Source organism: Palaemon carinicauda, chromosome 30 (genome assembly GCF_036898095.1).
Source record: "Palaemon carinicauda isolate YSFRI2023 chromosome 30, ASM3689809v2, whole genome shotgun sequence".
Classification (NCBI taxonomy): Eukaryota; Metazoa; Arthropoda; class Malacostraca; order Decapoda; family Palaemonidae; genus Palaemon; species Palaemon carinicauda.
In genome coordinates, this window is record NC_090754.1 from 55,019,928 (window position 1) to 55,164,106 (window position 144,179).

A 144,179-nucleotide genomic window follows, 5' to 3' on the forward strand; every position below is an offset into this window, starting at 1 on the left:
TTCTGCACAATATCAAGTTTAGACTTGAGTGAAATCATTACATTGTTATTTTGTCACATAAAAGAGGGTTCATAGTTTCTATATACTGTACAGTATTTATAGGTAAATGCATGCTGCCTAATATATTGGATTTATAGGTAACCTTATAATGTTCGGAGAATTTATTAGATAGATGGTATTTATATTAAACAAAGCTTTATTCTAATCTCTCTACCTGGTAAAAATAATGATCGGGTCTCTTTGTCTTTCAATTTTTGCGAAATATCAAATGTATCACTTACAGTATCTATCAGAAAGATTTCTACTGTAAGAATCTTACTTGCCATTTTCAGTAGTGATATTAATATTTAAGTTTTATATTTGATATGATAGTTATAGATTAAGTATAAATTCTACATCTCGATGACATGATAGTTATAGATTAAGCATAAATTGAACATCTCAATGACATTTAAGGCATATGTCATATGGTTCATTTATACAACTACCCGTTGTAGAAAGTACTGCTAGATTTCATATACAGTACTGCAGTCTTATGTATCTATTACCATTGTTGGGGTTTTCGAACATGTTTCCCTAGAGCTGGAATAGAATAGAAGATCGTTACAGTTTGTATAACTTAATGACTGTGGTCTTTTTGAATTTTGCAATGTTGATGATAAATTGTAAGCATCTCTACATTTTAACAACTAAACAGAAAACATTGTCTAGATGAGATTGAAGGATTCTAACCCTTCCAGATTAAAACATGAATGCCCTGTCTGCAAGATAATGACATTCTTAAGATTAAATATTTTCCTCACTTAATTGTTCAATATGCATGCACAGTATGTAATTTTAGTTCTTTTATAATTGATGTACCGTTGGCAGTGCCATTGATTTTACGTGAAATTGAGCCAAAATAGTATTTCGGTAATGTGAATTAACGTAATTCCTTGTGATTAAATCTTGTAGTGTTCTATATATCATTCATTGCTGTGGCTAAGAAATCTAGCACATTCTGTTTATTATGCTGTACAGGTCCTCAGCTTACAAACACAAATCCAACCGAAAATAACAAACATGAGAATAAAACAATACTGTACAACTGTATATTATTTATTGCAGTAAGCAAAACGACATTTGTACTGTAGTAACCAGACATTCATTTCTTATGAAACGCAACTATTTCTTGACTTTTGTAGCTGGAAATCATAGGTATGGGATTCAGGTTAAGCCTACCCTAGGCCGAAATTGAACAAAATTTGACTTGCAAACAATTCAATTTACAAACAGCTTTTTGGAACCAATCAAGTTTGTAAGTTGAGGACTTAATGTATTTTATACTTTTGTAATATGCTCCTTTATGAGTTGACAGAATTCGGCATCATTGTTGAAATGGGTTTTTTTTCCCACACTAAATTACTACTTTATTTGAACTGTCTTAGCCAAATTAATCTTACAAGTTACTGGACCTAATGATTAACAAGGTCTACCAAAGAAAATATTAAGAATTTGAAAAAGATTGTAGCCATATCTTGCCTTTTTCAGTGAGATCTTAAAGTAGCAGTAGTGAGACCAAGGGTTTTAAACAGAACTAGTCATTTATCACAGTTATTAGAAATATAACTAATGATCAACTTGAAGTTTATATATATGAATGACACTAATGAATCTTAACTAGTAAATTGAGGGTTTTATAATAAGTGGTTGGAAATAAATTTGTGATTTATTTATAGTTCATAATTTTAAGGAGATTCTATTTCAATGGGTATGTTAAAAACACTAAGGGCCCAAAAAGTATTGTCTAAATCGATATTAGAATTAATTTATAGTTTTAGGTTATGTAATGCAGTAAATACAACGGGAAAATTTTTGGCTGCAATGTTGTCTTTTCTGTATTAAGTTACTTGATGTAAATGACATATATTATAAGGAAAATATTTTTCGGTTCTTACATTTATCAAATATAGTTTGAAAACTTTGTTGAATTATCAGGGAACCGTCAGTCATAAGCTCACAATATAACTTTGCATTGTAATGAGTTATTTTTGGTAATGACTAAATGCGCTAGAATTTTTAAATGAGGTTTGGTAATGACTAAATGGGCTAGAATTTCTAGATGCATTTTATTCCAACTAATGTTTTTGAATTGTTTTGTAATTTTTTTTTTTTTTTTTACAAAAACATGTGTAGCCAGTATTTAAAAGTTATTTCGTGATGTATTATTGTTAAGCAATTTAACCAGACTATGGTAATTGGGTTCACTATAGTTGTATAAGTGAAATATAGATATATAACTGTGATTGTAGAATTGTAATGTTAACAACTCTTAGTGTAAGAAAAGTCTATAGTTGTGTTGTAATGTAATTCAGGTTTTGTAAGCATGCTGAGAAACCCTGACAAAATTCTTGCCTCTTAAGCAACCATAGATATAGTACAGTATATGCAAAACACCTTTTTTGAGTAAAGTTACAAGGTAAATTTTACAGCTATTTTTCTTAAATTTAATTGTATAGAATGGTAGCTATGTTTTGCAAGAATCTCAATTGCATATATTGTATACTGTACATTTTATATAGTTTCAACTTTTCATATTTTTGCATCTCTGGTTTTCATTATTTTGTTGCACACGTATCTTTATCCCAAATTTTGGTTAATGCAGTACTATAGCAGGTTAGAGTTTAAGAATGAATATCTGTATTGACTTTAGTTTGTCATCTCAAACCCATTACATTAACCAAGCCTACTCTATATTGTGTATGCCCCTCTGAGACATTATTACTTGGTAAATCTTGCATGTCACTGCACCTTGGTCCATTCCTGTCTGTTCTCACCATAAAATCAATTACTCCATCCGTCTGCAAACTACTTAACTTTTCCCTGTCTTGTGGAAGTGTTCAGGATTATTGCATTCTATTTCTAATCCTGTTTCTTTTTCATATTTCCCTTGCACTTTGAGGCAACATTGTAAAGATTTTCAGTGACACTTTTAAACATGAGCAACATTCATTTCATTGGCCAAAGTATTTCAGAACAACCTTGCAAGTTTAGTGCTAATTCCAGTTCTTTTGCACTCTATTTTATTCCAGCAATTATTTTTGCAGCCATTCTGTTATGGTTTTAGTTTAGTTCTATTACCCCTCCGAGAACCTGGCGACGCTCTAATTATGTTACAAAACATTAGCATAATTAATTTGACACTTCATTCCTTCCTGTCCAAAGCCATAGGATCTGAAAAAAATTTTGGCACAGCCGGGATCACCAGAGGGATAAGGCAAAGTGTGCGAGGCAGGCACCACCACACTACCTATTCAGTTATTAAATTTTATTATAGATCTCATGAAATTTACTACTGAAGTAACCACAACTGCTTCACTTGTGCAAAACCTCTTGCATGGCTACATATTGGCATGCAAGCTTCAGATGTAGCTCCCTCCTTCCTCATACCAGGTTATGGTATTTTCACACAACACTTAAGTGCCTTTCAAACATCGACTTTAGAGCAGTGCCCAAATTAGATTTTTGGCAATGTAACACCTTAGTCACCCATTAAATTCATTTGACCAATCTGTTAGAAAACTGGTGAAAACTCTGAACATTGGTCAATATGTCCCATTTGTTTCCATCATTAATGATTTGGAAAATTCAAGGTGGGAAAAAGACACGAGTTTTAAAATCAACGTTAAAAAGCAACTGTAATCATGTACAATTGCTAGGCTCAAGAAAGGCAGACATCACAATTATATCATGAGCCTGTCATGACCATCATACATTCTTAAAGGAGGAATAGCTGTAAAGATTTCTGATATGTAGTGCCACAACTAGGTAGAATGAAGCTTAAAGTAATATTTTTAAGTTGGACATTTTCTCCAAGCTTAAAGTAATATTTTTAAGTTGGACATTTTCTCCAAGTTTTGTTGGAAATTTGGGTTTTGCAGATGGGAAACAGTGTTGTCGCTCACATTTAAGATCTTGCCTCGCACCTTGTAGGTTTCTTCCTGGCGTAAAAGGAGATGAATGGCTGCTTAAAGCTATCTCAAACCAGGATGTATCTCCACGAGCAACTCTGTCTCGTGCTGAATGCAATGATTGCCCTTGGTTTTGCCTTCGATTCAAAGCTAAAGTTACTTCCGACCTGAAGAAGTCCAGTCGGATCTCTTTCCAAGTATGAGTTGGCTATATGCCTAGCCCAGCCCTATGGAGGTATCTACGCAGTATAGGTGTTTAACACTCGCCTGATGCGAGACTAGGAACATGTATCCTTGATGGGGATGAAGGCAGCACCCACCACCCCCTTTCTCCTTCAGAGTTCCAGTCATCAAGATCATCACCAAGGAAAACAGAACAGTAGGACAAAGTCTACACAGTAAACAAGCTCCAGCTAACGTGTTGCACCTAGACCAAGTAGCTACTGCACCACATTCTTCAAATGATTGTGATGTTCAAATAACAAGCAATGAATCAAAGTGGGCGATCTCACACTCGCTTGCCCAGAATGCTCATACGACGGATAAGGTTCGTCACTACCGTTCAACACTTACTCGCCACTGGTGACACCCCCGCCCTTCACAAACTGAAGCATCTAGTGCTTTGCCAGGCTCCAAGGACATGATGGCTAGGCCACCTCAGCTTCCCAGAGGAGCTGGACCTACATGCTGTCGTCTCTTTTCAGGGTAGTCTGGTTCCATTCTCAGTGCAGTACACGATAGACAAGGAATCTTCAGAAGTCCACATCAAAACAACCTCTCTTGCGGACATCGTCAACCATAAGAGCTGTAACTTCCTGCTGTATCACGCAGGTAGGACAAGAGGATGTAATAAGCTTAACACGTGTTGGAGACAAGTCTTGTACCAGCAGAAAGGAGACATCATGATACAGATGAAAGTAAAGGCGAGCAATAGCTCCCTTATCCATCAAGCAATTCTCTTCTATGGCCCCTGCCTTCAAACCCAACTCTGTGGAACCTTTGAAGTCACCACAAAGACTACCTCTGACAAGGCCAGTCTTAACGCCACCCCCAGCTGCCACGAGCGATGGCAGATTTGTTAGGATGTTAAGCCACGACACCAACACAGAGAACTGGTGGGGGGGAGTTTCCGGGAAGGATACCAACTAGTAAATAAGTTTCTCTTCCAGACACCATTTGAAGCGTACAGTCAATATGCTTCCTGTGGACCTGAAAGATATATATTTTGATGACAATCCTGCAGTGTTGTTGGCTGCTGGTTGAATGACGAAATCTAAGCAGGGGAACTCCTCATCTGCCAAAAATTCTACTATTCAGAAATAACAAGAAGGTATGGAAGTACCTAAGGAACCAGTCCGTTTTTGGGATATGGTCCTCTGCAGAAGTAATTGAAATGTTTATCAATTACTATTGCAAGCTTTCAAACAATTTGATACTACCATTTGTGGCTTCAACAAATAGGTCAGCTTCCAAGACTAGAAGTTAGAAAACTTGTACTTGTTGGGAAACTCCATATCTCCATGTTTAAGGCATACTGTACAAGGTTCTTGAGTGCAGCAACCTTTACTCTGCATAAGTCTTAGAGTTCTCAGAGCTGGCTAAGGCACATAAGTGAATGTCATGGCTTTTCCTTCATCTCGCCATTCTAAAGGTGGAAGGTTTTGTCCACTCTGGTTCCAGAGTTTGTTAGCAATGATCCAGAACATGCAGATTCCTTCGGTCGCTGCTTCTATCTGCCAAGTCTTCAGCAGTCATTGCCAGGCCCTAGTTGGGTAAAGATGGATCTTGAGTGGTGATCATATGTATTGGTTGACCTATAGGGAAATGTCACTGTCCCTTGCCTATACCATATGAGCAGCCTTCAAAAACCCATAGTCTGCATGGGATGTGCTTATCAATACTATCCTGGAATTGGAGCCGATAATAGCTGAATAAATCGTCTAGCTAATGGGGTCCTTCACATGGCAAGCCACGTGCCACTTATGGCTAGGTTGTAATGAAGGTAACAGTATTAATGACTCTTCAACAGGACCAAAGTGCCTTGACATAACCTGGTCAAGTCAACCTGGTAGTCTTTTTAAAGGACATTGGTTTTAATTTGTGTAGGAACAAAAATTCACAGCTATTCAAAACTAACTCCCTCTCTTTGTTAAAACTTCTGCTGAACTTAATATATTAATAGCTTAATACTTAAGTTAGGGAAAATGCAAGATTTACAGCATACATTTGTGATAAATTGGTGTACTAATGTATGAGTATGACTTTCAACCAACAGGCTTAAAACCATTTTTCTAATAATTTCCTAGTGTTTGCATGAAAATATTCTGCTAATCAATTTCTGGTATAACTTATTGCTTTAATAAATATATAGAAATACACATGCATGATTAAAGGATAAATTGTCAGTATTTTACATGAATACAGTTGTATAAAAATAAAGTATCAAAAGTTATTTTCACTGTTCTTACCCTTCAGACAACTCCAACTAACTTATCCTATTGATGAAAAATTAGGTGGAATAAAAAATTTAGATTTTTTTTTTTTACTTTAATGACATTAAGCAATTGACCCCGCATTTGAGGCAATCCTTGGCCATAAATCTGCACATTCCTTCGCCACTGGGCCTGTAATGGCAGATCCTGAAAAAAAATAAAAGCCAGTTAGCAACTAAGCCATGCAGTAAATGAAACTATTGCTGGTTTAAACCCAATTCTAGAGGGATTTCATATTTAATTAATAAAAGACCAGTTACGCATGCCAAGAATATCTTAAGCTTGCTTGGTTCAAGTTATTTTATCAAGAGAATAACAAAATATTACTTTAAATTCAAAACCTTGGTTCAATTTATTTATCAAGAGAATAAATATTCAATATATTATTTAGAGAGTTCAAAACCTTGGTTCAATTTATTTATCAAGAGAATAAATATTCAATATATTAAGAAAGTTCAAAACCTTGGTTCAAGTTATTTATCAAGAGAATGAGTATTCAAAATATTACTTATGAGTTCAAAAGCCATACATACCTTTCATTTCACCTTTGTTATTTACTATAACACCTGCGTTGTCTTCAAAGTATATAAAAACACCATCCTTCCTCCTATAAGGCTTCCTCTGCCTAATGACGACCGCAGGATGTACTGGGGAAATTAAATAAAGTAACGTTTTACCTATCTTTTAGAAAACCAGTTTAAGGGAAATTAAATAAAGTAACGTTTTACCTATCTTTTAGAAAACCAGTTTAAATCTTAATTACTGAAATGAGGTTACAACCAAACTAGACTTGCTAATGTTCAAAGGTATAAGTGAAGCAAAATTCCAGAATTCAACAGAAAAAAGCAAACCCCTGTACAGTACTGCAACATTTTTACACGTTGAAGATCTGATAAGCACCATGTTACTACCAATGCTATTGCATTTTTTCAACAACCCTGCTTAATAAACTGATGATATTTTAATAAATTTTATAATACCTAAGCCTCAGGTTATTTATGCCTCACTTCCAATTACAAATTATCTACTTTTTTATCAGTTAGGTGTACAAAGCACTGTAATATTCCATTCTCTTCCTATTTAGTACTATTGTACTACCATATAGCAGTTCCCATATTTACAAAAGGCAATTTCTAAATCAATCATAAGATAGGATTCGAAAGCAATACAGTAACTGTATGAGTAACGGTTAAATGTCAACTTTAGTGACAACAGTAAACAGAGAAAATGATAGGGTTTGCAATAAAGGAACTTAACTTTCAAAATTCAATATCATAATTATTTAGATGGGAAACCCAAAAAAAATTTCCCAGACTAAATTCAATAAAAAAGAAAAAATGAAGACAACTTACCCTTCTTTCTGAGCTCTGGCTTTCCCTTTTTGACAGTTGCAGCAACAATGTCTCCCACTGCGGCAGCTGGCAACCTGTTCAAACGACCTCTAACTCCCTGAACAGCAATAATATAAAGATTTTTTGCGCCTGAAAAGAAAGACCTCCGCTTTAAAAACAATAAATTAACAGTTTTCAGTACTTTACTATATAGTTAAATGCTGTACGCATTTGCAACCTATAAATTAGATTAATAAAATTTAAAATCAATGAAATAACTAACTACCTTGACCCTTAAAAAAGGTAGACAAAGTCTACCACTATTAGAGAAAAGTATTACTAAAACAGGAGATATTTGAGGTTATACAAGTTGCCTGCTATATTGTGTGAATTACTATTAAATCATGTCATCTATCTCATTACCCTACCCACGAAAAAATGCCACCATGGTCCTACAATGGCCTATCATGGTTTGGATTCAAATTAAACCTACAAAGAATAAGGATAATTGGCTTCTGATTTTCTTTTCCGGTTACTTTAAATCTCAAGTTAATTATTAAGTCAGCCAATTTTAGATCAGATTAACCAGATCTTTGGTTAATAGTTTATGCAATGAAACAAACATGGCAAAATCCTACCATAAAGAGCAAGTACTGTAGAACTTCATTGACTGACAACCTCAAATTAGTATATTACTACTGGCAAGTTATCACAAAATGGCGATACAAGAAACCTAACGAAGAAAAACCCGCCACATCCTCAAGATGTTGAAAAATATTTCTAATCTCTCTGAAGTATTAAGTACATGCTGTACAGTATTCCTATTTCAAATGCATGAACAAAAATACTTACCAGTATTATCGGCACAGCTCATCACAGCCCCCACGGGTAAACCGAGGGAGATGCGGAACTTTCCGCCAGCTGATCCACCACGTCCTGAAAGGAAGATTTATGGTCAGTGAAAACAATTTCACGGAAAGACTATGCAGAAGGGAAAATAATTTGCAGACAGTTATACAATAAGTTTCACTAAATGAAAAAAAAAAAAAAAAAGACTAGTATTGTAAGACATTACAGACATTGAATGTCATCAGCAGGTGCATTTCATGATTCTAAATAATTCTTGTTACGGCGGAAGATCCAAATAGAGTAATAGTTAAGTGTAATTCAATCGTAGAATATTGTCTAGTGTGCCTGATTACATAAAGGTTATAATGATTTTGTCTGTACATCCTGGGATGACTGGGCAAATAGTCCAAGAGAACATCTATACATGCCTATCCAGAAACTAACCTCTGTTAACTGTGAAACTAATTTCTGTTAACTTTGTGATCACTTAGCGGATTCCTTTAATCACAAACACTATTACCACGTTATATCAAGCCCACCAATACTCGTATCAAATTATTAACTTGCAATTTCTTAAAACTGAAAATAATTTGTTAATTTAGTGATCATTTGGAGGATCCATTTAATAATACACTTGACCTATGCAACATTATCACTATGGGAAATTGTAGGGGTTATTACCGATAAGAAATGTACAGTTTTATCAAATACTATTTTGCTCGATATACCTTCACATGAAAGCGCTCCAAAACGTCAAGATAATTTTTGTCTAATTTCTAAATCCTCACTGAAAATGAAGTACAGCCATTTTCTGATGTGTGCCTGTGATAATGTCTTGGCCAATCAATTGCCTTCTTTTCTAACTCAATGTTATCAGCATTCATTTGAAAGGGTTAAACTTGAACCTTTCCGAGGACCATAGATGATCTCGGTTTACGAGGGAGGAGGTACACCATCCCAATTAGTCATGTTAGGTAGGATAAATTAGACTTGAATTCCCGGTTCTCTACCCGATGGCGGTATTGAAATTTGTCAGATTTGGACTTGGATCTCATTTTATCTACAATTTCTTGAAAAGATTCAACAGACCTTACTACATGCAAAGTTTCCCCCAAAATGCTTTGTTGTTGCGCAATAAAAGACTTAAACTTCCACTAATAAGATGTCCGTGTGCAATACGTAAGTACACACAGATTTGTTAGTATAAAAAAAAAATTTCAAGGTAAAGTTGTGAACATTTACCAAATTTTTTTCCCCTCCAAACCTATCAATATCCTAAATACAAAACTGAGTTTTACATTATGTAAAATATTAAGACTTGAGTAATGACAATCTAAGATATCTCTTCAAACCTACTATTTTGAACCCTAACCTAGATACCTCTGAATGTGCGCGCTCTACTTTTACCATTCCATAATTCAGAACTCTTGCTTTGAAAAGTTAATAAAATTCCAGCCAATAAAGTTTTAATGTCCTTTTTTTTTTGAATAATTTACAGCTTTGAAGGATTGATTTGCATTTTTTAGAACTTATGATATACCTGAAGAAGAAAATAAGATGCATTCCTGATGTATGTGAAGATACTTCAAACAATTGAGGAAAATATTAGGCAATAATCTATCTTTCAAATTCTAAATGTTTTACAAATACAGAAATAATGACTGAACAAAACAGGCTACGTTACTTGCCCTAGGACAAGTCGCAAACGTGGGTTTATTATTCAACAGGTTTTATTTCTGAAATGGAGTTTCAGACTGTCACGTATGGGTACCTGCGAACCTAATATAGGACCTATATCGTTATTAACCCTAACACAAGCTGCTAACCTGGGTTTATGCACTGACTGTTTTCTTCTGAAATGGGTATACTGTACTTAGAACCATACGCTATCACCTTTGGAAATTTGAAAACTCGACCCATGTCGGCATAGAAAATGGAATTTTCCTTTTTCCCATTCACAGGTAGTCTTGGTGGAACCAATATAATTGCCTAATTGTTTTATTCACTAAAATCCAGTCCCACCCCTCTATAAGCAGTCCATCTACCTTGTGATTCTATCTAACCATGCGCTCTACAAATTCCTGGTCCATCCTGCCCATCTCATCGCCACTTGGAAATGTGATAACACCTGAGGGCTCTGACTTCCACAAATACAAATATAATTATAGCAATGTATTTTAAGTAAATGAGTAACTAGATAAATAAAAAATGTCAAAATACTTGTGCACACAGAGGAGCAGAGATTACAGATGTACAACAATTGACCCAAGTTATTACCGAAGAAAGGAGATTAAGAATGTTGAATTGTAAAGACCAATTGAATCCAGTGATTAACAAAAATGGCACATTACTCGGCCATGAGGATAAACCCATTGCAACATGCACCCCAGGTGTATTTCTAGTTTTTTTTTTTTTTTTTTTTAGTAGAAAATGTCCCATTTGTATCTATAATGAAACAGGGTATCCGGTCATTTCGCCCACCCTGTTGCGGGGGTTGCCAACCTCATTTTCCTATCTCTTATAGCAACACATCATCCACTATACAAGTCGCTGGTTTAAACAAATCTTTGAACGGCTCTCACGTCAAGCTACCACAGCCCAGTTGCAGACTATAATGCAGTACATGTCAAGAACATGGATCCACAACTCCTTATGGCCAACTTCTAGCTGGAGTATTTTTTATCAGTCTATCCGCACCAATAATGATATTGAAAGCTGGCACAACCGTCTAAACAAACGTGCTGCAGGTAGATGTAACCTACAGTTCTACCTCTTCGTAGGCCTTCTCCACAAAGAGGCTAAATTGACGTCGATCTACGAGACTAGTATCCGAAAAAAATACTACTTAGGATCCAAAGGAAAAAATACACACTTGTGGGGGTGAATATTTACTCTTTGGGAGGAACACGTGAAGAGTGAGCTATCGGCTTATAAGTTGCAGAAAGCATGCGTTCACCTGAACTGGCCAAGTGCGCAGCTGAATCCTGCATGTGTCGTGTGTACTGTACTTGTTTAAGTGTAACTATATTTTAATAAAAGTTTCTTCAATTCTTTGTCACTATCTGAATATTACATGTATGTAACTGTCTTTTATTAAAAAAAAAAAAAATACTTTCTGAATAGTAATACATTTATTCAACTGTCTTTTGATAAAACTTTATTTTTATTTTTTTGTAACTGCTTTCTGAATCTTGCGTATATTCAGCTATTTCAAGTTTTCTACTTCACCACTTTCTTAATCTTACATGTACTGTAGGCACATTGACTCTTATATAAGGGCGAATTGACCGTAATTCATGAAAGACAAAACAGAACAAAGAGAATGATAAATTGTGAGGAGAGCAAGCCCACCAGAACAAGGTTAGGTTCAACTCGGCAAACGGTGCATATGTATGATAGCAGCCACCTTTAAGTATTATAACGTTAGTAGGTAAGGACATGGCTTGTAGGTTAGGTGGGGGGGGGGGGGTGAGTTTAGGTTAGTTGATGTCCAGGTAATTTATAACACCACACTCTCCATTCACTCCAAAATAATGCAACCTTGCAGTTCTCATCTTCTTGCACAGTAATTAGGTAGTTATTTAAATTCTGGGAAAGCAATGATTAGCAAGATATTTTGAGGAAGGGGGAAGGGGTTATAAAAAGGAAAAGCTCAGTTTCTCACCAAACAGACGTTCATGATGCCAGCGTACATTTGATATACCGTATATTCAAAATATACTTGATCAAAAAATGATTAATTTACTCAAAAGTTCATAAAATATGCAATTTACAAATAGTGACTTTTCAGTAATCACTCAATTCTTGATTAAGTATATTTTGAATTTACAGTATATCAAATGTACGCTGGCATCACGAACTTCTGTTTATGTACGCTGGCATCACGAACTTCTGTTAGGTTGACTATGTTGACGTGTTAGTTCCAAGTCGTTTTGAGGAAACTGAGCTTTTCCTTTTAACAACCCCTTCCCCCCTCCTCAACATATTTTGCTAATCATTGCTTTCCCAGAATTTAAATAACTACCTAATTACTGTGCAATATGAGAACTGCAGGATTGCATTATTTTGGAGTCAATTACAGACATTCATTTTTAATCAATGCATGAGGAACTGACTGCTGATATACAAAGGCTCCAGGCAAACTAACATATCTGTAAATATGCTAAAAGCAGTAACAGATAGCACCATGAGCATCTAATTGAATTGGGTAAATAAAACCAAATTTTTAAAGCCAACAAAAACCCGGTCTGCAATATACAAGGGAGCCAGTATCACTAAAGTCTTATAGATGGGTTGGGAGGGATGTTTGCATGATAGCGGCCACCTGGGTATTATATTATTATATGACGACAGCCAGCTACGGATACTGCAGCATGGGGGGGGGGGGGGGTACATAAGAGGCCTGGCCTGTAGATTAGGTTGTGTGTGGTTAAGTTAGGTGGTTCTTGTGCAGAGGTTTGACAGAAATAACGAAAATTCCTTATCAAAATGCATGCAAAAGGAACTGGCCGCAGACATACAAAGAGTTGGGACACACTGTGCTGTGCATCAAAATACTCGCCAACTAGCCTGTCGCAAGTAGTGCAACGTGTACCACTTGCCAGAACAGACAAGCAATAAAATTTTGCTAGTGAGTGACAGTGGAGCAAAGACCAGTAAGAGAATAAATAGGGCTAGTTCATTATCTAACATATTAAATTTGGGAAAACAGGTTACAACAGAGCCTTTGTATATCAACGGCCAGTTCCTCCCGTGTGGATTAATAATGAACCACCTAACCCCCCCCCCCACCTACATGCCATGTCCTTCCCTACTAACGTAACGTGGGGGGGAGGGTATATGTCCCCCCATGACCCACCTTACTTGTATTCAAAGTTAGCCATAATCAAACATACAGGTGGCCGCTATCATACATACACCGTTACAATAGGATTTTCTACAATAACCCGATCTATAAACGTATCAATACAATTATATAATAGGCTTGAAATTCCATTAAGAGTAAGCCGTTCCGAGTTATTTAAGGGTTACAACTTATCTTAGTCTCTTAGGGTAGATTAGGTTCGACTGGGACCCTAAGGTTACACCATGACCGATTCACATCACTTTAAAAACTAACTTAAACAATTTATTATTCAAATTACCAATGGCTTAGGACAGAAAGTTAACTACCTTTAGTATCAGACTTAATTAAATATCTACAAACTTAACTACGTGTTTAAATACATTCTTCCAACACATGATTGCCTCAAAAACTACAGGTTATCGGAAACTTGTTCAAATACATTTAACCAAACGTATATTGTAAATATATTCTCCTATTAATTAATAACGTTCCTATTACATTAAACACAAAATTCAATAGTAATTATATCGCCGTAATATTTACAAACACCAAAACACATCGACGTCCATACACAACATTGCCTCCTGGAACCATCATCTTACATTACCTTATCATTTCACATTTAAATAAATCCTGCGTTTTATATCTTCACCATTATTAAATTCATTTCCCACATAACACTTATGACATATTCACTATATATTAATTAGACGGATTACATTAATATTTACGGATTAAATACGGGGACGCTCACGTACCTCTCTTCGACATGATGGCTCTACGATGAAGGAATCAAAACAAGAAGAGCGAAATGCGCAGACATCAGATCAGTGTTACCACAATAGGTTACCAAAACTTATTTTATTTCAAAGTAGAATGGGATATTGAGAATTTCATCATTAATTTATTTATTATACGTGTAAAATAAGCTTAATTAAAATAATAATATTAAGCTTATAAGCTTTGCATAAGTTGCCAAAACTGATGATAGCAAGGCCTTATCATAGCTGTTTTCGATATAGAATGGTTTAAATGTAAATATTGAGGATTTTATGCTGATTTCAAAGTAGAATGGTTTAAATGTAAATATTTAGGATTTTATTATTAATTTATTCATTGTACATGTGAAATAAGCTTAATTAAAATAATAATATTAAGCTTATAAGCTTTGAATAGGTTGCCAAAACTGATGATAGCAAGGTGTTATCCTAGCTGATTTCAAAGTAGAATGGGATAAAAGTAAAGATTGAGAATTTCATCATTAATTTATTTATTGTACATGTGAAATAAGCTTCATTACAATAATAATATTAAGCTTATAAGCTTTGCATAGGTTGCCAAAACTGATGATAGCAAGGTGTTATCATAGCTGTTTTCGATATAGAATGGTTTAAATGTAAATATTGAGGATTTCATCATTAATTTATTTATTATACGTGTAAAATAAGCTTAATTAATGTAATAATATTAAGCTTATAAGCTTTGCATAGGTTGCCAAAACTGATGATAGCAAGGTGTTATCCTAGTTGATTTCGGAAATAGAATGGTTTAAATGTAAATATTGAGGATTTTATGCTGATTTCAAAGTAGAATGGGATAAAAGTAAATATTGAGGATTTCATCATTAATTTATTTAATGTACATGTGAAATAAGCTTAATTAAAATAATAATATTAAGCTTATAAGCTTTGCAAAGGTTGCCAAAACTGATGATAGCAAGGTGTTATCCTAGTTGATTTCGGAAATAGAATGGTTTAAATGTAAATATTGAGGATTTCATTATTAATTTATTTATTGTACATGTGAAATTTCAAAGTAGAATGGTTTAAATGTAAATATTGAGGATTTCATCATTAATTTATTTATTGTACATGTGAAATAAGCTTAATTAAAATAATAATATTAAGCTTATAAGCTTTGCATAGGTTGCCAAAACTGATGATAGCAAGGTGTTATCATAGCTGTATTCGAGATAGAATGGTTTAAATGTAAATATTGAGGATTTTATTATTAATTTATTTATTGTACGTGTGAAATAAGCTTCATTACAATAATAAATTTAAGCTTATAAGCTTATTTTGGAGTGAGCAATTAGGAACCATGAACAATAGGTAGCCAAAATTGATGATAGCAAGGTGTATCCTAGCTGATTTCAAAGTCGAATGGGATAAAAGTAAAGATTGAAAATTTCAACATTAATTTATTTATTGTAGATGTGAAATAAGCTTAATTACAATAATAATATTAAGCTTATAAGCTTTGCATAGGTTGCCAAAACTGATGATAGCAAGGTGTTATCATAGCCTGTTTTCGATATACAATGGTTTAAATGTAAATATTGAGGATTTCATCATTAATTTATTTATTGTACATGTGAAATAAGCTTTATTACAATAATAAATTTAAGCTTATACGCTTATTTTGGAGTGAGCAATTAGAAACCATGAATAGGTTGCCAAAATTGATGATAGCAAGGTGTTATCCTAGCTGATTTCGAGATCGAATGGGATAAAAGTGAAGATTGGGAATTTCATCATTAATTTATCTATGGTATATGTGAAATAAGCTTGATTTCAATAATGATATTAAGCTTATAAGCTTTGCACCTATCCATAAAGTGATAGAGTGCCCGCAAACTTATTTTGCGGAGTGAGAAATTAGGAACAAGGAGCCAAGTTACCTGTAACCTAATTAAACCTAGAATCACAAGCAACTGAAAAAATATATCCCCTAGTAAAATTTCGAAGAGAATTCCTTATTTGATCAATAATTAATTTTGTATGAAAATGTATCCATAAAGAAATTGGGAAATATTAATGGAATTTTACTCCTCTACCATAATTTGATCATGAGCATTTGGCAACACTGGATCAGGTGGCCATTCGGCTTGTTTTCATAGATGTATTACATTTGACAATATCTAGTCTGTTTTTAATGGAACTTCAATTAAAAATAGACATAAATAATTTAAATTGAATTCATGAATGCATATGTTAAAACAGACCATTCAATGAATACTGAAATTAATTGAATTCAATAGGAAAGTTAATTGAAAAAATTAAGATTTGGTCATAGTGATGGTATAGAATATGATATTCCATTCTAAAAGATAATCATATAATTTATCCTTCTCTTAACTGCGTCATAAGACCAAACATTATCCCACTATAGACTAACGAGGGTTGGTATATTAAAATATCATTGCATTCATTCATGTGTATCTTACTTTTGCCATAAATGACAACTAGCCAAGGCACTTTACTTAATCAAAATTTTTGCTTTCTTTCTGCTTATTGTTTTCTATATAACTATCTTAATGAAACACGCTTGCTTTATTTTATTTCATAGATATTTTAGTACGATATGACATCAACCATAAAATCCGGTTCTTAAGAATTCACGTTTTAGGGATTTGAAGTTTTATCACACCTGCAGACAAAAATATTATGTAATTATGTTCAATTTGTCCCAATTTATTTGTAAGATTATTATTATGACAATATCATACAGAAAGCAAAGACAGTCTTTGTACAGAAAGCAGACTTTAGCATGCTAAATTACGAGCAAACAAGACAGAGTGAGGGAACCGTTGTAAAGAATATCCCTTACGTAAGTTACTGCTACTGTGACTTATATCAAAGATTTTAAGTAAATACTTATTTCGTCTATTACTTTTCAAAGGAGCATTATAGCATAGACCATTACAATATGAATATTGCAAATTTTAGGTTAAATATGAACAGGTGGCAATTTTAATTCTCTCTCTCTCTCTCTCTCTCTCTCTCTCTCTCTCTCTCTCTCTCTCTCTCTCTCTCTCTCTCTCTGTATGTGTGTGCAACAACGTTTCTTTAACACAGAATAAACACGTCTTGGCTTTTAAATTGGCTGTTCTCAATCTTATTGCCATTTTTTTTTATCATTATACACAAAAACACACACACACACACACACACATATATATATATATATATATATATATATATATATATATATATATATATATATATATATAATATATATATATATATATATATATATATATATATATATATATATATATTTATTTATATATATAATGTAACTGATAGTTTCTGTTGCTAATATTAGTTATACTTTATTTATAAACTCAAGTTTGAGATTATTTTAAACTAAAGGCATTGCCAATTTCTTTTTCAATATATAAAATTTTTGCAAAGCTGAGTATCTTGTTATAGCAAATAGGTTAAGCCTATACATTTCAATGCAAAGTTAACCCACATACCTCATTAATACCATTGACATTTCATTGATTAAAGTTTATCCCTAACTTTAATTTCAATCAACAGCTTCTCTCATATACAATAGTTCCCATGGGAAAATTACTTAGATTTTCAGCTTCTTTGCACTATTTTAAGTGAATGGTTTCTCTGCATTTTTAACCATTGCATCTGTCAACTGTAATACCCGTCACTCATATATACTAATAAAAACCTACTTCTCTTTCTCTCCTTAATTGACTTCCCAGAACATGAATTTCTGATGAAAGTATATATATAAATAATTCTCACAAAATATCTACTTTTCTTCTATAATTATCTAATATACATATTTTCCATATAAAAATCAAAGTCAATTTGACAATTCTCTTAAAACTACAGTACAAAATTTTTCTCCAATGAAAGCCTAAACTCAGCTTCTATTTCTAACTTTTTCTGTGATCCTCTTTACGTTCGTCAATTCTGCATTCAACGAGTATAGTATCTTATTCGACCATCACTTTTAAAGTCTCTCTGAAATACCTTATGAGTTGGATTTGGGCCAAACGGGTGCTGGGGTCATGAGGCCCTCCTGCTCCAAGGTCTAACGTGGAGCAGTATCCCTGCGGCTGCACTGTGAGGTAAAAGCTAAATGAATGGTTGATTGAAGTTGGGACATATTGACAGATGCTTCGGGTGGGGAAGACCTTTCATTACCAAGGAACAAATAGGGGAAATGCCACAGTTTTACCAAGAAGTAAAAATTGACAAGGTAGGACAGCGAGATGGAGAAACAAAACAGACACGGAGGAAATTCCCGGGGCTAAAGGGAGGATGGAGCTAACGTAGAAGGGATGCAAAAGTGCTATCGCAACCCTTGAATATGGGTTGCACATTATTAATGATTCTATGGTGAAACAAATTGATAAAAACATACATACGGGCATGGAGGAAATTCCCAAGACTAAAAAGAGGGTGGAGCTAAGGTAGAAGGGATGCAAGGTGCTATTGCAACCCTTGAATGCGGGTTGCACATTAATTATGTTTCTATAGTGAAACAAATTGAATGCCAGACTGAGTTCGAGTCTCGCTTAAACTCGTTAGTTCCTTTGATCACTGCAACCTCATCATCTTGTGAGCTAAGGATGGGGGTAGCCTATAGGTCTATTTGCGCAGTCATCAGCAGCCATTGCCTGGCCCTCTTTGGTCCTAGCTTGGGTGGAGAGGGGGTTTGGGCACTGATCGTATGAATATATGGTCAGTCTTTAGGGCATTGTCCTGCTTGATAGGGCAATGTCACTGTACCTTGCCTCTGCCATTCATGAGTCGCCTTTAAACATTAAAAGGATCTACTTTGCTTAGTTCACAAAGGTCAACTAAAAAATAAAAGGTTAAGCCTTCACCAGTGTATCATTCAGAACATCCCACAGTTTTCAAGCTTTCTTTGAGTGAATTCATCCGTATTTGAGTCTAGATAAAAAAAATGTTTCCAGGAAAAACAGCTGCCACTTGGGCCCTTTTTCATGCACAATGCACCAGCTCAGCTCACCCTCCAGCCTAACGACAAGTTACTGGAGGAGTTCAGCTTCATAACTGTTAAGTTCTTGCACCTCAAAACAACAACAACTGATCCACACTATGGATTTCAAAATTCAAGTTCTACACCAAACCACTTTTTTTCTGAATTGCAGTTCGAAATTCAGAGGTTGAACCCAAAAGTTTAACTTTATGCAGTCTTATTTGAAAGAGATACAGTACAAATAAAAATTAAATTGGATTCTCCACAAACTCCGAAAGAATGCTCTCCATTCATGACAAAACAGTACTAAATATTAGCAAGAATTCCATATTATGGTTTAATTGCTAGTATATCTTAGTTTTCTGACAAGTGAAACAACACAATACAATGATAGAAGTACCAGCTTGTACCAGAGTGAACACCATTTTAAATGACGAAGATTTGTTTCACGTAGGAACATAAAGAATTAGAACAACAACAAACAGCATTGATCCCTCTACCATTTATGGGTGCCACTATGTAACAATATGTTATTTTCATTAGTAAAATAAATTTTTGAATATACTTACCCGATAATCATGTAGCTGTCAACTCTGTTGCCGACAGAAATCTACGGTAGGGATACGCCAGCGATCGCTATACAGGTGGGGGTGAACACCACAGCGCCATCTGTGGTCAGGTACTCCAGTACTTCTTGTCAACACCACCTCAATTTTTTCCTCGGTCCACTGGTTCTCTATGGGGAGGAAGGGTGGGTCAATTAAATCATGATTATCGGGTAAGTATATTCAAAAATTTATTTTACTAATGAAAATAACATTTTTCAATATTAATCTTACCCGATAATCATGTAGCTGATTCACACCCAGGGTGGTGGGTGGAGACCAGCATACATGTTAACCAAGAAGCTAAGTATCCCGTATTTTATTTTATTAGTTATTCAAAAATAACATAAAATAAATAAGTACCTGGTAAGGAAGACGACTTGAACCATTACTCTGCCTTTATTAAGTACGTCTTCCTTACTGAGCGTAGCGGTCCTCTTAGGATGCTGAACGACTCTTAGGTGCTGAAGTATAAAGGGCTGCAACCCATACTAAAGGACCTCATCACAACCTTTAACCTCGGCGCTTCTCAAGAAAGAATTGACCACCCGCCAAATCAACAAGGATGTGGAAGGCTTCTTAGCCGATCGTACAACCCATAAAAAGTATTCAAGAGAAAGGTTAAAAAGGTTATGGGATTATGGGAATGTAGTGGCTGAGCCCCCGCCTACTACTGCATTCGTTGCTACGAATGGTCCCAGGGTGTAGCAGTTCTCGTAAAGAGACTGGACATCTTTGAGATAGAATGATGCGAACACTGACTTGCTTCTCCAATAGGTTGCATCCATAACACTCTGCAGAGAACGGTTCTGTTTGAGGGCCACTGAAGTAGCCACAGCTCTCACTTCATGTGTCCTTACCTTCAGCAAAGCAAGGTCTTCTTCCTTCAGAAGAGAATGTGCTTCCCTAATCAGGAGCCTGAATAGGTAAGAAACTGAGTTCTTAGACCTTGGAAGAGAAGGCTTCTTGATAGCACACCATAAGGCTTCTGATTGTCCTCGTAAAGGTTATGACCTTTTTAGATAGTACCTAAGAGCTCTAACTGGGCAAAGTACTCTCTCCAGTTCGTCCCCCACCAAGTTGGACAGGCTTGGGATCTCGAACGACTTAGGCCAAGGACGTGAAGGAAGCTCGTTTTAGCAAAAAAAACGAGCTGCAAGGAACATGTAGCCGTTTCAGATGTGAAAACTATGTTCCTGCTGAAGGCGTGGATCTCACTTACTCTTTTAGCTGTTGTCAAGCACACGAGGAAAAGAGTTTTTAATGTGAGGTCCTTAAAAGAGGCTGATTGGAGAGGTTCAAATCTTGATGACATAAGGAACCTTAGGACCACGTCTAGATTCCAGCCTGGAGTGGACAACCGACGTTCCTTTGAGGTCTTAAAAGACCTAAGGAGGTCCTGTAGATCTTTGTTGGTGGAAAGATCCAAGCCTCTGTGGCGGAAAACCGCTGCCAACATACTTCTGTAACCCTTAATCGTAGGAGCTGAAAGGGACCTTACGTTCCTTAGATGTAACAGGAAGTCAGCAATCTGGGTTACAGTGGTACTGGATGAGGAAACTGCATTGGCCTTGTACCAGCTTCGGAAGACTTCCCCTTTAGACTGATAGACTCTGAGAGTAGATGTCCTCCTTGCTCTGGCAATCGCTCTGGCTGCCTCCTTCGAAAAGCCCCTAGCTCTTGAGAGTCTTTCGAAAGTCTGAAGGCAGTCAGACGAAGAGCGTGGAGGTTTGGATGTACCTTCTTTACGTGAGGTAGACGTAGAAGGTCCACTCCTAGAGGAAGAGTCCTGGGAATGTCGACCAGCCATTGCAGTACCTCTATGAACCATTCTCTCGCGGGCCAGAGCGGAGCCAACCAACGTCAGTCGTGTCCCTAGCGAGAGGCGAACTTCTGAAGTACCCTGTTGACAATCTTGAACGGCGGGAATGCATAAAGGTCGAGATGGGACCAATCCAGCAGAAAAGCATCCACGTGAACTGCTGCTGGGTCTGGAATCGGAGAACAATACAACGGGAGCCTCTAGGTTATCGAGGTAGCGAACAGATCTATGGTTGGCTGACCCCACAGGGCCCAAAGTCTGCTGCAAACATTCTTGTGAAGGGTCCACTCTGTGGGGATGACCTGACCCTTCCGGCTAAGGCGATCTGCCATGACATTCATATCGCCCTGAATGAACCTCGTTACCAGCGTGAGCTTTCGATCTTTTAACCAGATGAGGAGGTCCCTTGCGATCTAGAACAACTTCCACGAAAGAGTCCCTCCCTGCTTGGGGATGTAAGCCAAGGCTGTGGTGTTGTCAGAGTCCACCTCCACCACTTTGTTAAGCTGGAGGGACTTGAAGTTTAACAAGGCCAGATGAACCGCCAACAGCTCCTTGCAATAGATGTGAAGTGTCCTTAGCTCCTGATTCCATGTACCCGAGCATTCCTGTCCGTCCAAAGTCGCACCCCAGCCCGTGTCTGATGCGTCAGAGAAGAGATGGCGGTCGGGTTTCTGAACAGCCAAAGGTAGACTTCCTTGAGAAGAAAGCTGTTCTTTCACCACGTGAGAGTAGACCTCCTCTCTTCGGAAACAGGAACTGGGATCGTCTCTAGCGTCATGTCCTTTATCCAGTGAGCCGCTAGATGATACTGAAGGGGGGGAGGTGGGGTCTCCCTAACTCAATGAACAGGGCCAGCGATGAAAGTGTCCCTGTTAGACTCATCCACTACCTGACTGAGCATCGGTTCCTTCTCAGCATGCTCTGGAAGCAATCTAGGGCTTAGTAGATCTTTGGGGCCGACGGAAAAGCCCGAAAAGCTCGACTCTGAAGATCCATACCCAGGAAGACAATGGTCTGGGATGGGACGAGCTGGGACTCCTCAAAATTGACCAGGAGGCCCAGTTCCTTGGTCAGATCCATAGTCCATCTGAGAATCTCCAGACAGCGACGACTTGTGGGAGCTCTTAAAAGCTAGTCGTCTGACGGAGCCGGACACAAGATCATGGTACTGCTGCACAGTCTGTGAACTGTCAACCATGGGAAAGCGAGGAAGTACAGTGACAACCCGAAGCTGTCTAGACTGTCTGGGTCGTAAAGACAACTCCTTATCGGGTTGCTGAGGTTGCCGCACTGCGTCACAACAAGTCACTTCTGCTGGTTGTTGAACGTCTTCCCAGTGACACACTGACTCCGTAAACAAAAAATCCTCTAACAAGGACTAAGCTTGGACTGCATGTCTTGCAACACAGCTCAAGGTCTATGGGAGCAGGTGTGGTAACAGACGGGGTTAGCGACTGAAGTGGAACCATTACCCTCCCTGGAAGCATGTTATGCTTAAATAAAAGTCCATAGGAGGCTAAGCAGCTAAAGGCTCCTCTCCAAATGACAGAGTCCTCAAGGGAATATCAGAAGGAGGGAGAATAGCACTTTCTCATCTACAGGAACCATATCCGAGAAAAGCTAAGTTTTCTCAGTGAGGGTTTCACTGGTGCAAAAGCAGCAGACTAGAAGGCAACGTTATGAAACTGCTTGACAGTCTAGTGAGTTGGCAACAACCAAAGATGTGTGACTGAGAAGCATGCGGTAAGGTAAGCAGAGCATGCTGTATGCAGAGCATGCTGTATGAAGAGCATGCTGTAAGGTAAGCAGAGCATGTTGCATGGCGTGCGGCTTATGCTGCATGGGATGAGGCTCATGCTGCATGGGATGAGGCTCATGCTGCATGGTATGAGGCTCATGCTGCATGGGATGAGGTTCAAGCTGCAAGGGATGAGGCTTATGCCGCATGCGTTGAGGAGGATGCATAGCATGAGGCTCCTCATAGCATGAGACTCCTGCCTCATGGGTTGAGGAGGATTCCGCATAGCATGAGGCTCCTGCCTCATGGGTTGAGGGGGATGCCGCATAGCATGAGGCTGCCTCATGGGTAGAGGAGGATGTCGCATAGCATGAGGCTCCTGCCTCATGGGTTGAGGAGGATGCCGCAAAGCATGAGGCTCCTGCCTCATGGTTTGAGGAGGATGCCGCATAGCATGAGGCTCCTGTGAAGTTCCTGCCTCAAGAGTTGCGTCTGCCTCAAGGGTTGAGGAGGTAGCTGCGCAGAGAGAGGCTCATGCTGTGAAGAATGTGGTTGCTGCATGCGTTGAGGCGGCTGCCTCAAAGCATGAGGTTCCTCAAGAGTTGAGGCTCTTGCCTCAAGAGTTGAGGTTCTCTCAAGAGTGGAGGTGGCTGCCGCAAGAGTTGAGGTTGCTGCCTCAAGGATGGGGGAGGTTGCCGCAACGCAAGAGGTTGCTGCCTCGAGGATGGAGGAGGTTGTCGCAACACATGAAGCTCCTGCCTCAAGGGTAGAGTAGGTTGCTGCAAAGCATAAGGCTCCTGCCTCAAGTGTTGAGGAGGTTGCCGCAAAGCAAGAGGCTCCTGCCTCAAGGAAAGTGGAGGTTGCTGCACAGCGCTGGTATCTGGCAACTCCCAATGCGGCAGCTCACGCGTGGAGGTAGGTTGAGGAACCTCAACATCATACGTCTGGCAGGGTGGCCTGCGCAGAGGTGGAGTTGAGGCGGCTGCCTCATGAGCTGCACAGCGCTGGTATCTGGCAACTCCCAATGCGGCAGCTCACGCGTGGAGGTAGGTTGAGGAACCTCAACATCATACGTCTGGCAGGGTGGACTGCGCAGAGGTGGAGTTGAGGCGATGAGCGCTCGCAGGAGGAGGTGTGCTAACCTTCTCTGCCTGAAACTCCTGAATCAACACCGCAAGCTGAGACTGCATTGTCAGCAGCATAGACCACTAGAGTTTAAGAAAGACAACAACAAACGGAGCTACTGTCCGTTGAAACTGAGGGTCTAAAACAGCTGGTGCGGCAACAGACGGAGTTACTGTCTGTTGCGATACCACCTTGCCTCTCTGGGAGGTGTGCAGTTGTTGTACTGCAGCAAGTCCGAACTGACCCAGTGCTAATGGCTACACCTAGGAGTTGGACTTGCGCGGAAGGGACCGACTTGCACTTAAAAGCTGCAAGATTTGGTCCTTAGTTTCTGCGAGAAACCTCTTCCGCAGACGAGGAATAAAAGGGCTCTCTCGTCTTTGTGTGGGTGGGGTGATCACGTTGGTTACGTGAGTTGGTAACACCCAAAACCACGGAGGGAAACGTCTGTTCGTCGATCAAGACCTGCTGAACCCATAAGTCCTTCGACATTACTTCTCCCCTGGGCTTGGGAGCTTGTAAGAGGTCCCAGACTAGGCGAACAACTGGCACGAACAGACGAACCCTCGAACGCAACACTGTAACACTTTGCGCTTATCACTTTATCACTTTTGATTTTCTGTTTGCACTTATTTCACTGAACTCGAAACTTTAAGTGGTTTGTACCTGAAACACGCAATTCTATCCTTCATTAAAAGTTAGTAATTGCGAAAACAGTATTACAATGTAACAGAAAAACATAATGAAAGATAAATAATTCAGTGGCTGGGAAAGAGACTAAACACTAGATCAAATAAACTACGTTTAAAATCTCTCACCGCATAAAGCCTGAGAACAAGAATAAAACTCTAGAAACGTTTACCTTCTTCCACTAAAGAGACTAGGGAGAAGAGCAAAAACGATAACAGCGTTACCCGCTTGAACGAAACGTTTATCCTCCTCTCTCTCCCTCCGTCTCTATCTCTCTCTCTCTCTCTCTCTCTCTCTCTCTCTCTCTCTCTCTCTCTCTCTCTCTCTCTCTTGACTTAGCACCTGAGAGAAGAGCCCAATATATATATCGTTAAAACATATTATTGTTAAAGGAAAAAAACTGAAAGATTTCCCAAATAAAAAGTTCCTTTATTAGAATTAAAACCATTTAAGCTAAGAAAGAATGAACAAAACGCTAGAATCGGTTTACTCTTACTGCAACGTGACACCGTGATAGACTCTCTCTCTATCGTAACGATAGAGCGCAAGTTGAACGTTCTGAACGTCAACAACTGCAGAGACAAAACAAAACGTTAGTTCAACTTTGAAAACAGTACAAGACTATCAAAGAAATTCTTTCAAAAACATTAAAATAGCATAATATGTTAACAGGTAAAAACGAAATGACGGGCTCAATGTTAATTAACTTAGGTTCCAAGAAAAGACCGCCTACTATTAGGAAAGGTCGAATATAAACAAATATAAAAATTAATTTTAATAAGTTTATAATAATTTAAGGAAGTTAATCAAAGAGGCCTATAAAAGGCGGAGAGATATAAAATAAATCTATAACTTTTGTTAAGCAAAATTAAGAAAGAGAGTCTATACTCTCTTCGACACCAACACTTCCGTCTAAGGGAAGGGTCGGCCATTTAAAAGTGAAAGAGAGTTCATACTCTCTTCGTACCTAAATCAGAAATTAAATCAAATTAATTCCAAAAACTTGCTAAGCTAATGATATAGCTTCCTGAATAGCGAAGGCTAAATTCTAGAGCAAATACATCACCAAATCGTGAGCAATAACTCCAGAATCAACAGCGTATCCATGTAGGTCTAGCCGGAGGCACGACAGAGGAAAAATTGAGGTGGTGTTGACAAGAAGTACTGGAGTACCTGACCACAGATGGCGCTGTGGTGTTCACCCCCACCTGTATAGCGATCGCTGGCGTATCCCGACCGTAGATTTCTGTCGGCAACAGAGTTGACAGCTACATGATTATCGGGTAAGATTAATATTGAAAAATGTACATAAACAATAACTTTACAGAAGGTACTCAACCTACAAACATTCAGAGACACAAACACAAATATAACTTGAATTGACAAAGATAAGACAGAAATATTGTAATAAACCAACATTACTGTATAACATTTAGCACAGTTAGCATAAAGACATTTGTAATAACCTGATATCTATTTCATATGAAACCTGACTACTTGCTGACTCTTGTAGCTGGAAATTATAGGCATTGAATTTAGGTTAGGCATACCCTAGGACAAAATAAAAAAAAACCCGATTTACAAACAACTTGTTGGAATCAGTTAAGTTTGTAAGTTGAGGACCTGTATATGTTAACCCTTTTACTCCCAAAGGACGTACTGGTACGTTTCACAAAACCCATCCCTTTACCTCCATGGACGTACCGGTACATCCTTGCAAAAAAATGCTATACAAATTTTTTTTTTTTCATATTTTTGATAATTTTTTGAGAAAATTCAGGCATTTTCCAAGAGAATGAGACCAACCTGACCTCTCTATGACAAAAATTAAGGCTGTTAGGGCAATTTTAAAAAAATATACTGCAAAATGTGCTGGGAAAAAAATAACCCCCTGGGGGTTAAGGGTTGGAAATTTCCAAAGAGCCTGGGGGTAAAAGGGTTAAAAGTGGAAATCTTTTCCATATAAAAAACCACAGCACAAGTTCAATCATATTACAATATGCGTAGGAAGTCTAACCCAAACATATTTCTTTCTCAAAGGTGTCTAGTTTCAGTTTCATCTGAATAGATGATCATCAGAACGTCAGCCAGGCAAGCCCAAACCCCCACTGTGGTGTGCAACCACAGTAGCGGCATCCCCAGTAAATAGCTTAAACTCACGGTCCCGGGCGGGGATCAATCTGTTGCCTTGTAAATGCTAGGCAAACACATTACCACTGTACTAGCCAGGAGGTAATGACGTACAATTACAAATTAAAAAAATTGTGCCAGGCTATAAATGAAATTTCTGTTTTATAAAAATTAATATTTTTTTCAAAACATACATAAGTAATCTATATGAATACAGAATTACCATTTTAACAATTCATGATGCAGGTTCACTTCACACTTCTTTCGTGCATTTACAATTAAAAAGATAGATCTTTATTCACTTCAAAACACACACACAGAAGCTTAACTTTTAAAGTTCCTCCAGAACACAGCAGTCGTTAACCATACCTTTCTTAGGTATTCTTCAACGATAACTGTCTATCTTTTATAGATGGATATTTCTTTCCAATCTTATTTCTATGCCTCTTTGTTATCTTGAAGAAATATACTGTAACAAGCCTTACACTGAGGGCTTTTATCAATGAATAACATATTACAATACAGTATGTACTTATCAATATCTGTATGGGAACAAAACAAATCTTATTCAGCATTCTATAGTGTATTAAACCAGTCAATACAATTGCAAATATATTCTTTCATATTTCTGTTATAGGATTCTACCTTTAATCAGAATTTAAAAAAAATGGAATGGATAGAGAAAATACAATGGATACCAATGTATTATCTCCATTTAAATACCCTACTGTTATAACCATCGTATTACAGACAATGCCATTTCATTATCGAGCATCAGGAAACTATAATTTCAGAATCAACGCTGCATCGAAAGAAAAGGACATCGCTAAAAAGCTAATACAGGCACTTGCAGCAGCTTCCATATTTTGCTGAAAAATCACAATCAACCTTTAAAACCATTTACAAATCTTAATTTTTTACAAACCGGCATGCCTTAAAATCTACTACAGTCGGTTTTACACTACAACTCTTCAATTAAATTAGGATATATGCGTTTTATTTCCCGCATTACATTTTCATTTGCTATTTGTACTGATGAAATTTCTCCCTAAAATAAAGTTGAATGAATTATTACCGTAGTTTGGTTCAAAATTTTCTACTTTGGACTGTAATTTTAAGGATGACATTCAAGTTCAACCTTGAATACTAAATACCTCAATTATTTAAATCATACTACATGTACCGGTACATACTTAACTCTTTTATAGTAAGTACCGGTATTTCTTAAACCTTGAAACTTATCTAACATGCATATGAAAAAGTACAATAATTATGAATGCATCAAATTTGAATGGTTATACTGGCCCGTGAAATTTAAAGGGTTCACATGCAGATAAGACATCATTCCTACTGCACAGCCAACCCACTGATCTCTAATGACATTTCTGTGTTTCTTGTTTTAACTGGTTAAATATACGGTATATACATAAGCTAATAATATAGATCAATTATAACAAAACTGTTTTCTTGTAATATTTTAACAAGTGCAATAATCAATGCTTGTAGCATCCCATAATTTTTGCATTTACCTGATGTCTTAGAATATAATTTTGATTGCTGTTCCGTTTTGCAAATGAAACCTTTGAATAATAAGATAGTTACAAAAGCAAATTAATTATAGGAAGTTCAACATGCATTAGTGAAATCATACAAAAAAGGACAATCAATCATACAAAGCTACTTAAAAAGACTTATTTCGCAAATGAGAGTATAAAAGCCAAGGCTATCAAACAATACTTTAATGCTAAAATACGTGGCAAAATTTCTATTGGCACTTAACTTAGCCCCATACAAAAAAAAAAAGTTTTCGGCTGGTAGAGAGAAAGCACTGCCCGAGGTAAAAATAAATTGTAAGCTTTTAGGGACGGTGAAGAGACACAATAAAGTATCTCTTGACTGTTAGAAAAACTCCTCTTGTAAGGAATAACTTAATGCTCCAATTATAAAAAAAATATGTGATAAAGAATGCCACGCTGGTGTACGTAATATGATAAACCTGCTTCCAAAGTCAATAAAAATGTAAAACCCTTCCATCAAATAACCATTACTTGACCAGTAGTTAAAACCCAAGACTTCCATGTAGAGGGAATTACTGTACAAGGATAGGAGTGTATATTAGGCAGCCTGTAGAACTAAAATAACTTACTATATGGCACCAGAAAACTCAATGAAAGAAAGTCATCATTCAGTAAGAAGAACCTCGCATGAAACCAAAAGCCTGCCGTCATACCGAAACTCTCGTAACTGCAGAACGCTATCGTTCCCGCTAAAGCTAAAAAGGAGTCGTATCTAAACACCTAATAGAATAAACTTGGACTGAGACTCCTTCATATGATATCGATCACAACTAGTAAATCATCAGCGAAAAGGAGGTAGGGTGTAATCACAAAAATATATACGGATACCCACCCAATAAGGCACAACGTGTGAAGTTGATGACACTTTCAGACACAGCACTACTCTTACATAGAGCTTCATTCCATAACTGCTTTTTTTACCAGCATAAAAAGGAGAAATCTAATGTTTTTCCAAAGATATAAATAATGTTCATGTTCAGGATACTGTACTTATATTTCTATATAAGGATAAGGAAGGAAAACTTGCAGAAGAAACCTAAAGAATCTAAGTGGATTTTGAAACCATTCTTTATGGCCTGGGACAAGAACAACAACTGCTTTTTTTACCAGCATAAAAAGGAGAAATCTAACGTTTTTCCAAAGGTATAAATAATGTCCATGTTCAGGATATTTCTATAGAAGGGTAAGGAAGGAAAACTTGCAGAAGAAACCTAAAAAGAATTTAAGTGGACTTTGAAACCATTCTTTATGGCCTGGAACAAGACCAATAGATGATTAAAACTGATAAAAACTGGTTCATGTCCAGGGCATTTCTATACTTTATAAGGATAAGGACAGCAAAACTTGCAGAAGAAACCAAAAAGAATCTAAGTAGACTTTAAAAGCATTCTTCATGGCCTCGAACAAGAACAACAGACGATTAAAACTAATAAAAACTGGTTCATGTCCAGGACATTTCTATACTGTTTAGAGATAAGGAATGAAAAACTTGCATAAGAAACCTAAAATGAATCCAAGTAGACTAAAAGCATTCTTCATAGCCTGGAACAAGAACAGATGATTAAAACTAATGAAAACTGGTTCATGTCCAGGACATTTCTAAACAAGGATAAGGAAGGAAAAATTTGCAGAAGAAACCTAGAAAGAATCTAAGTTGACTTTAACAGCATTCTTTATGGCCTAAAACAAGAACAACAGATGATTAAAAATAATGATAACTGTAGTTCACACCAACTGATACAACCAAAGGTACCGAGAAGAAGGAAGAGGTGATGACAACTTGACATTTATCATGAACAAGCAGCAAATTAAGGATCAGGTAACAAGCTTATCATGTAATAATGATTTCACTGCTTAGCAAATAAAACTAACTTCAGACAATAAACAATAAAAGGGATTTTGACGAAGGAAAAATCTATTTCTGGGCGAGAGACCTGTGCCGCCCAGTGAAATGCTCCTTTAGCATCATTTCTAAGGTATATAACTGCTATGTATTACCAGAGAAAAAAGTTGCATAGGAATGCCAGGGTTGAACCCAGCTCGCTCACCTTAATAGGTGTCGGTATATATTACTGGGGCGTGTAAAACCACAACCAGAGGTCTCGTGCCATTTAGATATCTCCTCTTCAATATCCCCGTTACAGCGATGTGCCGTTCTACACCCACTACTGAATATAAAAGAAAACTTGTAATGCATCAAGAGTTGGACCAAACTTAAAATAAACAATTAAAGAATACTACGTAGTCTTCTTATGCTATGACATCTTACACATCCATTAAATACTACTCAAAAGGAAACGTTTCCTTCAACTAAGAATCTACGGAGGGAGAAATTTTCAGAGATAAAAGACTAGAAATAAATTGATAATTTCAAATGATGTGATATAAATAATGTACAGAAATTTCAACCAATGTAAAATATTTTTGTTAGCAGTTTTGTTTCACAAATTTAAAAATAAAACTTAATTTTCTTTAAAGACAACTTACAAAAACTAATGATTTTGATTAAACATTGGTTGAAAATTATCATATTAAAATAGAAGGAAATCTATAAGCTTCCTAAAGGCATGTACTGGATGTCTGTATTGATAAGTTTTGGCAGATATAGGCAAAGCAGAGAGGAGAGAAATACCTAGGCATGAAATGTCTTTAAAAAAAGGATGTATAATTGCTTATATTAAGATGGAACGATTAGCATACTGTAAAAACATTTTTCCAATCCATGATTTTTAGTTTGTAAAGACTTCAACTCATTTACATAAATTATAAGACCTCAGTATGCTTGCAATGTTCAATATCTACGGAACAGATCGACACAAGGGAATTCTGGAACATTTCAATACTCAACTTTAAATACTCCTCTGAAGGAAATGCATATCAAGGGAAGAGGAAAAGAAAGAGGAAGAGGAAGAGGAAAAGAAAGAGGAAGAGAACCTCACATCCCAAACTAAACATCTTAGCACCTCTCCTTAATAAAAGACATTCTTAATAGCAAAAAATTCAGTAGCATCTTTACTCAGATAGTTTTAGAGTAGAACCTTTCTAGCAACCTTGATTTAGACTATGCAAATCTCTTCCCAACTAAATGCTGAAGTTTGTACATAGGAAAGTAATTATAATTATTGCCTACTAATACTAATAAAGGCTGGAAAATATCTGAAAGGTCACTACAAATTAAAATGTTTCTATTCTACGAAGCGGGAAACACATGCAAAACAAAATTACTACTTAAATAAATTAAATCCCAAAAAGTTACCATAGTCTTAAATAAGCAGCACTATGAGAAACTTATCTAATATTAAACTAGTATAACAATAAATAATAAATAAAAGTAAATACAATAAGGCAAAACTTGAAAATAAGGGGCACCTCTTTCACTTAAAATCATAACTCATTTTTATAAACTTTTCTTTCACACTTAACATTGTGAATAACTTGGAGAAGGCGGATAGGTCTCGTACAAGACACACTGACCATAAGAGAAAAGTTTTTTCAAGGACCAAAAGCAATGATGGAAATACAGTACCTTGGATTTGACAAAAAGAGCTTAAAACAAGTTCTTGTGAAACTCCGACATCACTCTACACTCAGAGTACTAAAAATACATAGCCTACTCTCTTCTAACTTTCAGATATACAGAAAATGGTTAAGAAACTTAAAATCAGCACTTAAGTATAGACTAGCAGCATCACAGTTAATAAGAAGTGATGCAGTCTTACAGTCTTATGACACATATTCAAACACTTACACCGAGGGACAAGAGAATCACTAGTCTCGTTCATGACATGGAAGGAATGATTACGAAAAAACAGGACTATTTACCTTGGAAGCATATTATTAAATCACACACCATCTCCAATTAGATGAGCATAGATTTTATTGTTATTCCTTTTTGGGGGGAGATGAATTTTAAATACTCAAGACAGAAAATCATCCCATGCTAATAGAATAGAAGAGGGTTCTTTAGCAGTGGAATGTCTTTAAGAACTTTATCAAAAGACAATAAAAATTGCAAAGAATTTCGTATATATCTTAGAGAGTAGGAGTGGGTAAAAAAAAATTATTTTCCTACGTTTTTCTTTTCCTGAATGAAGCGTACACAAGAATAAAAGAGAGAACCAAACAGGTTATCATCAAATCTATAGTTAATTCTAATTGTTTGTAAGGCCATTCCATACTCTTTAGGAAATGTAAATTTATAAATGAAATATGCAATAAAATAGTATTATGCACAAACAGAAATAGAAAACGGATAATAACACTACTTCACTAATGTAATCATGGAAACTCAAGAATTTTACAAAAATATAATAGAACCTAGTTGATAATAATACAGAATTTGAATAATAACCAAGGCGTAATTCTAGCATCAAACAGTCGAACTCCGTGTATCCGTAACACAAACTCACCTTTTGACGACATCTCTTATGAGTTTATACTACCCAGTCCTGAGGAATATACACGACAGCTAAGCTTAATAAAATCAAGGCCAAAAAATGACAATCACCACTGTACAATGTCCATGACTCTTCAACTTAACCCTCTTACCCCAAAAGGACGTACTGGTACGTTTCACAAAAGCCATCCCTTTACCCCCATGGACGTACCGGTACGTCCTTGCAAAAAAATGCTATAAAAATTATTTTTTTTCATATTTTTGATAATTTTTTGAAAAAATTCAGGCATTTTCCAAGAGAATGAGACCAACCTGACCTCTCTATGACAAAAATTAAGGCTGTTAGAGCAATTTAAAAAATATATACTGCAAAATGTGGTGGGAAAAAAATAACCCCCTGGGGGTTAAGGGTTGGAAATTTCCAAATAGCCTGGGGGTAAAAGGGTTAAAACTACACAAATAGTAAAATTACTGTTAAAAAACATGTTTTAAGAAAACTGACAAAAGTGAATTGGCTGGATTCTCTGCTTTCATATTAATTTGGAAAAGGATGAGTCGTCAGGAAATTCTAGAAGCGAGAAAATTTACTGCATGTCAAAACGAAGTCATCCTATACCGTCAATGTGTGTCTGGTTACGTAAGTACTTTAAAAAAATCTCGCAAGGTTCTATAGATGCTATCAAATAAGGATGAAGATTGTTTTGGGTTCACCTAGGTTCAACATATCTTAATCAACTGCATTAGTGAATACAAAAGTTAAATATAGTAGAATTACTAGAGATACATATCTATAATAAATAAGAATGTTTATAAAAAAGAAATAAGAGAAGAATGAAGTAAAGATATCATGAGTTTCAATGAAATGGAAAACTCCATAATGCACAAAATGGCTCTTTTCATAGGAGAAACACACCATAAACAGAGTTGTGGTTTACACCAAGGATATATAAATCAAAGCGAAAATCATCAAAATAATTAAAAAAAGTAAATGTTACCAAAATGAAACTTAATACAGATAAAGTTTAATTTTTAAAACAGAAATTGAATAAAGTTTAGAGACAAAAAAGTAGTAAACAGAAAAATTTTTGTCACACATAAACCACTACCTTGAAATGCATCACTTTCCAATCTTTGTACATCAGACCAAGACCTCATTCTGACATTACTTCTTTTGTGGTGGTTAATCAATGATCAATGCAACTATGCAGAGAATGGGAAACTCCTCTCTTATCAGATGTAAAACTATCTTTCACTTATATCTGGACGCACTAATGCCAGCATTCTATTAGAGAGTCGAAAGGAACATCTTATAAGGCGATAATATTTCCTGCACACATTTCTTCAGAGACCGTTCTGTTTCTACAAAAAATAAAATGACTGATTTACGAACCCTAAAAGCATGAATCTAATAGAGGCAACTATTTACAGCTAAGCTTTCCAAAGCAAATCTCTGGAGACTGGCTAGAAATTTTCTAGTTTTTTTAACTACATTACTGGAAAATTTAGACCAGCTTTGGATTCATAGGGTGAACTTTCTATAGTTATGACAATGGCAGGATTATTGGAAGAATTTGGTATGCATGTTGGTTGTCCGGACTCGGCACTGTCCTTTTCCATACATGACTGTGCTGGAAGAACCTACAAAGGTACACAGAAAGAGAGGATTCTAGGAACTGTTATATGTAGATGATTTACTTGAATGAGCAGGATTAAAAGTTGTTGTTAAAATATTTTAAAGACAGAAAAATGAGGAGAGGAATGAAAAGCAATGTACAGTAGTCTCAAGAAAGGAAACAAAGAAGTCATGTGGACATAGGGAGAAAGATACGAGGATGAACTCGATACGAAAGTTTCATTAGCGATGCTAAGAAATGATGTGTAGTATATGCTGTACATGGACCAAGAAATTTTCTTTTCCCCTCTATGTATAAGAATAGAAAATAGTAGGGGACTTCCAGAATCACAGACTTCTGTAATAGTATGCTTTTAACGAATTAACGGTAAAAAAATCCAAGCAATATCAAGTAATGAGAATTAAGTTATCGGCAAATGTCACTAACGGGATGGAGATATTTAGATTTGAAAAGTTGACTGTTTATTTTAGAAAATAGTCAACTTTCAATAGCATCTAAAGAACTTGAACTGGCACTTTGTAAATATATAATATTGTACAAAAATAACAGAAAACCACATATTGATTGCAGAAAAGGTTACGACTTTTCCAATTATGTGACTGCAATAGCCAAATCACTGTAAAACACAACTACAAGACAAATGCTGAAACTTGACAATAATTAACTAAAAAGTCCCTGGATTGGAAAACGGCAACTATTGTCAAAAAGGGCAAAAGAAACACTTTGTATCACAACAGAAAAACAGCAAAATGCGGGTGGATAGTTCCGTAATTATTGGAAGATGAGAGAGGAGCACCATCTTCACTATTTATATCACATTAAACAGTTAACCAGCACAAATGAAATAATCTGGAATTCAGGGCTTAGTCTAAGTGACAATAAAAAAAAAATTGATGCTTAGCATAAACAGAATAAAACAAGGGTTAATACTGTATAAAACAAAGCTTGGAATAAAGTGAAAATCACTGTTAAATCTAAAGTGCAATGAAAATCCAATAGAGTACAGACCTTTTTCAGTGCTACAATGTAAATTTCTAAAACAGTGAAACACTGCAAAACACAAAATAGTGAATTTTCTCTCCACAAAAAAAGGAAAAGAAGTCAGACAGAGCAGAGTGAATTTCACAAGAAGTCCATGGAATGAGAGGAGTCTGTAAATCTTCAGTGATTGTAAGAGAAAAATAGGTACTTCACTGTAAGTTTGAGGAGCAGTTGGTCATAGTCACGGTCATCCAGAGAGCACGTCAAGGCACATTATATGCACGTTCTCAATGCGCGGAAGTTTGTAACAAAATATAGCTATACTGTAATTACTAAAGGATAAGAGAGGGATTAGCTTAAGGAAATTTGGGTATAGTTGAAGTCGGAGTTCAGGGGCACGGTAGGGTTAAAAACAGTTCGCACGAACTAAATTTAGATTATCTAAAACACATAAAAAAAAAAAAAAATTGACAAGAATTAAGTGTCTTTAAAGGGTGACACAATGCCTTCATAAGTAACTGATGCATGACCCAATCAAATCATTAAAATCATAAAAAACCAACACAGCTATTTAGCTGAATAACAAAACATTAATCTGCAGTTCCTATAGCAATATTCAACAATAACCTAAATGCATAATTTCAACACCTACTCTCAATAATCTTTCCTTTTAATATTAATTTTAAATGAAAATCAACCTAATCAACATCTACTATTTCAAAAATAACAAAATCTCCTCAACAATTTGCAAGACACACTTAATTTAAATCATATGTTGAAGGTGATTAGTAAATTTCCATCTAAATACATTACTTCACTATGTATAAACTAAATAATTTTATTCAATTTTACAAGTAAAAATCAAATTTTTCCAATATTCATTATTTATCACATACATTCCTTGCAATCTTCAAGAAACTTGCAGTGCATCTTCTTTTTAATCTTCTCACTTTCTGATGGCAAAGGTTTTCTTACTTACCTGCGAGATCTACCGAGGAGTATCACATTTTCCCAATGTTTTCTTCCAGCTTTCCATTAAGGATTGGCCTGTACAAATCAATGACAGTATTAACATTCACATTTTTTACATACAAAAATGAAGTCTTTATGATAAAACAAGGTTTTATGAATACTTACCTGGCAGTTATATATATATAGCCTCCGTCGGTCCGGCAGATCATCTCTGCCGGACCGACGGAGGCTATAGCTAAATATATATATAACTGCCAGGTAAGTTTTATTCGTAAAAATGAAGTCTTTATGATAAAACAAAGTTTTATGAATACTTACCTACCAGTTATATATATATAGCCTCTGTCAGTCCGGCAGATCATCTCTGCCGGACCGACAGAGGCTAAAGCTAAATATATATATAACTGCCAGGTAAGTTCTATTCGTAAAAAGGCAATATCAAAGATGGAAAACAATTGAATATAGATCATAGATTTGGAGTCATACATATGGTCCATAACTTACAAACATTACAAGATACAAACAAATCCAGCTGAAAATAACAAAGATAAAGAAATATCGTAATAAAACAATATCATATAAGTTATTACAGTATACAAAACGACATTTGTAACAACCTGATATCTATTTCATATGGAAACCCGACTATTTGTTGACTTTTCTAGCAGGAAATTATAAGCATGGGGTTCAGGTTAGGTCTTACCCTAGGCAAAAATGTAATAAAATTTGACTTACAAACAGCTTTTTGGAACCTATTAAGTTTGTCAATTGAAGACCATCTGTATTACTTGTCAATTAGTAACAAGTCCTCAAACCAACATCAATTAAAATCAATGATGTACTTCAACCACGACAGGATAGTTACAAACCGAGAGGTGGTTGATGATACTGATCTACTGTAGAATCTGACTTCTCGTGCTATTACAACATGAAGCTCTAATATGACTCTCTCCTAACCTTTCATTGAAATTTATTTCTATATTGTTATTCTGACCTTGTAAACAAGTTTTGCCCACAGTGCGCCTTATATTACGAACATCATTACAGGATCTTTTTAGAATTACTTCCAATTTCACCACCAATATATCCTTCACTCTTTTCCTACGTCACATTCTGTTAATCAGTTCCACTCCTTCAACTGTCTTATTGGAATCTATAACATATTTCAAAAACAAATTCCTTACCCCAGCCTCATGATTTACATACTGTATATAAATTGGTCATGTGCATCAGTCCTTTTGTAGTCTAAGCATCCACATCCCCTTCTTCAATATAGTGTCATGTCTCTCCAGACATTAGTTTTTGCTTTCATTTTATTCATCTGGAAGCGATTTTGACGTTTCAGATGCTGTCTCAATAGAGTTTTTGCATTCATTTTATTCATATGGAAGCTATTTTGACGTTTCAGATGCTGTCTCAATAGAGTTTTTGCATTTAATTTTATTCATCTGGAAGCGATTTTGACGTTTCAGATGCTGTCTCAATAGAGTAGCAATTGCAGACTCAAAATATTCTATTAGGTTAAGGTAGAAAAATGTAACCACTCGATACCAGAGGTTTTTGGTTTTTTACATTGCTGTGGAAATTGATACAGTACCGATATGTTTTAAGAATCTTCACAACTAATTCAAGAGCTGTGTATCACTGGCTTCTTTACTTTTCTCATCCACTTCTCACCTGGGTAGCTGAACCACTAGTATTTAAAACTCCTATTTAAAAATAAACCCTTTGAGTAACTATTTCCTGTCATCTTATATGCGACCTTGTGACCTATTATACTACGGTAATTGACAATGATAACAAACTGAATCCATTGGCTTTCCTGTCAAAAGATACTAGATTGAAAAGAGCCAAAATTCACATAATAATGCAATGATCTAGTATACACAATTACCGGCAATTATCAAATGTAAAATTGTTAGTGTGCTGTGAGATCGCCAACCAAGCATATTCATTCATTGAAAAATGTTATTTTCATTAGTAAAATAAATTTTTTAATATACTTGCCCGATGATCATATAGCTGTCAGCTCTGCTGCCCGACAGAAAAACCTACGGGCGGAATACGCCAGCGATCGCTATACAGGTGGGGGTGTACATCAACAGCGCCATCTGTCAAGTAGGTACTCAAGTACTCGATGTCAACACAGAACCAATTTTCTCCTCGGTCCACTGGGTCTCTATTGGGGAGGACGGGTGGGTCCTTTAATTTATGATCATCGGGCAAGTACTGTATATTCAAAAATTTATTTTACTAATGAAAATAACATTTTTCAATATTAAACTTACCCGATGATCATATAGCTGATTCACACCCAGGGGGGTGGGTAGAGACCAGCATTACATGTTGACATTATTATGAGCTAAGTATTCCGTATTTCATTTTAGCAGTTATTCAAAATAACAAACATAAAATAAATAAGTACCTGGTAAGGAAGTCGACTTGAACAATTACTCTGCCTTTTTAAGTACGTCTTCCTTACTGAGCCTCGCGATCCTCATAGGATGCTGAGCGACTCCTAGGAGCTGAAGTACGAAGGGTTGCAACCCATACTAAAGGTCCTCATCAAAACCTCTAATCTAGGCGCTTCTCAAGAAATGACTTTGACCACCCGCCAAATCAAGTAGGATGCGAAAGGCTTCTTAGCCTTCCGGACAACCCAAAAACAATAATAAAACATTTCAAGAGAAAGATTAAAAAAGGTTATGGAATTAGGGAATTGTAGTGGTCGAGCCCTCACCACTACTGCACTCGTTGCTACGAATGGTCCCAGAGTGTAGCAGTTCTCGTAAAGAGACTGGACATTCTTAAGATAAAAGACGCGAACACTGATTTGCTTTTCCAATAGGTTGCGTCGAATATACTTTGCAGAGATCTATTTTGTTTAAAGGCCACGGAAGTTGCGACAGCTCTAACTTCGTGTGTCCTTACCTTCAGCAAAGCTTGGTCTTCCTCATTCAGATGGGAATGAGCTTCTCGTATTAACAGTCTGATAAAATAGGATAAAGCATTCTCTGACATAGGCAAAGATGGATTCTTAACTGAACACCATAAAGCTTCAGACGGGCCTCGTAAAGGTTTTTAAATAGAACTTAAGAGCTCTTACAGGACATAATACTCTTTCTAGTTCATTTCCAACCATACGATAAGTTTGGAATATCGAACGATATTGGTCAAGGCCGAGAAGGCAGCTCGTGTTCGGCTAGAAAACCAAGTTGTAGAACATGTAGCCGTTTCGGATGAGAATCCGATGTTCTTGCTGAAGGCATGAATCTCACTGACTCTTTTAGCTGTGGTTAAGCATATCAGGAAAAGAGTCTTAAAGGTGAGATCTTTCAGGGAGGCTGATTGAAGCGGTTCGAACCTGTCTGACATAAGGAATCTTAGTACCACGTCTAAATTCCAACCAGGTGTAACCAAACGACGCTCCTTCGTGGTCTCAAAAGACTTAAGGAGGTCCTGTAGATCTTTATTGTTGGAAAGATCTAAGCCTCTGTGACGGAAGACTGATGCCAACATGTTTCTGTAACCCTTGATAGTGGGAGCTGAAAGAGATCGTTCTTTCCTCAGATATAAGAGAAAGTCAGCTATTTGAGTTACAGAGGTACTGGTCGAGGATACGGATACTGACTTGCACCAGTTTCGGAAGATTTCCCACTTCGATTGGTAGACTCTAAGGGTGGATGCTCTCCTTGCTCTAGCAATCGCTCTGGCTGCCTCCTTCGAAAAGCCTCTAGCTCTCGAGAGTCTTTCGATAGTCTGAAGGCAATCAGACGAAGAGCGTGGAGGCCTTGGTGTACCTTCTTTACGCGTGGCTGACGTAGAAGGTCCACCCTTAGGGGAAGTGTTCTGGGAACGTCTACTAGCCATCGAAGTACCTCGGTGAACCATTCTCTCGCGGGCCAGAGGGAAGTAACTAGCGTCAACCTTGTCCCTTCGTGAGAGGCGAACTTCTGCAGTACCTTGTTGACAATCTTGAACGGAGGGAATGCATATAGATCTAGATGTGACCAATCTAGTAGAAAGGCATCTATATGAACTGCTGCTGGGTCCGGGATTGGTGAGCAAAATATTGGGAGCCTCTTGGTCATCGAGGTTGCGAAGAGATCTATGGTTGGCTGGCCCCAGGTGGCCCAAAGTCTCTTGCATACATCCTTGTGGAGGGTCCATTCTGTTGGAATTATTTGTCCGTTCCGACTGAGACAATCTGCCATGACATTCAAGTTGCCTTGGATGAACCTCGTTACTAGTGATCTGTCTAGACCTTTTGACCAGGTGAGGGGGTCCCTTGCGATCTCGTACAATGTCAGAGAGTAGGTCCCTCCTTGCTTGGAGATGTACGCCAAAGCCGTGGTGTTGTCCGAGTTCACCTCCACCACTTTGCCTTGAAGGAGAGACCTGAAGCTTTTCCAGGTCAGACGTACTGCCAGTAGCTTCTTGCAGTTGAAATGCATTGTCCTTTGACTCGAGTTCCATAATCCCGAGCATTCCCTACCGTCTAATGTCGCACCCCAGCCTACGTCCGATGCGTCCGAGAAGAGAACGTGGTTGGGAGTCTGAACAGTCAGGGGAAGACCCTTTCTAAGGTTGATAAAGTCCTTTCACCAAGTCAGACCAGACTTTATCTTTCCGGAAACTGGGATCGAGACCGCTTCTAGCGTCTTGTCCTTTTTCCAGTGAAAAGCTAGATGGTATAGAAGAGGACGGAGGTGTAGTCTTCCTAGTGACACAAATTGAACCACGGATGACAGTGTCCTTACCAGACTCATCCACAGCCTGACAGGGCAGCGTTCCTTCTTCAGCATCTTCTGGATGGATAGCAGGGCTGGGGTTTGATCGTCTTGTTCAGCAACGTCCTCATCAGAGGGTTCCTCATCCGAAACTGATGAGGAAACGGCAACGGAGTGGGCAACGTCTGACTCGCTGAATCCGGTCGCACTGGTGGATGCGTGACGGAGCCGGACGCAATATCATGGTACTGCTGCACAGTCTGTGAACTGTCAACAACCATGGGGACGCGAGGAAGTACAGCGTCAACCCGAAACTGTCTAGACTGTCAGGGTTGTGCAGTCAACACCCTACCGGGTTGCTGAGGTTGACGCACTGCGTCACAACAAGTCACCTCTGCTGGTTGTTGAACGTCTTCCTAGTGACACACTGAACGTCAACAACCACCTCCGAGCGTCGCTTAACGTCAACGTGCGACTGGCAACCCACACTGGGTCGCATCGGTGGAGGAACCACCTCAACTGGCGGACGCGAGTAGGATACCTCAGCGTCAACAGGGCGCACAACCAACCGGTAGGAAGGTTGTTGGCCAGAAGGTTCTTCTCCGTAATAAGTCCTCTATCAAGGACACAAGCTTGGACTGCATGTCTTGCAGCAAAGCCCATTAGGGTCTACGGGAGCAGGTGTGGCAACAGACGGGGTTAGCGACTGAAGCGGAACCATTTACCATCCCTGGAAGCCTTGTTATGTGTGACATAATAGTACAGCAAAACTTCAAAGGCTCGACAAAAGTTGAGAAGCTGACCTGTAAACAACTGGAGCGTCTCCTGGCTATGCGCCTGGCCGAGTCTACCAGAATTGAGAAGTCTACCTGGGCAGAGGCATGAACTCCAAAGCTGAGAACTTCTCTCGTGTCCTATCAGACTCTCGCTCTATAAGCCAGATAAAAAGAAGGGAAATCAAAAGGCTGTATCCCTAAAACTCCTCCTGGTGCAAAAACCAGTCGCCTAGCCGACGTAACGCTCTCTAGGAGAGCGAGAGAGCACTAGCTTAACAACAACGGCTTCGAAGTAGCTAGGCCTAGTGTAAGTTCTGACGTGAGGCGAACGAGGAGCAGCAGTTACAAGATCCGGACGAAGATCCTTAAAAAATCATCATGATTTAATTAAAGTCCATAGGAGGCTAAGCAGCTTAAGGCTCCTCTCCAAATGACAGAGTCCTCAAAGGAATATCAGTAGGAGGAAGAACAGCACTTTCTCATCTACAGGAACCTTGTCCGAGAAAAGCTAGGTTATCTCAGTGAGGGTCTCACTGGTGCATTAGCAGCAGACCAGAAGGCAACGTTATGTAACTGCTTGACAGTCTGTGAGCTGGCAACAACCAAAGCTGTGTGGGGAAGCCTCAACTCCTGACTGACTAGTCTGCTGCGGGCGAGTGGCGGTAACCACAGTGGGTTGCGGAGGCTGACGCACCGTGTCAAAACACGGCAGCTTAACTCCACCCTCCTGTTGTTGTGGTAGCACACGCACGTCAACGGAGGGTTCCGTGCGTCTGTGAACGTCAGCATGCGTCTGGCAGGGTCGACTGCGCATGGGTGGAGGAGCTCTCACAGCTGGAGTGTGGGAGCAGGCAGCCACAGCGTCTGCTGGGCGCACAACCGTGGTAGGTTGTAGGCTAACGGGTGCGTCTGTGAACGTCAGCATGCGTCTGGCAGGGTCGACTGCGCATGGGTGGAGGAGCCCTCACAGCTGGAGTGTGGGAGCAGGCAGCCACAGCGTCTGCTGGGCGCACAACCGTGGTAGGTTGTAGGCTAACGGGTGCAGCGTCAACCTTCTCCGCACGATACTCCTGCAAAAAAGATGCTAACTGTGTCTGCATAGACTGTAGCAAAGACCACTTAGGGTCTATAGCAGCAGGTGCGGCAACAGACGGTGTTACTGCCTGTTGCGGTACCGCTTTACCTCTCTTAGGAGGTGTGCAGTCATCGGAAGACTGCAGCGAGTCCGAGCTGACCCAGTGGCTACACCTGGGCCGTTGGACTTGCGCGGAAGGGACCGACTTGCACTTAATAAGCTGCGAGACCTTGGTCCAAGGTTTCTTACGAGAAACCTCTTCCGCAGACGAGAAGTAAATGGGCTCTCTCGTCTTTGTGTGGGTGGGGCGATCTTGGGTAGATACGCCCGAAACCACGGAGGGAAAAACGTCTGTTCGTTGATCAAGGCCTGACGAACCCATAAGTCGTTCGACATTACTTCTCCCCTGGGCTTGGGAGCTTGCAAGAGGTCCCGCACTAGGTGAACGACAGGCACGAACAGACGAACCCTCGGACGCAACACTGTAACACTTTGCGCATATCACTTTATCACTTTGATTTTCTGTTTTGCACTTATTTCACTGAAATCGAAACTTATACTGATTTCTACCTGAAACACGCAATCCTACCCTTCATTAAAAGGTAGTAATTGCGAAAACAGTCGTATAATGCAACAGAAAACATATATAAAGATAAAGAATTCAGTGGCTGGGAAAGAGACTAAACACTAGTTCAAATAAACTACGTTTACAAACTCTCACCGCACATAGCCTGGGAACAAGAATAAAACCCTAGAAATGTTTTACCTTCTTCCCCTACAGCGACTAGGGAGGAGAGTAAAACGAGAACAACGTTACCCGCTTGAACGCAACGTTTTTTTCTCCTCTCTCTCCCTCCGTCTCTATCTCTCTCTTTCTCTCTAGATTTCGCACCTGAGAGAAGAGCCCAATAATATATCGTCAAAACATGTTATTTGCTAAAGGAAAAAACTGAAAGGTTTTCCAAATAAAAAGTTCCTTTAATTTAGGATTTAAACCATTTAAGCTAAGAAAGAATGAACGAAACGCTAGAATCGGTTTACTCTTACTGCAAAGTGAAACCGTGAAAAACTCTCTCTCTATCGTAACGATAGAGCGCATGTTGAACGTCCTGAACGTCAACAACTGCGTAGACTAAAAAACTAAACGTTAGTTCATCTTTGAAAACAGTACGAGACTATCAAAGAAATTCTTTCATAAAACATTAAATTTAAAAAGTTTTAAATTCTTTAAAGGGTAAATACGATATAACGGGCTCAACGTTGATTAACTTCGGTTCCAAGTTAGGACCGCCTACTATCAGGAAAGGTCGCATATAAACAAAACATAAAAATTTATTTTTATATGTTTATAATAAAAGGAAAGTTAATCGAAGAGGCCTAATAAAGGCGGAGAGATATAAAATATATAGATCTATAACGTGTTAAGCAAAATTACTAAAAACCTAAACACACTTCCGTCTAAGGGAAGGGTCGGCCATTTAAAAGTGAAAGAGAGTCCATACTCTCTTTGTCACCATAATTAAATTTATCCAAAACGAGTTCAAGTTTTGAAATGAAGATAAAACCCCTGCATAGCGAAAGCTCAAAACTGGAATAGTGTACTTCACCAAATAGTTGTGAAAACAAATCCAGTTAGTAACAGCGTATTTAGTAGGTCTTGCCAGTGGCACGACAGAGAGAAAATTGGTTCTGTGTTGACATCGAGTACTTGAGTACCTACTTGACAGATGGCGCTGTTGATGTACACCCCCACCTGTATAGCGATCGCTGGGGTATTCCGCCCGTAGGTTTTTCTGTCGGGCAGCAGAGCTGACAGCTATATGATCATCGGGTAAGTTTAATATTGAAAACTTGATATTCACATACTAATGCAATGATCTAGTATACACAGTTGCCAGCAATTATCAAATGTAAAATTTTGAGTGCGCTGTGAGATCACCAACCAAGCATATTTCAAACATTGAATACTTGATAGGGATTAGAAAAAAAAAAAAGATATACGGTAGTTTCTATTCTTGCTTCAATATTAACAGTCCTTTTCCCACAAAAGAAATATCATAATTAGTAAGTTGATAAACCTTTCTAGAATTAAAACTGAGAAATCTCAAACACACAAGGCCTTTAAATTTCTCTAAACACTTTTTGACACTTCAGGTACACAGAAAACTTTTATCGAAGTAAATACTGTTATTTCCATCAACGAATAAGCGTACTTACCTATGCATAAGGTGCTAAAGTATTTCTGGTTCAGAGAAGCACACGACACCAGGATGCAGCACGGGAGGTTGTGTCGTTCTTTTGAACACCTGCAAAGTGAATGTGAACTGGCTGACTTTGAAAGTCTCATTGGATGCAAGACACTTAAGTAATCAACCATTGGGTTCTTTGTATAATTGAAAGGCAGTTCTATTGGTTTCTATTCATCAAATAAAAAGCTGAATCTAATTTCAAATTGTTAAAAGATTATCACAAATTCAAGGAAGAATATCTAGAATGGAAAATCAATTGGTAACTGTATATACTAATTGTATCGCTGCTACCATATTAAAAAAATTACAGTATCCATAGCTGTAATTCATATACAAAATTTGTAGCAACATAATAAGGTTATACTTCATAAAATAACAATAATAAAAGCACTCAAAAGCTCTCACCTCATCTAAAAAATGAGCCATAACCTGGTAATAACCGGGGCACTTCCAAGTCTCGTTATGAGAGCCTTGGGTAAACTGCATTAAACGTTTGCCGGGGGAAGCACAGGAATGGTACAGTTCCATCATCATTCTAGGCGGCACCAAGGAGTCAGCCTGGCCCGATAAGAATAACGTTGGCACTACCACTTTACACATCTTATATTTTGACAGATACTGCAAGAGAAAAGAAAATTAATTGTTTTAAAGGGAAAGTTCCCTACTTAAATACAAAAAAAAATGTATAACTTTCAATTAAAAAGATTACTTTTTTATACAAGCCTATCACTCATATACATCATACTTGTGTCTTTCAAATGTCCCAGTCAAAGGACCAAATACCTCTCTAGCGGTAATCTCAATGGGTGGCTGGTGCCCTGGCCTTCAACCTACTACTGTACCTACTAATCCTAAATAAAATATGTAGTTAGAAAATTCTGTACCTTGTTTTTGTGGCACCATTGAGGCAACTTTGCAAGTACTTTAACATTAGAAAACAAGACTTTGGCCATATCTGGAATAGATGTAAATGTATTTTCTAGCACCATAGCGGCAATTCTACTGCTAATTTCACTACGACTGACACAGTCTACAGCCACAGCTCCACCTGAAAAGGAAAAAGATTGATTAGTAAGTTGCCCTTTATAGAGGAAATGCAAAATATGACAGTTTTAAAGTAATTTGTATTTTTCCAAACTATACAGACCAGTGTCCTTTTACTATCATCATCACCATCTCTTCCTACGCCTATTGACGCAAAGGGCCTCAGTTATATTTCACCAGTCGTCTCATGTTGCCCTTTATAGAGGAAATGCAAAATATAAAGTTTTAAAGTAATTTGTATTTTTCCTAACTGTACAAACCAGGGTCCTTTTACTATCATCATCACCATCTCCTCCTACGCCTATTGACGCAAATGGCCTCGGTTAGATTTCGCCAGTCGTCTCTATCTTGAGCTTTTAATTCAATACAGTGAACCCTCGCTACTTCGCGGTTCGACCATCGCGGATTCACCACTTCGCGGATTTTTTTCATAACCCATGTATATACATATATCGCGGATTTTCCAGAAATATCGAAAATACTGCGATGTGACCGATGGTGCGAGATTGGAGAAAGTAAGGAAAATTGAATCGTGATTGATTTTCAATATAAATGAAACTTTGAGGAGAAACAAAGATATCATTTGTTAGAGAGATAGAGAGGGGTAAGGAATGGGAGGTAGTGAAAAGTAGCCCACAGAGAGAGAGAGAGAGAGAGAGAGAGAGAGAGAGATAGAGAGAGAGAGAGAGAGAGAGAGAGATAGGTAGAGAGAGAGAGAGAGAGAGAGAGAGGTAGAGAGAGAGAGAGAGAGAGAGAGAGAGATAGAGAGAGAGAGAGAGAGAGAGAGAGATTAAATGTAATAAACAAAAAATTTGATAGGTTATAACACATTGGTGCTTATGTAATATCAACTGTATACTGTAGACGGTTTGAATAAGTTAAGAAATGGTATAAATGATACTTTGTTAGTGTATTCGTACACACTCAAGAGCGGCAGCTAGATGACAGCTGATCTAATCACAGCCAAAAGTAAAAAAAAAAAGAAGTCAACAATACTCGATTTTTAAAACAAACCCGAAATTTAAAAACAAAAGTACACGCTTTCTTAATGTGCAATTAACTATTTAAAGAGTGGCAATTTTCTAGAATAAAATGATATTTCCCAAAAAATAGTGGTTTGCTGATGAAATCGGATGCCGTATTTTTAGCTATGATTGAAATGGATGTAGACTCGGCCTAATTATTTCGTTTCGTATTTAATTGACACTAAGAAAACTAATTTTAGTTTCTTCATCTAAATGTAAGTATTGTATAACACGAAGAGAGAGAGAGAGAGAGAGAGAGAGAGAGAGAGAGAGAGAGAGAGAGAGAGAGAGAGAGATCAGCTGTTGTACTCAAATGGCGTGTTTTTGTTTCGTGAGAATTTCATCGCCACGACTTTAACAACAACATACTGTACTGAACTTTACAGTATTATACAGACTACTGTAATATGATAAAGTAAAATATTTGTAATCTATTTTATATGAAATGGGGCTATTTTTTTTTGTTTAAAATTTACATTTACGTATGTAAAACAACTCTCTCTCTCTCTCTCTCTCTCTCTCTCTCTCTCTCTCTCTCTCGTAGATTGTTTTCCTGCTTTGCTACGTATGTATGATTTTATATAGATACGGTAAATAATATTTGTAATAACATATTTTATTAAAGCTTTTACTGTAATATCATTATTTATCACTTTCATCATGCGCGTTAAATTCCTTAGTTTGTTTACTGAGCGTACTTTATGACGCCGTCGTTTCAGGCGGCGTCATAAAGAGAAACATTTCATTTGGAAGTCCTAAGAAAAATTAAGTAAAACATTAGTAATAACCAAATCAACATACTGTACTGAATAATCAATATAATCGATGCAGAAACTAACCTATACACAGATGTGTAAATGCGTTTGTTTCTTCATTATAATCAGAGATAAACGTAAACAAAACATTGGTTGCCATTTTTTATCGTGCTTTTTGGCGTGTTTAGGAAACGCATGATATAAAGTCGCCTTTAATATTTGTGCCTGTTTTAGTTTAGGGTACGTTAGTACATGCATTAAGTGTTCTGTACATTAAAGGGTAGTTTGTTAACAGTACTACGTACAAGGGAAGGTTTTAAAAGTCTGAATATACATGTTAAATAAATAGGTAAATATGGTGTCACTACTTCGCGGATTTTCACCTATCGCGGCCTGGTCTGGAACCTATCTACCGCGATAAACGAGGGTTCACTGTACTTCTCCATTCATTATCTCCTACTTCATGCTTCATAGTCCTCAGCCATGTAGGCCTGGGTCCTACAACTCTTCTAGTGCCTTGTGGAGCCCACCTGAACGTTTTGTGAACTAATCTTTCTTGGGGAGCGCGAAGAGCATGCCCAAACCATCTCCATCTACCCTTCATCATGATCTCATATACCACTATGCACCTTAGTAAAAACAAGATTTTAATAGTCCTCGTTATCCCAATACCTACGCATATAATTCAATATTTACCTAATAGACATGAAAATACATTGATTTACTCCAACCAAGAAATTTCATAATTGGTATATTGTAGAAAAATGCAACACCATATTTACCTATTTATTTTACATGTATATTCAGACTTTTAAAACCTTCCCTTGTACGTAGTACTGTTAACAAACTACCCTTTAATGTACAGAACACTTAATGCATGTACTAACGTACCCTAAACTAAAACAGGCACAAATATTAAGGGCGACTTTATATCATGCGTTTCCTAAACACGCCAAAAAGCACGATAAAAAATGGCAACCAATGTTTTGTTTACGTTTATCTCTGATTATAATGAAGAAACAAACGCATTTACACATCTGTGTATAGGTTAGTTTCTGCATCGATTATATTGATTATTCAGTACAGTATGTTGATTTGGTTATTACTAATATTTTACTTAATTTTTCTTAGGACTTCCAAATGAAATGTTTTTCTTTATGACGCCGCCTATAACGACGGCGTCATAAAGTACGCTCAGTAAACAAACTAAGGAATTTAACGCGCAGGATGAAAGTGATAAATAATGATATTACAGTAAAAGCTTTAATAAAATATGTTATTACAAATATTATTTACCGTATCTATATAAAATCATACATACGTAGCAAAGCAGGAAAACAATCTACGAGAGAGAGAGAGAGAGAGAGAGAGAGAGAGAGAGAGAGTTGTTTTACATACGTAAATGTAAATTTTAAACAAAAAAAATAGCCCCATTTCATATAAAATAGATTACAAATATTTTACTTTATCATATTACAGTAGTCTGTATAATACTGTAAAGTTCAGTACAGTATGTTGTTGTTAAAGTCGTGGCGATGAAATTCTCACGAAACAAAAACACGCCATTTGAGTACAACAGCTGGTTCTCTCTCTCTCTCTCTCTCTCTCTCTCTCTCTCTCTCTTCGTGTTATACAATACTTACATTTAGATGAAGAAACTAAAATTAGTTTTCTTAGTGTCAATTAAATACGAAACGAAATAATTAGGCCGAGTCTACATCCATTTCAATCATAGCTAAAAATACGGCATCCGATTTCATCAGCAAACCACTATTTTTGGGAAATATCATTTTATTCTAGAAAATTACCACTCTTTAAATAGTTAATTGCACATTAAGAAAGCGTGTACTGTACTTTTGTTTTTAAATTTCGGGTTTGTTTTAAAAATCGAGTATTGTTGACTTCTTTTTTTTTTTACTTTTGGCTGTCATCTAGCTGCCGCTCTTGAGTGTGTACGAATACACTAACAAAGTATCATTTATACCATTTCTTAACTTATTCAAACCGTCTACAGTATACAGTTGATATTACATAAGCACCAATGTGTTATAACCTATCAAATTGTTTTGTTTATTACATTTAAACCCCCCCCCTCTCTCTCTCTCTCTCTCTCTCTCTCTCTCTCTCTCTCTCTCTGTGGGCTACTTTTCACTACTGTACCTCCCATTCCTTACCTCTCTCTATCTCTCTAACAAATGATATCTTTGTTGCTCCTCAAAGTTTCATTTATATTGAAAATCAATCACGATTCAATTTTCCTTACTTTCTCCAATCTCGCACCATCGGTCACATCGCGGTATTTTCGATATTTCTGGAAAATCCGCGATATATGTATATACATAGGTTATGAAAAAAATCCGCGAAGTGGTGAATCCGCGATGGTCGAACCGCGAAGTAGCAAGGGTTCACTGTAGAGCTTTCTCTTGAATGGGTGCAACTGTTGCAAGATTGTGTTGAGAATGATTCTAAACTTAAACCATAAAAAAAGACCAAAACTAGAGGAGCACTCAGTAGGGCGCAGACCTCCACCGCGGCAGCTTATTTCTCAACCTTTTGCTCGACCTTGAACTTGGACCTTAACAAGTATTAATTAGGGTGGATCTCCATACACTCCAATATGAACCAAGTTTGAAGTTTCTGTGACAAAGATGTTCAAACTTATGGCTGATTACGTCAATTGGACATTTTGCTTGACCATGACCTTGACCTTTGACCTTCCAAAATTTAATCATTTCCATGTTTTTACATAACAGTTAATTCCTGCAAGCTTCATTACTCTAAAATTTAAATTGTGGCCGGGAAGCTGTTCATAAATAAGCATACACACACACAAACAAATACACAAGCAGGGGCAAAAACATAACCTCGTTCCAACTTAGTTGGCAAAAGTAAAAATTTACCTCGCTAAAGATCATAGCAATCATTACCTTCCTCGTACCAATTTGGGCATACATCAAATTATTCAAACTTTTACAACGGCAGTTTTCATCATTAGCAAAAGTTTTTACATGTCTCTTTATAATCAATAACTTCCTTATTAGCAGTAAAGAAGGAAGGTATATTGAAAGAATTTTGATTTTAGGTCAACCACAAACCAGACATGTCAAAGAATTTTATGGTGATCTTCAGACCTTTCTGATATGCAAAATACTTTTGGAAAGATCCAGTTACGGTCTATGCCTTTGCTTTTGAAGTCTTATCCACTCTTAGCAATGAACTGTACTCGGTAACATATTAGGATTTCTCATAAAAACAATTAGAATAGCGCCAACGTTATCCCTGCGTGTCGTAAGAGGCGACTAAAAGGGACGGGATGAGGGGGCTGGGAACCCCCTCTCCTGTATCTACATCCTGTGAGATATCGACAAAGAGATGGAGCTGGGGGGAGAGTAACTGCTCCCCGCACTCTAGTTTGTTTCATTTGTTGATGTCAACTACCCCCCAAAATTGGGGGAAGTGCCTTGGTATATGTATGTATATGTACATTGAAACAATGTTACTGCATAATGTAACAAAGAAAACCAAAGTTTCAAAGGTTGGTTTTTACAGAAGACATACTACAGTACTATACAGTATATACATTATAATTGATTGATTGATTTGATGTTTTCTAGCATCATGACATCTAAGGTCATAGATGCCGAATATACATTATAATGGAAGAACATAATAGAATATCATAAAATTCATCAATTCTTAATGCTTCCAATCAATGCTTACCAAAAGAAAAGAAGGAATTAATAATAAAACTCCTGAGAAAAAAAAAATCATACAACGGCACTTACCTAAGGACCTTCCGAATATAACAATCTTATTTTGGTCAATATCAAGCCTTGTCTTGAGGTATGATATCGCAGCCTGGGCATCGAGGTAGAGACCCTCCTCAGATGGCGTCCCATCGCTGAGACCATAGCCCCGGTAATCTAACAAAAGGAGATTTATACCTAACCAGCGGTACATTCCATACACGTTGCTTAACCTGCGGAAGACATGACGGGTAAGTTGGTTGTCTAAAATAAAGGTAGTATATGTATACAGAAGGTCGTCAAATTAACCTGAATCCCATGCCTATGATTTCCAGCTTCAAAAGTCAACAAATAGTCTGGTTTCATATGAAATAGATCTCAGGTTATTACAAATAATGTTTTGCTTACAGTATTAAATGATATAATATTGTTTTAATACAGAATTTCTTTATCTTATCTTTGTTATTTTCAGTAGGATTTTTGTCTGTATAACCCAATGTTTGGAAGTCGAATAACTGCAAGATAAGGACCTTCTGTATTAAGTTTTTTATCAAAAATAATAAAGAATTACACTAGAATGGAATTCTGGCAGAAAATACGCTGAACAGATGACAGGAGAAAATGTATTTCATGTTTAACAACGTAAAGGTGAAATCTAACATCAATATGAAGAGGGCAACTTAAGTATGTCATATAAATACACTTTAATTATCTACTTTTTATGCAAATATAAATTCTTATGCAAATGACTATTACTTAATTACCAATGACAACTAAAGTATCAGTCCTATAAATAATCTTTAATTATCTACTTACCATGCAAATGATATAAATTCTTAAGTAAACGAGTATTACTCAACGCAAAATCAAAACCGCTTACCTATGACCTAAATTTCCAGCATTTCCATGAAAGTAAACAAAAGTTGGTGCAGACTTCACAGCCACATTATCTTGTTTCACAAAGACAGCATGAAGTTTGGTCCCATCACGAGCGTACAAAAACAAATTCTCCGAGGGAAGTCCTATGGAGGACGGCGGTTGCACCAAGACACGGGAATCGGGAGGAAAGTTGGGCCAGTAAACCAACTGGTCACTTATCTGATACACAATTCCTGTACAGGAAGAGAGTCGAGAACATAACATTACACAATACACCACCTAAATCATTCTGGTTACTTATCCGATACACAATTCCTGTACAGGAAGAGAACAACATAATAACGTTGCACAGTAAACCATCGAAACGATTCTAAATTTTATTATTATGTAGATCAAAAAACAGCTTTACAAATGCCTACGTGACATACTTAAATCATCTAATTAAAAGTTACATCACAGAGTTGGAAGACCCAGGCCTACATGGCTGAGGACTAGGAAGCGTGAACTATGAGATGGTGAATGCAGAGGTATTGATTTAAAAGCTTGAGATAAGAGACGACTGGCGAAATCTAACCGAGGCCCTTTGCGTCAATAGGCGTAGGAGATGATGATGATGATGATGAATAACTTGAGAGTTCTGGTTTTCCTGTCAAAACATTTCTTTCCGTTTCATCTCCTACCAATGAATCAACAGATTTGGATTAAAAAAAAAAAAGGCTACATGATCTGTTAAATGCATAACGAAGTAAAAGTTGAGGAGATGGACGACGGAAAAATGTTATTTTCATTAGTAAAATAAATTTTTGAATATACTTACCCGATAATCATGTAGCTGTCAACTCCGTTGCCCGACAGAATTCTACGGAAGGGATACGCCAGCGATCGCTATACAAGAGGGGGGTGTACTCACAAGCGCCACCTGTGGCCAGGTACTGCAGTACTTCTTGTTGACACCACCTCAATTTTTCCTCAGTCCACTGGTTCTATGGGGAGGAAGGGTGGGTCAATTAAATCATGATTATCGGGTAAGTATATTCAAAAATTTATTTTACTAATGAAAATAACATTTTTCAATATTAAACTTACCCGATAATCATGTAGCTGATTCACACCCAGGGAGGTGGGTGAAAACCAGTGTACATGTATATCAAGAAGCTAAGTATCCCGTATTTCATATTATCAGTTATTCAAAATAACAATGAAATTACAAGTACCTGGTAAGGAAGTCGACTTGAGCCATTACTCTGCCTTAAATAAGTTCGTCTTCCTTACTGAGCGCAGCGTTCCTCTTAGGAGGCTGAACAACTCTAAGGTGCTGAAGTATCAAGGGCTGCAACCCATACTAAAGGACCTCATCACAACCTTTAACCTCGGCGCTTCTCAAGAAAGAATTGACCACCCGCCAAATCAACAAGGATGTGGAAGGCTTCTTAGCCGACCGTACAACCCATAAAAAGTATTCAAGAGAAAGGTTAAAAGGTTATGGGATTATGGGAATGTAGTGGCTGAGCCCTCGCCTACTACTGCATTCGTTGCTACGAATGGTCCCAGGGTGTAGCAGTACTCGTAAAGAGACTGGACATCTTTGAGATAGAATGATGCTAACACTGACTTGCTTCTCCAATAGGTTGCATCCATAACACTCTGCAGAGAACGGTTCTGTTTGAAGGCCACTGAAGTAGCCACAGCTCCCACTTCATGTGTCCTTACCTTCAGCAAAGCAAGGTCTTCTTCCTTCAGATGAGAATGTGCTTCCCTAATCAGAAGCCTGAATAGTAAGAAACTGAGTTCTTAGAACTTGGAAAAAAAAAGTTTCTTGATAGCACACCATAAGGCTTCTGATTGTCCTCGTAAAGGTTAAGACCTTTTTAGATAGTACCTAAGAGCTCTAACTGGGCAAAGTACTCTCTCCAGTTCATTCCCCACCAAGTTGGACAGGCTTGGGATCTCGAACGACTTAGGCCAAGGACGTGAAGGAAGCTCGTTTAGCAAAAACCGAGCTGCAAGGAACATGTAGCCGTTTCAGATGTGAAAACAATGATCCTGCTGAAGGCGTGGATCTCACTTACTCTTTTAGCTGTTGTCAAGCACACGAGGAAAAGAGTTTTTAATGTGAGGTCCTAAAAAGAGGCTGATTGGAGAGGTTCAAATCTTGATGACATAAGGAACCTTAGGACCACGTCTAGATTCCAGCCTGGAGTGGACAACCGACGTTCCTTTGAGGTCTCAAAAGACCTAGGGAGGTCCTGTAGATCTTTGTTGGTGGAAAGATCCAAGCCTCTGTGGCGGAAAACCGCTGCCAACATACTTCTGTAACCCTTGATCGTAGGAGCTGAAAGGGATCTTACTTTCCTTAGATGTAACAGGAAGTCAGCAATCTGGGTTACAGTGGTACTGGTTGAGGAAACTGCATTGGTCTTGTACCAGCTACGGAAGACTTCCCCTTGAGACTGATAGATTCTGAGAGTGGATGTTCTCCTTGCTCTGGCAATCGCTCTGGCTGCCTCCTTCGAAAAGCCCCTAGCTCTTGAGAGTCTTTCGAAAGTCTGAAGGCAGTCAGACGAAGAGCGTGGAGGTCTGGGTGTACCTTCTTTACGTGAGGTTGACGTAGAAGGTTCACTCCTAGAGGAAGAGTCCTGGGAATGTCGACCAGCCATTGCAGTACCTCTATGAACCATTCTCTCGCGGGCCAGAGCGGAGCCAACCCACGTCAGCCGTGTCCCTTTGCGAGAGGAGAACTTCTGAAGTACCCTGTTGACAATCTTGAACGGCGGGAATGCATACAGGTCGAGATGGGACCAATCCAGCAGAAAAGCATCCACGTGAACTGCTGCTGGGTCTGGAATCGGAGAACAATACAACAGGAGTCTCTAGGTTATCGAGGTAGCGAACAGATCTATGGTTGGCTGACCCCACAGGGCCCAAAGTCTGCTGCAAACACTCTTGTGAAGGGTCCACTCTGTGGGGATGACCTGACCCTTCCGGCTGAGGCGATCTGCCATGACATTCATACCGCCCTGAATGAACCTCGTTACCAGCGTGAGCTTTCGATCTTTTGACCAGATGAGGAGGTCCCTTGCGATCTAGAACAACTTCCACGAAAGAGTCCCTCCCTGCTTGAAGATGTAAGCCAGGGCTGTGGTGTTGTCAGAGTCCACCTCCACCACCTTGTTAAGCTGGAGGGACTTGAAGTTTATCAAGGCCAGAAGAGCCGCCAACAACTCCTTGCAATTGATGTGAAGTGTCCTTTGCTCCTGATTCCATGTTCCCGAGCATTCCTGTCCGTCCAAAGTCGCACCCCAGCCCGTGTCTGATGCGTCCGAGAGGAGACGGCGGTCGGGTTTCTGAACAGCCAAATGTAGACTTCCTTGAGAAGAAAGCTGTTCTTACACCACGCGAGAGAAGACCTCCTCTCTTCGGAAACAGGAACTGAGACCGTCTCTAGCGTCATGTCCTTTATCCAGTGAGCAGCTAGATGATACTGAAGGGGGGGGGAGGTGGAGTCTCCCTAACACGATGAACAGGGCCAGCGATGAAAGTGTCCCTGTTAGACTCATCCACTACCTGACTGAGCATCGGTTCCTTCTCAGCATGCTCTGGATGCATTCTAGGGCTTGGAAGATCCTTGGGGCCGACGGAAAAGCCCGAAAAGCTCGACTCTGAAGATCCATACCCAGGTAGACAATGGTCTGGGATGGGACGAGCTGAGACTCCTCAAAATTGACCAGGAGGCCCAGTTCCTTGGTCAGATCCATAGTCCATCTGAGAATCTCCAGACAGCGACGACTTGTGGGAGCTCTTAAAAGCCAGTCGTCTGACGGAGCCGGACACAAGATCATGGTACTGCTGCACAGTCTGTGAACTGTCAACCATGGGGAAGCGAGGAAGTACAGTGACAACCCGAAGCTGTCTAGACTGTCTGGGTCGTACAGACAACTCCTTAACGGGTTGCTGAGGTTGCCGCACTGCGTCACAACAAGTCACTTCTGCTGGTTGTAGAACGTCTTCCCAGTGACACACTGACTCCTTAAACAAAAAATCCTCTAACAAGGACTAAGCTTGGACTGCATGTCTTGCAACACAGCTCAAGGTCTAAGGGAGCAGGTGTGGTAACAGACGGGGTTAGCGACTGAAGTGGAACCATTACCTTCCCTGGAAGCATGTTATGCTTAAATAAAAGTCCATAGGAGGCTACGCAGCTAAAGGCTCCTCTCCAAATGACAGAGTCCTCAAGGGAATATCAGAAGGAGGGAGGAAAGCACTTTCTCATCTACAGGGACCATATCCGAGAAAAGCTAAGTTCTCTCAGTGAGGGTTTCACTGGTGCAAAAGCAGCAGACTAGAAGGCAACGTTATGAAACTGCTTGACAGTCTAGTGAGTTGGCAACAACCAAAGATGTGTGACTGAGAAGCATGCGGTAAGGTATGCAGAGCATGCTGTATGCAGAGCATGCTGTATGCAGAGCATGCTGTATGTAGAGCATGCTGTAAGAGAAGCAGAGCATGTTGCATGGCGTGTAACATTTCTCAGAAATTCCATGACCAGTGCTAGATTGAGTAATATCGCATTACTGTCCATTGAAAGTGCACGTGCCGAGGGAATTGATTTAGACTGTTTTGTTGATGAATTTGATAGCCGGCATGATAATCGTAGAATTAAGCTGCACTAAATATACGATCTATAATCTTTACATTACATTCATAACTCATGATTCATTTTTGTTTTGAAGATATTTTGCCATATTTGCGATTTGTTAAAAATATATTGCAAGGAATACATATATATTTTTTTTTATATAAGTAATACGAATAACCTTCATTATCATAATGTTTGTGTAGGCATACATGTATATGATTACAAATGCAAGTTATGAAAGTAATGAGGTGTTATTATTGTCATTTGTTATTTCAAAGTTGAATGGGAAGAGGCTCAAGTTGAGGAGAAAGTGGCAGATGCATGCGTTGAGGTGGCTGACTCATAGCATGAGGTTCCTGCCTCAAGAGTTGCGCTTGCCTCAAGGGTTGAGGTGGCTGCGCAGAGAGAGGCTCTTGACTCACGAGTTGAGGTTCTTGAGGTGTGAGCTGCGAGAGTTGAGGTAGCGGCTGCGCAGAACGCAGTTCCTGTCTCACGAGTTGAGGTTCCTGAGGAGCTAGCCTCAAGAGTTGAGGCTCTCGCCTTGAGGAAAGTTGAGGTAGCAGCTGCGAGAGCTGAGGTGGCTGCCTCAAGGATGGTAGAGGTTGTCGTACCTCAAAAGGTTGTAGCCTCAAAGATGGTCTAACTGCAAGAAAATCTTGCCTCAAGGCATAAGACTCCTGCTCCCATTGTTGAGGTTGCCTTAAGGAAGGTTGAGGTTGCTGCACAACGCTGGTAACTGGCAACTCCGAACGCGGTAAGGTAGCTTGAGGAACCTCAACTTCGTACGCCTGGCAGACTGGACTGCGGTGAGGCGGAGCGCTCGCAGGAGGAGGTGTAACCTTCTCAGCCTGAAACTCACGCATTAAGACCGCAAGCTGCGACTGCATGGACTGCAGCAAAGTCATCTTGGGATCAACAGACGATAAGGTCTGTTGAGGCAAAGCCTTAACAGAAGATGAGGTCTGTTGAGGCATCGCCTTACCTCTCTTAGGAGGTGTGCAGTCACCTGATGACTGCGGAGAGTCAGAGCTAACCCAATGACTGCATCCGGGTTGTTGAACTCTAGAGGTCTGGACTTTACGTTTAAGAGGTCTTGAGACCTGAGTCCAGCGTTTTCTCCCCGAAATTTCTTCTGCAGACGAGCAAAATAAGGGCTCAATCGTCTGCGGGTGGGAGTGACGGTCTCTGTAAGACACGCCCGCAACCACCGAGGATACTTCTGTGCGCCGATCAAGGCCTGCCGAACCCTTTTGCCCTTCGACATTGCTTCTCCCCTGGGCTTGGGAGCTTGCAAGAGGTCCCGGACTGGGAGGACGACTGGCACGCACAGAAGTACCCTCACGCACAACACTGACACACTTTGCGCTAATCACTTATCACTTTTGATTTTCTGTTTGCACTTATTTCACTGAACTCGAAACTTTAAGTGGTTTGTACCTGAAACACGCAATTCTATCCTTCCTTAAAAGTTAGTAATTGCGAAAACAGAATTACAATGTAACAGAAAAATCTAATGAAAGATAAATAATTCAGTGGCTGGAAAGAGACTAAACACTAGATCAAATAAACTACGTTTAAAATCTCTCACCGCATAAAGCCTGAGAACAAGAATAAAACTCTAGAAACGTTTACCTTCTTCCCCTAAAGAGACTAGGGAGAAGAGCAAAAACGATAACAACGTTACTCGCTTGAACGAAACGTTTATCCAGCTCTCTCTCCCTCCGTCTCTATCTCTCTCTCTCTCTCTCTCTTGACTTAGAACCTGAGAGAAGAGCCCAATCATATATATCGTTAAAACATATTATTGTTAAAGGAAAAAAACTGAAAGATTTCCCAAATAAAAAGTTCCTTTATTAGAATTAAAACCATTAAGCTAAGAAAGAATGAACAAAACGCTAGAAACGGTTACTCTTACTGCAACGTGACACCGTGAAAATTCTCTCTCTATCGTAACAATAGAGCGCAAGTTGAACGTTCTGAACGTCAACAACTGCAGAGACAAAACAAAACGTTAGTTCAACTTTGAAAACAGTACGAGACTATCAAAGAAATTCTTTCAAAAACATTAAAATAGCATAATATGTTAACAGGAAAACCGAAATGACGGGCTCAATGTTAATTAACTTCGGTACCAAGAAAAGACCGCCTACTATTAGGAAAGGTCGAATATAAACAAATATAAAAATTAATTTTAATAAGTTTATAATAAAAGGAAGTTAATCGAAGAGGCCTATAAAAGGCGGAGAGATATAAAATAAATCTATAACTTTTGTTAAGAAAAATAAAGAAAGAGAGTCTATACTCTCTTAGACACCAACACTTCCGTCTAAGGGAAGGGTCGGCCATTTAAAAGTGAAAGAGAGTTCATACTCTCTTCGTCACCATAATTAATCAAATTAATTCCAAAAGCTAGCTAAGCTAATAATAAAACTTCCTGAATAGCGAAAGCTGAAATCTTAGAGCAATACTTCACCAAAAACCGTGAACAAGACTCCAAAATTATAAGCGTATCCATGAACGTCTTGCCGGAAGCACGACAGAGGAAAAATTGAGGTGGTGTCAACAAGAAGTACTGCAGTACCTGGCCACAGGCGCTTGTGAGTACACCCCCCTCTTGTATAGCGATCGCTGGCGTATCCCTTCCGTAGAATTCTGTCGGGCAACGGAGTTGACAGCTACATGATTATCGGGTAAGTTTAATATTGAAAAATGGAAAACTGAAGGCTAAAAAGCGAGTACATGTACAGCTGGGGGATGAATGGATCCTGCAAAGCCACTGAAAGTCCTAATCACTACAAAGTGGATTATTTGAGACATTATATCTCACTGTGCCCCAGGTCTTTTATCTTAAGTTGCATATTCCTTACTTAAACATTTTCTTACACAAATTGAAAGATTTCATTATGAGAAACCATATTCATTAAGAACTTGATTTCCCCCATTGAAAACTTATAAAATCAGATGAGAAGAATAGCACGATATGTAATACAGTTATAATAGTGTATATGTTTAATAGCATCCCCATGACTATAAGATAAAGTAACTATACATTTCCATTAGCTATAAAAAAAAAAAACATAAGGAACTAGAGAGCACTCAGTAGAGCGCAGACCTCCGCAACGGCATCTTATTTCTCGACCTTTTGCTTGACCTTGACCTTTGATCTTAATACATATTAATTGGCATGGATTTTCATACACTCAACAAAATATGAACAAAATGTGAAGTCTCTGTGAAAACGATGCCCAAACTTATGGCTGATTATGTGAATTGGACATTTTGTTTGACCATGACCTTGACCATCCAAAAATTAATAATTTCCAGCTTTTTACATAACAGTTAATCCCTACAAGTTTCATTACTCTACGATTAAAATTGTGGCCAGGACGCTGTTCTCAAACAAACACGCAAATAAGGGGTAAAACATAACCTTCTTCCAACTTTGTTGGAGGAGGTAAAAATAATATTCACCTGAAAAAGCAAACAGCAACAACAAAAGAGCCAAAAGTCCTCCGTACAACCAAAACAGCACAAAGAGTCCAAATATCACTGTTCCAGACGTAAACCAAAACTTTCGCATAACAGTCAGCACTAAACCGGCCACAAATTTTATCACCACAAAGTCCGCCTTTTGTTTTGGCGTCATTTCATCCTCGCAGTCGTGATGATGGTGGTGGTGGTGGCAGGCGCGCGGCCGGGGGGGAGGGTTGGGCGGTAGGATGGGCTGCCCGCTCTCAACATCGTCGGCTGCCATGCTGTAATGCACCATCTATGTGACGGCAGTTCAGCGATCGCTTTCGGCTCGGTGCTAAATAACGTGGTTAGTAACTTCACAGTGGAATTCCCATTGTTTTATCTTTTGATAAGAAATTCAATTTTAGGCAAGTTTCTTCCTAATCTATACAAAGGCTTCACTTCACTCAGCACTCTTTCCATCCCACTTGGTTTTAGCAAAATATCAACGCTGAAGCAGTTACTTTCTTGAAGAGCCAGCCAGTTCTTAGTACCTCCATTCCTGAAAAAAAAAAGAAGCTTGTGAACTATACCTATAAGAATCGAATAAAAAATCTTTATGCTACAGACATAAAAGTGGCAATACTGATAATCTTGCATACAGGACTAAAAGAAAATCTTTTTGTCTTCTCCCTAAGAAACTGACTTTTATTTATTAACACATGAACCAAAATTTAACAAAAGACTCCCTTGGTTAAGATTAAAATAAAAGAATGACAATTTATAATATCTGATTAATAAGCTGAATGTGTAACTGCTTAAAATTAATTTACAAATAGTGAAAAGGTACACTATAAGTAACTTAGTAGTAGCCTTTTGCAATTTCAAGAAGCAAAATTTATTGGATACATGCTCATGTTCCGTATGATTCTGAAGACAATTTCAGGCTCAAACTAGAGGGGCACTCAGTAGAGCGCAGACCTCTCCCCCGGCAGCTTATTTCTCAAACTTGATCTTTAACCTTAACATGTATTAATTGGCGTGGATTTTCTTTTAATCAAATATGAACCAAGCTTGAAGTCTCTGTGACAACGGTGTCCATACTTATGGCTGATTACGTGAATTGGACATTTTGCTTGACCGTGACCTTGTGCTTCACTTTCCAAAATTTAATCATTTCCATCTTTTAACATAACAGTTAATTCCTGCAAGTTTCATTACTCTACAATTAGAATTGTGGCCAGGAAGTTGTTCACAAACAAACACGCAAAAAGGGGTGCAAACATAACCTCCTTCAAACTTTGTTGGCGGAGGTAATTAGGAAACTTTTTCATATGCTATCAATCTAAATCTTTTTTCATTAATAACTGAGAACCTGAAGGACTGGTGAAACTCACAACCAAATCTTACCATATATCAAATCTTATTTTTCAATTGCATTTGGTAAACCATTCTCGGTCAATCAGTACATTTAAACTATTCCTGATCATTTATAATTCCACCCAAGCCAGCTAATACAAACCTGCCATAACCATAAGTTCTACATTGAAAATTTATTCAGCATCCTAATCAAATTTTTAGTTTCTCTCTATCTTTATTCATTTGTTAACTACACTACAAAAAATCAACATAATTAAGTTGACATGTGACGTCATTGCTACCTGGCCAAAAGTCATAAGCCTGACAACGACTTTGACACGGCTGGGATCGCCAGTGCGTTATTGGAAAAGGTAAGAGAGACTTTACACCAGAAAAAAACAGCAAAGCTATTAAGTTTGTGCTTTATGCCTTTTAGGTCATTGCTAAAAGGGCAAACTGCATTGATCATTTTATAACTTATTTATGAAAGATCTATTTCAATACTGTTAATGTTCCTTAAATGTTTTTTAATTGTTCATTATTTCTCTTGTAGTTTATTTATTTCCTTATTTCCTTTCCTCACTGGACTATTTTTCATCTTTGGAGCCCTTGGCCTTATGGCATCCTGCTTTTACAACTAGGCTTGTAGCTTAGCTAGTAATAATAACAATAATAATAATATAGCAATCACTTACCTCTATTTCTAGACCTAATAACCATAAAGAGCCACAGTGGGAAGTTTTATTCCAGCTGTAACCAGATTGTGGAATGATTTTCTCTCTTCATAGTTTATATATGAGAGATCTATTTTAATGTTACTTATCTTGAGATATTTTATATCAATCATTCGTTATTTCTCCCATAGTTTATCTATTTCTATATTTCCTTTCCTCACTGGGCTATTTTTTTCATGCTGGATCCCTTGAGCTTATAATATCCTGTTTTTTTCTAACTAGGGTTGTAGCTTAGCTAGTATTAATAATAATAATGATGCAACATGCTTAAAACACAACAGAAGTTACTAGAAAAATATGTGAATAAATTGCTTGCTAATAATATCAATAAATTATGTAGACAAATTAAGTCAAAAGCAGGAAAATAGTTCAATAACAGCTAGCTACAGCCTATCTGCCTTGGTGCTCATGTTATAATAATGATTCCTCACGCTTGCTTGGTCATGCTACACAATGGCTACCAGCTGATAGTACTGTACTAAGTTAAAGACCGCAAGGGACAACACGTATCATCTGCATAAATCCTTCAATCTATTCAAACTTTGCTTACTGGTAATTTGTAAATTCTAAAGTTCTTTTGGTCCCTATTTCCATAAGGTTAGGTTAGGGTAGGTTTATAAAACTTTAGAAGGTTCCTCTATTGGCTTCCAACAAGACTTGTAAACACCAAAACTTTGCCTTAACCGAAACAAATTTCCTGCTTAAACCAACCTAATATAGGATGTCCTATTCATACTCATCGTAAACCAACCTACCATAGGACGTCCTATTCATACTCATCGTAAATCAACCTACCATAGGACGTCCTATTCATACTCATCGTAAATCAACCTACCATAGGACGTCCTATTCATACTCATGGTAAACCAACCTACCATAGGACGTCTTATTCATACTCATCGTAAACCGACCTACTTAGGAAGTCCTATTCATACTCATCGTAAATCAACCTACCATAGGACGTCCTATTCATACTCATCGTAAATCAACCTACCATAGGACGTCCTATTCATACTCATAGTAAATCAACCTACCATAGGACGTCCTATTCATACTCATTGTAAATCAACCTACTATACAGGACGTCGTATTCATACTCGGTGTAAACTGACCTATTATAGGATGTCCTATTCATACTCATCGTAACCTGACTTACCATAGAATGTCTTATTTATAATTTATGTATACCATCCTACTATAGGATGTCCTATTCATACTCATCGTAAACTGACCTACCATAGGATGACCTAGTTCAGTTCAGTTCAGTTGTTGGGCGGAGGGATTCGCCTTTCCATCGTCACCTATTCATACTCATCGTAAACTGACCTACCATAGGACATCTTATTTATACTTTATGTATACCATCCTACTTTAGGATGTCCTATTCATACTCATTGTAAACTGACCTACTATACAGGACGTCCTATTCATACCATCGTAACCAGACGTGCCTCAAAAAAAATCTTAATTTTTTCCTTTAAATAATAATAAATATTGCCTTAGCTACAATTATCAGACGCCAAAATTGGCTAAAATAAGCTTCTCTTGCAATAACTTAATAATTACCGATTACCGGTTACCTAAGATACCTTACGAAAGGCTTAAATGACTTAATGATCAGCTCTATAAAGACAAGATGGTCTTAAAGATGATCCAGGAAAAACTCGAATAAAAAGTTTATTTAAAAACAATACAGTAATAAATTAAAGCAATTTCTAGTCACGAGACAGTAATGGGTAAATAATCTTAATAATAATAATGAAAGATTTTCAAAATTACCCTTTTCCGTGTGTCAATTTAAGTTCTGTTTTGAAGAATCAGGTGATTTCCTCTTTGTTGACAGTCCACTCAGGGAAAAACGTTGAACAGGGTTGCCAGCAGGGTTGCCAGGTATTGCAAATGAGAAAAGGTCAATTTCTAATCAACAGAGGCTTTAAAAGGTCACCCCATTAATAGAAAAAGGTCAAAAATATAGTATTTAAGGGCCGGCTTTTTTCATATTACTAAAGGCCAACCTATTTAAATACAAAAGGTCAAATTTGAGTTTTTTTTGGCCGGAAAAAAGGCCAAACTGGCAACCCTGGTTGCCAGATTATTTCGACTGAATTATCGTACATGAGCCTTAAAATTGTCGTTTTTCAACCAAAATTATCGTACACAGTTTCAATATAATAATTAAGGAGTTACACGATTGACTTATTTAAAAGTATTTTAGTATAATTGTTTAATTAAACCCACACACACCTACATTGTTTATACCTTAGGTATGTATCGTACATCGTACCGGACCCAAAATAATCGTACACGTACTATAATTATCGTACGAATGGCAACCCTGACGTTGAAACAAAAGAGCATCGAGTTGATGGCTTTTTACTTCTTCCGTTTTTCAGTAGGAAAAATATTAAGGATTTTTATTCATTCTAGCGACCCCTCTCAGGGTACATTACAAAACATACAAAATTATAATTTGACTTACAATAATAGTATAAGATGGCAGTAAAAAGAAGTAAAATTACTTTATTCATATATCTTTACGATACTGTACACATATCCGTATACCCATATATGCCATGTATAATGGAAACATGAACCCATATGGACTAGATAAAAAACTAATATATAACTAAAACTGTTCCATTATTAATTTTTACATATTTTACTAGATTTCACAATTCTCTCTTATTTTCTATTTTAAACAATTGACTAAACTTTATACTATTTGGTGTAGTGTAATAATATCTTCTTATATACAATAATATTTTATTATTTTGAAGGAAACTATCTTGCAACATGATGCATATATACTGGTTTATCATTACCAATAAACTTTTCCCTGGCATATTACTCTATTCCTAAAAAACGGCTGGATACAATTCTACATCATGGACCCATAAAACACTAATTTTCTTCGGTTGTAATAACAATAAAATTCTATGCTAAACAAAGCTATTTTAATAGCAATATTAATAAATTGCTTCTTTAGATTTGATTTGAGCTATATATCAAGGCGCTGGGACCCGTGAGGCCATTCCAGGATGCAAATATAATTACAACACGAGACTAAAGCACTTTAGATTTTGATAATCTTTCAATACATCAACTAATTTAATTTTATTTTGCCTATCGACTTTGTACCTTGAAAGTAAGCTTAGATATATCAGATATAATGTAATTTTCATATTTCAATAACTATTAATAATAAAGGTACCTTTAAATTATTTTAACTTAGATAAGAGCCAAATTTCAGCCTCTTTACCCGAGAGGATTTTATAAATGTTTATATTCCAGGTCCTCGTTGCTCTCCAAAACAAAGAATTCGTGAGCATAGGCTACTACTAGAAGCCTAATAGATGCAGAAAATTCAATATTAGTTTCCTCCTACACAAACAGCTCAATTTACACTTTTACTTCTAACCTCAAGAGCCTGCAATATAACGGGCAACATCTCTACTTGGCGTTTCTAAATTCCCTAATTCTATGTCATTGCTTCTAAATTTTTTCTTAATTCATTACAGCTAGACATATGCTCAGTTGTATCGTATACCTTACTACATAACACACAAGTTTTCAGTATTTTAGTTGTATTAAAATCTAAGAGTATATGTAAACTACAGCAGGTTATATCACTTTTCAAGTTATCTAACAATTAACTGTGTAATGCTTAGTTCTATAATAATTATATCAATGTGCAACGAGTACCTGCATCTACAGACATGTCATTTAATCTTCTGCATTTTTCCACATTTTACAGTACAAACAAAATGACCACTGGCAAGAAACCACTGGAATATCGTCTCCAACAAGTTTCATAAATTGGCTATCCGACATGCCATCACTTTCTTCAATTATGTCATAAGTAAATATTTTAAGCGAGGACAAACGCACCAAAATCTCTGATCTACAAACCTTTTAGGCATATTTTTGTTTATCCAACCATGATTATTCAGTTGGAGTGTCTTCATAAAAAACAATTAGAATAGCGCCAACGTTATCCCTGCGTGTCGTAAGAGGCGACTAAAAGGGACGGGACGAGGGGGCTGGGAACCCCCTCTCCTGTATCTACATCCTGAGACATCGACATAACTCCCAATACTTTAAGACAATTGGCTAAGAAAAACAATGAGGTACTTTAATTAGCCATGGCAAAGTTGGATACTTTAGAACCCTTTCAGAAGGATAGATTATAGAATTAAATTTCAGGCATAAGGACTGGTGTTGCAGCTGGGAGGTCAATTCAACATTAAGGAAACCCTCAGTCAACTGATCTACCAATTTACCCATATTAAATTCAACAGAGCCTTCGCCCCCTGCATGAAACTTCAAGGGTCATTAAAAGATGAGAGGAATGGAACGACAAAGTACGGTTCACTTGACATACAAGATGACCATGATTAAAGCCTGATCACTGGGAATCTAATGTCGTAAAGCGGTTTAGATAATAAATAGAAGAGAGTTTAACGAAAGCAAAATGGGACACTACAAAGCAATGCCTATGACACAAATGACTGCCCTAATTCCACGTGGTAGTACTGTATGTAAAGAAATGGACTACGGGCTGCAAGCGTGCAAGACCCCGTGCCTAGCCATAAAGCAATCTGCAAAACCAACTAAAGGACATAATAGTGGAATCAAGGTCGTAAGATGTATATACAGTAGCCTACTGGAAGAGCAAGGCCAGAGAAGTGTCTTTACAAAGATGTTGATAGTGTAGAAGCAAATAGCTGAAATTTAACTACCAAAAATAATCATAAAATCAAGGGAACAAGAAGGCAGTACAGATGCTAATTAAAAATGTAATTCACAAAATGACAACTATATGATTGCTTTAAATCATTAAAGAGATTATTTAAAGTGAGAATTCAGTCATAGCACTGGAGGTAGCCTAAACTTTGTTAGATAAAGTAGTGCAGAGATAGAGACAAGAGAAGGGAAAGTATTTCATAACTAAACCAAGTCAAATCTGTAAATTCATACAATTTTTAAGGCTGACATCTTTGATACAACACCCACTCTAAAAAGTAATAGACATGACTGGAATGAAATTTGACCACAAGTCAAAGATTTCATCCGTACTGTAATGGTTATTGCAAAGGTACCTTTAGCAACATTTCAGCATCATGCCATGAAACTTTTTATGTTTATGTTACACAATTAACTACTTTACAAATACATACGTGTGTATACTGTATATGTTACACGACTAGAGAAAGTCCAAATTTTTTTTTTATTTGCTGTTATAAATAGCTTCATCAAATAATCATCAAACTATTTAATCATACTTAAAAATATAACATGACATTTTAATTGCTCGTCATATGAATGTCTTGCAATGTAGTCAATTGCTCAACTATAAATTTTCAACGTCTTTCACACAACCACTTGGCCCTTTTGTTAAGCCCTGTCCACACAATCGAGCATGACCGACAGGCAAACAGTGATACCAGACAACAATAGTAAGTAAGAATGAGGGATAATGACGTCAGAAGTGGGAAAACCACAGACAGGGATCTGGCATCATACAGTGTTGCCAGATCCCTGCCTTTAGTTTTCCCGCTTCTGACGTCATCAACCCTCATTTTCACTAACTATTGTGGCCTGGTATCACTGTTTGCCCGTCGCGCATGCTCGATCGCGTGAACAGGGCTTTACTTTTGATTCACAGCACTGAAAATCTTCCAAAACCAAATTTAAACCAATTAAAAAAAAAAAAAAAAAAAGTATCTGACAGGAAAGAAAAACCACCTTTATTTTGGTATATTTATTTGTACAGAAAAGTACCATAATAGAATAATTAGCATTAGAGCAATCACGAGAAAAAAAAAAAATGCTTTAGAACACCTCGCAAAATAATCTTATATATATTGTATATCATATGTGTAAAGGATTAGGCAAAACTTCCCCAAGGAGGTAACCTACCTAGCTGGAGCAGAGATTTCAATGCTCTCAATTCTAACAATAAATAGCTTATTACATATACTGTACTGCACTGTATCTTGAAACTATTTCAGCGTGTCGTACGATGGGAGTCCTACCGACAGTTTGCGACAGAGTGCAAAAAGGATGATCCTTTACAAACTACCCAAAAACGAATGGCATCTACTTTTAACGATCATCATATATTTCCCTTTGAATCACAAGTTGTAATAGGTGTCATCAGGAGGTTCCTATAAAAATTAAATTTCCTTTCTGTAATAATTCAATCCTTTTATAAACTGATTAAATAAAAATCTAACTTCTTGAAATGACCACCAAATGAAAAAAAAAGAAATTGGGATAAAACATAAATCAAGGACAGGTCCTTCTAAAATATCCTAACATTGACTCCACTTGTCCTTCCAAAAACATATTAATGTTACATTAGAATTCTAAATTTCTTAAATAGAAAAGCCAAGAAACATCTTGGTCACAGCAGTTGCTAGACAAAAAAAAAAAATGAATTAAATATATAATTTGAATATTGGAAAAAATATTACTAGATGAAGTGGTGAAAAATACTGCCCGTTCTAACAGAGACTGTAATAAACAGTAGTTGGTCCTTTAAGTTTGTATCTATAAGCCACTTTCTCATACTTCATCCAATAAACTACAGTAGCCATTGTCAGGTGTTGAAACATAAAATGCTACAAAAAGAGAGAGAGAGAGAGAGAGAGAGAGAGAGAGAGAGAGAGAGAGAGAGAGAGAGAGAGAGAGAGAGAGAGAGAGAGAGAGAGAGAAAGAGAACGAGAGAGAGAGAAAGAGAACGAGAGAGAGAGAGAGAGAGAGAGAGAGAGAGAGAGAGACGAGAGAGAGAGAGAATTGTTTGTTAAAAAGTACCTTTAAAATCAACTCAAATATATCTATATTCATGTACTTAAGCCTTGAGAACCGCTATTAATTCTTTATGCCTACATCACCATTTCTTAAAAAATGTATACATGGCCTACTGTAGCAGATGATTTTGAAAGACTGAACTTATGACACAAACTAAGAGTAATTTTTTTCCGCTGGATGAAAAAAAAAAAAAAAAAATGTGGCAAAACATCATCATCAACAAAAGACATTTTACATGACAATTTCTCTAGAGGCCGTTTAGTGAAATTTATAATTTTTCTCATCTATTGGTATTATTAGGATGTCCAGTTGTGCCTCACATAGATGAATTTGTACTGCTTTAGGCCGCTGCAAACATTGGCGTCATTGCTGTTGGGATACAAGAAAACAATCAGAGAAAGCAATTGCTGGCATTCGACGTTTCTACGGACATGCAGTTATTGCTATACTAGAGTTTATTGAAATTTCACAGAAGAAAAAAAATTACATCAAACACCAACATCCTAACTACCAAGGAAAGACGACTATGAGCATCGCTCCTTGCCCCAGATGAAGAGCTTGAGCTATCTTAAATCTACCGTTTTATACTTACTTTCTGCATTGCTAAAAAACTATTCCTGAAAACTTAAATGGGAGGGAGAAAACAAGATATTTTTTAAACGTAATAAAGACCACGGCTTGAAAATAATCCTGTTATTTTGAAACCAAAGATAAATCGCAACACAATAAGTTTTCTCGTAGGCTCTTAGTATGAGCTTAATTTTCTTTCTACTTCTCGACGAGATATGGTGGAATACCTATCTTACCTTACAATTCTTCAAAACGCTTCCCTATCTCATTCAAAATTATCTAAGGACGTTTTTTTCTGAAATATACTCCCGCCTAAAGTTATTTGACCCAGTCAAAGTGTCTCAATACTACACACGACTATAACAATAGAGAAACTGTGCCAAAAATGAACTGTAGAATTATAACAGTGAAGATCCACTCCTAACTTCACTATAGTCCATTTCTTTTAGCAATGCATATTTCCACCGACTCGCGGCGGTGCCCTTTTAGGTCGGAAAAGTTTCCTGATCGCTGATTGGTTAGAATTATCTTGTCCAACCAATCAGCGATCCGGAAACTTTTCCGAGCTAAAAGGGCACCGCTGCGAGTCGGTGCAAATATGCATCGCTAAAAGAAATGGACTATAGTTTTAGGAGGTCTTAAATAAAAAATAATCAGAATTTTAAAAATAGCCAAAAAGAAGATATCTCTCGCTTTCTTAAAAACCAGACTTATCAATTTTCGATGGATTTTCATGACCAGGGGAGAACCTCTTAACTGTACTAGGAAGTAAGAGTGTAGAGGTTTGACGGCAAGGTGGAGACAAAATGGGAACAGGTAATTCAGAATGATTAAATTAAGATTTTTTAAGCTACATACATGCTACTTTAAGTGACATGCTTTCTCATGTAGTTTTAAGTATTTATCTTATGTTGTAGTTTAAGTATTTAGTTATTCTCTAGCTTATCCCTTTTACCCCCATGGACGTACCGGTACGTTCTTGCAAAAATTTAAATTTTTTTTGGCATATTTTTCATAATTTTTTGAGAAACTTCGAGCATTTTCCAAGAGAATGAGACCAACCTGACCTTTCTATGACAAAAATTAAGGCTGTTAGGGCAATTTAAAGAAAATATACTGCAAAATGTGCTTGAAAAAAATTAACCCATGAGGGTTAAGGGTTGGAAATTTCCAAATAGACTGGGGGTAAAAGGGTTATCTTTTAAAAACAGTAGAGATTTTTTCAACAGGGGTCAGATCCCAGGGAGTTTTTAATTCTAAAGCGATGCATTACTTTTGACTTTCTAGAAAAAGCATGAACATAATTCAATTACAAAAAAAGCATACAAATATCTTACAAATATAACATTGCTTCTTAAAATACTTATATAACAAGACTATAGATTAAGATCTTGCCATAATAGGAATTCATGACAATAGACGAGAAAGGAGACTTAATGGAAGAAAAGAAACACGTAAAAATGTTTGATGATGATGACTTTAAAACAAAGCAACTACTATACTATATGAAAAATCCTGTTAATAAAAACTACATACTCTACTGGATTTTAAATAGAATTTCCAATTCATACGACACACGAAATTAGTGAATTCTGGACCCATATTCATTACACGAAGGTAAAACTCAAAATTAGTTAGACAAAATTACAATTTAAAAAATATTTGAAGGTTAACTAGGCCATTACTATTACTCAAGGACATTAGCTAAAGTTAATAACTGACAAGATTTAATGGATCCTCATGTACTACCGAGATGAGGGACAGTTTAGAGAGCGGTCACTTATGTCATCGAGACCAGAGTACACACATGACACATGCAGCAGCCTTACTCTCTCCAACTAATTAAGGATGAGTGCATCCCCATGAAATGGCAATAATAAAGGTGAAGTGACTCCTTAGTTATGGTAAGTAGCTCTTCTAGGACAACAACACTCCAAAATAAAACTATCGTTCTCTCGTCTTGGGTAATGCCATAGCCTCTGTACCATGGTCTTCCACTGTTTTAGGGAACACTACTTAATCTTAATTTTGTCTTCAAGTTTTTATAGTTTATATATGAAACTATTATTTTGTTCTTAAAACATTTTATTCTAATAGCTCATTACTTCTCATGTTTATTTCCTTATTTCCTCAGAGGATATTTTCCCTTGTTAGAGCCCTTGGGCTTACAGCGTCCTGCTTTCCAACTAGGGTTGTAACTTAGCTAGTAATAATATTAGTCCTGTTCCAACTTTTGCCCATGGTACTCAATGAAAAACAAATTGAATGACAGGAGAACTGTGACGAAGATGATTAGGAAAGCAAGGCATCAGCTCTAGGGAACCATAAATTTATATTCTCCATTTTCTTTTCTTTCATTTTATTGGCCATCTACAATAGTCTACTAGATTTCATATCACTCAGCTAATATACTGAATATAGTAATGATTTTAGAGCCTAAAATAACGTCATTGAGCACTAAAAAGTTATCAAAAAATCAAACTAGTCGCTGATAAATATCAGGAGTATTCAATTAACTATAAGGCCATTAGATATGCAAATACACACGTGAATTCTTAAAATTGGCTTATGTGAGTATATCTCGAAATTTCCACGAGCACAATAACATATGTAATTATACTTTTCTTTGTACTCCCTCCTTTTCAAGCGCTTCCCACCCAAATCAGCTGTTCACATGCCTCTAGCAGTCTTTTGAATCGTACCCAAAACGGCAAGTCTTCTCACTGCCTGTCACCCACCATAACAATTTCACATTCTACTTGTAATTACCAGTGGGAAGAGCTTCATAGCTTCGTTCCATATTCTGATACATTTTTTAAGTGTGAAAACTGATAAACTACGACTAAAACCAACGAGTGTAAGTAACACAAGATTCAGTTCCTTTAAACTACGACTAAACCAGTGAGTGTAACACAAGATTCAGTTCCTTTTAATATATATTGGCATAGGACCACATTGACCATATTGAATGACCTAACCCTTTTTATTTTGGCTAAAATGTCATGCTTTTATGAATGAAAATAACACTTAATAAAATGGTGAATCATGAGAAAGCAAGATGATAAACAGTTAACAGAATAGTTCACAATACTTTTGGGAACAAAAGGTTCTTGTATATGCAAGATTAAGGAAGAACACAAAATGGAATAATATACAATACATGCACAGATGGAGTAAACAGTTTACTATAAGATATAAAATGGATTAAGCTACATTAAACTAAGTAAAAAAATACATGGGACATAGTTAAGCGTCAAAGAAAAATTTACCCCTTTAAATATGTCAGAAAAGTCTAGGCTTTCTTTTTATATCAAAGAAATGAGATAAACTAATATGCATACAAATGACTTCCCGAGTTTCCGACCTTCTTGATAATTTGAGCGTCTAACGTCTCGATTTTATAATTGTTTGTCCAACAAAAAAATACAGTAATTTTTACCTAGATCTGTACAAATATTTACATGTGTAATATGAATTGGGTAACTCCCCTTAGTTTAATGAAAACCCACAATTATGAATAAAAAGGAAAAATTACTACTGTACTATAAAAGCAACCGACTGGGTAAAGATATCATGAGAGAGAGAGAGAGAGAGACAGAGAGAGAGAGAGAATAATTAACACTGGTACCCTTAGACTACAAATGGGTGAACATATAAATAAAGGAGTCAAGTGTTAAATACAAACTCAAAGGTAAACACTCAAAAAAAAAAAAGGGGGGGGGGGTAGAAAAAGCCAAAGCTGAAATGCTAGGACTACGGTATTTTTACACTAATTCATACAAAAAAATAAACAGTTATACCGAGGGGTTTACAAGTGCAAACTTACTGAAATTACTAGATTTCAAACATACACATCACAGAACAATTTGTTTAAATTCTAAGTTTTCTCGATTATTTAAAAAAACCTCTGCATTTTTAACGAATGTAGATAGTTTAAAAAAAGCTATTTAGCCCCAGCCATTACCATCCCGATACTCTAAAAGTACCAGCAAGATTTTCTTAAAGGAAATGTCCCAACGAGAGAGCGCTCAAGACGCTAGCTCTATAGATTCTGTGGGGCACTAGTCAAGAAAGAATGGTTCCATTCCTCCTCTTAATATATTCAATTTTATAGATTGATCACAATACTGTGCAGAGCCAATTTATTTTCTTATATTTTCTTATCTTTATTTACAAAAATTTTGTGAATGAGACTCCACTTCATGTGAAGTTCCTTCAAAATCTTACCAGAAGATACTACAGCAGCAACTTTTTCTTAGCCATAGGCTAGAAAATACAAGGCCATTAGATTAGACCATTTTCTGAAAAAGCAAGAAAGAGAAATTATTACTTTTGGGATGTGTGTTGTTCACAGCCATGCACATCAACACCCACTACATCACTACGCTTTTGTTAAAAACCCCACACATACAAATCGGGACTATGTCCCAAAATATAAGGGCTCTGGGCATTCCTCACAAACCCTCCCTCCCCGTTTAAAAACCAGGGTCCTCGGAGAAACATCCTCACAGGTATCAAACACGTACACAGTCCTCAAATTTAGAGAAGTTTCCAGTGTTTCTGTATGGAGCCTCATTCAAAGAAATCTGCACAGGATAAATTTCCTTTTCTTTTCTCTTCCGGGACATGAATATTACAGTATAAAATGCACAAAATGCTACTAAAAACTGCGAGCCAAATTTGAAACTGTGACCGTACCCTGCCCAACAGAATCACAACAGAACTTACAAGATTAACAGAAAGAACAAACATTTTCAACCCCAAAATACATTTTAAAGAAAACAGTAAATGTTAATGAGAAGCTAAAAGGATAGGCCATCACAACTCTTGAAGCAAATAATAGGCAATGAAAAGCAAACGATACGTTGCTTATAACTAACACTCTTACTTATCTGTCACCACCAAATCTTTAAACTCCATAAAACAGCAGTACCACAAACGACATCATAATGGAAAAATAAAAGAGGAGAAACGTCACCTTCAAACCTAGACATACCTTCCATCGCCTCTGCAGCAAAGTATTTAACGTCTGTGTCTGGATCATCATTCAGGCGTTCCAAAACTGGCTTGACTTGTGCATGGAGGGCTCTGAAATTAATTCGTAAAATTTAGGAAATGCATCGTTGGGTGCTTTACAAATTCTAATTAACCGCTAACATCCAAGCTATTAAATAAAGTTTTTACGAGTATGTAAAATGGCAAACCAATATTTCAACGGATGCAAGGCACAAGTAAATCTCTCGCAAACACAAAATTTAACCCTTTTACCCCCAAACGACGTACTGGTACGTTTCACAAAACTCATCCCTTTACCCCCTTGGACGTACGGGTACGTCCTTGCAAAAAACTGCTATTTACAATTTTTTTTGCATATTTTTGATAATTTTTTTAGAAACTTCAGGCATTTCCCAAGAGAATGAGACCAACCTGACCCCTTTATGACAAAAATTAAGGCTGTTAGAGCAATTTAAAAAAATATATATACTGCAAAATGTGCTCAAAAAAAAATAACCCCTGGGGGTTAAGGGTTGGAAAGTTCCAAATAGCCTGGGGGTAAAAGGGTTAAGATACACATTGTTTGACTGCTTTACAAATTCTAATCGACCGCAAACATTCTAGCTACAAAATAAATAGAACTTTTACAAATATGTAAAACGGCAAACCGGTACGTTAACATATGCAAGGCATTAGTAAATTTCTCGTTAACAGTGCTAGAAATGCGATGCAATATGGGTTAGAACTAAGTTGTCCAATCACCATATTTAAGTTTACTTCAAAATATGTATCCCCTTAATTGCAAAATGTTTAGTTTAATTATTTCCTTCCATTATGAAGACTAGCCACAAATTTCTATCTTCTTACACTCTTCAAAATGTAACTTTTAAGGGGAGCATTTATTTTTGTTTTATTAATAACTCCAGTTTATTTGCATGAATCAATTTGAATTTGTGGGCATGAGCTACTTTATGTATAACAAAAATATCAGTATTCATATTTTGTTTGCCTTAACCCCTTTTGCTTGTACCTCCAACTCCCTAAAAATACTATAAAAAAATAAATTCTGCCTAACTTTTATAACCTAAGAGCTTAAATATGACAAATTCATAGATAATTTGTATTTTTCCTAACTATACAGACCTTTGCTATTTATTAGGGGTTATACTTTCGGCAAGGCTGAAATGACGAGCCATTAAAATTGGCGAGGGTTAACTACTCACACCGCTAGTTAGCGGTGGTAAGGGGGGGGGGGTGAGCTTGCCACCACCCCCGTTCACACACCTGTGATTCAGTCTCTTTGCTTGGAGGTAGGACTTCAAGGGGATAGGGATGGCGGGCAAGTTTGTATAAATAGGTAAGGTTTGTACGTATAGTTAGGAAAAATACAAATTATTTACGAATGTCATTTGTTCCGTAACTGGAATACAAACCACGCTATTCATTAGGGGTGACTCACCCATTAGGAAGGGTGGATGTCCCTACCAATCTGGCCTTTGGCTTTGCCCGGGGGCTCTTTATCTGAGTATGTTAGTACTCAAAAATAAGGAGCCCCTGCTCTCGCTAACCCTTGCTACGCAAGGTCCGCGGCCTATGCAAGCTGTGTGTTGAGACGTGCAGAAGTGTGACTGTCTAGGTAAAGTTATTCCGAGTCTATGTAGGAAAAACCTTAAGTAACCAAGACCTCACCAGGGTATGGGGACGCAACAGTATTAGCTTAATACTAGGTACACAAGGGAGCATGGTTTACCTGCAGTGGTTTGAGGTCAGCTTATGCAGAAAACCCAGGATGCTGCTTTCCCCACAAGAGGGTAGGATGAAGAAAAGAATAAGAGCCAGTCAAATCTTTTCATTCACGCAGACTAAAACCGGGTAACAGTGCCCTCAACCGTCTGCTACTTGTCCAATAAGGAGCTTGAGGTATACAACCAGCTGTTGTGCAGCCACCACCGGACCGATAAGAGATCGTATCGAGTTCCTGTGGGTCACATCTTGCATGAGAAAGGTTGTGAAAGTCACCTGCAGCATTCACATCCTTTCTTGTAAAACCTGTGTCACAGAGTAATCTGCTAAGAAGGACCAGGGGCATAGTTATGCCCCTGACACTGTGAGTCCTCATGTAGAGATGATGTTTCGGTGATCCTCCTCTAGTCTCTCCCAGTGCTGATGACAAGAGAAGGGACCCGGGCGAGCTTTTGCAGTTTTCTTTAGGTAAAATCTCATACCTTACCCTGGGTACAGTAACGGAAGATCTGGATCGTCCGTTACCAAGTTGAGACGTGTAGGATCCGTCATCTCTGGAGACTGTGTCTGGTGACATACTCAGGGACGAAACTGAACATTGTCTTTCACCCTTCCCAACAATGGGCGATGTCGAAAGAGAGACCATGAAGTTCCTTGACTAGTATGGTTGCTGTCCGAGTGTGTAGGAACATTGTGTTCTTAAATCAGGAGAAAATTTGTTGCCTGGTGAAGTGGAACATAAGGAGGTCCCTTTAGGGATCAGAGAATTTGAACCATGTTCCGAGAGGAAGGTCTCAAATCCGACTGGGGAAAGGCAAGTTGTAAGTCCTTATGAGTTAGGAAAAGTCTATCGATGAGAGGGTGTCCCTTTCTTTCAGTTTGAAGGTGAAGAATCAAAGTTGAGCGATCATCTTTACCTGTCAGAACTGAATAGGGGGTCCTTTCCTCTTGTATAGACTAGAGGATTCCACTATTGCTGGAATCGAGGTATCGAGTGGAGAGAGACAATTTCACATGACACCAACCACACAAGACGTTATACTGCCTGGTGGACTGATGGTGAGGAATTCCTCAGAAATCTAGACAACCTTTTCACAAAGAGGTATTGGGTAGACTCCAGGCGTACAATCATATTATTATTATTATTATTACTATCCAAGCTACAACCCTAATTGGAAAAGCAAGATGCTATAAGCCCAGGGGCTCCAATAGGGAAAAATAGCCCAGTGAGAAAAGGAAATAAGGAAATAAATAACTGAAGAGAACAAATTAACAATAAATCATTCTAAAAAAAGTAATGTCAAAAGAGATATATCATATGTAAACTATTAGCAACGTCAACAACAAATATGTCATATATAAACTATAAAAAGACTCATGTCCGCCTGGTCAACAAAAAAGCATTTGCTCCAACTTTGAACTTTTGAAGTTCTACTGATTCAACAACCCGATTAGGAAGATCATTCCACAACTTGGTAACAGCTGGAATAAAACTTCTAGAGTACTGCGTAGTATCGAGTCTTATGATGGAGAAGGCCTGGCTATTAGAATTAACTGCCTGCCTAGTATTACGAACAGGATAGAATTGTCCAGGGAGATCTGAATGTAAAGGATGGTCAGAGTTATGAAAAATCTTATGCAACATGCATAATGAACTAATTGATCGACGGTGCCAGAGATTAATATCTAGATCAGGAATAAGAAATTTAATAGACCATAAGTTTCTGTCCAACAAATTAAGATGAGAATCAGCAGCTGAAGACCAGACAGGAGACCAATACTCAAAACAAGGTAGAATAAAAGAATTAAAACACTTCTTCAGAATAGATTGATCACCGAATATCTTAAAAGACTTTCTCAATAAGCCAATTTTTTGTGCAATTGAAGAAGACACAGACCTTATATGTTTCTCAAAAGTAAATTTGCTGTCAAAAATCACGCCTAAAATTTTGAAAGAGTCATACAAATTTAAAGAAACATTATCAATACTGAGATCCGGATGTTGAGGAGCCACCGTCCTTGACCTACTTACAATCATACTTTGAGTTTTGTTAGGATTCAACTTCATACCCCATAATTTGCACCATGCACTAATTTTAGCTAAATCTCTATCAAGGGATTCACCAACCCCAGATCTACATTCAGGGGATGGAATTGATGCAAAGAGAGTAGCATCATCTGCATATACAACAAGCTTATTTTCTAGGCCAAACCACATGTCATGTGTATATAGTATGAAAAGTAATGGGCCAAGAACACTACCCTGTGGAACACCGGATATCACATTCCTATACTCACTATGGTGCCCATCAACAACAACTCTTTGAGATCTACTACTTAAAAAATCAATAATAATGCTAAGAAACGACCCACCCACTCCCAACTGTTTCAGTTTGAAAACAAGGGCCTCATGATTAACACGGTCAAAGGCACCACTAAAATCAAGGCCAATCATACGAACTTCCCGACCACAATCAAGGGATTTCTGTACTGCATTGGAGATTGTAAGAAGGGCATCACATGCCCCAAGGCCTTTCCGAAAACCAAATTGCAAACTAGGGAATAGATGATTACCTTCAGCAAACCTATTAAGACGTTTTGCCAGAAGACGTTCAAAAACTTTAGATAATATGGGAGTTATGGAAATTGGGCGGTAATCAGTGGGACTTGAGCTACCACAAACACATTTACATAGAGGAGTAACATTACCAATTCTCCAACAAGTGCTAAAAGCTCCTCTTCTTGCTAACTTGCGTAAAATAACAGATAACTTTGGAGCTAAAAAATCTGCTGTCTTTATAAAAAACAGAGGAAAAATACCATTAGGGTCTACACCTCCATAAGCATCAAGGTCCATCAACAGAGCTTTAATCTCACGAGATCGAAAAGCTAAACTAGTTAGTTTAGCCTCAGGAAAACAGGAATGAGGAAGTTCAAGTTTTTCATTACTCTGTTTACTGTCAAAAACATCAGCCAAAAGGGTTGCCTTTTCCTTTGGACAGTGAGTGACTGAGCCATCTGGTTTAAGTAAAGGAGGAACTGTTGCATCTACACCAAAGAGTGCAGATTTAAGGGTAGACCACCATTTATGTTCCTGAGTTGTACCAGAGGGGGTTTCTTTTATGATTAAATTGTACTCTTTTCAGTTGAGGCATAAACTCTCTGAGCAAAAGCTCGAAGCTGAGTATAGTTGTTCCAGGTTAAATCTGATGTTACCCTTCCAAAGGTGATAGGCCTCCTGCTTCTCCAAATAAGCACGTCTACAATCATCATTGAACCACGGTTTGTCCTTCACTCGGTACCTTAGCACACGAGAAGGGATACGCCTATCAATTATGTTGACTAGATTCTCATTCAAAGGGACAACAGGATCTACACTATTATATAATTGTGACCAATTCAAGCACAAAAGATCATGCAAAATCCCATTCCAGTCTGCTTGGGATTTCATATAAATTTTACAAGAATATGATATATCAGGGACAGGCTGCTCAGTCTTCACTAATAATGAAATCAAGGCATGATCAGAAGTCCCGACTGGAGAACCAACCTTACTAGTTATAACGCCAGGGGAGTCAGTGTATACGAGGTCCAAGCAATTACCAGACCTGTGAGTAGCTTCATTTATGATTTGCTCACAGCCTGATTCCGAGGCAAAGTCTAAAGCTCTTAAGCCATGGCGATCGGTAGGAGAGATAGAACTCAACCACTCCCTATGGTGAGCATTAAAATCACCAACAAAGACAAACGAAGCCTTTCTATCATCATCTTGTATCTTAGCCATAATGGTAAGAAGACAATCGAAGATAGAATCATCCATGTCTGGATTCCGGTAGATTGAACACAAATAAAAGTTGTTATGCCTGCCACAAACTTTTATTACCTGAATCTCATGACATCCACATTGATAGCAGGACTTATGAGAGGCAGGGTACTCGGTCCTAATATACACCGCCATTCCCCTGGCCCTAGGAATGGAATCACGTTTCAGCATTATTGGCTTCTTAAAACCAGTTATAAGGAGCTCAGATGAGTGCCTCATATTAGAAACCAAAGTTTCTGAGCACAAAAGAATATCATACTGTCTAGACGCAACTGTAAGGTCTCGGATATTTGCATGAAGACCACGAATAATGCAATACAGAAGACGACATTGACGAAATCTAGGACGTACTGGTCCCGGATCTCGCTCAATATCTCCAGACAGCATAAGAATTAATAGAAATAAAAAAGAGACATCATACTTAAAAACTAGATTAACAAGAATTAAAACAAAAACAAAATGTACAGAATAATAATAAAAGTGATTGATGATATCCATAGACTATAGTAAAAAGTCGGAAAAACTGGTCAACATGTGGTAGGTGTCGAAGTGGGTTGTCAGTGATGTGGAGGGGGTTCTCTTGGAGACACTTTATCAGGAGCTGCAAAAGGTTTGAAAACCCTTCTGCATAATGCCCTAGCGGAGCTAGGAGAGTCCTTGAGAGGTTAACCGATGTTCTAGCCTTCTTGAGTGCCCTTCTCCAGATAAAACAGGGACGAGACGTAAACGTCATTGTTGTACCCACCGTTGTTGCCCAAAAGCCTTGGGGTCTAGGGCTGGGGAACAATGGCAGCCTGAGATTCAGGAACGTTGCGGTGTGTCGTCCATCACATCACTGAGTGGTCTGTTAGGAACCGATGAGGCTGCTGAAGGACCGAAAAGTTGGCCTTCATCTCTCAAGACATTTAAGTGAAGGTACCTTCGGCCTCTGTCCAGAGGGCTGAGGTCGTGTGGTGCAGCACTATGGTCCCTCTTCTCTTCTTTTTTCGACTCAAGTCTCTTGGAATGGGAGTCGTTCTCGTTTTGAGAAGGTTTTGTGGAGATTGGTGTCTAGAATCATTCCCAGATACACCAGTCTTCTGGGAGGGAAGTAGGGAAGACTTCCGTAGGTTTACCCTGATCACTGGATCTTGGTAAAAAGACTTCAGAAGTCTAGTGTTAATGCAAGGTTGCCACTGAGTCTGCTAAGGTCAGTCAGTTGTCCCGAGACAGAGGAGACAGAAGCCGATCCTGTGAGACCAGGATGGGTGTAGTGGAAAGACCGAAACAGTGCCTTGAACTGGTGTTTCTTGTTTGTCTAGACTGAATCTTCCAAACTTCCTAGATGGATGGTTTGGACCTGGGAGTAAGTGTCCTTTAGGGTCCAGTGTGCAAATGAAGACCTGAGGTCTTAGCCCTTGTTCGAACTCCAACATGGTGTGGAAATCGACCCAAAGGGACAGCTCCTTGTGGATCCTTTTGCATGGAAGATTGTCGACGCTGGAGTCTTGACTCTGTCATAAAGGATCAGGCGCGATACCCAGTGTAAGAATTCTTCTCAGAGAGAATTCCTTTAACTAACAGAAGGAAGGCAACGCTTAACCTTAACATGCGCCCTGATGGGATTGATGCTATTCCTTAGAACAGAATCAATCTGGCGAATGTTAATCAATGGTTAACCGTTGGGTATCGTGGTTACTGTGCAGTGCAGTTGGAGAGTGCTCGCAAGTAGTTCCCTGTCGACAAGCCGTTGATGAGGGTTGTCAAACGTTTGCTGATCACTTTAGGAAACTACAGGAAGAGGTTGACTAGTAAGTTTGAGTCACGGACTGCTGGCGAATTGCCGATGACCGATGAATCAGTGGTCTGTGAGCCAAAGGTGAGTTAAGAGATCAGCAAGCTGATCATGTTCCCCCCTGGTTGGTCAGAGCTGAGCAAGCTGAAGATGGGCTGGTCAGAGATCAGCGAGCTGAATTCAATGATCGGTGATCTAGTGATCAGCAAGCTGATGACTGGTTATTGACTAGCAATCAGTAATTGGAGATCGTTAAGTCATTGGAGGGACTAGAGGTCAAAGATCAACATTGAGCTACCAATTGGCGATCTGGTGATCAGCGACCTAGCGATCAGTTAACTGTGAAATAGCCATCAGCAAACAGTGATCTAGAGATCAGACTGTTGATGCTTTCCTGTTTGCCGACGGTGGTCTGTCAAGGAAAAAAGAAACTTCAGAAGAGACAGGGACCAAGGATTCCCCGTTTCGATTCCCCTTGTAGGATGGGATCTTCGGATCTTGAATCCTTCTGTGGAGCCTTATTCCTCTTTCCCGGTGGCAATGCTTATGTGTCAGCGGGGAGGAATGGGGCAATCAATGGTGACCTGTCCAAAAAAGTTATATTCATTTTTACTGCCTATTGAGCGAGTGTGTAGGAGAGTACTGGAGCGATGGCACACAGGATGACGCTGGTGCTCAATTTCTGCCTGGAGAGCAGGCAAGTGCTGGCTCTTAGACAAGAGCTGGTGCATTGGATCAGCGAGCCCTGACTCTTTGGCAAGAGCTGGAAAGTGCGGAAGAGCGCTGGCATGCAGTAAGGCACTGTGTAGTTTTGTGCATTCTCCCTAGAATGCACCGAAGGGTGACCGATTGCACAATGGCGGGTGCATTGGCGCGGAAGTCCATCAGCGCCCTCGGGCAGGTCGACCAGTGGCAGGATGATCAGGAATTGGGATGTGCCCTTTGGAAGGGTGAGCATCCACCGATGGGGACCGTAAAAAGGTCCACGTTAGAGTCCAGGACCGAAGTCCAAAGGACTACGTTGTAGCGCAAGGTTGAGCTGGTAGATCGGTAGGTCTGCTTGATCCTCCGAAGAGGTGTTTCTATAAGTGGCCTCTCTCGCGAACGAGAGGTGAATACTTCGTAGAAGAGACTTGAAGACTCCCGTGATGACGCCCACAAGGGCCGGTGGATCAGATGGCTGACCTTTAACAGTAGCGATCCTTTGAAGAGGAGTCTCTTATGAGTGGCCTCTCTCGCGAGAGAGGTGAACACTTCGTAGAAGAGACTAGAAGACGCCCATTGAGGGCCGGTGGATCAGCAAGCTGACCTTTAACAGTAGCGATCCACCGAGGAGGAGTCTCTATGAGTGGCCTCTCTCGCGAACGAGAGAAGTAAGCACTTCGTAGAAGAGACTTGCCAAGACAATGCTCTGCCCCTGAAGGAAGAGAAACTCAGCAAGAGGGGGAGAAAAGTCTGGGCGAAGGCAGCAACAGCAGTCGGAGACGTTGAATTTATTGATGTGGGAAGGTCTCCCTCTGAAGGGAGAAACAACCTCCCACCTGGGGAGGAAACTTCCCCAGGAAGGGAAGTTGTCCAACCCCTGGAGGCGAACCTCCTTTTGCGTTCTATGATCATCTTAAGTGCTGGTCATGTTGTCACGGGAGTACTTCTAAGAGAAGGGATGACGCCCATGACGACGTCCTCTGAGGGACGGCAGTGACAGCAGATTCTCCACGCATGAACAGAACAGCTCTGCTTCGTCGGCACTCTTAGTCGAATGAAGAAAAACTGCATAGTTAACTGGGAAAAAATAAAATTAATTATTTAACAAATTCCCTAGGGAGGAACTCCGAAGAGGAACCCCGAGGGAACGACATAAAATTAAGTATTGTGCCCTTCCTTCCCCAGTCAACATCCACAGGAGAAGGGGGAGCGGAGTAACTGGAATAAAAACAGAATTACAATTATTTAAATCAGCTAAGAATATTCACTAATAGTGAGAACCACTCATCCTCCGAAGGGAAGTGTTCCCCCATGGAGAAAAGCTGAAAAGTTAAAATACAATTATATTTTCACTAAAAATAATTGAGACAAACAATAGGAAGAGCAACCTAACCCACGCATGGGAAAGGAGCTTCCCCAATAGTACACTGTTGTTGTAAAGGTGAACGACCTCGAGAAGAGAGAGAACGTAGTCAATCTTTGAGAGGCAACATTCCCTTCGCTCAGAAATCTATGTTTCCAGTAGGAAAAAGGAAAAGGCGAAGACAATAGTTGAATGAAGAGGGTCCAAGCGATGACAATTCCCCTGCGGCGGCCGAGTTAACGGTGATATGCCGACGGGAAGATCGACGGACCAGAGAGGGAGAGGTCGTTCCCCACGAAGTGGAACTGTGCTGGCCTTGCTAATGTACGCAAGTGTCGTTGTCGTATATGTATCACACCCACCGCACAAACACTGAAAAGGAAACTTATCACATTTCTATACACATATATACATAAACATTAAGAATGTTTTCATATATATACAAGTACAGTATAAGAAAAAGTTAAAAGACAAAAATTAATGGCAGTCCAGAATAGGCGAGGAGGGAGAGAGGAAACAACCGCTCTCGATCCCAAGCCAAAAGTAAAGTGACTAAATCACAGGTGTGTAAACGGGAGTGATAGCAAGCTACCCCGCCCCTACCCCACAACTAGCGGTGTGGGTAGTTAACCCTCGCTAAATTTTAATGGCTCGTCATTTCAGCTCCGCCGAAAGTATAACCCCTAATAAATAGCGTGGTTTGTATTCCAGTTACGGAACAATTATATTTTCCTTTTTAAAAAACCTTGGATCGATTTCATAGAAAAATTAATCCCAAAATGTTTTGGGGGACAAAATGAAAAATAACTCGCTCTAGTTAAGTAGAGTAATTCTTAGCTTTCATTAGCTTTTTGTTTCATTGAGATAGGTGAAATCGTACGTCCGAGTATCCATTTGAAGGTCGATAAGTAGTGTTTTGAGAAATCGACCTCTGAAGTTTAAGGGCAATATTTTTGCTAGTCCGTCCATTTATTCTCTAGTCCTGGATAGAGCCATAGCCTCTGTACCATGGTCTTCCTCTGTCTTGCAGGTGGAGTTCTCTTGCTCCGGGTACACTCTTCTATCTTATTTCTCCTCCTTTTTGTTTTTTTTGTCTATATGTGAAAGATCTGTTTTAATGCTGTTACTGTTCTTATAATACTTCATTGTTCATTACTTCTCTTGTAGTTTATTTACTTATGTCCTTTCCTAAGTGAGCTGTTTTCCCTGTTGGAGCCCTTGGGCTTATAGCATCCTGCTTTTCCAACTAGGGTTGTAGTTTCGCAAGTAGCAATATTTATATAGCACAATAGGAGAGTTTTATGAGAAACTTCCTGTTATATCATATGTCTCTCATCTGTAATTATTAATTATGGAAATTTCATTACAATTTATATATCTATGCTCCTGTTACCCCTCATTCCCCTCTCTTCATGGTGTCATTCTTTCCTATATCTTCAAGTAGTTGTTTGTTTCTTTCTCATACGGAATGCAGATGTTGCATACATTTTCTTGGTCTTTGCATCGTTTTGTCTGAACAAAGCTGTATTCCAAGCAGAGAAATAAAAAGAAATAACAGCAACATGAAAAGCCAGAACACGGGAGCGGTTGAAATATGTCTTGCAACATCAAATTCTGAGCTATAGCGGAAAGTGTTGCCATATACTTCAATTAGATATTCTTCTTTGATAGCTAAATTGAAATTACTACCTATATACTTTAGTACCATTACAGTAAAGTACATTATACAAAAATCCCAATTTTATCAATGATTGAAGGATTACTTTTTTTGACTTGTCTACAAAACGTGTTGCAAATTTTTCAATAAAATTTTACGAGAATAAAAACAAAAGGTGTACGAGACCGTATGTGAAATATTGGAAAAATTTTTATTATTTAATTCTTTCATCAAATGAAGAGGTCATAAATCTCTTTTGCCCACTTACAAGACATATCAAGACCAAAACAGCATTGTCAAATTCAATTCCTGTTTATATGAAATAAAAGTCTTCAACTATTTGTAAAGACTGTGAAACTACTGATGTATGAACACCTCACTCAAATTCATGAAACCTATTCTCCACATAAGCAAATTCTTGTCCCACAAAGGATGGTAAGTAGCATATGGGAGTCTGTTCCTTTGAAAATCCCACAGATCAGATAAGCTACTTGGCGATTGATTTAATGGATTATTAGATATCTGGCATCATAACGGAGATGATCGTTTCTGTTTTGACGTCAAGATAATGGCAGCTTGGTCTGTTTTGACGTCAAGATAATGGCAGCTTGGTGTGTTTTGACGTCAGGATAATGGCAGCTTGGTCTGTTTTGACGTCAGGATAACGGCAACTCGGTCTGGTTTGACGTCAAGATAACGGCAACTCGGTCTGGTTTGACGTCAAGATAACGGCAACTCGGTCTGGTTTGACGTCAAGATAACGGCAACTCGGTCTGGTTTGACGTCAAGATAACGGCAACTCGGTCTGGTTTGACGTCAAGATAACGGCAACTCGGTCTGGTTTGACGTCAAGATAACGGCAACTCGGTCTGGTTTGACGTCAAGATAACGGCAACTCGGTCTGGTTTGACGTCAAGATAACGGCAACTCGGTCTGGTTTGACGTCAAGATAACGGCAACTCGGTCTGGTTTGACGTCAAGATAACGGCAACTCGGTCTGGTTTGACGTCAAGATAACGGCAACTCGGTCTGGTTTGACGTCAAGATAACGGCAACTCGGTCTGGTTTGACGTCAAGATAACGGCAACTCGGTCTGGTTTGACGTCAAGATAACGGCAACTCGGTCTGGTTTGACGTCAAGATAACGGCAACTCGGTCTGTTTTAACGTCAAGATAACGGCAACTCGGTCTGTTTTGACGTCAAGATAACGGCAACTCTGTTTTAACGTCAAGATAACGGCAACTCGGTCTGGTTTGACGTCAAGATAACGGCAACTCGGTCTGGTTTGACGTCAAGATAACGGCAACTCGGTCTGTTTTGACGTCAAGATAACGGCAACTCGGTCTGTTTTAACGTCAAGATAACGGCAACTCGGTCTGGTTTGACGTCAAGATAACGGCAACTCGGTCTGGTTTGACGTCAAGATAACGGCAACTCGGTCTGTTTTGACGTCTGGTTTGACGTCAAGATAACGGCAACTCGGTCTGGTTTGACGTCAAGATAACGGCAACTCGGTCTGGTTTGACGTCAAGATAACGGCAACTCGGTCTGTTTTGACGTCAAGATAACGGCAACTCGGTCTGTTTTCACGTCAAGATAATGGCAACTCTGTCTGTTTTAACGTCAAGATAACGGCAACTCGGTCTGGTTTGACGTCAAGATAACGGCAACTCGGTCTGGTTTGACGTCAAGATAACGGCAACTCGGTCTGTTTTGACGTCAAGATAACGGCAACTCGGTCTGTTTTAACGTCAAGATAACGGCAACTCGGTCTGTTTTAACGTCAAGATAACGGCAACTCGGTCTGGTTTGACGTCAAGATAACGGCAACTCGGTCTGTTTTAACGTCAAGATAACGGCAACTCGGTCTGTTTTGACGTCAAGATAACGGCAACTCGGTCTGTTTTAACGTCAAGATAATGGCAACTCGGTCTGTTTTGACGTCAAGATAACGGCAACTCGGTCTGTTTTGACGTCAAGATAATGGCAACTCGGTCTGTTTTAACGTCAAGATAACGGCAACTCGGTCTGGTTTGACGTCAAGATAACGGCAACTCGGTCTGTTTTAACGTCAAGATAACGGCAACTCGGTCTGTTTTGACGTCAAGATAACGGCAACTCGGTCTGGTTTGACGTCAAGATAACGGCAACTCGGTCTGTTTTGACGTCAAGATAACGGCAACTCGGTCTGTTTTAACGTCAAGATAACGGCAACTCGGTCTGGTTTAACGTCAAGATAACGGCAACTCGGTCTGGTTTGACGTCAAGATAACGGCAACTCGGTCTGGTTTGACGTCAAGATAACGGCAACTCGGTCTGTTTTGACGTCAAGATAACGGCAACTCGGTCTGTTTTAACGTCAAGATAACGGCAACTCGGTCTGTTTTAACGTCAAGATAATGGCAACTTGGTGAAATGTGGAGAAAGTCTGTATTTCAAGCAATAATGTACAGTACTGAACAGCACGTTTTGGCAAAATCGCTTCGGGTATTTTGAATCATATTACATTGATTCCTTTGTTTCCCAACTTATTTCATTAAACTTTTCCTGCCCTAATAATGCACAAAAAAACAAATCCTTTGCTAGCCGGGTCTGACCTGAAATGACACAAAGCAGTAACGAAAACTGCAAATGGAAATATTTTGAAAGAACACTTACTCCTTTTCTATATGAGGACCTATTATTCGAAGGCATTTAGCAACGTTGAATCTCACGTTCGGCACGTTATCTCCTGCCATGGCCAAAACAGTAGGAAGAAGGGTCTTGGTGGTAACGTCCTTTCCGCATACTTCGGCTATTACCTGAATTAAAAGGGATTCTGAATAGGAAACACTGAATTTCCCTACAATACAAAATATGTATCTGCAATATCTCCATATCCAATACAATATTTGTTCACATATCTTTACATGAATATATATGCAGGTTTCTTTACATTAATATATGATCACGCTTCCTTACATTAATACATGCTCACACTTCCTTACATTAATATATATAAGCTCACACTTCCTTACATTAATACATGCTGATTTCCTTACATTAGAGTAAATTAGTATTCCGGACATGTCGAGTGGAACAGATCGTCGGAATCTACTTTCTACGAAAGAGAGAGAGAGAAAAGGGGGACAGAGAGAGACAAAGAGAGGATGATGATCCCCAAAAAAAACCTTCAAATTTCCCTTACATTTATACATACATTTATACAATGTAGGCAAGTCATTCGGTGAAGGTAATTGCCATCCCTAGACATGGCATTGATCTTCGGTAAGACGTGTTGCGAGGCCCACTCGGCTCCAAACAGCTCTACTAATTTACGGAGGTTGTTGGTCGCAGCTTCTCGGATTGCATATACTGTAAGGATTTCGGATAAGAGTCAGAATTGACACCTAAAACTTTTCAATAAACAATTTGCCTGATCACATTTTCGTTGTTTATTTTAAACAATTGCTTATTCCTTGTCTTTCTAAAGACAAGCTGAACTCGGTTAAGTCCCTTGTCAGGCTGGGAGGAACGTAGAGAGTAGAGGTCCCCTTTTTTGTTTTGTTTCATTTGTTGATGTCGGCAACCCCCCAAAATTGGGGGAAGTGCCTTGGTATATGTATGTATCTGTATATCAAGGCACTTCTCCCAATGTTAGGGGGTAGTCAACATAACAAAAAAAAAAATAAATAAATAAAAATTAGGGGGACCTTTCCTCTCTACGCTCCTGCAAGCCTGACGAGGGACTCAACCGAGTTTGGCTGGTACTGCTTATACCCACCCTTGATAATTATTATTTTGTATTCCTAATATACTCTCAATTTTATTCACTGCATATTTTGTATAGACAAATAGACTGCAAAAAACATTTTTTTTCCTTCACCTACAGAACTCCGCACACCATTGATTATTTTGAGAAAAAGTCTTAATAAATTTTTTACAGAGAAATAGCTTTCTTTTTAAAGAAAGCTCTCTAAAAAAATACTGTAAAAACAGTAGCTATTAATCAATAGAGAGTATAACTTTTTCATTTCAGTTTAAATATGAGAATCACTATTAGTATTACCATAATCAACATGGATAGGAGTGAAAAACATGAGAAAAGGCAAGAACATTAGGGCGTGCATATACTGTAAATTAACCCCGTGAAAAACCAAATTAATTAAAAACTCTGCCGAAAATACAGTTTGCATAACCAAAACAAACGATACCAAGGTGACCACAACCCTTCCAGATGATATATATATGATTTGATTAAATATATTAGGAAAATTCTACAAGAATCGAACAGTAGCCAAACGATATTAAAAATCCTTACCGTGATCCACAAGCCACGTCATGCAGAGTTTTGCGAGAGACTGATTGAAGAACTCGACCCCCAATTGGCCTGCTAATAGGGGCATGTACTCAATAATGGCCAATCGAACTCGCCATTTTGTGTCCTCGGCTAATTCTACAATTGCTGGCAATAGGGACTGGGAAAGCTGTCACAAATAAAGAAAATAAATTAAGCGTACTAAAAATTTTAGTTTTCCTGAAATAAACTACGGTGTAGAAATTCTCAAATGCACACCACTGCAATACTGCTTAAAACATTTTTGAGTAATGGAGTTTTCCCTTTATCTTTATTGCATAATGTAATATGTACAAGCTTTGATTTGAAAGATTCTACGGAAAAATATACGCACAAACAATGAAATTATTAATCTTGCTGATCCTGTGGTAAAAATATGAACACAGTAGCTAAACCCACATAAAAGCTAAATAAGAAAACAAGAGTCAAAACTACCCTCAAATGACTTTCAAGAATAAAGCCAAGCACAGTTTGCTTCCAGGCTGCATGGCATGTACTCACCTGCTGAATACCAATGACCTCATTAACGCAGTCTAGGTTTGAAATGATGTTCAGTCTCACTTCTGGGCACTCGTCTTTGAGCATGGAGAGGAACAGGGGCAGTAGATGGTTGATTGTGTTATCTTTTCCTAAAATAGGTGACAATCCCATAATCACTCCAGCTAGTGCAGACTTCACGTGTTGGTTACCGTCATTTACTAGTTCCTGAAACAAGATATTCATTCATAAAACAATTAAACACTTAAGAATGCACAATTGTCTAAATTTGTGAGGCTACAGATCTCCTCAACTAGAGGCAGTATCAAATGCACAGCTTTGTGGGCACTGTACATTGTACTAAAAGGTTCTTTACAGTGCTACTTTTCCCCAGCGTAAATGGCTCTCAAACAACTATTACGTTAGCTTCCCGATACCTTTCAATTGAAGCTAATTTTTATCTCTAATAGAGCAAAAATTGAGTGGTCTCATCCAAGAAAATGATAAAAAACAAATTAAGTGTTAGAATGATACTGACGCTCCACTGCATACATACATACATCAACAAATGTAACAAAACAAAAAGGGGACCTCTACTCTCTACCTTCCTCCCAGCCTAACAAGGGACTCAACCGAGTTCAGCTGGTACTGCTAGGGTGCCACAGCCCACCCTCCCACATTATACATAAAGACGTTTTACACAAAAATGGCACGTCACACATGGTACCACACTAGCAGGTCAGTTAAAAACTGAACATCCACAAATACGTTCACGAGTGGAGGGACACATAGCATGAACCATATTTTAACTGGCATGCCACATAAGATGTGCCACGTTGGTATGAAAGCACCCTTTATGAAGGACACTAGTAGAACATGATAGCAGAAAGAATACGAACAAGATGTGGCCTTCAAATTTAAGAGGGGAATTATAAAATTACCATTTAAATAAATTAGATTCACAACCAAAACTAAAGTTCAAATGTTCTCATTCTGATACTTTTCAGAAAACCTTGCCTTTTCTACTATGGTCTCCCAGATTATGGTCATCAGGCCAATAATAATAATAGAATCGCCTCATTTATAACATGGTAATATAGTTTTTACCAAGTCAACATTCAAATTAAGGTACTCTTACGGTGGTAAGAAAACATCACATTATGTAACATGGAAATAATAGAAAGTTTTGAGGATTACTAACCTTAATGCAAGTTAAAATATTATTCATAATAACAGATTCTTGAACCGACGTATCAAGATTTTGGCAGAAATCTCGAACCTTTCCAGCCGCAGCTGCTCGAACCTGAAAAATGAAACAAAGTACTTCATTAACCTATTAAGCATCTCCCCTTAAATGACCCAGCTACTATCGTGAGGTCAACCCCTTCATCATTATCGGAGTGTTGTAGCAAGTTTTGTTATCTTGAAACTGTAAATTTCTCACCAGGATCAGTAACAAGAGCAATCTTTCTCTATCTCCTTCTCATTGTCCAGTCACTTTGGATAAATACAAGATGGCCTGGGGCTTCATCTACAACTTTATGAGATTCTCTGTAAATTACTTATCTTTTTATTTCAGTTTCTATTCCTACATCACTATTATCATTTAGCCACTGGAAACAGCACCTCACTAGAAACAGAATCAGTCTAATGCACGAGACTTGGTATTCTGTGTCACTTTTTTAGAATATCTTAAATCGGAATATGTCTGCTAAAAAAAAACTGGTACTTGACTTATTAACCCTTTTACCCCCAAGCTATTTGGAACTTTCCAACCCTTAACCCCCAGTGCTTTTTTTTTTTTTTCAAGCACATTTTGCAATATATATTTTTCAAATTGCTCTAACAGACTTAATTTTCGTCATAGAGAGGTCAGGCTGGTCTCATTCTTTTGGAAAATGCTTGAAGTTTCTCAAAAAGTTATCAAAAATATGCAAAAAAAAATTTAAATAGCAGTTTTTTGCAAGGACGTACCAGTACGTCCATGGGGGTACAGGAATAAGTTTTGTGAAACGTACCAGTACGTCCATTGGGGGTAAAAGGGTTAATTTACCAAAAATTACCAAATTCACTTATATACTCACTTCAGCCTCAACATCTTTCAAGAGACTCTGGAATGCTGGAACAAGATCTGTCTTTGTAATCTCGGGGCCAACGGCTTTTTGTAGGTCGATAAAACGGTCTGCCACCATGTAACGCACCCTCCAAGATTTGTCTTCCGCGGCTTGTCTCAGGGTGGGCATTACTAGCAACTCTGTGTCCTCCTGTTGCAAGAGCCCAGCCATACTAACACAGGCTTCGACAGCAAGTAACCGGACAGAATCCTGTTCAAAAATAAAGATGTTAATGTTACTGTATATACTTTGACTCCTTTAGCAAGATAAATCACCTAAAAATCAAATTGTGTCTGTTTAACCACACAACAGTTTGCCACTAGTTGACAGGGTAATCTAATACAGATTATTTCTGTAGATTTTCAGTAAAATATGAAATTAACATCTTGCAAATTACTGGATGATATGACAAAATTTTAATCATTTGTACTTTTCCTACTTATACAAACCTGAAACTCTTTACATAGGAGTATTATTTCGGCAATAGCTGAAACTAGCCGTTACAGCTTTTGCGATGCGTAACTACCCTTCGCTAGTTACAGGAGGGGGATAGCAGGGGTAGACCAACCACCGTGCTCACACAAGCACAAGTAAACAATTGTCACTGTAACTGTGGCAGGACTTCTGGGAGAAGCTGATGGCGGAACCAGTTAAAAATAATAAATTTCTCATTTGTTCCAGCACTATATACAAACCTTTCACTCTTTACACATTATTGCAAGCTAAGCTATAACCCTAGTTGGAAAAGCAAGATGCTATAAGCCCAAGGGTTCCAACAAGGAAGAATAACCCAGTGAAGAATGGAAATAAAACTATAATAAGAAATCAAAATAAAATATTTTAAGAACAGTAACATCAAAATAAGTTCTTTAAATGTATAAAAACTATAAAAAACAAACAGGTCGGAGAAATAAGATAGAACAATGTACCCAAGTATACCCTCAAACGTGAATTCTAATCCAAGATAGTGGAAGGACATAGTACAGAGGCCATGGCACTATCCAAGATTAGAGAACAATGCGTTTGATTTTGGAGCACCTTTCTCCTAGTAGAGCTGCTTACCATAAGCTAGTGTGTCTCTTATACCCTTACCAAAAGAAAACTAGCTACTGCACAATTACATTGCGTTGTTAACCCCTTAAGAGAAGAATTGTTTAGTAATCTCGTGTTGTCAGGTGTATGAGGACAGGAGAATGTGGAATAAAATAGGCCATACTATTCAGTGTATGTGTAGGCAAAGAAAAAAGAAAAACTCTACCGGTAGTATCTCATCAGGTAGCTGGTCCCCTGCCAACCCACCTAATGGTGGTTGAGGTCCTAAAACCAAATGGCTGGAGACTGTCCTGGGATGAGACACCGGGTTATGAACGAGCTATTTCGAGGGCACCTTAACACCTCTTGATCCTTATAGGATGACAACCTGGGCAATCGGTGCTAGCGTAGAGTTTAGCAAAGACTTGACCTGGTAAGCGTAAAATTGGAACCAAGCTCCTCACTAGGCATAGACAGCACAACTCCACCTCTCTTGGAGACCGGGGACATGAATATATCAACATGTATTAGTTTGCACAAAGGGCAAGGTACCCCCCCCCCCCTTTAAGAGGAGGTCAGCTTGCATAGCTCCTCGTATGGAGCGGAGACGTGGGCAATAAAGAAGACAGAAGAAAAGCAGCTGGATGTGGCAGAGATGAGAATATTGAGATGGATGTGTGGGATAACAAGAAGAGATAGGATATGGACTGAGGTAATTAGGGGTACCACAGAGGTTAGAGAACCATCAGATAAGATCTAAGAAAGTAGACTGAGGTGGTATGGTCATGTCATGAGAAGAGATAAACAGTATATTGGAAGGAGAGTGATGGAAACGGAGGTAGAGGGAAGGAGGAGGAGAGGGAGGCCAAAGCGAAGGTGGATGGACTGTATCAAGGATGACCTTCGATCAAAGGGATTAACCGGTGATGAAGTGGGGGACAGAGGAAGATGGAGAACGCTGGCCAGAAACATCGACCCCACATAAAGTCGGAAAAGATGCAGACAAAGATGATGAGGCTGAACTCACCCAAGAGAGCACTACGTGTAGCAGAGGTAAGCCATTCGTCAAGCAGAAGAGCTCACTAGGTGGCAGGTTGCGCCATTCTGCGCAAGACTCTCCCGCTATATTCCGATTAAGCCACTCCCTCGCAGATACCTTTACGTAGGAATCTGACATCGTCGAAGGTAGAATCAGAGGAGGGCGAGAGAGCGTGCACATAACGATATATCCCTCATCTTTGAGTACGGAGACCGACCAAGGTTCGGCCCTGGGAGGTATCCCCTTCTGCCATTAAAATAACGTATGACCTAGATCACGAGCAGACCTCCGTCAGGCAGGAGGGTTCGTCTAACCACCTAGCTAGTGATCAGTGAATGGGTGCGCAACACTACACAAGACTCCCTCACAACTCGGGTCTGTGCTCATGCTCAAAAGGAATGGACCAGAGTACTCCCGTACAACCTGATTCTCGTACTAGCCTAGCGGAAAGCGTTACGCGCTCCTACAGATACAGATAAGCATTCGTTCATAAAAGGCTATTACGGCAGCGAGAGACAGGTTGTACCGGCAACTTATCCAAGGAAATAAATGGCCCTCCGACTTATCGGAAAATGGGATGGGCTATGGGCTATGAGCTACCTGATCAGCTACCTACCCAATAGGGCAGCTAACACTTCCCAGGAATTGTGACCGTTACTCTCCCACAGATGGGTTGGTTAAGTTCAACCGAGGAAAAAGGAACCTTGACTCCAAAGCAAAAGGTCAATTATAATTGGTTACTCCTGAGGGGAAAGAGATTTGTTAGCAAGTATACATCTCAAGATGATTAATATCGAGATGTGTAACCAGTTCTTGCGGCAACTGCTCAGTAGGGGGGGATACTGTCCACAACTGCCTTCAATCCTATTAAGTATGCTTAAAGGTCAGTAATACCCTTGTATCTAGTATTCCCTAGAAGATGGGATTACAGCGAACCTACTTGGCAACTGCTGTTGAGCAAGAGACCGGTCCCTAATGACCAATCACACGAAACTACAGTACCTCCAAAAGCTAAGATTGAGGTATATCTTCTATCCATTGTTGGACAGGCTAGGTATAAGCCCATCTTCAAACCAATAACAGACCGGCGAGGCAGGAGGATTGTAAAGGCACAGCCCAAATGGTTTGTTGCGCCTAGAACTTGACGATTAACAGGAACAGTAAACAGTCACCTACTCCTTTTTCCCCAAGCTCTGAAGAGTAAGAGTACATCATGAATGAATCCAAGTACTGCCAGGAGAATCCCAAAAGGGGGAACCATTCAGGCAAAGGCAGTAACTCCTGCAGGCAGGAAGGGCGACCAACCCCTGTTGGCAGTTCTCCCCGCAAGCATGAATATTGCTGGACATTGGCTGATGGAAGGGATCTTTCCCTTGTAAGGGATGATCGCCACACCTAGTGGAGAACGACCCTCACTCGAAAGGTTAAGTTGATAAACACCTGATAGAGGATGCCTTTCCCTCTCTGCTTCCTGTCAATGAGCTGAATTCAAATTGAAGGTCAGCAAGAAGTGCTGCCTGTGAAACACAGCCGAAGCTAGTTTCTGGGTTCACCGCAAAGGGATCACCTTGACTGGTAACCACAAAAGGAACCAGTCGGCCGCTGCTCTCGTTCTAACACTGAAGATGCAGGAACGAAGGTGAGCAGAAGCTGAGTGCTACAGGAAACTGGAACACTCAGAACCATTCCTTAAGGTGGAGACCAGAAATCCCCAAGGAAGGCAGTCGTCGCAGCAAGTGGCAACGCAAGACTGACTTCGGAGGTGGGCGCCGTTACTTCGCTAAGGTAAGCAACAGAGTTCACACAAAAGAAAAGTCCGGGGTTACCATCTGAAGGAGAAAATAGAATTTCTAAACTTTCAGTACAGTTTATTTTAATCGTAAATTGGTTAAAAAGTTTTCACGAGAGAGGAAGATGACGTCTTTACTCTATCGATCCAAAATAAGATGATTGTTTACTACTGCTTGTGTGAGCGGAGTGGTTGGTCTTCCCCTTCTACCCGCCCACCTAACTAGAGGTGGGTAGTTACACATTGCAAAAGCTTAAACGGCTGCATTCGGTTATAGCAGAAATAATACTCCTTTGTAAAGAATGAAAGGTTTGTACAGTACATAGTGCCAGAACAAAGAATTTAGTACATAAAGTATAACCATCAAAACTTGAGAAATCCTAACCTGTTCATCTTGTGCCAGAGCAACAAACATTGGGATGAGATCAGATTTCAAGTATTCCACTTCTACAACTCGGGCAAATTCTCCTAATTTGGAAGCTGCAGCTCGACGAACCATTGGCGTATCATCTTGGCACAGGGATCTAAAGTGTGACCGTAGTTCAGCTGGAAAATCAAAGGGTTATTGTTGATGAAATACAATGTTGTAAGGAATCGAAGGTTTAGTATCTACTCTTATTACTAAAGTACTTAAAACCAACAATTTTAAAGTTTTACCTTCTGAACTCCCCATCCTTAAGATCCAAAATAATAATAGGAAGACAATGTATATTATTCTAAGCAAATTTACTATAATTCTAGTAATAAAACAATTAAGTCAGTTGAGAACTCCTGTTTCCCAAGATCTTGCCCATGATGAGCATTCTAACAATATGCTAGAAACCATGAATAAATAAGTTAATCTTTTACCAATATCTTTCAAAGAAATTTCTACAGCATCATAACCCTTCCCTTTACATGTTAATTTATAAAGAAGAGAAGTACTAATGAAAACTAAAATCAGGTAAAAGCAAAATATTCCACTGTGGCCACTGGCCACACTGATAAGCCACCAGATATCTTGGTGCAAAACAATGTTCTCTGTATGGTACTGTACAAATTTAACCTATGTGAATATCCCCTTATCAAATAAGTTTAGGCGAGTCACCGAGATAAGGTTCTTATCTCATAGCAGGTTAAGATTAAAGGTTACACCACAAACACTTAGTCATAAGGGAAGAATTATTAATCTATTTCTGTGAAAACATTCCATCCATCCATATACCAAGGCACTTCCCCCAATTTTGGGGGGTAGCCGACATCAACAAGAAACAAAACAAAAAAGGGGACCTCTACTCTCTACGTTCCTCCAGCCTAACCAGGGACTCAGCCGAGTTCAGCTGGTACTGCTAGGGTGCCACAGCCCAACCTCCCAGAAAATAAATTTGACAGATCAGTTTAATTTGTTAGGCTGGTAGGAGAGAAAAAAATGTTCCCTAGTGTTTTTTTTTTCTTTTAATGTTGGCTACCCACAAATATTGGGGGAAGTGCCTTTGTAAATAAATAGATAGATAGAATTATGAGACAAAAGAATGTAAACGTGGGCCTTGGGACCTTTGACAACCATTTCTCATGATCCATCTACTGGTAATATTTTACAACCATAATAACACTATCATAAAATAACTCGTCTAGATCTCTCAAAATTTAAAAAACACACTTGCACACGAGCCAAAATTGTTCAAAGTTCATGAAAGGCTATTCCAAAAACATTTCTATCTTAGTCAAGTGTAGAAATTGGCCCAAGCATGTTTGAAGATCTTGGAAAGGCAACAGTATACTAAAAACAAAAGGGGCACATCAGACTGAAAACAAAAGGGGCACTGTAAACACGAAAGACAATTCTTCCATATGGGGACCCGAATCAATTTGTAAACAAATTTTGCAACCCTCACTACCACAAAAGGTGTCATTAATAAAGAGCTCCACAACTGCATATGCAACAGGTATATTAATCAGATGTTGAATAATAGCAACCAGACCAAACAGGCCCAATTACTGCACGGTGATTTCTGGGTCTCCCTTTTACTCCACTAGTCAGTAACTCAGGAAAATATTTGAAAGTCTATAAAAAGTCAAACAAATTAAATTACCTTTGGTAGCTATCGATAGCCTTGTATAGCAGACTGAGAAGAGACCACAAGCAGATGTTCTTGATGTGAACCAATCCCCAACTGCTAATCTTTTTACTAGTGGTACAAAATGTGTTTCAAGATCTTCATTGTTATGTTCTTCACAAATCCTTCGCAAGGAATCTACGGCTTTGTCGCGGACAACTGTTTCTTCAACTGTGGCCAGGGACTCGAGAGGAGGCTGTAAAAATGGAAAATGAGTTGAAAAAATCATAGCAAACTCCACTTTATTTAGATTATTTTACAACAATCTTTTAAAATCAATCTTAATGCAATAAATTAGCAGCCAAACTTATTTAATGACCTTTTTCTCTTGTCAATTTAAACACTTCACTTAATATTCAGTCAGAATATAGAAAGTCTGGGTAGGAGTTATAAATGTTACAAAGACAGATGAAAATATACGCAAGTTACTCCCTTCTAGGTATGTCAAAAGGAAATTATTTCACTTGATTAGGAATTGAATAGGAACTCATTTTTTTCATTAGTATTACACTTGACCATTCCTACAACTCCCCCAAAAAAATTTCCCCTTGATTATTACACTAAGATGAAACTATCAAACCCTACAACCATGATAATTGCATTTTAATTATCGTCATACAATAAAAAACCCACACCAAGTTAATTCACTTCTAGAAATTCAGATGGGAATAAGAAACACTTTCTGGAAAGACTGAAAGTTTCATAAAATGAAGTGGAAGATAATTTTGACTGGAAAAAAAAAAACTTAAAAATGACAGTGGAACAATAAACTACAATGCAATTTCAAATTCTCTAAAAATTAAACACATTCGTAATGGATATAGCTATATCTTTCCTACCAGCGTTAAAATCTCTAGAAATAGAAAACAAAGATGTAAACTCACCAAAAGACAATGTACACATTCTGGCCCTCCAACCAATGGGGTAAATGTGCCTAGTTGCTCGGCCAAAGCCAACAAGACTTCGTCCTCATCGTATATGGTGTCTGTGAGGAAAGGGATAAGTTCGCTTCGAGTTCGCTCAACACCCAATGCCAGGGCAATTGTGGATAACTTCTTGATGGAGTTCAACCGTAACTGAAAAGGAAAATATGTGTTAGACATAAAAGTTATGATACAAAACTAAAAGGCCATTCCAAGTGTTCAATCGAGACTTATGACTGCATCATTTCAGATATAATTCATATGGAAAGCTTCTTAATGTCAGTTTATTTATACAACATTAATTGCCCAATCTCTTACGTTATACTATGTGTGTGTATATATATATATATATATATATATATATATATATATATATATATATATATATATATATATATATATACATATATATATATATATATATATATATATATATATATATATATACAACAAAAAACACTAATACACTTCAATACTAATTTCTTTTACCCTATAGCTATATATTCTGTCTGGCGTCTAATTTTAACCATATACAGTATTTGTACATCAAACTGCAAAACCTTCTCTGAAATCTATTCACAAATTTTAAATTTAAGCTATACTAACTCTCAATCTACAATTCCAACTCCTATTTCCCATTTCATTGTCCTTTGTAAACAACCAACCATAAAAAACAACAATTTCTGTCTTATCTACTGGAAAAAATCCTTTGCTCCCAAAATTAATTTAGCAGAATCAATGTACTGTACTTGATTTTAAGCTATACTGTATACAGTCCAGAGTAATAGACTTAAATATTCTAAGTTTACCCACCCCATAACTAATGACCAGCTATGGAGACTGGAAATATCAGTTTGATATAGACGTTATGAATAATTTTATTACCCAGACAGCAGAACCATTGAGGTCAAATGCATCTGAACACAAACACTAAGGCTATGTCAAAACCCTGATATAAATTCCATAAAACTTGAATGACACATTTCTGACGACTGCAGTACAAAGCAAAGTTCAAATTATGACAGCTTTTGGTACACTAGTAACACTTCTCCTTTCCTCCAACAGGGAAATGGCTGTTTGCTAGGGATAAAACCTTTCTCGAACACATAGCAAAGAATCGTCATGTCAAATATGTGACGTAGTTAGGGGAAGAGCTTGTATAGAAACTAAGGAAGTAAGTAATTGGCCAAAGGAGAGTCAAAACTTTCCCGATTGATGATTACAAATGGCTAACAGTACTAACATGAGAAAAGGAGAAATAGTTTGGGCAGGAAAACCACCTGTTGGGATTCTTATGAACTTCTGTCATGGAGATCATAAACAAATGGATGTTTTACAAAAATATGCATCAAAGTTATTCTAACTGCCAAACTAGGTAATGGTGCTCAAAAAGACATTTTAGTACGGATATAGGTAAATTAAGAGATTAATTTCTAGCCAACTACTTGAAACACTTTGATTCCTACTCGTTATCCTGTGATTTATCCATATACGACCGTGATTATTGGGAGAAAATCAAACATGAATTTTTCTACATCTCCCTGAAATAATTATGGGGGCTACCAGTGGGAAACCCAAGTTCTGGGTAGGAACACAGTTATTTGCACCCACAATAATGATAAGAAAAATGCTTAACTCTGTGCCATTGCAGTTGGCTGAGACAGCAATTATAAAGTGGGTAAATATTCCACTGTCTTGGGTTGGAGTTCTCTTGCTTGAGGGTACTCTCTGACACACTATTCTATCTTATTTCTCTTCTTGTTTTGTTAAAGTTTTTTGTTTATATCGGAGATATTTATTATATTGCTGTTATTCTTGAAATATTTTACTTATCCTTTTCCTTTCCTCACTGGGCTATTTTCCCTGTTGGAGCCACAGGGCTTATAGCATCCTGCTTTTCTAACTATGATTATAGTTTAGCAAGTAGTAGTAATAATAATAAAGTACAATATTACCAATGAAGAAAAGAAGACGTGTTCCTGGGGTTAATAAAACTTGAATTTCTAGAGAAATGTTATTTTCATTAGTAAAATAAATTTTTGAATATACTTACCCGATAATCATGTAGCTGTCAACTCTGTTGCCCGACAGAATTCTATGGAGGGATACGCCAGCTATCACAATACTAGAAGGGGGTGTTCTTACCAGCGCCACCTGTGGCCAGGTACTCAAGTACTTCTTGTTGACACCTCCTCAATTATTCCTCGGTCCCACTGGTTCTCTATGGGGAGGAAGGGAGGGTCAATTAAATCATGATTATCGGGTAAGTATATTCAAAAATTTATTTTACTAATGAAAATAACATTTTTCAATATTAAACTTACCCGATAATCATGTAGCTGATTCACACCCAGGGGGGTGGGTGAAAACCAGTGTACAAGATTAAAGGATAGCTAAGTATCCCATATTTCATATAACAGTTATCTCAAATAACAATGAAATAATAAGTACCTGGTAAGGAAGTCGAATTGAACCGTTACTCTGTCTCTTTTTTAAGTTCGTCTTCCTTACTGAGCGCAGCGTTCTTCTTGGAGGCTGAATCAACCCAAAGGTGCTAAAGTATACAGGGCTGCAACCCATACTAAAGGACCTCATCACAACCTTTAACCTCGGCGCTTCTCAAGAAAGAATTGACCACCCGCCAAATCAACAAGGATGTGGAAGGCTTCTTAGCCGACCGAACAACCCATAAAAAGTATTCAAGAGAAAGGTTAAAAAGTTATGGAATTATGGGAATGTAGTGGCTGAGCCCTCGCCTACTACTGCATTCGTTGCTACGAATGGACCCAGGGTGTAGCAGTACTCGTAAAGAGACTGGACATCTTTGAGATAGAATGATGCGAACACTGACTTGCTTCTCCAATAGGTTGCATCCATAACACTCTGCAGAGAACGGTTCTGTTTGAAGGCCACTGAAGTAGCCACAGCTCTCACTTCATGTGTCCTTACCTTCAGCAAAGCAAGGTCTTCTTCCTTCAGATGAGAATTTGCTTCTCTAATCAGAAGCCTGATGTAGTAAGAAACTGAGTTCTTAGACATTGGTAGAGAAGGCTTCTTGATAGCACACCATAAGGCTTCTGATTGTCCTCGTAATGGTTTTGACCTTTTTAAATAGTACTTAAGAGCTCTAACAGGGCAAAGTACTCTCTCTAGTTCGTTCCCCACCATGTTGGACAGGCTTGGGATCTCGAACGACTTAGGGCAAGGACGGGAAGGAAGCTCGTTTTAGCCAAAAAAACCGAGCCGCAAGGAACATGTAGCTGTTTCAGATGTGAAACCTATGTTCCTGCTGAAGGCGTGGATCTCACTTACTCTTTTACCTGTTGCTAAGCACACGAGGAAAAGAGTTTCTAATGTGAGGTCCTTAAAAGAGGCTGATTGGAACGGTTCAAATCCTGATGACATTAGGAACCTTAGGACCACGTCTAGAATCCAGCCTGGAGTGGACAACCGACGTTCCTTTGAGGTCTCAAAAGACCTAAGGAGGTCCTGTAGATCTTTGTTGGAGGAAAGATCCAAGCCTCTGTGGCGGAAAACCGCTGCCAACATACTTCTGTAACCCTTGATCGTAGGAGCTGATAGGGATTTTACGTTCCTTAGATGTAACAGGAAGTCAGCAATCTGGGTTACAGTGGTACTGGTTGAGGGAAACTGCATTGGCCTTGCACCAGCTTCGGAAGACTTCCCATTAAGACTGATAGACTCTGAGAGTGGATGTCGTCCTTGCTCTGGCAATCGTTCTGGCTGCCTCCTTCGAAAAGCCTCTAGTTCTTGAGAGACTTTCGATAGTCTGAAGGCAGTCAGACGAAGAGCGTGGAGGTTTGGGTGTACCTTCTTTACGTGAGGTTGACGCAGAAGGTCCACTCTAGGAGGAAGAGTCCTGGGAACGTCGACCAGCCATTGCAGTACCTCGGTGAACCCTTCTCTCGCGGGTCAGAGGGGAGCAACCAACGTCAACCGTGTCCCTTTGTGAGAGGCGAACTTCTGAAGTACCCTGTTGACAATCTTGAACGGCGGGAATGCATACAGGTTGAGATGGGACCAATCCAGCAGAAAGGCATCCACGCGAACTGCTGCTGGGTCTGGAATCGGAGAACAATACAAGAGGAGCTTCTTGGTCATCGAGGTAGCGAATAGAACTATGGTTGGCAGACCCCACAGGGCTCAAAGTCTGCTGCAAACATTCTTGTGAAGGGTCCACTCTGTGGGGAAGACCTGACCCTTACGGCTGAGGCGATCTGCCATGACATTCATATCGCCCTGAATGAGCCTCGTTACCAGCGTGAGCTTTCGATCTTTGACCAAATGAGGAGGTCCCTTGCGATCTTGAACAACTTCCTCGAATGAGTCCCTCTCTGCTTGGAGATGTAAGCCAAGGCTGTGGTGTAGTCGGAGTTCACCTCCACCACCTTGTTAAGCTGGAGGGACTTGAAGTTTATCAAGGCCAGATGAACTGCCAACAACTCCTTGCAATAGATGTGAAGTGTCCTTTGCTCCTGATTCCATGTTCCCGAGCATTCCTGTCCGTCCAGTGTCGCACCCCAGCCCGTGTCCGATGCGTCCGAGAAGAGACGGTGGTCGGGGGTCTGAACAGCCAAAGGTAGACCTTCCTTGAGAAGAATGCTGTTCTTCCACCACGTTAGAGTAGACCTCATCTCTTCGGAAACAGGAACTGAGCCCGTCTCTAGCGTCATGTCCTTTATCCAGTGAGCAGCTAGATGATACTGAAGGGGGCGGAGGTGGAGTCTCCCTAACTCGATGAACAGGGCCAGCGATGAAAGTGTCCCTGTTAGACTCATCCCCTGCCTGACTAAGCATCGGTTCCTTCTCAGCATGCTCTGGATGCATTCTAGGGCTTGGAAGATCCTTGGGGCCGACGGACAAGTCCGAAAAGCTCGACTCTGAAGATCCATACCCAAGGAAACAATGGTCTGGGATGGAACGAGCTGAGACTCCTCAAAATTGACCAGGAGGCCCAGTTCCTTGGTCAGATCCATAGTCCATTTGAAAATCTCCAGACAGCGACGACTTGTGGGAGCTCTTAAAAGCCAGTCGTCTGACGGAGCCGGACACAAGATCATGATACTGCTGCACAGTCTGTAAACTGACAATCATGGGCAAGCGAGGAAGTACAGTGACAACCCGAATCTGTCTAGACTATCTGGGTCGTACAGACAACTCCTTAACGGGTTGCTGAGGTTGCCGCACTGCGTCACAACAAGTCCCTTCTGTTGGTTGTTGAACGTCTTCCCCGTGACACATTGACTCCGTAAACAAAAATCCTCTAACAAGGACTAAGCTTGGACTGCATGTCATGCAACACAGCTCAAGGTCTATGGGAGCAGGTGTGGTAACAGACGGGATTAGCGGCTGAAGTGGAACCATTACCTTCCCTGTAAGCATGTTATGCTTAAATAAAAGTCCATAAGAGGTTATGCAGCTAAAGGCTCCCTCCAAATGACAGTGTCCTCAAGGGAATATCAGAAGGAGGGAGAAAAGAACTTTCTCATCTACAGGGACCTTATCCTAGAAAAGCTAAGTTCTCTGAGTGAGGGTTCACTGGTGCAAAAGCAGCAGACTAGAAGGCAACGTTATGAAACTGCTTGACAGTCTAGTGAGTTGGCAACAACCCAAGATATGTTGAGAAGCATGCGGTAAGGTATGCAGAGCATGATGAATGCAGAGTATGCTGTATGCAGAGCATGCTGTAAGTAGAGCATGTTGTATGCAGAGCATGCTGAATGCAGAGCATGCTGTATGCAGAGCATGTTGTATGCAGAGCATGTTGAATGCAGAGCATGCTGAATGCTGAGCATGTAGTAAGCAGAGCCTGCTGTAAGCAGAGCCTGCTGTAAGGAAAGCAGAGCGTGTGCATGGCGTTTAACATTTCTCAGAAATTCCATGACCAGTGCTAGAGTGCTTTATGCATGCTTGCATGGGGTTTAAAAATCAACATAATGTTTACCTTACATTCATAACTCATGATTCATATTTTTGCCATGGTTTGAAAATGGAGGTAAGGTATGCTGAACAGCAGAGTCAGAACGAGCTGGAACAACAACAGTGGAAGGTGCAGAAAGTTCCTGTTCCTGTGGTATGAGTGGAGCGTGAAGAGACCGAGGTTGCGCAGAACAAGGTAAAGTTCCCGCAAGCAGAGGTGTCTGAGGCGCAGGATCAGGGTGCACGGGTTGAGCTCGGTGCAGCAGCTGAGGAGACTGACTCACAGGTGGAAGAGGTTGTACCTCCACCGAGAGTTGCACCACCGGTGGAGCAGCCAGGGGAGGAGGAGGAAGAGTGGGGTAATCCTCCTGATCCCAAACCGAAGGTTGCCTTAAAGAAGGCTGAGGCTGAACAACACTGGGAACAGCGAACACAGAAAGAGGTTCAACATCGTACGCCTGGCAGATGGTGCTGCGACTGGGTGCAGCGAGTGCAGGCGGGTTGAGCACAGGCTGAACGGGTGCAGGGGAGGTGCAACACTCTCAGCCCGACACTCACACAACAGGTCCGAAAGCTGTGCTTGCATGGACTGTAGTAGAGTCCACAACATCGTACGCCTGGCAGATGGTGCTGCGACTGGGTGCAGCGAGTGCAGGCGGGTTGAGCACAGGCTGAAAGGGTGCAGGTGGAGGTGCAACACTCTCAGCCCGACACTCACGCAACAGGTCCGAAAGCTGTGCTTGCATGGACTGTAGTAGAGTCCACAACATCGTACGCCTGGCAGATGGTGTTGCGACTGGGTGCAGCGAGTGCAGGCGGGTGCAGCACAGGCTGAACGGGTGCAGCCGGTTGGTGCACCACCGGTGCAGGCGGGTGCAGCACAGGCTGAACGGGTGCAGGCGGTTGGTGCACCACCGGTGCAGGAGGAGGAGGAGGTGCAACACTCTCAGCACGACACTCACGCATCAGGTCCGAAAGCTGTGCTTGCATGGACTGTAGTAGAGTCCACAACATCGTACGCCTGGCAGGTGGTACTGCGATCAGGCGGAGCGAGCATAGGGGGGGGGAGTGTAGGCGCACTCTCAGCCCGACAAACTGATGACTGAGGAGAGTCAGAGCTAACCCAATGACTGCATCCGGGTTGTTGAACTTTACTTCGTACGTCTGGCATAGGTCTGGACTTTACGTTTAAGAGGTCTTGAGACCTGAGACCAGCGTAACTCTGCCTTTATTTTCTCCTCTAAATCTCTTCTGCAGACGAGCAAAATAAGGGCTCAATCGTCTGCGGGTGGGAGTGACGGTCTCGGTAAGACACGCCCACAACCACCGAGGATACTTCTGTGCGCCGATCAAGGCCTGCCGAACCCTTATGCCCTTCGACATTGCTTCTCCCCTGGGCTTGGGAGCTTGCAAGAGGTCCCGGACTGGGAGGACGACTGGCGCGCACAAAAGTACCCTCACGCATAACACTGACATACTTTGCGCTAATCACTTATCACTTTGATTTCTGTTTGCACTAATTTCACTGAACTCGAAACTTTAAGTGGTTTGTACCTGAAACACGCAATTCTATCCTTCTCAAAAGTTAGTAATTGCGAAAACAGAATTACAATGTAACAGAAAAATCTAATGAAAGAAAATTCAGTGGCTGGAAAGAGACTAAACACTAGATCACTCTAGAAACGTTTAGTTTCTTCCCCTAAAGAGACTAGGGATAAGAGCAAAACGATAACGACGTTACTCGTACGCCTGGCAGGCTTGAGGGAAACGTTTATCCTCTTTCTCCCTCCGTCTCTATCTCTCTCTCTCTCTCTCTTGACTTAGAACCTGAGAGAAGAGCCCAATCATATATATCGTTAAAACATATTATTGTTAAAGGAAAAAACTGAAATATTTCCCAAAAAGAAAAGTTCCTTTATTAGGATCAAAACCATTAAGTTAAGAAAGAATGAACAAAACGCTAGACACGGTTACTCTTACTGCAATGTGAAACCGTGAACATTCTTTCTCTATCGTAACGATAGAGTGCAAGTTGAAACGTTCTGAACGTCAACAACTGCCGAGACAAACAAAACGTTAGTTCAACTTTGAAAAAGTACGAGACTATCAAAGAAATTCTTTCAAAGACCTTAAAATAGCATAATATGTTAACACGTAAAACCGAAATGACGGGCTCACGATAATTAACTTCGGTACCAAGAAAAGACCGCCTACTATTAGGAAGGTCGAATATAAACAAATATAAAAATTAATTTTAATAAGTTTATAATAAAAGGAAGTTAATCGAAAAGGCCTATAAGAGGCGGAGAGATATAAAATAAATCTATAACTTTTGTTAAGCAAAATTAAGAAAGAGAGTCTATACTCTCTTAGACACCAACACTTCCGTCTAAGGGAAGGGTCGGCCATTTAAAGGTGAACGAGAGTTCATACTCTCTTCGTCACCAAAATTAATCAAATTAATTCCAAAAGCTAACTAAGCTAAAATAGAAGTTTCCAGTAAAGCGACAGCCGAAATCAAAGAGAAATACTTCACCAAAGTCGTGAAAATACTCCAAGAACATAAGCGTATCCCAGAACGTCTTGTCAGAAGCACGACAGAGGAATAATTGAGGAGGTGTCAACAAGAAGTACTTGAGTACCTGGCCACAGGTGGCGCTGGTAAGAACACCCCCTTCTAGTATTGTGATAGCTGGCGTATCCCTCCATAGAATTCTGTCGGGCAACAGAGTTGACAGCTACATGATTATCGGGTAAGTTTAATATTGAAAAACTAGAATTCGCTATAAGAAATGGACAAGTGCTGGCTAGTCTGACATTTTTCTCTATGATTAATTTGGCGAGCTGGGGAATAACAACTTAAGCATCGATTGATTAAACAGTGAAGTCTACTATAATCTGAAGTTCATTGTCTACATTTAAGAGACTGATTATGAATTACTGCGCATGTGTTCTTTGCATTTGTTTTTGCTAGCTGTTCTGTTTTTTGTATGCCAATCAATACCTGCCTTTTATTAATATATTATGAGCTTACAAACATTTATGCTCAAATTCCCCTTAGTTGTTTAACAGCAGCCCTTTTTTTTAGTTCCCTTCAGTTCCAGCATGACTACCATCACATACTATGTCTCGAAGAGAGAAGTACAACCTATAGAAAAAATTTAGTGCAATATCATCAATTTCGGTAATTTATAACGGTGAAAATGCTTTTGTTCGGTGTATAGCTATTGTTGCTCATGTAAGTGTAAAAAATATCCCAAAATAATGACAACCAGTTTTTTTAAGCATATCCATATACCACTTGCCAGAACAGAGGACCAGTGAGGATATGTTAATTTTGCAAGCCAAAGCAGAGGACGAAGTGAATCATTGAGTTTTGATACTTTAATTTCCAGCCACTTACATGAACCCCATTTTTACAAATACCCGTAATTATCTTATGTTTATTTTGCATTTCTAACCATTGTTATTCCTGCAAATCACTCATTTCCGATGTTTCCCTACCCAAAATCCGAGGGGTTAATATATGATACTTTAATTACTAACAAAACTGGAATTCGCTAAAAGAAATAGAGTGCTGGCTAGTTTGGCCTTTTTTTTATATATTTAAAGGGATTTTTGGGATATAACTTACGTATCAGTGGATTACAATATAAAGGCTAATTCTTACTGGGGTCCCCCATAATTGTCTCTATTATTATTATTATTACTTGCTAAACCATAACCCTAGTTGGAAAAGCATGATGCTATAAGCCCAGGGGCTCCAACAGGGAAAATAGCTCAGTGAGGAGAAGAAAAAAGGAAAAATAAAATATTTTAAGAAGAGCAACAATATCAAAAATATCACTTTGTAAACTATAAAAACTTTAACCAAAAAGGAAGAGAAATAAGATATAAGATGGAACAGTGTGCCTGAGTGTACCCTCAAGCAAGAGAACTCTAGCCCAAGACCATAGTGCAGAGGCTATGGCACTACCCAAGATTAAGAGATCAATGGTTTGATTTTGGAGTGTCCTTCTCCTAGAAGAGCTGCTTACCATAGCTAAAGTGTCTCCTCTACCCTAACAAAGAAGAAAGTAGCTACTGAACAATTACAGTGCAGTAAGAAGAATTGTTTGGTAATCTCAGTGTTGTCAGGTGTATGAGGACAGAGGAGAATATGTAAAGAATAGGACAGACTATTCGGTGTATGAGTGCGTAGGCAAAAGGAAAATTAACCGTAACCAGAGAGAAGGATCCAATGTAGTACTGTCTGGCCAGTAAAAATACCCCATATAGGGATCCAAATACTAAAACAAGTGGTTCACCCAAATAATCATGGTCAGATATGCATAAAATAGAAGACAGTAAGAAAAATATATGGTTCATGTATTTAGCTAGAAATTAATGTATTATATTTACCAACCAAGATTTCCCACTGGGGTCAATAATAGCTGCTATAAAAGGGAGGTTCTAAAACTTTAACGGGTGGTTTACCCCAATAATCAAAGTCAGAAATGCATAAAACACAAGATAGTGAGTAGGAAACTATGTGGTTCACGCGTTTACGTAGAAATTTAAGTATCATACATTTACCTTCCTGGTGTATTATTATTATTATTACTAGCCAAGCTACAACCCTAGTTGGAAAAGCAAGATGCTATAAGCCCAAGAGCTCCAACAGGGAAAAATAGCCCAGTGAGGAAAGGAAATAAATTGGTACTTTGAACTGTTTTGATACGAATAATTGTTGAAACATTTTTCAAACTACAAAAGTTTTTACAATTCCAAATGCTATGACTGAAAAACCACATTTTAAAAGGGAAACATATACAAGAACTCCACCTAACCTAACCTGGGAGCCGCATCCTTACGTACCAGGAAGGAGTATATAAAAATATAGCTAGCCTGGCTTCCTCACACAACAACCTGGAACTGACATCAACATAGTCAACCAAACAGAAGTTAGTGATACCAGCGTATTATTATTATTAGCCAAGCTACAACCCTAGTCGGAAAAGCAAGGTGCTATAAGCCCAAAGGGCTCCAACGGGGAAAAATAGCCCAGCGAGGAAAAGAAATAAGGAAATAAATAAATGAGAATATATTAAAATATTCTAAAAACAATAACAGCGTCAAAAACAGATATGTTATATATAAACAATAAAGACTCATGTGATATAAACAAAAAAAATATATACTAAATTAAAAATGGAGTAATTACTCAAGTGTCAGCATTTGTGAATCGTGTATTTTAAGGGCACTTTTGAGTAATTACGCCATTTTTAATTTGGTATATATTTTGAATTTATATCAAATGTACGATGGCATCACGAACTTCTGTTTGGTTGACCATGTTGAGGATGTCAGTTCCAAGTCGTTTAGTAAGGAAACGAGGCAAGTCATTTTTTTTATAATTCTATAGATTTTAATCATTTTAAATCTATGGTTTTAAATTATGAAAATGTATTAGAAGAAAACAATAGCTTAGCATAATTTGGCAGTGTATGAAGAAAAGTGTTCTGGTAAACACACAAGGATATTTCTTTTTATTAGATGAGCAACAACAGTTCTACTGAATAGTGTATTTCAAATAAACATGATCAGTGAATTTAGAAATAGATCGAGGCACCCTAATATACACTAACCGATATCAGGCCCTACTGTAGGCATTATCGAAGCCACTCGTCTAGAGATAACCATATTTGGGATAGGCTTAATAAATGCTAAACCTTGGGCCACTTTAGAGGATTAAAATGACCAAAAAATATATATATATGACGTTAAGACGTCAATATTCAACTATGTAAATAAACAGGCTGTGTTATCATCATGGGTAGGGCACGGCCTACCTTGACCTCGGCCAGGACTTGCTTGCCGATAACCTTAACGATAAATCCGATATTAAATAAATCCTGTCTAACCAAGGCTAGAAGATCAATTAAATATAGTTATAAGTAGATAATACACCCTCCATTTGTATTCAAGAAGCCGATAAAAATCCCCGATTGTCATATGCAAACAACCATTTTTTTCTCCTTCGTCCCGATAACCTTAACGATAAATCCGATAAATATTAAATAAATCCTATCTAATCAAAGCTAAAAGATCAATTATATATAGTTATAAGTAGATAATAAACCCTCCATTTGTATTCAAGAAGCCGATAAAAATCCCGATTGTCATATGCAAACAACCATTTTTTTCTCCTTCGTCCATCTTAATCCTCTCAGGATTTCTGGATTTATTTCCCGATTTTTGACTCACCTGGACATCTTCGTTCCTCAGTTCGTCTATCAAGACGGCGATAGGATACAAGGAATCGTCTGTGGTGGTTTCACTCGAGGCCATGGTTCCGTATTTCCAGGATATCTAGAACAATAATAAGGTATTTCCTTCTCCCCGTCTAGTCACCCATCAATGATGTTGTTCACTGCGCAGATCGTCTGCGCAGGAAACAAATGAAGGTAGGGAGGCGATGATACATATTTAATTTTTATTATATACTTTATAAATTATCTTTCCCATCAATATATAATCAAATTCCCAATCATTAAATTAACCTACATTATATTTATACAATATTCATCAATTTCATTGAGAGACAAAGAAACAAACTTTATCTTCTTATACTGTTTTGTCTTTTCCTCCACATCAGGTTTAATACCTCTTTATTCTTTTTTATATACGTTATAAATCATATTTCCCGTCAATATATAATTAATTTTCTGAATATTAAATTATCCTGCATTATATATACACAATATTCATCAATCTTAATAAGAGACAAAGAAACAAGTGAAGTACGATCCCCAATGCATGTTGAATTTTTTATATACGTTAAAAAGTAATCTTTCCTGTCAAAATAGAATTAATTTTTCAAAAATTGAATTATTCTGCATTATATTTCATGAAATTTCATTAGTCATATTGGGGGACCAAGAAACAAATGAAGTACGGTACCCCGATGCATTTTGAAGTTTATTTTACGTTGTGGTTATTTACACCTGTGAATTTAGAATTATTTTTCCATTAAATAAATTATTATGTATTATAATAATTCAATTTGCACTAATTTCTTTACGAATTTCATTCATCTTAATATTCTTTAAACCTAATATTTACGATGGTTGTTAGCTGTCATGGTGAGCTGCTGTGATTGTATCCTATATAGGCCTATGCATTTTTTTAAAACTACTTAAAAGGTGCAAATACCACAATGGTGACTCCATTGCTAATATTGAATATCCTTTTCAAACTAAAAGATGGAAATCTAGTTTAGATTCTCAATTAATGGAAAATTTGGAAACTGAATAATTAATGACATGTTCCCGGACTGCCGGCTTCTCTGCAGTTTCTGGGGGAAATTTCATTTATATACATTGTTCATCATTTATTCCTAATATGTTTTATGTTCATTTGAGTTCTATACATTGTTCATCATTTATTCCTAATATGTTTTATGTTCATTTGAGTTCTATACATTGTTCATCATTTATTCTAAATATATTTTATGTTCATTTCAGATTGACTGTGGTCATTGTTCAATAATAAAGACATTTGAATAAATGGACCAAGCTCTTATTTACTCTGTGCTATTAATAAATATATTTGATTTATCCTGATAATGTTTATTAAAGGGATTTTATGTTTTTAAAAGAGATCGAATAAAGAAAAATTATATATAACAATGGGTGGTTATAGTTAATTATACTTTGACATAAATCTTTATTATTGTATATATTTTTATTTATATATTTTCTTATAGAAATTATTGTATATATGGCGATTGTGTAAATATTTGCAATGTGTTTTTACATCTAATCAACTGTAATTATCATAAAGGATTATGAAATTAATTTAATGGGTGACTAAAGAAATAGTCATCTTTAGTGAGAATGTTGAAATATTTTTCAGGAAAAAAATAAGGTATGAATTCTGTAGAGAGAGAGAGAGAGAGAGAGAGAGAGAGAGAGAGAGAGAGAGAGAGAGAGAGAGAGAGAGAGAGAGAGAGAGAGAGAGAGATATCTTTCCATTATAGGTCTATTTTTTTTAAAGCCATTCTGAGCATCTTGTTATTCACCATGACATCAACAAATAAAACATGAGCTTCATAATTTTCTTTGTTTACAAAGACAAATGAGGGGCAATTGATTAAAATAAGGCAAAGAAATATCTATAATTATTTCTGCTTCAACAATTCTTTAATTAGCCAGACTAACACGAATAAATTGTCATAAATAGCAAAACAACAACAAATGCACCGTTTTTAGTCCATTGCAGGACAAAGATCTGGGTTTGGCAATTTCCATCACCATTCTGGCACTGCGTTTTGGTGATGGTGAGAGACTTGAGGCTGATTGCTCCCAACAAACCAACCTAGTATGAGCAGCCCTGACTAGTACAGCTCTGCTGAATATGGCAATTTATAACTTAAAAAAGGGCCAATCTTTGGCATATATCTTATTACATTTCTTTCTTCTATTCTGTGATAAATCCTCTATCATACTTATGTGACAAGCACTTCTATTCTCCATCCTTCCATACTAATATTCATGATTCCATCCTCTTGGTTTTAATCAACGCTCATTTACTGCACTCGTAATCATACTAACTCAATTTTCTACTCTTACAGACGCTTTCAAACTCTTTCACCAGCTTCTGTAATTTCTTCTCACTGTCCCCAAGTTAGCAAATTATCTTCAAACATCAACTATTCCAGTTCCTAATTCAATGGCCTCTCGTGTCTCTTCATCCGTAAAGATTTTGAACAGCCATGGAAACGGAAATATGAAAGGAACTATGAGAGAGAGAGAGAGAGAGAGAGAGAGAGAGAGAGAGAGAGAGATGGGGACATTCTTGCCTCAGATCCACTTTCATACCAAACCTGTTATTCTCCTGCCCATGTATTCTTGGTTGTGGTGGCCTGGTGGTAGCGTCCTTGCCTGGGGATTACCACACTGGGGTTCGAGGCCCTATCAAATTTGTTAATTCTTTTGATCGCTGCAACCTCATCATTCCTGTGAGCTTAGGATGGGGGATTTGATGGAGCCTATAGATCTATCTACTGAGTCATCAGCAGCCATTGCCTGGTCCTCCTTGGTCCTAGCTTGTGCGGAGAGGGTGCTTGGGCACTAATTATATGTAATATGGTTAGTCTTTTGGGCATTGTCCTGCTTGATAGGACAATGTCACTGTCCCTTGCCTCTGCCATTCATGAGGGGCTTTTAAACCTTTAAACTGCAGGATGTGATTCTTCCTAAGAACGTCAGAATAATTATTGCTATGTTTGTCCATTAAATGCAGAATTAAGGATGAACCTCTGGCATAGGTAGAAGGTTTATGAACAATATGTTGACCCCCTTACAGGTACAGTGGAAACATTTGCATTACAGGGGACATGATTATAGTTTGCCTGCCTATTCAAGCCATGGGAAAACAAGAAGGGAAACATAAGACATGTGACATAGGAATTAAAAGTAGGCCAAATTACTGTAAAATTATTAAAATGGAATTCATCAAAATCTCTGCAGTCGAGAGGAAGAAAAAGTGTTTAATAATTTCCACATTGTTAATGTATCGTCATCATCTCCTCCAATGCCTATTGATGCAAAGGGCCTCGGTTACATTTCACCAGTCGTCTCTAACTTGAGCTTCTAATTCAATACCTGTCTTTCATCATCTCCCACATCACGTTTCATAGTGCTCAGCCATGTAGGCCCGGGTCTTCCAACTCTTCTAGTGCCTTGTGGAGCCAAGTTAAAAGTTTGGTTAACAAATCTCTCTTGGAAAGTGCGAAGAGCATGTCCAAACCATCTCTATCTACCCGTCACCATGATTTCATCCACATATGGCACTTGCATAATCTCTCTTATGGTTAATGTATTGGAGAATGGTAAAACAAGTATTGCAGTCTGTATCAAAATTCACCCAGTATTTGCTTTAAACTTACATAACAGTTTATTTATATGAAAAAAAAAAAACAGAAAAAAATTCCTGGGAATGTTCAATCAATCCATTTTACACCATCAAAGTCTGACTATCCTGTCAGTCTTCATTGTCCATTGAGTATAGATAATAAATCAATCAGTCACAAGTAGTCCATTGTAGTGGATGAAGACATTTGATGCTCCCCAAGACAATGACTCAATGAGGAACAAAGTACTTTCTCAGGGAAGGGCTCAAACTCATTAGGTAGTAGATTGGCCAGAGCACTAGCCACCCGTTGAGATAATACCACTAGAGTGTCATGGGGTTCTTTGACTGACCAGGCAGTACTACATTGGATCTTTCTCTCCGGTTACGGTTCACTTTCCCTTTGCCTACACATACATCGAATAGTCTGGCCTATTCTTTTCAGATTCTCCTCTGTCCTCATACACCTGACAACACTGAGATTACCAAACAATTTTTCTTCAACCAAGGAATTAACTACTGCACTGTAATTGTTCAGTTGCTACTTTCCTCTCGGTAAGGGTAGAAGAGACTCTTTAGCTATGGTAAGCAGCTCTTCTAGGAGAAGGACACTTCAAAATCAAACCATTGTTCTCTAGTCTTGGGTAGTGCCATAGCCTCTGTACCATGGTCTTCCTCTGTCTTGGGTTAGAGTTCTCTTGCTTGAGGGTACACTCGGGCACACTATTCTATCTACTTTCTCTTCCTCTTGTTTTGTTAAAGTTTTTGTAGTTTATGTAGGAAATATTTTAATGTTACTGTTCTTAAAATATTTTATTTTCCCTTGTTTCCTTTCCTTACTGGGCTATTTTCCCTGTTGGGGCTCCTGGGCTTATAGCATCCTGCTTTTCCAAGTAGGGTTGTAGCTTAGCAATTAATAATAGTAATAATAATTATTTGACCAAACCACCAAACACCAGTTGGAAAGGGGACACCAAGCTGTTCTCACTTAGGGCTCTATTGCAATTGACCATGATGAGTCCGGGGAGGGAATATTCTAGCATTTAGGAATGCACACACACCATTAGTATCATTACTAGCTAAGCTACAACCCTATTTGGAAAAGCAGGATGCTACAATCTCAAGGGCTCCAATATGGAAAATAACCTTGTGAGGAAAGGAAAAACTACAAGAGAATTTTAAGAACAATGGTAAAATTAAAATAAATCTTTCATATATCAACTATAAAAACTTGAAAATAACAAGAGGCTAAAAACTTCAAAATACAAGAGGAAGAGAGACAAAGAAGAATAGTATGCCCAAGTGTACCCTCAAGTAAGAGAACTCTAACCCAAGACAGTGGAAGACCATAGTACAGAGGCTATGGCACTACCCAAGACAAGAGAACATCAATTGCATTGATGTAATTGGTTGTTTTCTTGTAATACAGAAAAATTTAATGTACTTTCATTAATCCTTCATATGGATTTATAGATCAATTTAGAAATCGGGAAAGATTAAAAGTCATCATTATTACTATTTTCATGTCAGCTTTTTCCCTTGTAAAGTCAAGACATTAAATGAATTATACTTTCCATTTTCCATCTTGACCCCTGTTTTAGGGATTCATCCAAACCTCTTTTCCCTGCCCCTTTCCTACAACATTCATAAGGACCCTCCTCTGACTGTAGTTCCTTTTTCTTTCCAGTCACTTTGAACTTTGCTTAGCGTGCAATAACTTACAATCCTATATACCAGTACTTTTCAATAATGTTCTTCCATATTTTAAACATTTCTACAATTCCATGGTTCTGTTTATTTTATTTACTGATGTCATAAAAACTTATTTATGTAATTTAGTATCATATAAACTTTTATTTAAAAAGAAATTACTTGTCTTTTGGAAAAAGATTAATAAACATGATCATCTCACCTCTATCAAATCATGACTTTCAAAATCCCTTCACACTATACTATGGAGCCACTTGGTGTATCTTATATTAAACCATTGTATTTGGTACAGTAATTGAAGCACTTTACTAATCTTTAGCATCTCATCAGCATGAACTGCATTTCCTTTTCTCATTCCTTTTTCAGCCACGGTCTTTTTTTGCTCTATTATATCTTGCTCAATATTCATTAACAGATTATTCAGCCAAACCCCATGAGAATATAAAATGTGTCTGTTGTCTTGTAAAACAAATAAACAATCATTCAAATCGCCTTAAACTTACCTTGGAAATATATTATACAATTCCATTTGATAAGAATACAATAATACCTCAGGATACAAAATTAATTCGTTCCAGAGTGGCTTATGTAACATGATTATTTTCATATAATGAAATAGAATGGAATAGAGCCAAATACATTTGAATCATTCAATATACCTATTCTAATATGAGGTGAAAAAAAGGTGCATATGTCGCATGATGAGTCTTTCATATACTGATTCTTTCATATCCTGGGTATTACTGTACCTAAATATTAGGATTTACAACTCTGAGACGCAGTTCCAGTAGGCCCTGCTGCTTCCTCCGGTGCCTTAGATGACCGCGGAGGTAGCATAAGTAGGGGATTCAGCGTTATGAAGCTTCATCTGTGGTGTATAACGGGGGAGGGTGGGCTGTGGCACCCTAGCAGTACCAACCGAACTCGGTTGAGTCCCTTGTCAGGCTGGGAGGAACGTAGAGAGGAGAGGTCCCCTTTTTTGTTTCATTTGTTTAATGTCGGCGACCCCCCAAAATTGGGGGAAGTGCCTTGGTATATGTATGTGCGACTCTGTTTACAACTTTAGTCTTTACCTTGGTTATCGAGGCTTTAATCTATATCTGTCTGCTCATGCAATACTTAAATGCTCTTTTTTTTTTAAATATGTTTCCTCAAGCAAGACTAACCAACAGAAGAGTTCCATCTAATGGTAGGGCAGTTTTATATAAAATGATAAAACCCTGAAGATACTGTACACTTAATAACTATGCCTATATATTCACTGGCAATTCAAATTCAACAGCATCGATTTCTTCTTCATAAATACTTACAAATATCTTTGGGCTTTTTGGCTTTAGATCCTAAAATACTCGAAAGAAGTACTGTTTGGTCATTACAAAATTCACAGTAAAATGCAGTACCGAGTACTGGATGTAAGAAAAATAAAAGGGCCCATTAAATAAAGGTATATCTTTACTAATTAATTTAAAAGACTTGATTAAAAGTTTGTAGTCACAATAGTAGGGACAAGAGATTTCAAAAAATGAGGTACAAATCAAGGTATTTAAAAATAATAAATATCAAATCCATTACAAATAACAAGATCACAAATGCTACGTGTTTGGCTGGCGCGTGGGAGGCTCAATGCTCGACTGCAGTCGTTGCTTGATCTTCTGGTGCTTATACTTCCGGTGTTTCTCTTGCGTACTGATGAAATGTGTGAGAAGCTCATCAAAATCTATTCCCTGTGCTTCCTTTCGAACCCCGGAGGATTCGTGAGTGTGTCTGCGAATTTAGTAAAGGAAAGGCAATGTACTATTGTGCGAAGTTCAGTAGGGTCAAGAAAATAAATTTCTTTAAAACTGTTAAACAATAAGAAAACTATGAAATGCACAAAAATTCCTTTTGTAATAGGAGACATTGCAACAGATTTCCTTATCAATTATATCATCGTTGTTAACTTTTCCCACACATTTATTCTGCTTCATCTTGGTTAAGAAATTCAGCAACAACAACGGTATAACCAGGATATAAGATCAATATAAATAGAGAAGCATTATCTGCATAAGGAAGAATCTTGTTATTAGAGTCAGACCTATTAACCCTTTTACCCCCAGGCTATTTGGAACTTTCCAACCCTTAACGCCCAGGCGTTTTTTTTTTTTTTTCAAGCATATTTTGCAATATATATTTCCTAAATTGCTCTAACAGCCTTAATTTTCATCATAGAGGGATCAGGTTGATCTCATTCTTTTGGAAAATGCCTGAAGTTTCTCATAAAGTTATCAAAAAAATGCAAAAAAAAGTGTAATTAGCAGTTTTTTGCAAGGACGTACCAGTACGTCCATGCGGGTAAAGGGATGAGTTTTGTGAAACGTACCAGTACGTCCATTGGGGGTAAAGGGATGAGTTTTGTGAAACGTACCAGTACGTCCATGGGGGTAAAGGGATGAGTTTTGTGAAACGTACCAGTACGTCCATGGGGGTAAAGGGATGAGTTTTGTGAAATGTACCAGTACGTCCATTGAGGGTAAAAGGGTTAAATAAATTCCGTTAATCAAGGGGCTTTGTTCCTCCCTGTGTAATCAAAAAGCCCATCGAGGTCATTTTCTTCTCTCTATAGACAGCACTATTAGAAATTCTTTGCAGCAACCCTTTGGAATTACAGTAGCTGTATTATTTCCATCTTTGACTTTTCATAAGTCTCTTCAATATCTACTAACCTAACAGTTCAAGGTCTCAAACTTACCCTTCTACCTTTATAATACATCCTTTGAGAGAGCCAATTGAGACTACTGTATAGGGGACTATACACATGAATCTGTGGTCTTGTTACACTAATTCATAATTATGTAATGATGATAATATTTCTTTAAGATTATTAACCCTTTTACACCCAGGCTATTTGGAACTTTCCAACCCTTAACCCCCAGGGGTTATTTTTTTTCAAGCCCATTTTGCAGTATATTTTTCTTAAATTGCTCTAACAGCCTTAATTTTCGTCATAGAGAGGTCAGGTTGGTCTAATTCTCTTGGAAAATGCCTGAAGCTTCTCAAAAAATTATCAAAAATATGCAAAAAAAAATGTAAATAGCAGTTTTTTGCAAGGACGTACCGGTACGTCCATGGGGGCAAAGGGATGAGTTTTGTGAAACGTACCAGTACGTCCTTTGGAGGTAAAAGGGTTAAGCTACAAGAAGACTCTAGTTTTAGTGTGAAAGTTAAATAATGCATACATATTTCAGTCAAAATTTTTATGTATTGAAATGTTGAGCGCAAGCTTTGATCAGCTTAAGAATTTCAAATCAAGTACCAAAGGCAGTACAAAAATGTTATTTTCCTTAGTAAAATAAATTTTTGAATATACTTACCCGATGATCATATAGCTGCATCCCTGCTGCCCGACAGAAAAAAACCTACGGGCGGAATACGCCAGCGATCGCTATACAGGTGGGGGTGTACATCAACAGCGCCATCTGTCAAGTAGGTACTCAAGTACTCGATGTCAACAAAGAACCAATTTTCTCCTCTGTCCACTGGTTCTCTATTGGGGAGGAAGGGTGGGTCCTTTAATTTATGATCATCGGGTAAGTATATTCAAAAATTTATTTTACTAAGGAAAATAACATTTTTCAATATTAAACTTACCCGATGATCATATAGCTGATTCACACCCAGGGGGGTGGGTAGAGACCAGCATTACATGTTGACATTATTATGAGCTAAGTATTCCGTATTTCATTTTAGCAGTTATTCAAAATAACAAGCATAAAATAAATAAGTACCTGGTAAGGAAGACGACTTGAACAATTACTCTGCCTTTTTAAGTACGTCTTCCTTACTGAGCCTCGCGATCCTCATAGGATGCTGAGCGACTCCTAGGAGCTGAAGTATGAAGGGTTGCAACCCATACTAAAGGCCTCATCAAAACCTCTAATCTAGGCACTTCTCAAGAAATGATTTTGACCACCCGCCAAATCAAGTAGGATGCGAAAGGCTTCTTAGCCTTCCGGACAACCCAAAAATATTTCAAGAGAAAGATTAAAAAGGTTCTGGAATTAGGGAATTGTAGTGGTGGAGCCCCCACCACTACTGCACTCGTTGCTACAAATGGTCCCAGAGTGTAGCAGTTCTGGTAAAGAGACTGGACATTCTTAAGATAAAAGACGCGAACACTGATTTGCTTTTCCAATAGGTTGCGTCGAATATACTTTGCAGAGATCTATTTTGTTTAAAGGCCACGGAAGTTGTGACAGCTCTAACTTCGTGTGTCCTTACCTTCAGCCAAGCTTGGTCTTCCTCATTCAGAAGGGAATGAGCTTCTCGTATTAACAGTCTGATAAAATAGGATAAAGAATTCTCTGCATAGGCAAAGATGGATTCTTAACTGAACACCATAAAGCTTCAGACGGGCCTCGTAAAGGTTTTTAAAATAGAACTTAAGAGCTCTTACAGGACATAATACTCTTTCTAGTTCATTTCCAACCATACGATAAGTTTGGAATATCGAACGATATTGGTCAAGGCCGAGAAGGCAGCTCGTGTTTGGCTAGAAAACCAAGTTGTAGAACATGTAGCCGTTTCGGATGAGAATCCGATGTTCTTGCTGAAGGCATGAATCTCACTGACTCTTTTAGCTGTGGTTAAGCATATCAGGAAAAGAGTCTTAAAGGTGAGATCTTTCAGGGAGGCTGATTGAAGTGGTTCGAACCTGTCTGACATAAGGAATCTTAGAACCACGTCTAAATTCCAACCAGGTGTAACCAAACGACGCTCCTTCGTGGTCTCAAAAGACTTAAGGAGGTCCTGTAGATCTTTATTGTTGGAAAGATCTAAGCCTCTGTGACGGAAGACTGATGCCAACATGCTTCTGTAACCCTTGATAGTGGGAGCTGAAAGAGATCGTTCTTTCCTCAGGTATAAGAGGAAGTCAGCTATTTGAGTTACAGAGGTACTGGTCGAGGATACGGATACTGACTTGCACCAGTTTCGGAAGATTTCCCACTTCGATTGGTAGACTCTAAGGGTGGATGTTCTCCTTGCTCTAGCAATCGCTCTGGTTGCCTCCTTCGAAAAACCTCTAGTTCTCGAGAGTCTTTCGATATTCTGAAGGCAGTCAGACGAAGAGCGTGGAGGCCTTGGAGTACCTTCTTTACGCGTGGCAGACGTAGCAGGTCCACCCTTAGGGGAAGTGTTCTGGGAACGTCTACTAGCCATCGAAGTACCTCGGTGAGTTATTCTCTCGCGGGCCAGAGGGAAGCAACTAGCGTCAACTTTGTCCCTTCGTGAGAGGCGAACTTCTGCAGTACCTTGTTGACAATCTAGAACGGAGGGAATGCATATAGATCTAGATGTGACCAATCTAGTAGAAAGGCATCTATATGAACTACTGCTGGATCCGGGATAGGTGAGCAAAGTATTGGGAGCCTCTTGGTCATCGAGGTTGCGAAGAGATCTATGGTTGGCTGGCCCCAGGTGGCCCAAAGTCTCTTGCATACATCCTTGTGGAGGGTCCAATATGTTGGAATTATTTGTCCCTTCCTACTGAGACAAACTGCTATGACATTCAAGTTGCCTTGGATGAACCTCGTTACTAGTGAAAAGTCTAGACCTGTTGAACAGGAGAGGAGGTCTCTTGCGAACTCGTACCATGTCAGAGAGTAGGTCCCTCCTTGCTTGGAGATGTACGTCAAAGCAGGGTGTTGACCGTGTTCACCTCCACCACTTTGCCTTGAAGGAGAGACCTGAAGCTTTTCCAGGTCAGACGTACTGCCAGAAGCTTCTTGCAGTTGAAATGTATTGTCCTTTGACTCGAGTTCCATAATCCCGAGCATTCCCTACCGCCTAATGTCGCACCCCAGCCTACGTCCGATGCGTCCGAGAAGAGAACGTGGTTGGGAGTCTGAACAGTCAGGGGAAGACCCTTTCAAAGGTTGATAAAAGTCCTTTCACCAAGTCAGACTAGACTTTATCTTTCCGGAAACCGGGATCGAGACCGCTTCTAGCGTCTTGTCCTTTTCCAGTGAAAAGCTAGATGATACAGAAGAGGACGGAGGTGTAGTCTTCCAAGTGACACAAATTGAACCACGGATGACAGTGTCCTAACCAGACTCATCCACAGCCTGACAGGGCAGTGTTCCTTCTTCAGCATCTTCTGGATGGATAGCAGGGCTGGGGTTTGATCGTCTTGTTCAGCAATGTCCTCATCAGAGGGTTCCTCATCCGAAACTGATGAGGAAACGGCAACGGAGTGGGCAACGTCTGACTCGCTGAATCCGGTCGCACTGGTGGATGCGTGACGGAGCCGGAGACAAGATCATGGTACTGCTGCACAGTCTGTGAACTGTCAACCATGGGGACGCGAGGAAGTACAGCGTCAACCCGAAACTGTCTAGACTGTCTGGGTTGTGCAGTCAACCCCCTACTGGGTTGCTGAGGTTGCCGCACTGCGTCACAACAAGTCACCTCTGCTGGTTGTTGAACGTCTTCCTAGCGACACACTGAACGTCCACAACCACCTCCGAGAGTCGCTTAACGTCAACGTGCGACTGGCAACCCACACTGGGTCGCACCGGTGGAGGAACCATCTCAACTGGCGGACGTGAGTAGGATACCTCAGCGTCAACAGGGCGTACAACCAACCGGTAGGAAGGTTGTTGGCTAGAAGGTTCTTCTCCGTAAAAAATCCTCTATCAAGGACACAAGCTTGGACTGCATGTCTTGCAACAAAGCCCATTAGGGTCTATGGGAGCAGGTGTGGCAACAGACGGGGTTAGCGACTGAAGCGGAACCATTTACCATCCCTGGAAGCATTGTTATGCTTTAATTAAAGTCCATAGGAGGCTAAGCAGCTTAAGGCTCCTCTCCAAATGACAGAGTCCTCAAAGGAATATCAGAAGGAGGGAGAACAGCACTTTCTCATCTACAGGAACCATGTCCGAGAAAAGCTAGGTTATCTCAGTGAGGGTCTCACTGGTGCATAAGCAGCAGACCAGAAGGCAACGTATGTAACTGCTTGACAGTCTGTGAACTGTCAAAAACTGAACTGTCAACCACAACAGGTGCGTGAGGACATACAGCACTGGTGCATTAGTAGCAGACCAGAAGGCAACGTCATGTAACTGCTCGACAGTCTGTGAGCTGGCAACAACCGAAGCTGTGTGGGGAAGCCTCAACTCCTGACTGACTAGTCTGCTGCGGGCGAGTGGCGGTAACCACAGAGGGTTGCGGAGGCTGACACACCGTGTCAAAACACGGCAGCTTGTGGTAGCTCACGCACGGCAACGGAGTGCTCCGTGTGTCTGTGGGAGTCAGCATGCGTCTGGCAGGGTCGACTGCGCATGGGTGGAGGAGCTCTCACAACAAGAGTGTGAGAGCAGGCAGCCATGCTGGGCGCACAACCGTGGCAGGTTGTAGGCAAACGGGTGCATCGTCAACCTTCTCCGCAGTCGGAGTGTGGGAGCAGGCAACAACCAAAGCGGAGTGGTGGTGCGTGGTGGGGACTGCCGTGGGTTGCGGAAACTAACGCATCGCGTCAAAACACGGCAGCTTGACTCCACCTTCCCACTGCTGATGCGGTAGCTCACGCATGTTAACGGAGGGAGCCGCACGTCGGCTAACGTTAACATGCGTCTGGCAGGGTCGATTGCGCATCGGAGGTGGAGCTCTCCGCAGCCGGAGTGTGGGAGCAGGCAGCCTCAGCGTGAGCTGGGCGCACAACCGTGGCAGGTTGTAGGCTAACGAGAGCAGTGTAAACCTTCTCCGCACGAAACTCCTGCATAACCGCAGCTAACTGAGTCTGCATAGACTGCAGTAAAGACCACTTAGGGTCTACAAAAAACGGTAACAAACGGAGCTACTGTCCGTTGTGACTGAGGGTCTAAAACAGCTGGTGCGGCAACAGACGGAGTTACTGCCTGTTGCGGTACCACCTTGCCTCTCTTGGGAGGTGTGCAGACTTCGGATGACTGCAGCAAGTCCGAACTGACCCAGTGGCTACACCTAGGCCGTTGGACTTGCGCGGAAGGGACCGACTTGCACTTAAAAACTGCAAGATTTGGTCCATGGTTTCTACGAGAAACCTCTTCCGCAGACGAGGAATAAATGGGCTCTCTCGTCTTTGTGTGGGTGGGGCGATCTCACGTAGGCAACGTGTGTAGATACGCCCGAAACCACGGAGGGAAAAACGTCTGTTCGTCGATCAAGGCCTGTGGAACCCATAAGTCGTTCGACATTACTTCTCCCCTGGGCTTGGGAGCTTGTAAGAGGTCCCGGACTAGGTGAACAACTGGCACGAACAGACGAACCCTCGGACGCAACACTGTAACACTTTGCGCATATCACTTTATCACTTTTGATTTTCTGTTTGCACTTATTTCACTGAAATCGAAACTTTAACTGATTTCTACCTGAAACACGCAATCCTATCCTTCATTAAAAGGTAGTAATTGCGAAAACAGTTTTACAATGCAACAGAAAAACATAAATAAAGATAAAGAATTCAGTGGCTGGAAAAGAGACTAAACACTAGATCAAATAAACTACGTTTACAATCTCTCACCGCATAAAGCCTGGGAACAAGAATAAAACTCTAGAAACGTTTTACCTTCTTCCCCTACAGCGACTAGGGAGAAGAGTAAAAAATGAATTCAGTGGCTGGAAAAAGAGACTAAACACTAGATCAAATAAACTACGTTTACAATCTCTCACCGCATAAAGCCTGGGAACAAGAATAAAACTCTAGAAACGTTTTACCTTCTTCCCCTACAGCGACTAGGGAGAAGAGTAAAAAACGAGAACAACATTACCCGCTTGAACGAAACGTTTATTCTCCTCTCTCTCCCTCCGTCTATATCTCTCTCTCTCTTCTCTCTTGACTTAGCACCTGAGAGAAGAGCCCAATTATATATCGTTAAAACATGTTATTTGCCAAAGGAAAAAACTGAAAGGTTTCCCAAATAAAAAGTTCCTTTATTTAGAATTTAAACCATTTAAGCTAAGAAAGAATGAACGAAACGCTAGAATCGGTTTACTCTTCCTGCAACGTGAAACCGTGATACACTCTCTCTCTATCGTAACGATAGAGCGCATGTTGAACGTTCTGAACGTCAACAACTGCGGAGACTAAAAAAAAACTAAACGTTAGTTCATCTTTGAAAACAGTACGAGACTATCAAAGAAATTCTTTCATAAAACATTAAAATTAAAAAAGTATTAAATTCTTAAAAGGTTAAAAACGATATGACGGGCTCAATGTTAATTAACTTCGGTTCCAAGTAAGGACCGCCTACTATTAGGAAAGGTCGCATATAAACAAACATAAAAATTAATTTTTATAAGTTTATAATAAATGGAAAGTTAATCGAAGAGGCCTATAAAGGCGGAGAGATATAAAATAAATAGATCTATAACTTGTTAAGCAAAATTACCAAAAACCTAAACACACTTCCGTCTAAGGGAAGGGTCGGCCATTTAAAAGTGAAAGAGAGTCCATACTCTCTTCGTCACCAAAATTAAATCTATCCAAAACGAGTTCAAGTTTTGAAATGAAGATAAAACCCCTGCATAGCGAAAGCTCAAAACTGGAATAGTGTACTTCACCAAATCGTTGTGAAAACAAATCCAGTTAGGGACGGCGTATTTAGTAGGTCTTGCCAGTGGCACGACAGAGGGAAAATTGGTTCTTTGTTGACATCGAGTACTTGAGTACCTACTTGACAGATGGCGCTGTTGATGTACACCCCCACCTGTATAGCGATCGCTGGCGTATTCCGCCCGTAGGTTTTTTTCTGTCGGGCAGCAGGGATGCAGCTATATGATCATTGGGGAAAGTTTAATATTGAAAAATATGAATTACCGGTACATGACTTGGAAAACTGTACTGTAGTTAACCCTTTTACCCCCAAAGGACGTACTGGTACGTTTCACAAAACCCATCCCTTTACCCCCATGGACGTACCGGTACGTCCTTGCAAAAATATGCTATAGATTTTTTTTTTTTTTTCATATTTTTGATAATATTTTGAGAAAATTCAGGCATTTTCCAAGAGAATGAGACCAACCTGACCTCTCTATGACAATAATTAAGGCTGTTAGAGCAATTTTAAAAAAATATACTGCAAAATGTGCTGGGAAAAAAATACTGTAACCCCCTGGGGGTTAAGGGTTGGACATTTCCAAAGAGCCTGGGGGTAAAAGGGTTAAAACGCTATCATGTCAGCATTTCGTGAATTCTATTCTTTTCCAATTATAGTTTGTGGTAAGTGATGAATCTTTACAATAACAACTCGCCTTCTATTCATAACACAGCCTATTTTCATTTTGACAGAGCATGAATAATTATCATATGAAAATTGCAATCACATTAGAATATGCTCTCGTTAATTTAGTCTTATCTTCCTATAGTCCATTTCTTTTAGCGAGTCATATTTGCACCGACTCGCAATGGTGCCCTTTTAGCTCGGAAAAGATTCCTGGTCTCTGATTGGTTAGAATTGTCTTGTCCAAACAATCAGCGATCAGGAAACTTTTCCGAGCTAAAAGGGCACCGCTGCGAGTTGGTGCAAATATGACTCGCTAAAAGAAATGGACTATAGGTACAGTAGTTTATTCATAGACCCCGGAATCAGTTGAGTATAAGTACATATCAAGGAGTATACTTATTTGAAATCTTATGAAATCTGCATGGTATTTATACATGATTTAAATTACTAATTCACAGTGTATTCTAAATAATTATGGATTCATAAGGTATTCCCATAATACGCAACAAGAAAACAATTATATAAAATGTTAACAAAGCTTTTGATACCAAAACTGATATGTGAATTTGGTCAAATTGAAATGAAATGAAGTGATTTGATGAAGATAAGAGGAATAAATATGGAAAAAGGAATAAAAAAAGCAAACTGAGGGAATAAACCCAAGAGGAAGGAATTAATTACAAAAAGAAAATGTACCGTATGTCAAAGAGTGAGAGTCAACGAGAAATATAAAAATACTGAATCTATATTGTACACAGCATATTTTTGAGCAATGATGTTCATACAATTTGATAATGCCTTTTCAGAATACTAGCCTAGCCAATAATTGCTGAACATCAAATTGATGACTTTTTAATCCTCTTCTCCACCATTATCCCTACATCAAACGGTTGGTTGTCTGATGCCCTTGAAGTCATCAATCACAGTTGTTATTATTATTATTATTATTATTATTATTATCATTATTATTATTATTATTATTATTATCAAAAGCAACGCCAAATCCTAGTTGGAAAAGCAAGATGCTATAAGCCCTAGGGTTCCAACAGGGAAAAATAGCCTACTGAAGAAAGGAAATAATGAAATAGATAAGCTACAAGAGAAGTAAAAAATATTCAACATAAAATATTTTAAGAACAGTAACAACATTAAATTAGATCTTTTATATATAAACTATAAAAACTTCAAAACAAACAACAGGAAGAGAAATAAGAAAGAACAGCATGCCCAAGTATACCCTATTGGTAGTAGGCCTAACCTTTGACTAAATACAGTAGTCCAGCTGCAAGTCAGCAGTTTTTTCAGTTATTGGCAGTGGGCTTAGCCTTTAGCTAAAAAGTAAGACTTGCAAGGCAGCAGTTGTCCTTTTAGTAGCTTTTTACAACACACAGGATGTTCAGTGGTAGTACAGTATTCTTACATCCCTACTACACGACATTAACAAATATTCTATGATTAGATGATAATATTTGGAAAGGCAAAACTTACTTCAATAAATGTGCGGGTGGGACACAATTAAGGCGATATCTGAGGAGGGTAAAGGCATCGCTTTGTGGAAGCAGCATCAGAAGGCCATACAACGTCTCCACGAGAGCAGAATATTTGACGGGGTCCAGAAGGTGTAACCTCAAATCTGGAATATCAAAAGAAAAATATAACAAGTGTAATATAAAGTGAACTATCTAATGTGAGGTGCATAAGCAGTAAGCTCCAATCAATTTTGTATTTAGAAAGTTGACAAAAAGTTTGACTTCAATTCATGCCTGAAACAAAAGCAACACTTAAAAGCACCTTTCTGTGCATACAGTACTGTAAATAACAGATGTAATCTATTCAATAGATATGTGTGAAGTAATTTATCACACCACTTTACAATAGTGCTCAAGTAAACTAGTCTATACTTACAAAGATCTACTTCTATATACTGGGCATAAATATTCAGTATACAGTCAAGTACAGGAGTACTAATATGTTTTTACTTTCAAAGTGCACACATTCATAAGTTACCAACTAAAAGGACATAGAAAGGGCAAGCAAGCATGGACTGCATCAATATATACGAAAAGGACGAAAAACAAAAATTATTTTAACAATCTTCTTCTTTGTCTGCATCTTTTCCCACTTTTATGTGGGAGTCGATTTTTCTGGCCAGCGTTCTCCATCTACTTCTGTCCCACACTTCATCACCGAAATTTGTTATTTCTATACTCACCTCATGTTCATGTTGCTGCTTTCTCAAAGTACTGTATTTTTTATATTAGATATGGCTTATATTGACATTGCATTTAACCCCCCACAAAATTTTCTGTTTTCTTTCCTTTCAATAAGCCTAGGCCTCTAGTACAGTATTGAGACAATCTAGGAGTTAATGGTAATAACCTTACCTTAGGTAAGCTTTTTATCATAATTTTCTACATTAGCAAGGTTAGGCAGCAAGCTCATGATGTAGGTTAGGATACATCATTAAAAGTTAATGATAAGCCTTTTGCCTGGATCTATGGAGCTATTTAATAACACTTGAAGGGATTAACACTAACACACAGAAAAAGGGCAACACGGATATGAGAGCAAACTAAAGTAGAGGATATTCTAACAACATGTATGAAAAAGAAATAGACATGGGCAGGACATATGATGAGAATGACAGACAATAAATGGCCATTAAGAATACCAGAATAGGTACCTATAGATAACAAAAGAAGCAGGGGAAGGAAGAGAAGACCATGGATTGACGAACTAAGAAAGTTTATGGGTGTGGGCTGGCACAGAAAAACCATAAACAGACGCGAGTGGAAGGACATGTCCAAGACTTTTGGTTTGCAGTGGACGAGTAAGGCTGATGATGATGATGATATACTGTATTCTACTTACATGTAAATATTGGAGATTCTATTAACTGGACAAGCTTATCTAGCTCCACCAAGAAGTCAGTTGTCACTTCAATGTTCCCACTGATAATTTATTAAGGAAAAAAAATCTTGATCAAACAGAATATGATGAAAAACATCCTAACCATTCATCATTCAACTAAATCCAATGAGTCATAAAATGGGTTCTCTTTTATATGAGGAAAGAGGCCCTTTATACTTCTGGTTCATATATGTTGAATGCAAATGCCTGTATCAACTGTTAAAATAAAGTCTACAACTGGCAAACCTCTGAACAATAACCTTACTAGATATTTGATATTACAAAACATGAGCATTGAATTTAATGTTAGCAGTAAACAAATTAAAAGTCCAAGATTGAGACGTAGCGTTGGATCTTCTATAAACTGATTTCCTACAAAGTTTACATTGCTAATACTATTTAGAATTTCTTAGCCACTAATGGTATTATGATATAAAATTCTGTTCAGGAATACTTCTAAAAAAGTGAACCAAACTATAATACCAAAGCATGTTGGTTATGCCATGTAACATAAAGATACATACATACATATACCAAGGCACTTCCCCCAATTTTGGGGGGTAACCGACATCAACAAATGAAACAAAAACAAAAAAGGGGACCTCTACTCTCTATGTTACTAATCTGGATCATGTTTAGTTTTTATAGGGCTTTTTAAAGGGAGGTATTGTAAACCCCTCCCTTACGGAAAGGTCATAGTTCAGGAACTATATATCTCATACAACACTCACAATCATTTTGTCCTATCATCCTAATTTTATTTTTTATTCATTATTTTATGCATGTTATCATTAGTATCTATAGTTGATTAATAAAAATAAAACATGTTTTAACTGTAATTAAATAGCTCCCATGAAGGTTGCCTTTCATAGAATTGTCACACCTTGGCATGAAATAAAATAAATTATGCAAGATTAAGTCACGTTTCATTTGACCCTAACGTTCATGCACAAACCAGCGTAAAAGGATACAAAGCATGTACTAGGACAGCGGCATGAGAGTAATTTTGTGTAAGCAGACATAGCGTCAATGTAGCCACGGAATTGTGACTCCAAGAACGATACAGGTTCACAAACAACTCGCAACTTTCCTGAAAAGAAAAACACACATGAAACATCTTCTAGTCATTAATAAGTTCTTAGAAAGAAAGTACTTTGGTCTAAGTTTGTAACTCATTGTAAGCTTTACTCTTAACAAAAATAGCAAAAACCTACAATGAAGATATCATGTCATGAACCTTGGATCGTGATAAAAGGATTTTCTAGCATTCAGGAACGAATACTGATCTCTTTTACATTTCAGTGACACCTGGACTCACTGGATTAAGGTTCAATTCATTTTCTTTTTTTTCTGCAGCATGAAAATTCTATGCATTTCTACTAAGTGTCTTGCATTTACATCATTTTAATTTTTACTTGCAAGTTTTGAATACGACAGTATAACAAAATACATAGAAAACTTAGCATTATCTTTTTCTGGTTATCTTTAGCTTCATCTTGTTGTACAAAACTCTATTTGCAACCTTATATAATAAAGTACTGTGCACCATAAAATACTAACATGAATATTGCTATTAGCATAAATGTATATACTGTAATAACTGTCCATTTGCAAGCGCATGTATACAGTACTGCATTGAAACAAGCACAGACAGTATTACATTGGATCCCTTTCTCTGGTTATGGCTCATTTTCCCTATACCTACGCATACACCGCATAGTCTGTCCTATTCTTTCCGCATTCCCCTGTCCTCATTCACATGACAAAACTGAGATTACCAAACAATTCTCCTTCGTTCGAGGGGTTAACTACTGCACCATAGTTGTTCAGTGGCTACTTTCCTCTTGGTAACAGTAGAAGAGACTTTAGCTGTGGCAAGCAGCTCTTCTAGGAGAGGGACACTCCAAAATCAAACCATTGTTCTCTAGTCTTGGATAGTGCCATAGCCTCTGTAACATGGTTTTGCACTGTCTTGAGGTAGAGTTTTCTTGCTAAAGGCTACACTGGAGTACAATATTCTAAATAGTTTCTCTTCCTCTTCTTATTTTGAAGTTTTAATAGTTTGTATATGATAGACCTATTTTAATGTTGTTATTATTCTTAAACTTCTCCTGTAGTATATTTCCTTTCCTCACTGAGCTATTTTTCATGTTCGGGACCCTGGGCTTATAGCATACTGCTTTATCAATTAAGGTTGTAGCTTAGCAAGTAATAATAATAATAATACCTGTATTTGCCTATGATCACTGAATGTATCTACAAAGTCTTGGGTTAAAAAAGAAATGAAGAGATCAGAAACTATAGAGAGGTGAAATAATTTACCATAATGCAAGGTTAATTTTCACTATTCTCTTATCTTTGTATTTAGAATGGTGGAGCTCTAATTTACCCGCAAAATGATCTTTCCTTTGAACTTTCGAGTAAATGATCCAACTATGGTTGAAAAAAATGAGGACCAGGACTTGTTACAGACATTAATATTTATACAGTACTGCAAAAGGACAATTTATACAGTACTCTATAAAATACGCATTGTAAAAAAAAAAAAAAAAAACAATCAATCTTCTGAAACTTATTTTTTTCTAATATATTGAAATCCCTTTGAAAATACTCAAAAAAACAAAATTTCAATATTGGAACCTTATATACAAGAAAAAAATATATTGATACGACAATACTTTGAGTAACATATGCAATTCACTCATTTTGTGAATCCCTTTTCTTTAGTTTGATTAAAATACGAATGAATAATTAAAATTCAAACATGAATATATTCCTTACCACAGTAGCCAACTCCTTTAACTGTAGTCTCAAGGAAAACAGTTCCTTTGAAGTCAGAAGTATGGAAGATAATGTCTGTACCATTTCCGAGGCAAAAGTTAAATTGTCCTCATCCTGAAGTAACTCCGCTAAGGTTCTGTATATGTCCTCGGCGCTCAACATTACACACAATTGCCTGGAAGAAAAAAAAAGAGAATTTTGGTAAAATCACAAATTCTAAGTAATTTGTATTTTTCCTAACATACTTACCAAGAACTACTTTCTTAGGAGTACCTGGAATCTCCTCTCATCCGACCAGAGTTTTGTGTAGTTTACCCTACTTCCGTTTTCTGTGAGGACTACCTCAGGCGGAAGGATACGTGCCCTAAGGCTAATCCTGAGTCAGGACGCGTGCTAGCTTGGGTCTCGACCCTCAGTAAGTTCTCTGGTCGCGTCGTGATTTTGGTAAAACCAGTATTCATCAATATCTCTTGTTTGAGGGTACACTCGGGCACACTATTCTATCATATTCCTCTTCCTCTTGTTTTTGTTAAAGTTTTATAGTTTATATCTATATTTTAATGTTACTGTTCTTGAAATTTATTTTTCCTTGTTTCCTTTCCTCACTGGGCTATTTTCCACGTTGGAGCCACTGGGATTCTAGCATCCTGCTTTTCCCACTAGGGTTGTAGCTTAGCAAGTAATAATAATAATAATAATAATAATAATAATAATAACACATTTCTTTGCAATATACAACAGAATGTCTTTAACTTACAAACATGACAAATTCGAAGATAATTTGTATTTTTCCTAACCATACAAACCTTAGCTATTTACAAAGGGTTTACTTTTAGCGCAGCTGAAATGACGAGCCAATAGTTTTAAACGAGGGTTAATTACCCTCGCGCTAGTTAGCGGGGGGTGGGGAAGGGTAGCTTGCTACCCCTCCCCCCTCCACACACCGGTGACTTGCTTCACTTCACTTAGAGGTAGGACTTGACTTGGGGGTCAGGGATGGCGGGCACATATGTGTAAATAGCTAAGGTTTGTATGGTTAGGAAAAATACAAATTATCTTCGAATTTGTCATTTGTTCCGTAACCGAAATACAAACCACGCTATTTACAAAGGGTGACTTACCCCTTAGGAAGGGTGGAAAGTCCCCAGCCTTACTGACTTCGGCTTGCCCGGGGGCTCGGTCCCTTAGTGAGCAGCACTAGAGAGAGGGAGCCCCTGTACCTCACAGGTTCCTAGCATCGCTAGGAACGAGTGGCCTACATAAGTAGTGTGAGGAGGAGAGTGTGACTCGTCCTATGAAGTTGACCTTGAGACCTTCAGATAGGAATTCTAGGATAGGACGTTCCCCATACCACCTCGTCAGGGTATGGGAGACGCAACAGTATTAAGCTTAATACTAGGAGCACAAAGAAGCATGGGTTACCTGCAGAGGTCGAGGTCAGCTATGCGAGGACCAGGATGCTGCTTCCCCAAGAGAGGGGAGAATGAAGAAAGAAGTAAGGGTCAGACATACTCTTTCATTCACACAGACTAAGACCGGGTAACAACGCCCTCAACCTACTGCTACTTGTCCAAAAAGGAGCCTGAGGTTAGACCAGCTGTTGTGCAGCCACCACAGGGCCGATAGAGAACGTATCGAGGCTCCTGTGGGTCACGTCTTGCAGGTAGTGGGCTGTGAAGGTCGTTTGACGCTTCCAGACCCCCGCTTGAAGTACCTGCGTCACAGAAAAGTTTCTCTTGAAGGCCAGGGATGTAGCAATACCCCTGACATCGTGGGCCCGAGGGCGACGTGACGGAGGAGGGTCAGGATTCAGGGCATGGTGGATAACCCTTCGAATCCAAGCAGAGATGGTGTTCCTTGTGACCCTCCTCTTTGTCCTGCCTGTGCTCACAAACAAAGCTCGCACATGAGGACGGACTGCAGCCGTTCTCTTCAAGTAGTACCTCAGACACCTCACTGGACATAGTAGCAGCTGGTCTGGGTCGTTTGTTACAGAACGGAGACTCGCGATCCTGAAAGAGTCGAACCGAGGATCCGGCACTCCAGGATTCTGAGTCTTGGCCACAAACTCAGGGACGAACCTGAACGTTACCTCCCCCCATCCCCTTGAATGGGCGATGTCGTACGAGAGACCATGAAGTTCACTAACTCGCTTGGCCGAGGCCAAGGCGAGTAGGAAAGCCGTCTTCCAAGACAGGTGGCGATCGGAGGCCTGGCGTAATGGCTCGAAGGGAGGTCTCTTGAGAGACCTGAGAACTCGAACCACGTTCCAAGGAGGGGGTCTCACTTCCGACTGGGGGCAGGTAAGCTCATAGCTACGTATGAGTAAAGAGAGTTCTAGCGATGAAGAAATATCCACGCCCTTCAATCTGAAGGCCAAGCTTAAGGCTGAGCGATAGCCTTTCACTGCCGAGACAGAAAGGCGCATTTCTTCTCGCAGATACACAAGGAAGTCCGCTATTGCTGGAATAGTGGCATCGAGTGGAGAGATACCCCTTCCACGACACCAACCACAAAAGACTCTCCACTTCGCTTGGTAGACTCCCTCAGAGGACCTTCGCAGGTGCCGAGACATTCTCTCCGCAACCTGTTGCGAAAAGCCTCTCTCCGCGAGGAGACGCTGGATAGTCTCCAGGCGTGAAGCCGAAGCGAGGCTACGGCCCTGTGAGGGACACCGGAGTGGGGTTGTCTGAGAAGCTCGTGTCGTGGAGGAAGCTCCCTTGGGAGTTCCGTCAGGAGTTGCAGAAGGTCCGGAAACCATTCCGCGTGATGCCATAGCGGAGCTACTAGAGTCATGGAACAGTTGACCGATAGTCTGGTCCTGTTGAGCACCCTTCTCATCAGACAGAATGGTGGGAAGGCGTACACGTCGATGTTGTCCCACCGTTGCTGGAAAGCATCTTGCCAGAGTGCCTTGGGGTCCGGGACTGGTGAGCAGTACAGGGGCAGCTTGAAGTTCAAGGCTGTCGCGAACAAGTCCACCGTCGGGGAACCCCACAAAGTCAGGACTTTGTTGGCTATCTGAGGATCCAAAGACCACTCGGTACTCACTATCTGCGAAGCCCTGCTCAGACTGTCGGCGAGCACATTCCTCTTGCCAGGAATGAAGCGAGCTGATAGTGTTATCGAGTGGGTTTCGGTCCACCTCAGAGTCTCTACTGCAAGATGGGATAGCTGTTGCGAAAAAGTGCCTCCCTGCTTGTTGATATAAGCCACTACCGTGGTGTTGTCGCTCATCACCACCACGGAGTGACCCGCCAGGAACCGTTGGAACTGTTGAAGGGCCAGAAAGACGGCCTTCAATTCTAGCAGGTTGATGTGTAGGCACTTTTCTGATTCTGACCAAAGGCCTGAGGCCCTCTGGTTCAGAACGTGCGCCCCCCACCCTTCTTTTGACGCGTCCGAAAACAGAGTCAATTCCGGGGGAAGGACGAGAAGACTCACTCCCTTTCGCAGGTTCTCGTCGGCCAGCCACCACCGCAAGTCCGTCTGTTCCAGAGACCCCATTGGGATCAGAGTGTCCGGGGAATCGGATCCTTGATTCCACCGGGACTTGAGCCGCCATTGAAGGGATCTCATCCTGAGGCGGCTGTTTGGAACCAGACGGGCCAGGGAGGATAGGTGGCCCAAGAGACGCAACCACGATTGAGCGGGGAGTTCTTTTCGCCTGAGGAAAGGTTCCGCCACCCTCCTCAGCCTTGCTATCCGGTCGTCTGATGGAAAGGCTTTGTGGAGATTGGTGTCTATTAGCATGCCTAGATAAACCAGTCGCTGGGACGGCTGCAGAGAGGACTTCTCGAGGTTTACCACGATCCCCAGATCCTGGCAAAGATCTAGAAGCCTGTCTCGGTGTCGAAGAAGGGTCGACTCCGAGTCTGCTAGGATCAGCCAATCGTCTAGGTAACGAAGGAGACGAATGCCGTTCCTGTGCGCCCAAGTCGAAATCAGGGTGAACACTCTGGTGAACACCTGAGGAGCTGTGGAGAGACCGAAACACAGCACCTTGAACTGGTAGATCTTGTTGTCTAGGCAGAATCTCAGGTACTTCCTGGAAGACGGATGGATTGGGATCTGGAAGTACGCATCCTTTAGATCCAGTGTACACATGAAGTCTTGTGGTCTCACCGCAAGTCTGACTGTGTCTGCTGTCTCCATGCTGAACCGGGTTTGTTTGACAAACCTGTTCAGAGCCGAGAGATCGATGACGGGTCTCCAGTCTCCAGTAGCCTTCTTTACAAGAAAGAGTCGACTGAAGAAGCCTGGAGAGCCGTCCACGACCTCCTGGAGAGCACCCTTCTCGAACATGGTCTTGACTTCGGCCTGAAGGGCCAGCCCCTTTGCCGATCCCATGGCATAGGAGCTCAACGACACTGGATTCGCTGTCAGGGGAGGTTGAGATGACGTGAACGGGACGCGATAACCTTGGCCGATCACCGAGATCGTCCAAGCATCGGCCCCGAGATGTTGCCACCTGCGGACGCAACGCTGAAGGCATCCCCCCACAGGTGGACACGCAGGGGGACTGCCACCCCTAGGGCTTGCGGCCGCGGCCGCCACCCCTAGAAGTCTTGCCTCCCCTGGAGGACTTACCACCCCTCTTGACCTTGGCTGGAAAGGGCTGGGGCTTAGACACCACTTTCTTAGCTGCCGGTGCCTGTTTTGGAGCCTTACGAGGCTGTTGCTGCTGTTGTGGCGGGGCTGGAGGCTTATAGGGCCGAGTTGTAAGGGCCCTGTGGAGGAGGGAGTCCGTGCTGGATTTCCTCCACCTCTCAGCCGTTCGCTCCAAGTCTTGAGGCTCAAACAGGCTCTCCCCCAGGAGGGAGGCATGTCGGAGCCTACACACATCTACGGCGGGGACCTTCGGATGGAATCTCTCGGACACAGCATCGCGACGCTTCAACACCGAGTTGGCCCACAGGGTGGTAACCTGGTGCGCCAAGAACTCGATGGAGCGGGTGCCCGAGAGCAAGAAGGTCTCTAGGGCCTTCCTATTGGTCTCCTTGGACAAGTCCTCAGATCGCAATAGGATGCCCAGAGATCCTAACCAGAAGTCCAGCCACGAAGTGGCCTGCATGGCACACTTAGCGACCTTCTCGTGGTTAAGGATCTCTGCCGCCGAGAACGACACCTGCCGGGCAGAGAGTTTCTCCAAGGGAACTCCCTTCGCCAGCTCCTCCACAGAGTGATGGAGCGGAAGAGCGAGGTTGTGCTCACCCAGGATCTCGAAATACCTCCTCTGCTGAAGGCGAGGAGGAGGGATGAGTTTGTTCCCGGCAGTGGAACGATTGGAGGAGGCAAGAAGTGCGAGCTGAGCATTGGCCCTAGCTCTGGCACTCTTCAGCCCCCGAGACCAGGGCAGAGCTGCACTGGTCTTAGGGGCCTTCCGAACGTCGAACACTTCATCCAGAATTGTGTCTTTGCCTTCACGGGGGGGGATGACTGGATCCGTAAGACTGTTAAGTTGCCTTATCAGGCTTAGGACCTGCCAGAAGGCATGTTCGGACTCTTGCTGTTCTCCTCCCTGCGGGCTGGCAGCTAAGTCTCCTGCCCCAGGAATCTCTTCCTGGGGTGATACGTGGACATTCCCCTGGGTAGTCATGGGTTCCTGTCGAATCCTTGCAGAGGATTTAGGGATGGTCTTGGAATCCTTGGGCTCCCTCCTAGGAGGGATACAGGATCCCAACAACGAGGTTCGAGGGGCCCCTTCCTCACGAGACAATTCTCCTGCCTGAAGCGAAGTCTCCCCCCCTGGTGCCGGGGGGAAGACTACCGGTCCACTGGACTCACCTGAGGACGGAAAGGCCTCGTCCACGGGAGAAGGAGAGAGTACTCGTGCAGGAGAGGGGACCCTCGAGACCGACCTCTTGGGAACCAACTTCGCCCTGGGGGAAGTCACCACGAAGTCCACTCCTCTCTTTCTCTTCAGCGTAGGAGAGACAGCCGCTGGTTTGTTACCCTGGCCAGCGAGTGCTGGTTTCATAACCCTCACTAACGCCCGTGCCAGCGGACCAAACCAAGTCTGCTGCTCAAAGGACACAGAGTCCGAAATCCTCGCTAAGGTGAAAGGGATCGGGCGATCCTTTGGAGTGGACACGACGGTACCTGCCTGAAAAGAAGGTGGGGAAGAATGCTGTAATGACCTGTCCTCGTCCTGCAATACCAACCTGTGCTTGGATGGAGGTGATCCCGAGTGCCGTCTAGGAGCACGCGTCCCTGCTGCTACCACCGGCTGTGGAATTCGCCGCGAACTATGGTCGCGCGAGGGTGAACGGTCGCGCAAAGGCGAATGGTTGCGCGGGTGATCGCGCGGGCGCGCAGGCGAGCGGTCGCGCGGGCGCGCAGGCGAGCGATCGCGCGGGCGAGCGATCACGCGGGCGCGCAGGCGAGTGGGCGTGAGGGTGGGCAGGTAAATGAACACGTGTCCGAGGCGACGAACGCAAGCGATGGCGCGACGGCGAGGGATCGTGCTGCCGCGTAGGTGAAGAAGATCGCTGGCGATAATGATCACGTGATGGTAAGCGATGGCGAGCAGCATGTGAAGGTGAATGATTGCGCGCAAGAGGGCGATCGTTCAGGGTTGTGCGATGAGGAGCAGCATGCGTAAGCGGGCGATCGTTCAGGGTTGTGCGATGGCGAGCAGCATGCGCAGGTGAATGATCGCGTGAAAGGGTGCGATGGTGATCAGCATCCGCAGGAAGGCGATCGTTCAGGGTTGTGCGATGAGGAGCAGCATGCGTTAGCGGGCGATCGTGCAGGGTTGTGCGATGGCGAGCAGCATGCGCAGGTGAATGATCGCGTGAAAGGGTGCGATGGTGATCAGCATCAGCATCCGCAGGAGGGCGATCGTTCAGGGTATTGCGATGAGGAGCAGCATGCGAAAGCGGGCGATCGTGCAGGGTTGTGCGATGGCGAGCAGCATGCGTAAGCGGGCGATCGTGCAGGGTTGTGCGATGGTGATCAGCATCCGCAGGAGGGCGATCGTTCAGGGTATTGCGATGAGGAGCAGCATGCGTAAGCGGGCGATCATGCAGGTTCGTGCGATGGCGGGCAGCATGTGAAGGTGATCGCTGGCGAACTGGTGATCGCTGGCGAGCTGGTGATCGCTGGCGAGCTGGTGATCGCTGGCGAGCTGGTGATCGCTGGCGAGCTGGTGATCGCTGGCGAGCAGAAGGTCGACGCGTGTCCTGTGAGAGGATAGGTTCACGAGCAGGAACGGGAAGATCGCTGGCGCGTTGGCGAACATGTGTTTCTGACACACGCGCAGCAAGATGTTGCGTAGCCACAGGACCAGGTGGATGGTGAGCAGGGAGTTCAGCAGGAACTAAAGGGTGGTCAGAGACCGCAGGGCGACTGTCCTCAAATGAGCGCTGACGCTCGGAAGAGAGCTGACGAGCAGGAGAGCGCTGGCGAGGGGGGCGAACCTCAGGAGAGAGCCGACGAGCAGGTGAGCGTCGGCGAGCAGGAGAGTCTTGGCGAGCAGGAGATCGTCGACGAGCAAGAGAGCGCTTGTGCGCTGGCCCTGCTCGCGTAAGGGAAGAATCCCTTAGCCCCGAAGGAACCGTTGCCCGTCGGGTGACGAGTTCTCCAGAAGGCGAAGATCCGGCAGGAGATGGAGAGCGGTCCGCAGAGAGGTTCAAGGAGGGCGGAGTAGTCGGTTGAGGCTGACGAGGAGAGTCCCCCCCGGAGGACGAAGACCCAAAAAGGCGCCTCTTAGTCCCCCTGTAAGGGGAAGGGAGGCCCTTGTGGCGTAGAGGGCGGTGAGCCTTACGGCGGAGGCGGCCTCGGGGGAGATCGTCGGGACCATCGGTCCTCCGAAGGGGAGTCTCCTTCAAAACACTTCCCTCAGAAGGAAGCTGGGCAGCCGTCGAGACCGAAGGACTCACTTCCCCCTTCGAAGGATGCACGGAAGGAGGAGGAGAGCCTAGAGCACCATCACCAGCAACAGCACCTGCGTCGGAAGGCCCAGCCACGTCGAAGGCCTCTGTCACCACGACGTCGACAATAGACAGAGGGTCTACCTCCGCTACCACCGGCGACTGTTTAACAGCGGCCCCCAACGAGACAAGGTCAATAAGAGCGACCCTGGAGGGCAAGCCCTTAAGCCCCAGGGACGACCAAATCTGCAACAGATCATCACTGGATAAAGTATTATTATCAATAACCTCCCCCGGAGGAGGAGGGGGAACCGCCTCGCTATGGGAAGCGACGCCCTCTCCCCCCACCGAAGGTAGGGAAACAGAACAAGGGCCTGCGCTCCCACTCGGACGACTCTCCTTAGGAGGCGGACGAGGGGGAGCTTCGGAGGAGGTTTGGGCGGCGGAAGAAGAGTCCCGAGAACCTTCCTCCTTCAAGGCTAACCCCGGAGGAGAACGGTCTCTCTTGGACTTCTTCTTACGCCGACGGCCAAACCTCTCCCACTGGGAGGCAGACCACTCCCTACACTCACGGCACATGTTATCCTGGTCGCACCGTCGGCCCCGACATTGAGGGCAGAGGGTGTGAGGATCCGTAATCACGTCCGACATGAAAGTCCCACAAGGACGGCCGGCAACTCCAGGGCATGTCCGCATATTAAATAAAAGAAAATAACTGAAGGTCAACTTCCAACCAATCACACAAGCTGTAAAGAAAAAGAAGAAAATTAAAGGCTGTCACGAAGGCGATGAACAGACACGTCTGATCACCGCCGAGCCAAAAGTGAAGTGAAGCAAGTCACCGGTGTGTGGAGGGGGGAGGGGTAGCAAGCTACCCTTCCCCACCCCCCGCTAACTAGCGCGGGGGTAATTAACCCTCGTTTAAAACTATTGGCTCGTCATTTCAGCTGCGCTAAAAGTAAACCCTTTGTAAATAGCGTGGTTTGTATTTCGGTTACGGAACAAATTTGGAGATATAAACTCAAATCCAATTGAAAATAACAAAGATAAGATAAAGAAATACTATAATAAAACAATATCATATAATTTAATAAAGTAAGTAAATTGACATTTGTAATAACCTGATATCTATTTCAAATGAAACTCTGATATTTGTTGACTTTTGTAGCTGGAAATCAAAGGCATGGAATTCAGGTTAATTGACTGATTGATTCGAGGTTCTCTGGCATCCTGACATCTAAGGTAATTGACGCCGATGATTCAGGTTAAGCCTACCCTAGGCCAAAAAGCTAACAAAATTCGCCTTTTAGAACAATCCTACTTACAAACAACATTTTGGAACCAATTAAGTTTGTAAGTTAAAGACCTGTATAGTGACATTAAAATCATGTGATATAACCATTGCTCTTCGCACTCCCCAAGAGAGAATAGTTCACCAAACATTCCGCTGGGCTCCACAAGGCACTAGAAGAGTTGGAAGACCCAGGCCTACATGGCTGAGGACTATGAAGTGCGAAGTAAGATATGATGAATGGAGAAGTATTGAATTAAAAGCTCAAGATGGAGACGACTGGCGAAATCTAACCGAGGCCCTTTGCGTCAACAGGCATAAGAGATGATGATGATGATGATATAACCATTGACGTTAATACGACCCTCGTCATTTGATGTATTGTTTTTATTAATCCTCTCAGGCTCCGTTGACGACCCACTCATGTAACCATAAACACTATACTGTACAGTATGGCAAATTTCTTCTGTTTTCCAATGCCATTTTAAGTATTTTTTTTATCTCCATTCCTTTCTTAGCAACACGACAAAATGTCAACATTAGCAGTTTTAGTTTAACTCACGACATCATTACACCCTAGCCAAAAGTCATAACCCTGATAATGATTTTGTAACGACTAGGAACACTAGATGGATAAGGATACATAGATTTTCAATTAGGTCATAATAATTACAAACTTCAAAAGAATTTCTCAGTTGAAATGATCAAAAGAATTGAGAGAATTCAATGTTTCAATATTTTGTCTCAGCCCCAAAATTTGGTCTGTCTTTTTTTCTCAATCCTGACAAACTTACTTGAACCTTATCCATTTTCAAACTGATTCTTGATTAAGAATGTTTTAGTCAATACAGAACAGTTTGTTTCCTTAATAAAACTTTTAATAAAGTTAACTTGAAATGCAACCTTAATAAGATCTTACAATCAAAATATTT

General features: G+C 39.6%; 5 protein-coding genes across 8 annotated transcripts in view; 1 reads left to right on the forward strand and 4 right to left on the reverse strand.

Annotated features, from left to right (window-relative positions):
- Window positions 1-2,151, forward strand: part of LOC137623128 (acid ceramidase-like) — a 70,489-nt gene extending 68,338 nt beyond the window's left edge. Inside the window, exon 10 of the mRNA XM_068353804.1 lies at window positions 1-2,151. This exon is cut by the window's left edge and continues 830 nt beyond it. The gene's annotated coding sequence lies outside the window, so the exon portion shown is untranslated.
- Window positions 2,152-6,433: 4,282 nt separating this feature from the next.
- On the reverse strand, window positions 6,434-14,298 carry RpL23 (ribosomal protein L23). The gene is made up of 5 exons (XM_068353805.1): window positions 14,227-14,298; window positions 8,626-8,709; window positions 7,795-7,923; window positions 6,976-7,089; window positions 6,434-6,589 (listed from the first exon to the last, which is right to left on the reverse strand). Exons 1-5 carry the CDS (start codon window positions 14,237-14,239, stop codon window positions 6,507-6,509), a joined length of 423 nt encoding a protein of 140 aa, XP_068209906.1. The 5' UTR covers window positions 14,240-14,298; the 3' UTR covers window positions 6,434-6,506.
- Window positions 14,299-35,433: 21,135 nt separating this feature from the next.
- Bem46 (abhydrolase domain containing 13-like protein Bem46) lies at window positions 35,434-65,291 on the reverse strand. Its single transcript, XM_068353806.1, has 8 exons — window positions 65,136-65,291; window positions 61,282-61,825; window positions 53,176-53,407; window positions 52,335-52,528; window positions 46,610-46,773; window positions 46,131-46,343; window positions 45,694-45,782; window positions 35,434-36,970 (listed from the first exon to the last, which is right to left on the reverse strand). The coding sequence occupies exons 2-7, from the start codon at window positions 61,577-61,579 to the stop codon at window positions 45,708-45,710; spliced, it is 1,176 nt and encodes a 391-aa protein (XP_068209907.1). The 5' UTR covers window positions 61,580-61,825; window positions 65,136-65,291; the 3' UTR covers window positions 35,434-36,970; window positions 45,694-45,707.
- A 3,811-nt stretch (window positions 65,292-69,102) lies between these two features.
- Window positions 69,103-112,976, reverse strand: Pp2A-29B (Protein phosphatase PP2A regulatory subunit A). Of its 3 annotated transcripts, XR_011040562.1 has the most exons (13): window positions 112,793-112,976; window positions 100,568-100,759; window positions 99,660-99,879; window positions 97,973-98,133; window positions 93,698-93,937; window positions 92,815-92,916; window positions 91,638-91,841; window positions 91,101-91,266; window positions 89,988-90,154; window positions 89,459-89,601; window positions 75,736-75,827; window positions 74,967-75,040; window positions 69,103-70,538 (listed from the first exon to the last, which is right to left on the reverse strand). XR_011040562.1 is itself a non-coding variant. In XM_068353809.1 (12 exons), the coding sequence occupies exons 1-12, from the start codon at window positions 112,874-112,876 to the stop codon at window positions 70,510-70,512; spliced, it is 1,788 nt and encodes a 595-aa protein (XP_068209910.1). In that variant the 5' UTR covers window positions 112,877-112,976; the 3' UTR covers window positions 69,103-70,509. The 3 variants fall into 3 exon arrangements, 2 of the variants coding, with proteins under 2 accessions (XP_068209910.1, XP_068209908.1); XM_068353809.1 differs by lacking the exon at window positions 74,967-75,040 and having other exon boundaries at window positions 90,000-90,154; XM_068353807.1 differs by lacking the exon at window positions 74,967-75,040.
- A 6,608-nt stretch (window positions 112,977-119,584) lies between these two features.
- LOC137623132 (protein VAC14 homolog) overlaps window positions 119,585-144,179 on the reverse strand; it is a 58,170-nt gene continuing 33,575 nt past the window's right edge. For both annotated transcript variants that reach the window (XM_068353811.1, XM_068353810.1), the window contains exons 11-15: window positions 134,083-134,257; window positions 132,273-132,391; window positions 131,263-131,342; window positions 129,880-130,024; window positions 119,585-119,914 (exon numbers count right to left, since the gene is read on the reverse strand). In XM_068353811.1, coding sequence (XP_068209912.1) covers window positions 119,743-119,914; window positions 129,880-130,024; window positions 131,263-131,342; window positions 132,273-132,391; window positions 134,083-134,257 — 691 coding nt within the window. In that variant the 3' untranslated portion in view covers window positions 119,585-119,742. The remainder of the gene's footprint in view (window positions 119,915-129,879; window positions 130,025-131,262; window positions 131,343-132,272; window positions 132,392-134,082; window positions 134,258-144,179) is intronic.

Coding starts and splice junctions, on each gene's coding strand:
- RpL23 (XM_068353805.1), bottom strand. Junction 7,924..8,625: donor GAGCTGTGCCGATAATACTG/GTAAGTATTTTT, acceptor CTTTCTTTTCAG/GCGCAAAAAATCTTTATATT. Junction 7,090..7,794: donor GCCAGAGCTCAGAAAGAAGG/GTAAGTTGTCTT, acceptor TAATTTCCCCAG/TACATCCTGCGGTCGTCATT.
- Bem46 (XM_068353806.1), bottom strand. CDS start 61,579: ATGGTGCATTACAGCATGGCAGCCGACGATGTTGAGAGCGGGCAGCCC. Junction 53,408..61,281: donor GTTGCTGTTTGCTTTTTCAG/GTGAATATTATT, acceptor CTTCCTGTACAG/GAATTGTGTATCAGATAAGT. Junction 52,529..53,175: donor GCTGGAAATTTAGGTCATAG/GTAAGCGGTTTT, acceptor TGTCTTCCGCAG/GTTAAGCAACGTGTATGGAA.
- Pp2A-29B (XM_068353807.1), bottom strand. CDS start 112,876: ATGGCCTCGAGTGAAACCACCACAGACGATTCCTTGTATCCTATCGCC. Junction 99,880..100,567: donor AATGTGTACATTGTCTTTTG/GTGAGTTTACAT, acceptor CCATTTTTACAG/CCTCCTCTCGAGTCCCTGGC. Junction 98,134..99,659: donor GCTATCGATAGCTACCAAAG/GTAATTTAATTT, acceptor TTGATTTTCCAG/CTGAACTACGGTCACACTTT.